The 121,896-nt window shown below is 38.6% G+C and overlaps 3 protein-coding genes across 7 annotated transcripts; all 3 read left to right on the top strand.

Annotated features, from left to right (window-relative positions):
- Window positions 1-2,524: 2,524 nt before the first annotated feature.
- Window positions 2,525-34,887, top strand: LOC306886172 (papilin-like). 4 transcript variants are annotated; one of them, XM_079443085.1, is made up of 27 exons: window positions 2,597-2,705; window positions 4,684-4,699; window positions 4,803-4,878; window positions 5,997-6,100; window positions 7,747-7,807; window positions 8,417-8,519; window positions 8,665-8,795; window positions 10,244-10,367; window positions 10,454-10,534; window positions 10,619-10,791; window positions 12,827-12,950; window positions 18,113-18,239; window positions 18,446-18,517; window positions 20,685-20,886; window positions 22,033-22,209; window positions 22,319-22,469; window positions 22,674-22,754; window positions 23,521-23,686; window positions 24,292-24,379; window positions 26,843-26,960; window positions 27,739-28,060; window positions 30,762-30,920; window positions 31,607-31,734; window positions 31,845-31,917; window positions 32,004-32,144; window positions 33,334-33,461; window positions 34,107-34,887. In XM_079443085.1, exons 3-27 carry the CDS (start codon window positions 4,828-4,830, stop codon window positions 34,277-34,279), a joined length of 3,258 nt encoding a protein of 1,085 aa, XP_079299211.1. In that variant the 5' UTR covers window positions 2,597-2,705; window positions 4,684-4,699; window positions 4,803-4,827; the 3' UTR covers window positions 34,280-34,887. The 4 variants fall into 4 exon arrangements, with proteins under 4 accessions (XP_079299212.1, XP_079299213.1, XP_079299211.1 ...); XM_079443087.1 differs by lacking the exon at window positions 18,446-18,517 and having other exon boundaries at window positions 2,593-2,705; window positions 4,684-4,729; XM_079443084.1 differs by lacking the exon at window positions 4,684-4,699 and having other exon boundaries at window positions 2,643-2,709.
- Window positions 34,888-35,754: 867 nt separating this feature from the next.
- LOC306886563 (RNA helicase aquarius-like) lies at window positions 35,755-91,860 on the top strand. 2 transcript variants are annotated; one of them, XM_079443754.1, is made up of 35 exons: window positions 35,755-36,059; window positions 36,139-36,195; window positions 36,385-36,425; window positions 36,583-36,618; window positions 36,699-36,819; window positions 38,004-38,144; window positions 39,005-39,073; window positions 39,332-39,432; window positions 39,514-39,590; window positions 41,067-41,131; window positions 41,591-41,707; window positions 42,112-42,225; window positions 43,051-43,154; window positions 46,702-46,804; window positions 49,466-49,586; window positions 50,794-50,935; window positions 51,977-52,155; window positions 52,753-52,920; window positions 53,643-53,812; window positions 54,643-54,884; window positions 55,160-55,303; window positions 55,447-55,516; window positions 58,165-58,275; window positions 58,471-58,580; window positions 62,949-63,084; window positions 70,390-70,599; window positions 73,330-73,467; window positions 73,746-73,817; window positions 78,367-78,554; window positions 79,890-80,061; window positions 82,293-82,463; window positions 86,409-86,494; window positions 88,816-88,981; window positions 90,395-90,508; window positions 91,490-91,860. In XM_079443754.1, the coding sequence occupies exons 1-35, from the start codon at window positions 35,985-35,987 to the stop codon at window positions 91,733-91,735; spliced, it is 4,377 nt and encodes a 1,458-aa protein (XP_079299880.1). In that variant the 5' UTR covers window positions 35,755-35,984; the 3' UTR covers window positions 91,736-91,860. The 2 variants fall into 2 exon arrangements, with proteins under 2 accessions (XP_079299880.1, XP_079299881.1); XM_079443755.1 differs by lacking the exon at window positions 88,816-88,981 and having other exon boundaries at window positions 91,490-91,630.
- Window positions 91,861-99,258: 7,398 nt separating this feature from the next.
- On the top strand, window positions 99,259-101,236 carry LOC306885933 (gap junction delta-2 protein-like; the record flags this gene model as incomplete). Its single annotated transcript, XM_079442758.1, has 2 exons — window positions 99,259-99,329; window positions 100,378-101,236. The coding sequence occupies 2 exons, from the start codon at window positions 99,259-99,261 to the stop codon at window positions 101,234-101,236; spliced, it is 930 nt and encodes a 309-aa protein (XP_079298884.1).
- Between the last annotated feature and the right edge of the window lie 20,660 nt (window positions 101,237-121,896).

Raw genomic sequence — 121,896 nt, 5'->3', positions numbered from 1 at the left:
ACCCCTTAAATGTTTGGTGTCTGTGCAATGAAAGAATGGCAATCTGCATTTTTTTGCTAACAGAAAGTCCAAGATTATGGTTGAAGAAGATACAAAGCCATGAGACTAGAATCATTAAACTGCCAGTACTTGAAATATGAGGTTGTTGTGAAACTGTAGCAATGACAAAGCATTTTGTGAAGTGAACCCCTGTCATTTAACAAGGTAAAATCACACTCTGCCTGAACACATGATCGACCTACAGAGGATTATCTAACCAAATGTAAAATGTCTGAATCCTGCTGGCGGCTGTACATCTGAGTCAGTAGTTTTAAAGCAATCATTGAAAAACTTTTTTGGACCCTAAATCCTCAGGGTGGTGGTTCGGTTATAGATTACGCCAGCATGAGTTTTGGTGCCCTGTATTGTTGCAAAGTTTATATCCAAATGTATCCTTTTCCAGGTAATCGGTTTAGAAAGATGACTAGATCAAGCTTTGCCATCTGCATGGATTTTCAAGAAGACTTCACCTTGATTTATGGTTCCCTCATCTTATACTCTCAACATTACACAAACTAATCACTTCTTATGCATGAGAGGCTTCTCTGATGAATTTTTGGTCCCTGTCACAATATGCAAAGCCAGCTATTTAGGGGGGGGAAATAGGTATGCTGTTAGTGCATCTAAACCTGATAAAACAGTTCCAGTGATTGGCCTGTTCCCTACATCCTTTAAAGTCAAGAAAACTATCCAATTTGGGAAATTTAGTGGTACTTTCTTTAGTGCAATGTCCACTATTGTTGCAGTGGTTTCACATTAAAAATGCCTTCTAATTTGAATGAGAAATTTGTAAAATATTGGTATAAATTATAATTCCAGATTAAAATCAATGATGTTATCCTTGTATCTTTTAGAAGACCCATACCTTAATAAGTCCCATTCATGAAATATTTTGATACTGGCAAAAGAGGTAATTACGCTATAGTGCACTGTGGGGAAAACACTTGCATAGCACCCTGAATGTATGGTGTTATCTGTCACCACTGTGTAATGTTGTTATGTATTATTATGCTATGTTATGATTTCTGCAGAACACTAAAGGGCTCCTCTGTTGATTGAGTCTGCATACCTGAGTTCATATAGCATTGTGAAAAAAACATGTATTTAATTTTTAACAAATTCATTTTAATGTTTAATGTATATTTAATTTTGATTGCCATTTCAACAAAACTGATTATGGTCCTCTAATATAAAACATTATACTGAAATGTGAAATGTGGTTTCCCAATGGCTATAAAGTTATCACACAACTACATTTAACACTGGATTAAAAAAAGAATAAATATTACAAATCCTATCCTCATGAGCCCAGCGCTAATGAGACCGTGGAAAAAACAGCAGAACCTCATTCTAATAAAGCATGGTGCATGGATGACTTTACACTGCTTTTTCTGCCTCAGTGGTTTGTCTCCGAGTCAATGAGAGTGTAAATGAGATGACCGGTATGATGACCATCAAACATCACTCTGATGAAGATGATCTGGAAGGAGTGGATAAATCCTGTCAATACCAGCTTCTGAAGCTAGAGAGTGCGGCTTGCCTCAGCAGACCAATGCATGTCTTTCTGAACTCTTCATTACACACAATATTTATCATTATACATAAGATCACCTCCATCTTTGTTTAAATAGAGCTTAAATGTCCATTTTTTTGGAAGTCTATAAATAGGTTAATTTACATATTAAACCATAACAAGACTAGAAGATGAATCTGACTCTCACTTTTTGCTTAGTTTACATTTAATACATTTAAATATATTTGATAAAACATATAGAAGAACACTTAATTCATGATTACTGTTTAATTCATAATTATTTATAAAGTTATGCGTTACTGTATGTATTGTTGTTGGTTTTGTTTTGATTTGTTTCTTTGTTAAAAAATACCATGCATGGAGCAAGTAGAATAATTGTTATTCCCAATGATCTACGATGCTTAATATAGATTTCAGTGATTATTCCTCATAAGAATAAAACCGTGCTGATATTCAGAGCAACAGCATGACTGTAAGTGTGATATTCCTTTTATACAACAGTTCAAAACACCATTAGTTTAGATTGAGTTAGTCAGGGTTTTTTGATCTGCCCTTAAAATCAACTGTAAATTGTATTAAAGAGTACAAAAAGTAAAGTAACCTATAAAAAATCAAAACAAGAGAGCAGATTCTTAAATCATTTTCAATCATCATCTTAAACTGCAAAGTCTTATGTCAGAAAGACAGTTATGTGGGTTAACTTGTAGGGATTAATTTTGCCTATTGTGCACCACAAGTATAATAATGTGCATTAAATAAATAGGGTTCATTTTTTATTTCCCATAGTCCTTTAAGACCACATAACAGCTTCAGTGTTTTTGAATGAAGTGCTTAAGTGAATAATTCACAGTGACTGCAGAAAGAGTCATTGACTAACAGCGTGTTACAGTGGACTAGCCAAATTATTCTGCTTCAGAGTGTGTTTGTGTGTGTGTGAGAGAGAGTGTGTGTGTGTGTGTGTGTGTGTGTGTGTGTGAGTGCGTGAGTGAGTGTGTGTGTGTGTGTGTGTGTGTGTGTGTGTGACGCACTGTGGACATTTAACAGCAGTCTTTCTTCCCTCGCGCTCCTCAGAGAGAGACAGAGTTCAGAGAACATCAGCTCAGCTTTCTTTCGACATCCGGAACGAGTCAAAGTGAGTTATATGTTTACGAGATATTGTTCATTGTGTTTCTGTTTCTGAGGGGAAAACAGTTTGTGAGGTTCTCTCTGAAACATGAGCAGTTCATCAAAGTCTGTGTTGAGTGATAGTCTGATCGATCTCTGCTGGAGAATCATATTTCACTCTGTCTGGATTATTGCTTAAAAAGAGTTTAGTATCTGAATGAATGCCGTTGGATGTCTTTTTTACAAAAACTACAGAAAAAAACTATTTTTTTACAGAAACACTGAACTGAAAGTAAACAGTAAGAGAGTAGGCTAATTGAAACATGAATCAAAATAAGTTTTAAATATCCTTTATCAACATTTCTGGTCACATTTTATGTAAAGTGGTGTGAAATGAATTTTTAAAAATACAAATATTACCTACAGTCTCTCAGTCAACATTATATAGGCCTAATTAACAACATGATGTTTAGTTTTAGATGCATCTCAGTCTCGTACAGCAAAGCTGCTTTCTTTTCTTTCATTTCGATGACTGTTTGGTGTGTTTTAATGGGAGAGATTACATATACAAGTAAAGTTTACTTCATATTAATGTCTCTATGAATTTTTGAAAGGTCTGAAATGTTTCACATCTGAACAAGATCTGATACAACACCTATAGGTTTGTTCTGCAGTTCAGAAAAGCACGACTTGCAGCGGCGTTGGCAGGTGGCAGCATGCTCAGACTGGCAGCAAAGCCACCATTTACTGTATTAAAGATCTTTCATAGCTTGTTTCAGGCTGTTTCAACATGATTTCTGAGTGTTGCTTCACTACCCAGAAGTCTAGTGTATACAGGCATCACTGAGCTGAAGCGCTTTCACCGTTGGCTGCCCCAAATCAAAGTTACAGTAATTTGCTTCAAACAATAGTGTCACACATACAGCACTGACACTGAAAACAAACCCCAGTGCCCTCGGATCACTGCTACACCAGGCACATTCAGAAATTAAGAACTGGCTGCTTTTAATGAATGTGGATCTGGATGATGAGTTAGGATGATGGGAAGAGGAATTGATTGAACTGCATTTACACAACTGAGGACAAACTAATAACTCATTTTGCTGAATTATCATTTCATATGGCCATCTGAGACAGATTTTAAGGTTCGTTGCTTTTCAAAGTCTGCAGGTTTTGCACTTGGCGTGCACTAATTAATTGTAAACATTCAAAAATGTTGTATCACAGTCGTGCAAGTGCTCCTATGTGCTACAAGATGATTGGGACCTGAGGCTTAGTTATATCTGAATAAATCTGATATTCAATGTTCAACTGTTTCAGTTCAGTCAAAACAATTAATGCATCCATCCATCCATCCATCCATCCATCCATCAAAACTGCATCCTGTTTGCTATTTCAGTTATTTTTCACTTCAAAATCAGAATTTGAATTGAGATTTTAAAGGTATTCTGAAGTCTGTTTTTAATTCAGTTTCACAGAAAGTGCGGTGTATGAACTTTGTACTTTTATTTTTAGCTTCAGACTATGAATTAATATAGTCAGAGGATATCAAATATGTTTGGGTCAGTTTTAAAGCACTTATTGATCACATTTGTTTCTGTGCAAATTGTTTTGTGTTCTGAATGGCTTGAAAGTTTGGTATTGTGTTGTTTAGTGTATGTTGCACAGTTTTGTTTTGCTTTTCCTCAGCAAAAAAATCTCTGACTTCATGCTTGTTTTTTGACAGTTCAGGGCTGTGAATTGTTCATTCTAGGGTACTAAATAAAGGAAAATCTAAAGTTTTGATTTGCATGGCGATGGTTGCAAATTTTCAAACTCAAATAGTGCTTTCCTGGGGCTGTTTGGCATGTGTTCCTGCGTTGCCAATCTAATGTTTTTTTCCTTGTTATTTTTCTTCATAATTCATGTTTTGAGCCGAGGTGATGTGTCTTGTCTGTTTGAGCATGCACAGCTTCAGGGCTTTTCCAAATGAACCGAAAGCTAACACACACCTTTGTCTGTTGCAGGACGGACGGACGTTGGGTGTGTGAACATTGAATTGTCAGAAAACAGGTATATTGTCCACGTGTCATCTGGACACATAATATTTTGTGGTTTAAGCATGTGTGCTGTGTGTTGTATCCAGTCAGGATTGACTTTGAGTCATCAGGATGCTGTCGGTTGTGGCCTGTCTACAGCTGCTACTGGCCTCTGCTTTCATGGTGAGTGAAATATTGCAGTAGTCTATAACAGATGACCGATCCAGTCAATAAATTACACTTGCATCATCATGTAAGGTAGAAGGAAATCTGAAACAGAGATGTGTAACTGTTAAGCACATGGTGTGAGAGGACAAACCTCATCTGCTTTAAAATTCATATCTAAATGCTGGCCACGTTTCATATACTCAGAAACATAGTACAGAAATACTCAACTGATCTGTTTGTTCAGGAACATACAGTATGTAATATTAAAAAACAATAGTGGCCCCCAGAATATTTGGAGATATTTGAGCACTTAAGTCACACTTAAAGTCGCAATGAAATTGATTTTTCTTCTGTATTATAATGTGCATCTGAGTTTGGGGGGCGGGACTTTCTATGCATCAGTTGTTGATTGGTTGTTGAGATGTGGGCGTGGCTCTCAGTTTAATCTCATTGAATGGAGAAATCCTGGCTGCATAGGTTAATTTGTTTTTCATGCGAGAAGAAATGGTGTGGAGTGACACTCATTTATGGCAGCTATATAGAAAATCAGTTGTCTGGAAAAGCTGTCAGTTTTACAGTTCAGCATCATAATTCGAAAAACACAGAATACCAAGATCGACCAATCAAAATAAAGCATTCCAGAGATGTTGTGCATTAATAAAATGTAACTGATACGAGCAAAATATTTCAGTTATCTTAAAATACCAGAGTGATGACACGAAAATTCACCCTTTCTACTTGGCAAATACTTGATGCAGTGTGAATTATTGTTAATGATTTATCCATGTTTCTGTTAAAAAAATGTCATGACTGGACCTTCCAGTGAAAATGACAGATTTCTCTCCAGATTTCTTTTCTGATCATTTTCTTAACTCCGCCCCTGCAAGCTCCCCTCCGCTTTTGAGAGCCACGCCCACATCTCAACATCCAATCAACAACTGCTGCACTGAACCAAGTCCTGCCTTACATTACATTACGTTTTTTTCTTTTCAGATCATCATTTAGGATGTATATCATAATGTGGCAGAAAATATCTGTCGCAGCTTACATTTCCTCGTGACTTTAACTAACTTCATACAGTATGTGATTTGATAAAAACTGATGATTTGCTAACTTGCTAACCGTGTTCATAGCAACCCACCGGTGATTTCTGGGAGGAGTGGGGCCCGTATGGCGAATGCAGTCGCAGCTGTGGCGGTGGGGTTACGGTGAGGAGGAGACGATGTGTAACCCAGCGGTGAGTGGCAGACTCTCATCACTTTCACAGCCTCATGTCATTGAGAGACTTCTAATGTCATCCAGTGGCCTTCGATGAGTTAACTTGAGTTAGTTCAGGGACGAAACAGATGTCAAGGGGTTCATCAGAGCTGAAAACGAGATTTTGAACAGTGCTTTGAATGCACAGGAGAGAGAGAGTTATTCTTCTGTAGCTGAAAGGAGAATATCCAGTTGAAAAGAAGACTGTAAACTCATAGGAATTGCTAGTAAATTTTACTAAGAAACGGCAAGTGAATTAAATGTGAAATTATGTAAAAAAGTAGAAATATTTCTTGTTCCATGCATAATCTTTACTATCCAACTTTCCATTGGTTCTCCACACTAAGAAAAAAAAAGGTTATTTTAAGAACTGATTACTGAAAGGTTATTTGAGGAACCAAAACATGGTTCTTGTATGGCATCACTGCAAACCCCCTTTTGGAACCTTTGTTTTTAAAAGTGTATCATCTGTTCATCTTACAGAAGTAATATGCAGTGTTTCTTTTGTCACACACACCGATTTAGTCAAGTATGCACTTTAAGAGGAACGTGGTGCATTGTATAACTGTGTGTTTCAGTGATAGGGTCTTAGCTGGGGAAAGTCTTCACCAGGACATTGAGAGCTTTGGTCATAAATCTGGGTGTTGGAATCTGGTCTGCGTGTTTAGTCTTGCATTTTTACTCAGTGAAAACTAGGCAGATTTTCTATAAATGTACCACTCCTCTTTAAATCATTGGCCTAGCTCAAAAGAAGTTCATACAGTATTCCTACCAGTTGGAATGTCTTTGTTTGCTTGAAATTATTATTGTTAATGTTATTATGCATGCACGATGCATTGAGAAACACAAAGGTGCATGTGTGTCAGAACTTGCGTTTGACAAGTGAACTCAATAACATGTGAGAATTTTGAGCTTCTGAATACACTTCTCGCTCAAGACTAGAACGTCCCCCTGAGGCGATGTTTCTGGGACTTTCAGACGTCTCTCTTCCAGCATGGTGCAAGTGTTAATATCTGTGCACTCCTGCGTCTTTTTGTCTCGCTGTGTGAATCACACACTGCTCCCTGACTTCCCTCACAATATTACCATCTGTCATGTGCTGACATAACATTAGGAAATACTGGAAACTCCACGCAGCTGTATCTGATCATTATTGATGTTAATGATGTATGAGGATGATGCCTTTGGACCAGACGAGTAAACGTATGAAGTAGTGCAGACACACTTGGTACACACCTATAAGTACACCTATAACACTTGTTATGATCTCAGTGCTTTTGTGTGTCTGCGTGGGTGTGTTTCTTTAGCGAGGGCGTGCGTTTGTATGCATCCTTTGACATGTCTATAATATGACACTTGATTTTTGGGTGTTATAATTGAACACTTTTTATTTTCATGTATGCATAATGCAATATATGTTTGGCAATTGCCAGTTACCATGCTAAATTACAGTAATGTTACACAACAACACTGAGCAATTTCTCAGATTAAAAAAAAAAGCACGTTAAAAACATTGTCAGCTGCAAATATGAATACTTGGTTTTACCAGATCGCCTTGTAGTACTGTGTTTTGTGAAAACATCCTAGTAAAATCTCACCTTTAGTTCTCGTGTCCTCTTTCTACAGAACTGATGGAGGTCATAGCTGTGTGGGTCCAGAGAAGTCCTATCGCTCATGTAATATCCAGGTACACACTGGAAACCTGACCCATGTGCATGTTAGACATTAAATTTTATATCTGATCAATTAGTGCCATACTAAAGTTCATTGCTTTTGGGCATTGCATACTATATTTTGCTTTGACATTATTAATATCTACATTATCATTCAAAAGTTTGTGATCATAAGTGTTTTTGAAAGAAGACTGGACTTTATTGATCAAAAATACAGTAAAAAACAGTAAAATTGTAACTATTGCCATTTAAAATAGCAGTTTTCTGTCAATATGTGTTAAAATGTAACTGATTGCTGTGATCTGCAGCTGTATTTTCAGCATCATTACTCCAGTCTTCAGTGTCACATGATCTTCAGAAATCATAATAATATACTGATTTACTGCTCAACAAACATTTCTGATTATTATCAATGTTGAACCCAGTTGTGCTGCACAATATTTTTTTTTCCCAGGATTCTTTGATGAATAAAACATTCAAAAGAACAGCATTTTTTTCCAAACTGAACATTTTTGTAGCATTATAAAGGTTTTTACTGTCACTTTGGATCAATTTAATACATCCATGCTGAATCAAAGTATTAATTTTCTGACCCCAAACCTTCTTTTTGTCTGAGTTATCAGGACTGTCCCGAGGGATCCAGGGATTTCAGAGAGGAGCAGTGCTCTCAGTTTGATGGCACTGATTTTCAAGGAAAGCGTTACAAATGGCTGCCATACTACGGTGGTATGTACAGACAGGAAGTGATTCTGTGTGGCAGGGCTGATTCACCTCAAAATGAACATTTGAGCATGGAATACTAGAGGTTTAGCAGAAAATCTGTGCAGGTGACAGTGCCGATGTTATGCTGTATCTTCCCTCTTCTCTTCAGGAGAAAACCCCTGTGAGCTCAACTGCATTCCCAGAGGAGAGAACTTCTACTATCGGCACAAGTCTGCGGTGGTGGACGGCACACCCTGCCATCCCGGAGCAAAGGACATCTGTGTGGACGGGCTCTGTAAGGTTAGCGCAACAGTCTACTTCAGTCATCTACACTTACTTTAACTTTAACTTAGTGTGGAATAAATCTCATATCATTTTTGAAAGAGTAGTGGATAACTGAAGCCCAGTAGTGTATCTACATTTCATTTTATCTGTTTATAGACAGAACCACTCTTGGTAAATTCTCTTTGAGTGGTTTCTAAATTCATTCCCCATTACTGCACCGCTGCTAAAGCCATCTAAACACTGCTTGTGTAACAAATCCCCTGCCCACAGGAACACATTTCAGAACAAGTACTGGCAGACCTCAATTCGCCTGCTTTGTTCCTGTTAGAGAGCTCAGTCCAAAGTTCAGTTTTTGTGAGCCCCCTATAAGAAATGTCTAATCGGAAATGACCAGCCCAATTATGGAGGTCTTTCTTAAAAGGATAGTTCACCCAAAAAAGAAACTCCTGTCACTGTTTACTCAATGTTGTTCCAAACCCAGACTTGTGTTCATCTTCAGAACACATGGAAGATATTTTTAATGAAACCTGAGAGATTTCTTAATTTCACTGCTGGTTATACTCTGTATAATTGTGTATGTGACATAAAACTCTTGAATCTTCTGTCCCTCCATACAATCAAAACTTTGATGCTTTATAAAGAGATTGTGAAAGTAATTGCTTTATTTAATGAAATATTTAATTTGGGCTTTTACTCACATTAGGGTCATTAATGTTAACTAGAACTACAAAAAACAAAAGAACTAAAAATATATATAAATAAACATATATTTAATTTCATCTAATTGCCAAGGCAACATTTTTTTATTTTCATTTAGGTTAAAATGAATGAAAATGTTAAATATTAAGAAAAATGACAAAACACAAAACAAAATCTTTAACAAAAATTAAAATGAAAACTAGTAATAAAACATAAGTCTCTCAGAGATAACACTGATTCACATCAGCACGCATACACAGAGCACATCAAATGTTATGAAACACGAAGAGTGAGAAAATGATGACATAATTTTCTTTTGAATCATCTAACCCTTTAAAACTGACTATCATCCAGACATCCCTCCCGACTGACTAGTCAATCATGGAAATATGCAGTTTTGCACATCCCTAGTGCAGGTGCTTTCTTGCCTGCTGTGGTTTAGTAAATATTATGACTGCCTAACAGCTTTAAATTCTTGGGATTCATTTTAACGTTTAGTCATTTGTTCTTGGTTTTTCAATGAGGTCTACTCAGAATAATCAGCATATGCATTGCTTTAAATTTGACATTTTAAAAGTAGGAAGACAGTGAAAACAGTGAACTTTCTTTTTTTGTTTAAAAAAGCGTAAGAGCCTTTAATTGGCTGTTTGAGATTTCTCAGTGGACATCACAATCTTTGTTAAATCGCGCAGCCTCAGTCCCTGTATTTGACCTTGACTGTGGAGGGAACTACAGCTCTGCTTCTGTTCTTTGTCTGCTCACAGCGTCTCGGCTGTGATAACATGCTGGAGTCGCTCCAGGAGGAGGATCCCTGTCTACAGTGTGGAGGAAACGGACAGTCATGCAGTCTAGTCAAAAACAATTTCTCAATGCGAAACCTGCCCAAAGGTAAACTCAACCCAAGATACAACCGCATTTACATTTTATATGTATGATCCTGTGCCTGAAAACATAGATTTATCTCTTGCTTACAGGTTACAATCAGATGTTCATCATCCCTGTTGGGGCGACCACTATACGCATCAAGGAAGCAGTACCAACACGCAATTACCTTGGTGAGTGTATGTGAGTAAGATCCTAATCCTAATATTTTCATCAGCATCACTGACTGTTTTATCCTTGCATTTTTCCTCTGACAGCAATCAAAAACCTGCGTGGTGAGTACTACCTTAACGGACATTGGGTGATCGATGTATCTCGTGCCACATCTATTGCTGGCACCGTGCTGTATTACCAGAGGGGAACCGAGGGTGAAACAACTCCTGAGATAATCACAGGCCGCGGCCCGACCACTGAGCCCCTAGTGATAGAGGTGAGAGCCCATTTGAGGTCACCTATTAGATATTAATGTTGGAACTAGAAATGCACAATTAATCAAAATAAAACTGAAAGTGTGATATTGCTAGTGCAGACATCCAACAGTAAATGCTCTGAGCTAATTGAATAAATATATGAGCTGCATGTTTCAGAGTGAAGCATGGCGCTGTGTTCATTTACACGTGAGCAGCTCATGATCCGGTGGTGTTTTTAGCATCTCGGCGTGTCTCATAGTAAATGCTGCTCCACATGAGCACACCGGATTAAAATACAATCGCTCAAAACACTTCAGGAGGTGGTCTGGGATGCATTCTAGACAAAACTGGACAAGTGTAAATGCATCTGGTTGTTGAAACCACAAATGTAAGTTTTACTCCTCCCAAAATGTTAAAATGATAAACGTGTGAGAGCGTGTTATAAGCTATATGACGTGTCATAGCTAGATATGACAGCACTAATGCAACACGCACTGCTGCAGATGAGTGGCTGAGTAGCTCTTCAGCAAGTCGACGTGCAAATTGCCGCAAATGAAACTGAAAGTAGGCGCTCAACACACAATCATATTCATTAAAAGTAATAAGTCTAACTTATCTTTCCAGTGCTGATGCCGCTCTCTCTCCTGTTGCAATCTTGAAATTAGCTGATGATGAATAAAATGCAGTGCATATCTGTTGCTTTTGTTGACGTGAACTCCATTAAATTTGCATATATAGCGCGGGAATTGAAGATCAGGGCCCGTTTTCACAAAACATTTTATCTTAGCACTTAGAGTTCTCCTAAATAGCAGTAAAGGTTTTTAGCTAAGAGTTTTCTCTTAAAACCTATTCACAAAGCTGCTGAGACACACTTTTACTAAGGAATAGAGAGAAGTCTTAAGCTCAGAGTGAGGGGGCGGGGTTGACCTTGTTGCTATGGATGACATCAGCATGCTTACTAACTCTGCACACAGTGATTGGCTGATAGGGGTCTCTGACAGAGATTTATTCATAGAAATATTGTAGAGCACGATATTATGTTGCCATATCCAAATAAAAATTTTAACATACTAAGGCCCGGTTTCACAGACAGGGCTTAAACTAAGCCAGGATTAGATCAAAGTTCAATTAAGACATTTAAGCAATTTTTATGAACGTGCTTAGAAAAAACATTACTGGTGTGCATCTTGAGACAAATCAAAGGCACTGATATATTTTAAGATCAGTCGGTGCAAGTTTCTTTCAGTTGGAACAGCTCAGACTTACATTTTAGTCCAGGACTAGGCTTAAGCCTTGTCTGTGAAACCGGGGGTAAGTGTTTTACTAATTAAACCAATATATGTTCAGCTAATTGTCAGTCTCTTACATGTGTGCTTCTCGTAGCGGATGCATATAAACCACCTTTTAATTAATAGAGTAGAATAATCGTGGCTGATAGTAAGACATGCAAACGTATAAGAAAAGCAAACTGGACGCAAGAACAGCTGTAACTTCTTGCCCAACTGGTTAATAACAAGGATATAATCAAAGGAAAATTTGGAGTTGGGATAACCTCCAAACCTTAAAGGCGATACCTTTTTAAAAGCTCATTATCGTCAAATGTTTCTAAAATGTTTATATTCTGAGGCAGATTGCCGGCAACAGCCACTTTAGGATAGTTGTGAGCTGGTCTTAGTGACTTAGGTCCTCTTCAGTACTCCTAACGTTTCACAGATTTAGCAGCTAGTTTTAGTGCTGAAACACTTTGTGAAATACTCTTAGAGCAAAAATTTAGGAGTCCTACTTTTAGCCTTAAGATGTTTTCTGAGTACGGGCCCCAGATTTATATCCGTCTTGCGGAGACAAATTTATGTGGCCAATTATAAATGGAACTGTTTTAACAAATCAAATAGTTTTCCGATCAGAGAAAACGCATGAAGTAACCAGGTATAAACTGGCCCAAAAGTAAAATCCAAGACCACTGCAATAAAGAAGAGCCTGCAACTGTGTGCCTTCACCTGTTTGAGACATATTTTACACAGAACACTATGACCATCAGTGTCTGTTTCTCTTCAGCTCATCACTCAAGAGGGCAATGAGGGAGTGGAGTATGAGTATTATCTGCCGAACGGACGCTCGATGGAGGGATATTACTGGAGCTACGGCTCCTGGTCTGCCTGCAGCAAGGAGTGCGGCTCAGGTCAGTGTCAGAGCACCAATAAGCAGTTTGCATTTAAGGAAATATGGCAGGTTTAGCCTCTGGGTTTTGTAGAAGGACACAGGAAGAGTGTCTGTTTCATTTAAGGCAAGATACTACAGGCAAAACCATTGTATTTTAATGCACTGGTCATAATTTAGACTAGTGGAAAGAAAACAAGATACACATTTAAGTGTTTTATTACAATGATCTATTTGCATCTGTAGATTTCAATTATAATACATATCGTTAATGGCTGCTTTCTCAAAAATGAGTCAGAAATCTCCACTTCAGCAGCGCTGGAAACTTTGTCTGAAAGTTTCATTCCTATCTATATTCTGAAGGGCTTTACAGAGGGGTTTGTTTATGTTGTTGTTACTACACTGTATTCATGAAAACATGGTGCTTTTTTCTGACTTTAATATGGTTCTGACAGTATTTTCTGATTTATGGAGTGATAACGAGAAACTCAAAATGCCCTCTGTAATAACCCTCTCTAATATGTCAACAAAATGACACAAGAACTTTGAACCTGGCTTTATGTAATGTTCAGATTTCTGTTTTGGATATTTTTGCAAATGAGTGCATATTTAGTCTCATTTGCATACACTACAAAATGACAACATAATAATGTAACATCTAAATTACCTGGCTTTATTCAAGTCAAAAATATTATGTATTATATTATTATATACTGTATTACTGTATTATTGTATTGGTAAATCAACTTATACAATAATTTATACCATCAAAACAAGTTTAAGTGGGTTAAATCATGTAGATTTAAGGTTACCAAAACGTTGCAGTGTATATAAACATAACATTTCAGAAACCTGTCTTGATGTACTGTGATTAAGTGAAGTATGGCTTTTTAGCTGTAAAGCAGCTCTTAAGACAATAGTGTCATAACTCAACTCAATTTAGTTCAAATTCGGATTACTGCCAGAAACAGCTAACTAGGCTTTTTAAATGGCTATGTTGTGGAGTCTGTTAAAAATGCATAGAATTGTGTCATAAACACCCTGGACTGATCAGGACTGATAGGGTGTGTATCAAAGCAGCCAGCTCCAGTAGAGCCAAGCGGCACATCCTGAGGAAGGTAAGCTCAAAAGTGGCACTGTTTGAAGAATATGAAGGGGATGTTTAATTTCTGGCATATTTCATCTCTGATTAAAGACTAGCTACAGCAGGAATCTTCAGGCAGTGTAGATGTTGTTTTCACTGAAGTACATCAGGAGCAATTGCAGTTGAGAAGCGTATCATCAGAGCTTGGGAGGGCTGCTGTTCATGAGATGCACATGATGATGTATAATAACAGTCTTTATGAATATCTAGTAAGAAGGAAAGCAGAACGGGGCTGGGTGCTAATATACAGCAGCTTATGCTGTAACTGTTGATTCTGCAAGTCTGAACAAAAAATATTTCAAACCTGGAAGACTTTGGTCATTGTTCTTTTCATGTTTATTAATTTGTGTTCATATAATGCAGGGATTCCCAAATGTTTTTGTCAGCCAGATCCCTTAAAATATTTTTTTTTGCTTGAAATAGCTCAGAAAAGTTCATGTTTCAGTAATTTAACAATGCATTTGCATGTTTACAGTTCTCTGGTGTTGGTTAATGGTCACATTGACTTGCAGATGAACAAATAAAATATTAATATTTTTAGTGTTCAAGTGTTTTAATTATTATTACTTTACATTTTTATGATTTGACTAATTATTAACTTTTTATCAGCTCACAAACCCACTGCAGTTATTTCATTAAGCCCAGTTTAGGAAACCCTGGTGTAATGTAATGTTTCATGATTTTATGATATTGATATAAATATAGAATTTGTGTTTTCTTCACTTTTTTATATCAATATGGTACTTTAATGGTAAGTAACAAATTTGATAAAGTGATCTGAAAGTAATCTAAAAAGTAGTCAGAATACATTACCTAAAATGAGTAACCAAGATTATTTTACTAACTACAGTTTTCATCATGTAATTTGTAATCAGTAACGGACTACAAATTGTAAGGACTGTAATCCACTCTCATTGGATATGCACAAATTTACACTGATCATACCAGCCTGTTCATGTTGTCATTAAAGCAAAATAAGGACCAAATACTGGGATTTTTAACAAGGGAAAAGCCTGCTGATGTCACTGTTAGTACAGTGTATTTCAACCTTTTTGACTCTTAGGCCACTCATCGTCAAAAATTATATTCAAAGATATTTCTGTGGTAATGACAAAGAAGCTAATTTTCAAACCTTCATTATGTACAGTAAGTAGTGGCAACATATTAAAATAATTCTGAATAATTCAAATAATTAAATCACATAATTCCAGAATAAACATAGCTGACTCTGGGCTGAGCTCAGGGGCTGGAGCCATCACTGGGCTATACTCTTGGGCTGGAGCCATCACTGGGCTATACTCAGGGGCTGGAGCCATCCTTGGGCTGTACTCAGGGGCTGGAGCCATCACTGGGCTGTACTCAGGAGCTGGAACCGACACTGGGCTGTACTCTGGGGCTGGAGCCAACACTGAACTCTGGTCGGGGGCTGGAGCCATCACTGGTCTTTGCACAGGGGCTGGGGTCATCACTGGGCTATACTCTGGGGCTGGAGCCAACACTGAACTCTGGTCAAGGGCTGGAACCATCACTGGGCTGTACTCAGGAGCTGGAACCATCACTGGGCTGTACTCAGGAGCTGGAGTCGACACTGGACTCTGGTCAGGGGCTGGAGCCATCACTGGTCTTTGCACAGGGGCTGGGGTCATCACTGGGCTATACTCTGGGGCTGGAGCCAACACTGAACTCTGGTCAAGGGCTGGAGCCATCACTGGGCTGTACTCAGGAGCTGGAACCATCACTGGGCTGTACTCAGGAGCTGGAGTCGACACTGGACTCTGGTCAGGGGCTGGAGCCATCAATGGTCTTTACTCAGCGGCTGGGGCCATCACTGGGCTATACTCTGTGGCTGGAGCCATCACTGGTCTTTACACAGGTGCTGGAACCGTCACTGGGCTGTACTCAGGGGCTGGAGTCGACACTGGACTCTGGTCAGGGGCTGGAGCCATCAATGGTCTTTACTCAGGGGCTGGAGCCATCACTGGTCTTTACTCAGGGGCTGGAGCCATCACTGGTCTTTACTCAGGGGCTGGAACCGACACTGGGCTGTACTCTGGGGCTGGAGCCAACACTGAACTCTGGTCAGGGGCTGGAGCCATCACTGGTCTTTGCACAGGGGCTGGGGTCATCACTGGGCTATACTCTGGGGCTGGAGCCAACACTGAACTCTGGTCAAGGGCTGGAACCATCACTGGGCTGTACTCAGGGGCTGGAGTCGACACTGGACTCTGGTCAAGGGCTGGAGCCATCACTGGTCTTTACTCAGGGGCTGGAGCCATCACTGGTCTTTACTCAGGGGCTGGAGCCATCACTGGGCTGTACTCAAATTCAAATTCAAATTTTATTTGTCACATACATATACATACATAGTACGACATGTAGTGAAATGTATTGTACGACTGTCCAACAAAATTAAGAAAACAACCTCAAGTTTACAAAAATACAAATAGCAAATAGAAAAAGTACAGTAAACATATATATAGAAATAAACTAGCAATAAAATAAAATAACAAATAGATAATAAATACTCTGGGGCTGGAGCCAACACTGAACTCTGGTCAGGGGCTGGAGCCATCACTGGTCTTTGCACAGGGGCTGGGGTCATCACTGGGCTATACTCTGGGGCTGGAGCCAACACTGAACTCTGGTCAATGGCTGGAACCATCACTGGGCTGTACTCAGGGGCTGGAGCCATCAATGGTCTTTACTCAGCGGCTGGGTCCATCACTGGCCTGTACTCAGGGGCTGGAGCCGACACTGGACTCTGGTCAGGGGCTGGAGCCATCACTGGGCTATACTCTGGGGCTGGAGCTGTCACTGAACCCTGGTCAGGGTCTGGAGTCATGACTTGGATGAACTCTGGGGCTGGAGCCATCACTGAACTCTGGTCAGGGGCTGGAGCCATCACTGAACTCTGGTCAGGGACTGTAGCCATCACTGGGCTATACTCAGGGGCTGGAGCCATCACTGGGCTATACTCAGGGGCTGGAGCCATCACTGGGCTATACTCAGGGGCTGGAGCCATCACTGGGCTATACTCAGGGGCTGGAGCCATCACTGGGCTATACTCAGGGGCTGGAGCCATCACTGGGCTATACTCAGGGGCTGGAGCCATCACTGGGCTATACTCAGGGGCTGGAGCCATCACTGGGCTATACTCAGGGGCTGGAGCCATCACTGGGCTATACTCAGGGGCTGGAGCCATCACCGGGCTATACTCGGGCTGGAGCCATCACTGGTCTTTACACAGGTGCTGGAACCATCATTGGGCTGTACTCAGGGGCTGGAGCTATCACTGAGCTGTACTCAGGAGCTGGAGCTGACACTGGACTCTGGTCAAGGGCTGGAACCATCACTGGGCTGTACTCAGGAGCTGGAGCCGACACTGGACTCTGGTCAGGGGCTGGAGCCATCACTGGTCTTTACTCAGGGGCTGAAGCCATCATTGGGCTGTACTCAGGGGCTGGAGCTATCACTGAGCTGTACTCAGGAGCTGGAGCTGACACTGGACTCTGGTCAGGGGCTGGAGCCATCACTGGGCTGTACTCAGGAGCTGGAGCCGACTCTGGGCCGAAGAGTATTGTTTCTGAAGAGGATTGTTTCTGAAGAGGATTGTTTCTAAAGCCTCAATGCTCCATATAACCTCAGCCCGCAGGAGGAGACTGAGGTTATATGGAGCATTGAGGCTTTAGCAGTCTCAGGACTGGGCTGAAACTCTGGAGCGGATTCAAGAACAGACTCTGGAAATTGCATTACACCAAATATACAAAATAATGTTATTTTTAGCAATGTCATATGACCCCTTTAATGCTTCTTTTGTCTTATATACAGTAAATGGTTTTAAGGCCCATTTGGAAGTTTGCTGAGACCCCTGGTTGAGGACTAGTGTGTAATAGGCTGCTAAAGTTATGACCCGTATGCAATTGTAATGGTTGGGATTTCCTCGTATATTTGTTATGCATTTATTCACGGTTGGTGTATTTGTATTGAAAAAGGGTTTCTATATTTCAGTAATTTTGATATCCTTTTCCCATATATTTTAGGTTACCAGTCACGTCTGGTCTTCTGTACCTTTGATGATGAAGCGTATTCAGATTACCTGTGTGCTTCCTTCCCTCGACCCCTCAGTAACCGCACATGCAATGAACAGCAGTGCCCACAAACCCGCAGGTACAGCATTTTCAGCTCAAAGCCAACTGTAGTGTGTTTGGTGCATTAACACCTGGAATTTCTCTTTACAGTGTTTATTTAATATCAGAAACTGATTTCTGCCTACAAATATGTTTTAATGTTGTGTTATAAATTGTGGTTGCTGTCTGACTTGTGGAGAACCGTTGGGTCTCACAGCTTTGGCTGTACTGTTCCTGTTCTGTAAGGATGGCGTATGTGTACGAGCCACGCTTGTGGAGGCCCATGGAAGCACCGCGAGTCTATGTACAAGTGTACAGGTAACAGCCTTCAGAGGCTGATATACTGCTGCGCATGACCTCAAACACACATTCGATTTGGGACAAATGCACATCTCAGTCAGTTGAACCATGATTTAAATAATTTTCTTTCAGTTAATGTTTATTCAGTTTTAAGTGCATAATATAATATAATCCTGGCTGGCACATCTAAGAGATTGTTCACATGATTAATATGTGTTTGAGTTCAGTTCGCACCAGTGTTTTACATGTTTAGTGCGATGCTTATGTCTTGTGAGCGCTTGTTTCTTCAGTTGTGAAGATGAACCAAGGCCCAGGGCAACTGTTCAGCTCAGAGCTTCACTCGTCTCTTTGAGCCTCCCTCGTGTGTCAGAGGAGGGTTTTCTCTTTTGTTTTATTAGACACTAGTAGTTTCACCTCATTAAATATTTCACTGATTCCTGCCGTTCACATGTATGAACCGTAGAGCTCTGAGCTGAGCTGCTGTCTGTGTTCTAGGTAGGGAATTGTGTTTTATAGTTTTGTGGGCACTATAGATCTATTTTATATGTATAGATTTTATATACATGATGGACCTGATTTACATAGATCCAAAATAGAGAGTATCCATTAGCTTGTGCTGTAGTAGTATATTGTGTGCACTTTGTAGATGAATAATTGTGCAGGTTGGACACATTATATAAATTAAACCTTTTTATCAAATATTGGTCACAGCCAAATACCATATTACTTGATTTCATATAATCAGTATATTAGAATGATTTCTGAAGTATCATGTGACACTGAAGACTGGAGCAATGATGCTGAAAATTCAGCTTTAATCACAGCAATACATTGCATTTTACTATATATTCCCATAGAAAACGGTTATTTGATATTGTAGTAATATTTCACAGTTTTTACTGTATTTAAGAGAGATAATGTGAATAGCTGGCAAATTAAAATGAATGAATATGACATCTGAAAAACTATTTTGCATGTCTGAAATCACAGTTAATCCTTAGATTGCATTAGCAGATCAGCAGTTTTTACATGCAAACCTGTAGTAAATCATGGCCTACATGTATGATATAGAGGTTTTGTTGAGTTCACTGTCTGGGTGTCTCCAGTCTAATGTATCTTTTGATTTAGTTTGCCTTTTATCTGAGTGTATTTGCCTGTGAGTAGAAAGTAGAAAGCAGCGTTTGGTCTGTTAAAATAATAATTCTTTCACTTGTCATGGCAGTACCCCTGGGATTTTCTTCTGATGTTCATGTACAGAAACCTGAAACTGTCTTGGTCCCTGAGCAGGTCGACCTGCCAGAGAACATGTGCTTTTGCTTTTTTATTTGTGGGAGAGACTGAATTCTTTTGTCCCCCCGTGACCGATATCTTCATCATTTTTCTCTCATCTTCAGGTTTCTGGGAGCACCTGCTCAACTTTGACAGGTCAAGTGTTTCTGCTGAACACTTGCTTTGTCCTTGTCATTTTCTAGAATGCAGAAACCTTTATATGTTTGTTTAGTGTAGGTGTGTATTTGTGAACTGTTAAAATAGCTTTTGTCTTTTCTCTCAAATATTCTAGGTTAAATGCAATTTCTGTGGCATGCTATCAATTACCACTGTAAATCATTTTGACTCGTCCATCAGTTTTGGAAACAATCGAAAATGTTTACAGTTGCTGTGCTTTAAACAGAATCCAATAGACTGTGAATAAATGCTTAAAATATGCTATTAAAATAAATATATGTAAAATCACTAACAAACCTTATTACTCGGTTATTTTCGCTCTCAGTATCTGTGGATTCCAGAATGGGACATTTGACATGTGCTATTTACATGGAACAAATTATACAGAAATTATACTTTTACTGTATTATGTTATATTCTGTATGTACTATAATGCATAAACAGAAGTTCATCTGCTAGAAAAGTATTCCCTCCTCAAAAGGAGTGAATTATGCCTTGGTTGCTTGCCATTGAAAGAGCAAAACTGAAAGACGAGTCACAATATTTTTGTGCTAATAGATCTTAAATTGTATTTAACCTAGAACATTTTCATACTCGTGAATGTAAATGACCCAAAGCATGCAGTTTCTTTGGGTTAGACTGGCACGGTGGTGAGTAGGCCGGCTAAATGAATCCTCTAAATGCTTTAAATCACCGTCATTATGCTTTCTTTCCGCTCATGTGCGTGTACGTGTGTCAGCTGGGTGACGGGGGAGTGGAACCCGTGTCCGGTGACCTGCGGCGGGGGTCTTCAGGTGAGGAGAGTGGAGTGTATGTCTCACGACTCAGGATCGCGAGTGGTTGAGGATTCCCAGTGTGCTTCTTACGTGCCCAGACCGCTCAACCAACAGAGCTGTAACATGCAGAAATGCGCTCAATACAGAGTTTCCAGCTGGAGCCAGGTATATACTACACTTTATGAAAAATTCAGATAAAATTGTAAGAACGTTTTATGTGAATAGCTCAAAAACCTGTCCATCCTAAAATTTAAATGAACTTAATAGGCCAAATAGGGCAGATTTTCATTTTTGTCTTCATTTAAGAAAATGTAGCATATTTTTGCATTGTCATATTATTTTCATGACAATTAACCATTCTAAATACATATTCTGTTTCTGAAAGTAATACTTAATACATTAATGTTAAAAAATTATTATAAATTGTAGTGTTTATACTTCACATTTGGCTGCTATTTGTATTATTAGTTGTCTGCTAGTTTAAATACAGATGCTGTCATTTGTTTTTTTTTTACTGAATAACGTACAGTAATAAAGAATTATGGAATTATAGTAAAACATTGCTCTTTACAACATAGTTCCATTTGTTATCATTAGTTAACATGACTAACAATGAAAAATAGGTCTAAAAAATTTAGTAATGTTTGTTAATGATAATGGCAACATTTACTAATGCATTGTTAAAACCAAAAGTTGAATTTAATCTTTTAAAATTATTTAATTGGCCTGAGCAGAACTGAATATTATTGTTGAATAATACATAACAAAGATAAATAAATGATAATAAAAACTGTAATAAATGTAGTGCACATTGTTAATATTAGTTAACTAGTTTGTATTTTTTCTCTACGTAGTGTGAATATAAATATGTAAATATGTAAAAATAAACAAACAAAAATAAATGCTTAAAAACATTCCTAGTATTCAATATCTTAAAATTATAATTGATTATATATTGCGGTGGATTGCTGTATGAATTCAAACCTGTTAAAGGTTATTATGTTTGAAATATTGATATTTTTCTTACAAAAACGCATGGATTCACTACAGGAGGCCTTTATTCATGCCCCGGAGCTGTGTGAGGCACTTTTTATTATGGATGCGCACGCTTATTTTTGACGTCTTTTGGACTGTTGAACAGAAACACCCGCCCACTGCAATGACAACGCTTGGAATAGCTAGGACAATTTTAATATAACTCCGATTGGATTCGTCTGAAGAAAGTTATATACACCTAGGATGCCTCGAGAGTGAGTAAAACACAGGATAATTTTCATTTTTGGGTGAACTAACCCTTTAATGTCTGTGTAGTGCTCTGTGACGTGTGACTCTGGGAAACAGACGCGAGATGTGGTGTGCGTGGGTTCAGATGGAGCTTCTCTGGAGGACTACGCATGTGGGACCCAACCGAAGCCGCCCAGGACACAGGCCTGTGAGATGCCTGTCTGCAGGAGCCCCATTGGCTGGCATATAGGAGACTGGGGCCTGGTAAGGAAGAATCCACACCTCATTTACAGACTAGCCTTTGAATAAGCATACACCCTCCCTCTTGATTAAATATGACATAAGCTTACCTGCCTATAAACTCTCTCTCAAGTGCTCCAAGAGCTGTGGCTCGGGGCTGCGGGAACGGCAGGTGATCTGTTCAGACAGACAGAGAAACCTGTACAGGGTAGAGGAGTGCCAGTCCAAACCCAAACCTCCTACCGTGGAAAGATGCAACACCCAGCCTTGCTACAGGCCTCAGGGTACACAGATTTTAGCTTTTTATACTCATGGTAACAGCTTTTTTCAGAATTATGTGTACATATATTCTGCACATGAATGCATAGCGTTTTCACATATGATACATGATCTCAAAAAATGTGTATTGATTTCTTTAGAGTATTTCAATGGTTTTGATCCAGTTTATTTATGAAGTTTCTTTCTTTTTCTTATATTGGTATGAGCAGAGGTGCCCAGCATGCAGGACCCAACAGGTCACGATAACACCGTTCAGGGCTTCCTGCCGTACATTGAGGATCCTGCATTAGGTTTGTTTCTAAACATAGTTGTCCATCCATCTTTCCATCCGTACACACATGCTGTATGTAAGGCTGATCTTAGTCAGATCCCAAGTTCAATTCACAACAAGCTTAAACAGCTTTGTCTAGACCAGTTTGACCAGAATCAAACCAGCACAAACTAGCTAAGACTAGCTTGGAAATTTATGCTGGTCAAAGATGGTCTTTGTGTGCAGTTCCTGGGTGCACAAACAAACATCTGAGACTAGTTACCTGGATCTGGAAAAAAAAACACTATGAGGGATTGTGTTTTACTGTATATTTTTGTAGGACTAGGAAAAATAACACATTAATTTCTACTTTTAATTTGGATTGTTTAACAATAAATAAATTAAATAACATCCTTTTTTGCCAAAAGTTGTTCATAAATGCCTATTAAATGTTAAAAATCATGGCTTTCAAATATATTATTGAATGGCCATAATTATTAATTTTATCCTGAAGAAAAATCTATTTAATAGAGGTTTAAATATCAATATTAGTATCAAAATCTGTGACACTGCTCTGGTTCATAATTTAAAAGTACATATAATTGCAATACATTGCTTAGGTTTTTCCATCGTAATAACTGCTACAAAGGTTTGTTTGACAGATCCAATTAAATTAAGTATCCTGTAATAAGACATTTAAGGAATGACATAGTCAGGTGACCCATATGCTTTCTGTTTTGTGAAGAAGCTCCCTGTCTGAAACATTCATTAAGGTACTTGTTGTTTTTTATTGTCTAACACAACAGAAACTCCTCAAAACAATGCTGTCCACAATCCTCATGGCACGCCTCTCACCCCTCACTGTAGCCAGACCTACTATGGCTGCTGTCCTGATGGAAGTACCTCAGCCAGTGGACCACAGAGCCAAGGCTGTCCCCACGACCAAAGCCTACCATCGTGCACATGGAGCAGGTACACATGGACATGGATGAGTTAATCACAGAGACTAATTTTATTTGTGGCACAATGCATCATTTCTTTCTTACAGTATAAATGTATAGTTCAGTCTTGAAACTCTAGATAGCGCAGGCTGACGGGTATTAACGTAACTGATGATATTCACAGCATTAAACGACTTGGCACAAGCTTATTGGTTCATGTTGCATACACAGCCAATGAGCTTGCTGCTTTACATTTAAATGGCTGGTTAGCATCCATTTGAGCATTTTGCAGCGCGCTTTCAGAGTTCCTCTGAAACCCACCACCTTCCCCAGCTCCACTTGTTTAGATCTGCTACAGGTTTTTATATGCTATTTGTGCAGCAGCAGTATGTCTTAGATACTCACAGCACCGTATCGCCATATGCAATGGCAGTAGCAAGTTCCCGTACTTGTTTGCAGCAGCAGCAGCAATAATCAACAGCAGCAGCAATTCAGCAGCAGCAGCGTAGCAGATCTATTCCGCCAAGACCAAACACATTAACATTGTCATAACCATTACCATGCTGAAATCTTCCACGAGTTGTCATGATTGAACCGTAAGTTAGCAGAAATGTAATACAAATGTACTTCTCTCAGGTACGGCTGTTGTCATGATGGTGTGACCGTAGCCCAAGGTCCCAACAAGGAGGGCTGTCCAGATTCCTGGCCACACTGGTCTCCAGCAGTGAGTGTTTCATTTGCACATATCAAATTGGTTTGGAATGCTCCAGAACAGTGTTTCAGCACCTTAATCCAGTACATTTTGTTTCCATTTAACAAGTGTACTCAGAAGCACCTTTAGATGTCATTACAATAAGCACCTACCACATTCCTACTCTTTGTGAAATCAACTCAACTCAAAGTCATACTTCATAAAGCACTTTCAAAAGTACAAGGTACACCAAGGTGCTGTGAATATCAAACAAAAAATTACATAAAACATTGGATACATTTTTTTATTAAAAACAACCATCCATATCATCATACCCAAAAGACAAACACATTCAAACGTCAATGAAAATAAATATATCCTAAGATGGATTTTAAAACATCAGTTGAGCCTTAATCTTCAATGGTGAACCATTCCAATCTTAGAGCTGCCACAGAAAAAGCATGACCACCTTTGCACTGGAACTGTAATACACAGCTTGTCTGATTAGCAAAGAGATATTAGAGATTTATAGGAATTAATTTCACAAAAAATAAATGCTGAAAACGCAAATAAATGACACAAAACCTTGCTACACGTTATAATGACGTTTCCCAGTATTCCCCCAGAAAATAGTAAGGTGCATCTATGCCTTTTTCTCTACGCCCTGCTTTCTCTCATCTCTCTCCCAGTGAGTGAGAATTAGTGGCTATAAAACATGCACTCAAGATGGAAGGATTCAAAGAAACATGACAGATACATTTCACTCACACTCATGAGTTAGGCTCTATGGAGGGAGACCGGAAGCCTGAACAATAGACTGAGGTCCTTGATAATAGGGAATGGCACTGTGAACTGTCGTGCCAACTTTCAAGCTGGCAGGTCTTTGGTGGAGAGCCACACAGATTGTTCATATCCCCCTCTTGGCCCCACTTGGCCGCCAGCAAGGAGTCAATGAAGTTGCCCTCGGCCCCAAAGTCCACAAGGACTGAGCATTGGGAACCGAATTGGCCTCACTGTAGGAATGCAGGGAGGGAAGTGTGAACACCACAAATAATTCAATGATAATCGTATCGCCTGTATGGTCTTGGGCTCAGGTGCAGGATCAGTAAAAGGAGGAGCTTGAGGTGCTCTTTGTCCCAAAGAGGCCTATGTTTAGCACACAGTCAGCCATGCTGATGACAAGATTCTCCAGATCAGGGCTTTCCCTGCCCCAGTTAACACACATGGATGAGCTAATCAAGGTCTTCGGGATCACTAAAAACTTCCAGGCAGGTACATTGGAGCTAAACTCTTCAGGAAGTTGGCCATTCAGAAGCAGGACTAGTCACCACCGCTGCTCCAGATCATCATATTGCGCCGAAAGGTCATAGGTGTAAACAATGCTGATGGAGTGAAACTACATAATATGCCAACTACTGATACAATACAAACTGCAGATCAAAGAGCTTCTTTGTCAAGATCATGTCTACAAATAACTCCTTGCAGGCAGTGCAGAAAGGAAACATGGCCTCCTAGAAGGACATTTCCCATGAAAAAGTGTCATCACTATGGCGTCCTTGGAAAAGAAGTTGGCCGGAACACAAATCGGAGAACCTTCAAGCCCCTGTATTCAGTCCAGAACAATAGATGCAACTGTCAACCAAAAACCTACTACTTAAGCTGGTCTCAAAGATATTCACACCATATTGTTTTTGACCCTTCAAGTTCATGAAAATATTGGCCTAGTTTAGTTTTTAGTGGAGAGCCACACAGATTGTTCACTTCCTCCTTTGTGGCCCCACTCGCCAGTGAGGTGTTAATGAAGTTGCCCTATTTCCAGAGTTTACAAGGACAGAGCAGTGATGATAGGATTAGCCCCAATGTAGGAAGGCAGGGAGGAAAATGGATACCATGAAGAATTCAATGATCGCAACTCTTACATGGTTTTGGGCTCAGGCACAGGATGAGTATGGAGAGGGGCAAGAGGTAGGGATCAGGGCTACAGTCAGTCATCCTGATGGCAAGATCCTCTAGATCAGGGCTTCTAGGGTCTGTTTTTAAGTCAGTATTCCAGGTTTTTCAACTCTTCCCCCTTGAGCCCCTCAGGGTCTTGCCCTCCCTGGCTGGCGTTACTTCAGTTGGTCTGGTGTACAGGTACTGGAGGTCGCTGACTGTCCACTGCTTGGGAATTTTGAGGAAATATGTCATGTTCTCTTGACAGGCTTGCTCTTAGATTGCTTTATCTAGATATGTGAGTTTCTTGGATCTGTCTAAAGGTTTTTGACTTTCTATCTTAAAGATTCCTTTGGGAAGATTAATTGGCACTGCTTTTTTACTTGCATTGTTTTTTAAAACTTTTTAATGTGCTCACAAAATAAACAGTTCTGGGTTCCTGGAATATTCCATCTCAATATTCCATTTGCATTAATACATAGTATATCCTCAGAAAGAAATGCCCTAATGTCTCTTTCTATCGATGTTTTTATGTCCTTTTTGTTTGTTATTTTCTCTACAAAGTCAGACATACCATCTGCACCCACAGACTGCCAGAAGTCCACATATGGTTGCTGCTATGATGGTGTGACGGCCGCTGGTGGTACTCATGGGGAGGGGTGTTCCAACCCCCCCAGCAATAGTAAGTCATAATATAATATGTCAGAGCCTTAGAAAAGTGTTGTAGTCAAGACCAGCCCATTTGAGTTGGAGCCAAGAGGAGGGTTGAGTCCAAAGGGACCAAGCCCATGAAAATATGTGACCCTGTACCACAAAACCAGTCATAAGGGTAATTTTTTTTTTTAAATCGAGTTTTATACATAACCTGAAAGCTAAAATAAATAAGCTTTCCATTGATGTACGGTTTGTTAGGATAGGACAATATTTGGCCGACAACTACAACTATTCGAAAATCTGGAATCTGAGGGGGCAAAAAAATCTAAATATTGAGAAAATCACCTTTAAAGTTGTTCAAATGAAGTTCTTAGAAATGCATATTACTAATACGTTTTTTTTTTCAACATTTAAGATAGGAAATTTACAAAATATATTCATGGAACATGATCTTTACTTAATATCCTAATAATTTTTGTCATAAAAGAGAAATGTATAATTTTGACCCATAAAATGTAATGTTGGCTATTGCTACAAATATACCTGTGTTACTGATTACTGCTTTTGTGCTCCAGGGTCACATATGTGCAAGACCAAGACAATGTAATTCTCAAGGCTGAGTATATTTTCATGGCTTCGGTTTATCATGGACTTAGGCGCATGAGGACTTGGTCTTGACTCTGATGACACTGTTCTGGTCTCATTTTTGATTAGTCTCGACTACAGTACTGGTATTTGAAGAAAGTTGTTGTAGTCAAATTCTGTAGAACAGATGGCATATTGTCTCTTACCCCTTGGCTCCTCAGCACAGCATTCTCAGTCTTGTGACCTACCACGTATGGTCGGGCCATGCGGTAATTGGACATCCCGTTACTACTACGACCGCTCTGCCTCACGCTGCATGCATTTCTGGTATGGTGGCTGCCATGGCAATAGCAACAACTTCGCCTCGGAGGAGGAATGCCAGAGGATGTGCCTGAGATCCGAACTGAGCCAGCGGGACCAGCCGCATGTCTTGTCTTTGCAGCACGGTGGACATCGCTTCCCCGCACGTATCCACCACAGCTCTAGTGGTGCGATACACCGGCTGGACCCCAGTGCCATGCAGCAGAGCAGACCTGCTGCCAGGTAAGTTTCTCCAACTTGCCCTGGATCGCTCTACTCCTCTCCCAAGCCCAAGCCCCTGCAAGTTCTCTTCTGCTGTTTGCCCTTCATGCCCTGCTGAAGAGCCAAGAGAGGAGCCGCAGTCCATGCACAGAGACTTACATAGGCGTGTTAAATGCATATGCTTTGTACATGCACAAATAGTAAGCATTGCTTTACTAACAGAGTTCTGCATATGTACACACAGGATCCAAAGTTAACTTTTTGCCAATATTTATTGCTGGCCATAAAGCTGTATTTTTAATAAAATATAATTTTGCCCTCATGACAATAGTATACACGGAACATCATATACAGGCTAGATTGGTTTCTCAGGAAACATTTGCATCTCAAAAGAACTTGATGAGATTTTGTATGTCTTTGATTGGAATTGCTTGGAATCAGCGATTTTTAGACTATCATTCATGAAGTTTGACCATTTGTAAGACTTAAATGAGTTGTGATTTTTTTTTTTTTTTCCCATATAAGTAACTGGCAAATTAGGAAGTTAAATTTGGACCCTGTGTACACACTCTAAAACACATTTGCAATTTGAATGCAGCGTAATGTCATTTTCATGTATTACAACTTGCCTCACGCTTCTTAATCTTACTAATGTACTACACACTCCATGTAGAAGTTGACACTCCTCACTGCAACGTGTTGGACATTGCTGTGCTTTTGGGACTGGTTTATTTCCCCTGACACAGACTGTTATCCTCCTCTTTCTGTTGCTTTAGTGTTTAGTTAGTTTTAGTTTACCTTCCCCTCCTATACCCAGGTGTGTGTGAGGGACATGATTAATTACACCTAATAAAATCTGCCGCGGGGTCCTATCATCCCTGACTGTTTGTGTGTCTCTCCTAAGTCCTGTTTTCCAACGCAGTTGTAGTATGTGAAACAGATTGTAGAGTAGAACACCTCACATATACACTTGCTGTGATTTTGCCGAGTATTCATGGATCAGTATCCTTGTTGGTCCTAGAACAACATTCCAGTCAACCCGTCAGATTTAAGAGTTGACATCGGTGCCTGATCAACATGCTCATCAACCAGTTAACTTTCTTTGAATGTTCCAGGGCCAACAATACATTTTGACTGCATTTTTTGATTTCCACATCCTAATACTAACACCCAGTCCTAAATAATAAAGGGTCAAGTAATAAATGGGATTTCTTCCATCGAACAAGGAATTCCATTCATCATGTTTACGTTCGTGAAGGGCATTTCTAGAAGACAATGCTATTCTTTCACAAAGGCTGTCGATGAAGTCGTCAAGTGGTACAAACAATAATCACTTTTAAAGAAGTAATTTAGTTTTTTCTGACCATCTTATCCTGAGAGGCTAAAACATGATGTAACTTACTAAAGAATTGATCCAGTCCTGCCTAACCCTCATTTCCTCCAGTGTTTGTCACTGGGAAATATTCCTGATGAATTATGATGTTGTTTGTGACACACAACAGTGAGCAAATTAATTGAAACAAGACACAAAAGAAGCAATATTTGACTTAATGTTGTCAACAACAAAAAATTGCTGTGAATTTGTGTAACTGTCTGTATAACTGAAATGTTCTTCCCTGCTTTGAGTAATTTATGATATTGAAATTCACAGCTAGTACATGGTAACAAGCTGATCTGAGATCTGAGAAATGGCAACAGAGCGCTGCAGTGATGGTGTAATTTTCCCTCAACAAAAACCCCAATACTGGCCACTGAATTTTAGATTATTGCCGAAAATAAGCACTGTGACTAACATATATTTATGATTCTTGCACGTTCATCATGATAATTTTCACAAATATACACAAGCCTAAATACAATCAACAGAAGTAAAAAGCTACACATAGGCTATAAACGAACTACATCACGATCACATGACTTCAGCGTCACCACCATTAAACTTCAACAACTCTTTCAGTCTTTATTTAAAAACATTTTCCCTGTAAGTTTGAGTTAGAATTGTTTGCAGCAAGACTGTGAAAGCGACTAGTTAATAGATGAGGTTTCCTGTTCTCTGTAATGTCCCAACAACCTCTGTTGTCTCATTTAGACATTTGTTAACAACTGCCTTTTTCAAGAAAGGTAGACGCTTTAATAAAATCACAAGGGGGTTTTACTGATGTATTTAATGTCATAGAATAAATTGTGAAAATATCTTGAGTTTGTGTTAAACAGACCTTATTTCAGGCATTTAATCAAAAACCCATTGACTTAAAGTCAATTAAACTGAAAGTACTAAAATGCAAACATCCCTGCAGCACTCTGTGGTTGGTCCATAAGCGAAGTTCATGTACAGTAACCATCCAGTTTCTAACCTATTCAGATCTTTCGTTTGAATGCATTAGAAACTGGATGGTGTTCTAGAGCTAGGTTCTTCTAGTTGAGTTCTCCTCTCCCTGTGGTCTCTTGTGGGTGAATTGTCAGCATGGTGGTCTGGTGTTGTTCTTTGGGGGTCCTGCATTCCAGCTGTAGCCGGTCAGGCTGAGCTTTATGCTTGCTGTGGTGACTGCAGCACATGCTTTGCTGTTCCCAATAGTACAGCATAAAGTCATACGTGTTCTTTCTTTCTTTCTTTCTTTTATGCATGTCTGTCTGTACCCCCTTCCCTTCTGTCTTTTCCCCCTCTTTTCTCTGTTTCTGTACCTGTCTCTTTCCTCCTGCTGTCTGTACTCCTCTGATTCAGCTGGACAGCTGTAGGTGTGAGTATCGACAAGTCGGATCCCTCCACGGTGGAGGGTCTGGTTGGTCAGCAGGTAGTGTTGCCCTGCAGGGTGAGTCCTCGGCCCTCCTCCACTGTGATCGTGGAGTGGAGACGGGATGGTGTCCCTGTTGATCTCACCAGGTCAGTACCTGATGCTCTTTATTTCCTTCTATACACAATGTATGAAATGGAAATATCATTTAAATCTCTTAATATTTTATCACTTAATATTTCACAAAATTACTGTATTTTTGATCAAATTAATACAGTCTTGGTGAGCAGAAGAGACTTCTTTCAGAAGCATTAAAAATCTTTATTATTCCAAACCTTTTACCTGTTGCATATACGTATATTGCAAAACCTAGGGAAAATAATTACATTATGTCATTGTCTGCTTTATTATGGTATAGTTTTGTTTTAATGGAAAAAAGCAGTGTGCACTATTTTCCAAAAAAAAAAAAGTTATGTCATACAAGTTTGTAATGACATATTGATTTAATCATAATTCATATTTTTAAAATGCCATTCTATTTTGAATGGTTCTGTTAGACTGAAATTGTGCTTGTCTGATTTTACTCTTTTGCTCTTTGTGATTTCCAATTAATGTGATTGTAGCTTGACTTTGCCTAGCAAATGTTAATTGGACAACAATTGATGTCTTTGACATTGAATGATGTATACTTTGAGAGAGACGAAGTTCGACTGCACAAAAAACCTGTATAGCTTGATTATAGCTGTTGTATGTTGTGCATGTAAACATACTAAAACATGAACTACTCCTTTAACGAGTCTTTGTTAGATTTGTTGATGAGTAATTGATCATTCAGGCATCGGCAGCGGTCGGACGGCTCTCTATTGGCGGGTCCCATAACATTGCTGGATTCTGGCTGGTTTCTGTGTGTGGCCACAAGAGACCGTGACAGAGATCACCGCTACATTTACCTGTCTGTCTCAGGTTAGCGCTATCCAGTCTCTTTATTTACTTACAGCTCTTTTAATGAAGGAATCAAGTCATATCAGGCAGTGATTTTTACATGACCAAAACACATTTTCTTTCAAATACAGGAACATCTCAGAACGGTGGAGGAATATCAGAGACAGATTCTTCCCAGTCATACACATCACATTCATCTTCCAGGTACAAGACATCCATCGTTAAATGTTGGTTTAATTATGCAGCATATGTTCTCACTCATTACTCACCTTGGCCTTTGCATTTGTCAGGTTCAGCATTGACTATTCGTCTCTGGTCGAGGCTCGAGCAGGTCAGACGGCCAAACTGCGGTGCGTGGTGCTGCCAGTCTCAGCCATGAACGCGGTGACCATTCACTGGAGCAGAGCTGGACAGCCACTCAACTCGCTCAGGTGCCTTCATCTGCATGCGTTTCTATAGCTCCGTTTCAAACCCTAGTGAGCTGACTTGCTCTATGCTGTCTACATAGGCGGCTCCCTTCAAGAGCTGCGTCCTACGCATAATGGAACATTAAAAGTTTGATGGATTTGGAATGCACTAGATAGGCAGCAACTCTGTGTGCCATACAAATAGCAAAGGAGACCCGAGCAAGACACTACAGGCAAAAATGCTGTTAGTTTGTTTGTTTGTTTTTTCATGCATCTGTCAGTTATGAGATATGTGAATGCAACATCCAGAATACACTTTTTAAGTGTTTCTTTTAAAACACTTTATTTGTCTGTAGATTTCAATTACAATTCATATCTTTAAAGGCTATTTTCCCAAAACGAGCATTTTCTCCTGCACGGAGCCAGAAATCTCCACTTCAGCAGCACTTACAAACACCAAACTTCACAGTATTATTGCTATCTTTATTCTGAGGGGTTTTACAGAGGGGTTTGCTCATGTATCATTCACACTGGTTTATAGAACATTTTACTCTGTTTTGATTTATGGAGTGATCCAAATAGAAATCCCAAATCCCCTCTGTAAAAACTATAATATGCCAACAAAATAAAACAAGACATTTAAACCTGGCTTCATTCAATGTTTAGATTTCTGTTCTATAAATGTATGCAAATTAGTGCATATTTAATTAGATAACACATCATTTGCATATTTAAACAACATTTGTGTAAAAAAATGTTATACAAAAAATGTTTGCAATTCTTAATGTAATCAGTGAGCTGGGTAAGTATGATAACATCGATACATTTATTTATTTTTTTACTTTTTACTGTATTCACCTGGGGTGTCTCGCCTCAATTCACAGTTGATTTTTGCTGTTATTATATAAATTAGCCTTAAAAATGCACTGAATATGCGAACATAAGGTTGATTGTTAATAATAATAAAAAAAAACCAGTTTATTTCACTTAATTCTAATTCAAATAATGAAAATGTTCTATGGTGTTAATTTTAGTTAACGATAATATCCGTAATAATTTGTGCTGCTGAATGAAATACATGTGTACATTTTTCTTGCCTCATCTGCCATCTCTTGTTTTCATTGCAGTGCATTCTGGGATTGCCTTCTTTGTCATCAGTTGCTTTTCTGTGACATCTGTTACGATATTAAAAGTGAAATGTCTCCTAACGCAGGCATTCTCAACACTCTGATGGCACACTGGTGATTAACCAGCTGACATCAGATGATTCAGGGCTTTATACCTGCACCGTCACGAACACCCAAAAGTCTGAAGAACGCCAAATACAGCTCAGGGTTTTTGGTGTGTCTCTTTTTCCAGTATTTGAATCAAATATAAAATCCTCTGAGTTTTCTGTCTCTGCAGTGTGCTTGTAATATTCTCCCGTTTCTTCAGGTGACCTCAGGATCAATAAAGCCCCCACGGATGTCGATGTGCCACAGGGCAGCACTGCTCAACTGCCCTGTGTAGTGAATAAATTATATACAGAAAGCGAGTAAAGAACATTCCTCATCACTGAAGGGCTTCACGACTTTAGTCGTGCCTAATATATAATCTCTGTTTTCAGTGAATTCAGTCAGTGACGCACACTAAACATGTTTTAATTGTTCCAGTCACTAATCTGAATGCATCTGATTGGCCATTGCGTGATTGTTATAATGCTCAACATTGCAAAAAAAAAAAAAGGTGTACAAAATTTGACGCAACGTGAGCAGATCTAAATATGATGCTGTGAATCGACACTTTTCATTCATTTTTACATTTCACTTTAATCACCACAGCTGCAATAAAGTGCATTTTAATTGTTCAGGGGCATTTTTTTGCCCTAAGCCTTTTGTTAATTTCTGACTCTGGACAGCACACCAAATTAGTTTGCCTTTTCCCCCCATGATCATGTGATGACGTGCACTTGTGAATGTATTTTAATGTGTCTAACTGCATCTGCAGATTTCAGTGGGAGACCGGGGTCGTCGCCGGACTGCGTGGATCAGCCTGAACTGGCGAACTGTAAGCTGATTGTGTACGCACGCCTGTGCTCCAGCCAGTATTACTCCAGTTTCTGCTGCGCCAGCTGTGCCAGATATGCCAGGGACAAAGATAGACCCGGACAAATCAGATAGGTCACGTGCAATGAATCCCACGGCCTCATTGGTCGATTCAGACTGACGTTCACCTGCCCTGTACAGAGACTCACCTCAAGACTGAATATCATCATCACCTGCTGCTTCAACTCCACATCAACGCTGACCTCAGGCATTCAGTATTCCCTGCCCATTCAGATCAGAGCTTATTTATCTTTGTGTGTCATCTCTGTGTGCGTTTTTGTGTGGAACTGTTTAAGTGCAAATGAATGTTCAGTTTGGATTATTAACAGGTCATTCACACTGTAATACAGAGTAATGTCTTTATTGTGCTGTCGTTGTAACATGCATTAGGATATACTTGCAGTTAAAACAAAACTGATTGTATAATTAGGAAACGCTTTCATGTGTTTTGAATGTGTAGACTGCAGTGATGCACCGAAATTCAGGCAACCGAAAATACTCTGTTGTATTTAGGCTGAAACGGTTTTGGAAATTGGTTTTGTTTCTGAAATCATTGACGTTGAATTAGTGATTCTCTGATGGAATTGCAGTAAGCTTTGATAGTTTTGATATGAAACAGTCTCAACTTTCAATTTCTGTCAATTTTATAATGAAATTTAAACAATAAATGTGGTTTTGCTGCTAGTTAATGTGTTGTGACTTCATTTCAAATGGCACGTGAACCAATCATCTCTTTCTCTTTACTACTAGCTATAGCACCAAATAAACATGAACGAACATCTGAAGAAACCGTACAACTTACTGAATTGAATCATGTCTCATGTAATCAATCAGTGAGCATTTCAGCTGCATAAAAAATCAATAAAACAGCTTGTAAACAGCATGCCATGTAATGTTACATCAGGAATGACATTCAAAGTCCATAATTTGTTTGTAGCTAGAAAAATGAACTCTTGAGAGGAGCATTATGCTAAATAAATGCACTATATTACATTCATTCTATTTTTACTTTTTTTTATTACTGATATGGACTATTGAATATTAAGAAGCATTGTGTCCAAACACCTCAGAACTACTGCAGCAAAGTGACATTATTCACCTTGAAGACCCTGTTTCCACAAAAACCAACCACAGAGACCTTCACAAAGCCAACATCCACGAAAGAGCTAAACTGCCAAAGCTATAAGCACAAATGCTAAAATGTCACGTTGGGAGAATGTATATATATATATAGTCACTGTCATGTTGAAAAAGTGACCAACAACACAAAGAATGAGGACTGAGCCACAATCTCAGAAAAACTGAATATATCAGAAAGCCTTATTTTAAAAGTATGAGCCATATAAATAGAAAAGTCATGTAAATTAATGAAATCTTCAAATGCTATGTTTTTTTTTAAATCATTATTATACATTGTTAGGGTTATGCCAAACTCCATGAATTATTATCGGGTAAAAATAAATGAGTTAGTTTTGAAAATCCTTGAAATCTCTTCTTCTGCAATGGGAGTCTTCCGGCTTTTATTTTGAAAGGACACTCAGAAAGTTGTCATCCGCCGCGACTTTCAGTTGCACATGTTAGCATACAGCTAAAGCTACGCAACGTCTCTGTTATAAACACAGTTTGTATTGATTAGCAGTATTGGTTAATTCACACTGCAGCGTGTATTTGATCTCTGCAGGGAATGCTGAACGATGTTCAGGCATTGAGTTGATACACAGAAGCTGGAGTGATCAGTAAGACACAGGATTATTATATTTTGTTGATCATCATTATAATCATGCAGAAGGACTCGAGAGTGATGAAGACCTCCGCGCCTCCGGTGTCTCAGATTAACGCGGAATATGTCACTCAGGTGAGTTATGATAACTTTATGAACTCTTTACATCTGCTTAAATTGGTTATTTATTCCTGTTTTGTGTTTTTCTCTCAAGCTTTCAAACAAATACTGGGCTCCTCATGTCAAGAACAAACTAGCATTTGATCCTCAGGTGAGGCTTTGAGGTTTAATTCTCCTTTTAGCGTCAGTCTGCAGGATATATGACTTTACAGAGCATATAGAGATTATATACTGAAGTTATGCTGGAGTATTGTTGTGTTCAGTGAATGATCAACTTCATTTGAAAGCCTAGCTTTATTCAGGATGTGGCTTATGAATGTTGAATATTTTCTATTTTCAGGTCATTGAAGACATTTACCAGAATGAGATTCTTAATTCAAAGTAAGACTCTATATGTTTAGTTCTTGCATTATTATAAATACTATGATTGTTGTTATTTTTGGTGCCAACAGAGCTGTTGTTCTGCTCTATATGAAAGTGTCTGAAATGAACAATTTGACAGCTTTGATGCATATTGACTTTGGTTGTCTCTCTTCAGATTTGCCATCAGAAAAATCATGCTGCTGGAGTTCAGGTTGGTGATTTCCGCGCAGGTTTAGTTAGTAGTGGATCTGTAGGACTTGTGGTTTGCTGATGTTCTTGTTGGTTTTGCAGTCAGTACCTGGAGAACTACCTGTGGCCGAACTACACACCTGAAGCCTCCAGTAACGGCTTCCTGATGTCCATCTGCTGTATCGTCAATGAGAAGTTTCGGGAAAATGTTCCCGCGTGGGAGGTTTGTTTTAAACGGTTGATTATGGATGCATGTGAAACACTCACTTCAAATGCACTGCTATGTAAAATAAGTTACACTTCTGTACATGAATGACATTGAATACAACACCTTCACTACCGATGCGCAAACATTTCGAAAAACTGTAAAAAAAAATTACAGAAATGTTATCTTCAGTTTTGTGTTTTGGCTTAATGAAAGCTGTAAAAAGTTAAATTTCTTTGCATCACTACCCGTTGATCCGCACATGTTTGACCATAGTTGACGATGAGATCAGAACAGACTTGAGATCTGCAGTAACAAAATGAACACTACTTTCAAAAGTGATCACAATTTGAACACTGGAAGCCTGTTAAAAGGCCAAATTAAAACCTGTTTATTCTAACAGGTCTAAGAACATTTGATATAATTTTACAGTAAAATACTGTTACTGGTACAGTTTGTGGAAGTGAAAAGAACAAGTCATCTTATTCAGAATGAAAAAACGTAAATAGACATTCACAATTCTGTGACATTTGATGGTCTTTCATCAAGATAACATTTTGTTCTCATGAGTTATGAACATGAGGGTTTTATGTTTCATCTTGCGTTATTAAATGAATGTTTATTACATTATTTTAGTCTTGTGTTACCATGATGGTATTTGTGTGAGTGACACTGTGTGCAGTATTTACGTCAGCTTCTGGAAAAACTGTGTGATGAACTTTGGTTCATCATGTGACATGCTCTTTACCACCTGTGTTATTAACGTGGTTGTCTGTGTATTTGAAAGGTTAAACATTTGTGTGTAGTAACATTATTTCTGTTAATGAAATTATATACAGTATCTCACAGAAGTGAGTACACCCCTCACATTTTTGTAAATATTTTATTATATCTTTTCATGTGACAACACTGAAAAAAATGACACTTTGCTACAATGTAAAGTAGTGAGTGTACAGATTGTATAACAGTGTACATGTTCTGTCTCCTCAAAATAACTCAACACACAGCCATTAATGTCTAAACTGCTGGCCACAAAAGTGAGTGTGGCCAGCGGTTGCTATTTTCAAGGTAAAGTTCTGACAGTAATAAATTTCACAGATTTATGTATATTTTTTTTTTTACAGGCGCAGGTAGATAACATTAAGTGTGTATTTTGATGTCAGTGTGCAGCCAGTGACACAGTGTGGTTTCTGTCTCTTCAGGTTTTTAAGAAAGCGCCCACATACTTCCCTCACTTCTTCAAGTGTGTGATGGAGTCGTGTCTGTCGGGTGAGCAGCTCGGCCTGCCGCTGAAGGAGCAAACAGTGCTCCTGCTCTTCCTCGATCACTGCTTCAACAGTCTGGTCAGTTACCAATCATTAGCAATTGTTAATAACCTCCTATATTTGCATTTGTTCTGAAAGCATTTGCTACATGACATTTCTGGGCACATCACTTGGTGGCACTGTTGCCTTGCACAGAGCAAACAGACTGTGTTTTTTTTTTCCTGCACTCAAAACACTTGAGTGCAAAACACTTCAGAAATGAAACCAAATAGCAGCTCAGAAGTTCACGTGTATAATGACTGCTTTGATTCAAAGCTGCTTTCGTCTATTTTTGGGTTGCTGCTAATTTGAGGCATGGTGTCTCCCCACTCTGAAGCAGATGGTGCATTTGCATTGTTGATGAGATTGTCTAGTGTTTGTATGCTAATCATGTACATTTCTGCTTACGCATGCACTGTGGAGGAAGGCTGTCTGTTTGAGTAGCAATAAAAATGACCATCATAGGCCTATAATGTCCCTGATTAAATGTTAGAGATGCTACAATCATGCTGTGTTCAGAGAGCATCCACCATGAATGAACTCAGCAATCTCAAACAGACTGAATCATGAGCTGATGAATGCTTTCTATAGTGGAAGTACAGATGCTGCGACAGGAGCCAGTGCAGAAAATTACACCTGTAGCAAATTTGCATTTTCTCACACTTGATTTTCACTCTCGTTTTTTTCTTTGTGAGAATTTGATTGTATTTGGAAATAAATGCAATGTACACTTTTTTCACATAGAGAAAACAAGACAAGTAGCATTAGTAATCAGCAAACTGAAAAACATGTCTTCAAAAGCTCTGTATAAATTTGAACTAATTTTATATGAGGTTTGGCTTCATCCCTAATAAAACAGAACTAACAGAAGATATTTTTCTGTTTCTTTGTGACTACAGGAAGTGGACTTGATCCGTGAGCAGGTGCAGAAGCTGGTCTCAATGCCCATGTGGATGTGTCTGCTGCCGGTGAATATTACTGCGTCGCACATATTTCCTATATGTCCTATATGAGCTTTACATCCTGCTGTCCATTACATCTGCCACATTTTACAAAATGCATGTGTTACAGTACAAAAACTCAGTATTATACTCAATTAAAATCTGTTTCATTACATATTTCACGCATTATTACATATAATTTTGATTTCATGCGTTACTCCATATTTCATGCATGGCCACTGCTTGAGATGCTTGAAAGTGACTCCAGATTTTGTGGTTATTCAGACGAGGCTGCAGCACGAACTGAAGAAGGTCCCAAAACTGCAGAAGTTCTGGAACCTCATTAAAAAGAACTATGAGAAGATGGACCCGCAGGATATGGAGCAGTAAGAAACAGCCTCACACCCCATAAACCTGAAACACCTCAAAACAATGTCCTGTGAGTCTGACGAACTGTGTTTTCACAGAGCTAAGAAGGAGCGCACCTTTCTGGCTTCCCTCATCAAGAAATTCCTGGTGGTGCTCATGTCCATCCCTGCAGCAGGTAAACCTGTTTATTCACACCAGCGTTTCTGTGTGATATTCTATTAAATATTATTGATTGTATTTATGCTTTGCTCTGTACATGTTGGGTATGGTTTGATGTTGTAAAAAAAAATATATATTTTTTTTGGTTTGTTTCTGAAAGAAGTCTTTTATGCTTAAAAGACTGGATTTATTCACAAAAGACAGTGACAACTGTAATGTTGTGAAATATTAAATCTTAAAATAGCTGTTCTATTTTAACTCTATAAAGCCTAACGTAAGAAATAAGTCAGAAATATCTAATCTTGCATATGTGTTTTTTGTGGAGTATCATATTTGATACATATGGATTTTATGGCTCATATAGTCTGATATAGTGAGAATATGGACAATATGTAATATGGAGCTCATACTTGAAGATATGCACAAAAATTGTTGCAGATGCTGATATTTATATGATGAAATTCTGATGCTTGTAATGTAAATCAATGAGATCTTTATAACAGTATAGCAGATACTTACATAAAATGATATAAATATCAGTCAGTCACTCTATATCTGCAGTTAGGGTCCGGTTTCACACGTCATTTTTATAAACGTACTTGGAAAAAAAATCACTGGTGTGCGTCTTGAGGCAAAACAAAGGCACTGTTATATTTGAAGATCAGTCAGTGCAAGTTTCTTTCCGTTGAAACAGCTCAGACTTAGATTTTAGTCTAGGACTAGGCTTAAGCCTTGTCTGTGAAACTGGGGGAATATGTTTTAGTAAATTGAGATTTAAAAGATCAAACATAATGCGATGCAATCCAATGATGATTGAGAGATGAGCAAATAACCGTTCCTCAAAAGATCAGATTTGAGACTCACTAATTTTTCTAAAATATTATTAATGGATAATCAAGTAAAGCCGAGCTGCTTCAGTCCAGTAAGTGTTCATCTGGAAATATTACTCACAATATCAAAGTTAATCTTACCTTTTCATGATAAAAATCTGTAAGAAGACATGTGAATCAGCAGCTGAAGGTGACGTTTGGACAATTACACTAAAAGATCTTCTACTTAAGTACTTGCCTACATTTGTGCTACAAGTTAAGATGTGGTCTATTTCTGTTACCCATAAGGCCTTCCTGCCACCCCTCAGGCAGTGATTTATTTCTGCTTTGAATATCTCTCTGTGTTTTCACCATCCTGTGACGTGACCCAGCTTCAGAGCAGCTGATGCTCGCCGGCGGGCGCCTCTCACTGCTCCGCTAACACAGGCCGACATGCCCTCCTCCCATCATCCACCTGTGCAGGCCGGAGATGGTGAGACACGCAAGAGGCCAGCGCATCCTGTTTATGAGATCATCATAATACTGTCACTCTCTCTTCACTGCTTTTCCCTCTGAACCCAGCTCCACCGTCCACCCCAGAATGCCGTGTGTGTGTGTGTCTGTGAAATGAGGTGTGTCATCACTGCTTTAATGTGTGTGTTTTGTGGTTCATGTTGCTGTAGGCTCCGTCTCCATGGAGAAGGTTCACTACTGTGAGAGATTCATTGAGTTCATGATTGACCTGGAGGTGAGTTGGCATTCCAGCATTTGTTCTGATGCTGCTTTTGGTTTTTCTCATTATATGATAAAGTCGGCATGAAATAAACATTTTAAATGCATGTTATAGATCTTACTGTGACCAATTAATCTGTGCATTTGTTTCCTTTCTAAACATTTTTGACCTTGTAGTGTTTTTAGTTTTTTTTGTTTAGTAGTTGCATTTTTATTGAGTGATAAGTGAAAGGCAATTTTTTTTTTATCATCTTATGACATAAGGACAGAGAAAGTGCCTCCACTTTTGAGTGATGCATCCCGCATCTTAACAGCAAATCAGCAGATGATGCATAGAAATAAACCTCGCCTCACATTTGTACTTTTCTGATAATCCATTACATTCGGATGAGCATCACAATACAGAAGAGAAAATCTGTCACTGTCCATTGCATCGCGACTTGAACATATTTCTAACCTTGGCTGTCTTTGCCAGGCTCTCCTCCCGACCCGCCGCTGGTTCAACACAGTGTTGGATGACGCTCATCTGGTGGTCAACTGCCAGCTGTCTCACCTCACCGACAGGGAGAAAGAGGGTCACCTCTTCTGCCAGGTACAGCACTGAACACACGTGCTTCCTCTGTAGTTAGTCGCTTGGTCATATTGTGCATCCCTGCAAACGAGCACAGCAAACCTGGGTTTGTATAGTTTTTAGAATGGCAAACGTAAAAAAAAAAAAAAAAATCAGTAATTTTTGCCCCAAATTGTACAGCCTTTTCAACCACTCCTGCTAGTATATGTTAAAATGGAGGATTTTTCAATTATTAATTAAACTTATGATTGTTAGTTTATTAGAATAGCGCCTTTCTGCAAACGTAAGTATGCTTTACAATAGTAAGACTAAAACCATGACAGCAGGCCTAAGCACAAGCATAAATATACACAGGGTACAGAGACTATTAGACGTAGAGAGACTGAACTATTGTAATCATTGTTTGTTGTTGTTACTGTGTTCAGCTCCTGGACATGTTGAAGTTCTACAATGGCTTTGAGATCAGTGATCAGACAGGAAATGCGCTCACACAGAAAGAGATGACCACACTTCACTACGACAGAATCACCTCTCTACAGGTAACCCATCTCACACACACACACTCATCAGTCTGTCAGGGGTGCCACACTCATTTGAGGGATTTTTAAAATAGTGAATTTTCAAGAAGGAATGATCTTGAAAAATCAAGGGAAAGTTATGCCATTTTGTCGCATGAACACATTTTTCAGCAGCTCTTCTGCATTCATTTGTTTGATAACATTGACCTGTTTGACATTGTGATGCGTTTCCACAATAATTCAAGCGTAGTTTCATAAAAATACAGGGTACATTTATAACACTATACTTTGTGTAATGTTAATCTGAGGAAAAATATTTATATGTATTTATTGCAGTTTTAAAAACAGTCAATTTTAATCACTGAGTGCATCAAACAAAGTGGTTTTGTCATTTCAGGGAATTCATTTTTAATAATAAAAGGGAATGAAAGTTTGGGAGTGAAAGTGAGGATTTAAGTGATGGAAAAGCCACAGAAATAATTTGGCTAAAAAGAGTGGGAGGCCTGATTTGTACTCTTATTATATTGTGCACTGTATTTGACCTATAAATAACTAGTAGTATCACTCGTATGTATTAATATGTAGTATGCCCTTTTACCTAAATGAATATTTTAAAAGCATATAACCCACAATAGATGATCCAAAGCCAGTGGTCTGATGTTATATGCAGCACTCGGTTTCAGTAAGGAAAAAAGTTGGTTCCCATATCATCTTTGTGTCAGTAGCCACCTGAGTCTGTTCTGTAATAGTCATGTGGTTTGTGATGATTCATTGCTCTATGATAATTAAATCTGTTTATTAAATTAAGATGTTTCAGAAGTTCTGTGACTGGTGTTTGTTTTTCAGAGAGCAGCGTTTGCTCATTTCCCTGAACTCAATGATTTTGCCCTGTCTAATGTGGCTGCCGTGGACACGCGAGAGTCCCTCACCAAACACTTCGGCCATCTCAGGTAAGTGACGGCAGTTGAATGTGATGTGCTATCTCTTTATGGAGAGAGAGAATGAGATATGGCCCATTAGATTAATGGCTCCTGCCAGAGCTTGATGATAAAGTCAGATAAAGTCTCTTAATTGCAGACGGGGTTTCCACAATCAGGGAATTTTAGGGTGTACTCACACTTGGCACTGTTGCCTTGAACCGAGCGCGATTATTCCCCCCACCCCATCCCCCCGGCTGGCCTGCGCTCACATTGCACTTTATGTTCTGGGCCGGAGCACGCTTTATGCTGCCTTCACGTGCTATCGGAATTATCAGAAATACAGTTTACAGAAATAAAGTTTTCTAATCAGAAATTGGACATGAACAGCCTCTCAAGTCGTATTTACTACTCCGAGATTATTTTGATACTCCAGTTTCTGAGTTAGGCAGGCCATAAACTTTAAAAATGTTGGAGGGGACAACAATTGCTGCTGTCAATGCTCGTTCGTTTGAGTTTATTTGTATAGCGCTTTTTATGATACAAATCGTTGCAAAGCAGCTCTACAGGAAATTAAATTTCCACAATATATTTATATATTGCAGAAACTTAATATATTTAACTTATGGCAAAATTCTGTAAGTCTGTATGTTGTCTGAGCATTGGCATCCTCTGAGGGGTTGACATCATCTCTTCTCAGGTGTTCAGTCATCTCAGATCATTTAAGGGTTGGATACAGACTGAAGCTTCTGTCATTCCTAGAAACAGAGAAACAAATAGAGACATAATTAGCGTAGCTGCTGTTCCATCTAAGCAAAAATAATTTGTTCAACCCAAACTAAAGAATAATAATAATGTACATTTAATCAGATATAACTGCAGTACAAGATTATAAGATGCATTATGAGAATGCTTGGCTAAAGAGATGTGTCTTTAATCTAGATTTAAACAGAGAGAGTGTGTCTGAACCCTGAACGTTATCAGGAAGGCTATTCCAGAGTTTGGGAGCCAAATGTGAAAAAGCTCTACCTCCTTTAGTGGACTTTGCTATCCTAGGTACTACCAAAAGTCCAGAGTTTTGTGACCTTAGAGAGCGGGTTGGATTGTAGCGTGGTAGAAGACAAGTTAGGTACGCAGGAGCTAAACCATTTAGGGCCTTATAGGCAAGTAATAATATTTTGTAAATGATACGGAACTGAATAGGTAGTCAGTGCAGAGACTGTAAAATTGGGGTAATATGATCATATTTTCTAGACCTGGTAAGGACTCTAGCCGCTGCATTTTGGACTATCTGTAGCTTGTTTATTGAAGATGCAGGACAACCACCTAGCAGTGCATTACAATAGTCCAGTCTAGAGGTCATGAATGCATGAACTAGCTTTTCTGCATCAGAAACAGGTAGCATGTTTCGAAGCTTGGCAATGTTTCTAAGATGGAAGAATGCTGTTTTTGTAACATGGGAAATATGATTTTCAAAGGACAAGTTGCTGTCTAATATAACACCAAGGTTTTTGACTTTAGAGGATGTGACAGTGCATCAGTCTATTTGCAAATTGTAATCCAAGAGATTTTGTGTACTGTTTTTTGGTCCAATAAGTAATATCTCTGTCTTATCTGAATTTAATAGGAGGAAATTATTGGTCATTCAATCTTTTACATTTTTCACACAATCTATTATCTTAGATAGTTCAGAAGTTTCATCTGGTCTTGTTGAGATATATAGTTGAGTATCATCAGCATAACAATGAAAACTAATCCCGTATTTTCTAATAATATTACCAAGGGGCAAAATGTATATTGAAAATAGCAGAGGACCTAGGACAGATCCTTGTGGTACTCCATACTTTACTGGTGATAATTGTGATGACTCTCCATTTAAATGAAGTGGTAGCGATCGGACAGGTAGGATCTAAACCATCTTAAAGCCTGCCCTTGAATACCAGTACAGTTTTGTAATCGATCTATGAGTATATCATGGTCTATAGTGTTGAACGCAGCACTAAGATCAAGTAATACTAGCAATGAGATGCAGCCTTGGTCTGACGCAAGAAGCAAGTCATTTGTAATTTTAACAAGTGCAGTTTCTGTACTATGGTGAGGCCTGAAACCTGACTGGAATTCTTCATAGAGATCCTGTTTTTGCAAGAAGGAGCACAATTGAGCAGACACAACTTTTTAATTTTTTTTTGACATAAACGGAAGATTTGAAATGGGTCTGTAATTTGCCAGTTCACTAGGATCTAGGTGTGGTTTCTTAATAAGAGGCTTAATAACCGCCAGCTTGAATGGTTTTGGGACGTGACCTAAAGACAACGATGAGTTAATAAGATTCTATTGCCATTCAATGCTATTCTTTTTTTTTTTTTTTTTTTTTTTACAACTACATCACATTGTCTTGTCATTAAAGTAGAGTCTATTTATATATAGGCATTTGAAGCATATTTTGTGCATTATAAACAGAGAAATAAGCATGTAGCTATTTGCCCAAAATTCCAGAATCGTATCAAGCTAAGTGTGTGGTTTATTATTTTGAGTCTTTGGTACACGATGACACACGACCCTCTCACAATATATTGCTTAACAGATCTATCGCTTTTGCTGCTCAGAAATGTTCACCTAATCATGCTGCACATATCAGAAGTCCCAACTGAACCGTGCTCTGGCCTACCTCTTCCAACCGAGCCAGGGCCGGCTAAATGAACGGCGCGGCATGGAGCGATCACACTTGGGCACGTTCAAAACGCCTAGTGTGAGTACACCCTTAGACTGCTGTTTTCCAAAATAGGACTACAACTAATGATTATTTGAATAATCGATTAATCTGTCAATTATCTCTTCAATTAATTGCCAAACCAGATAAAAAAATTCAAATGTAATAATTGTTAAAAACAAATGGAATTAAAACATGAATTAATTTTAAATGTTATTTTTAAAAAATTTCAACAAAAAAAATCCTTATTCCATATCCTGCCCAATGTTGTCCTCCTAACAACTTGTTTAAAGTTTAAAATTTGTTTGTATTCAGAATGAGCCTTTATGCAAAATGGGTGACATGAATTTTATGAAATTCAAACAATAAATGTGTTTTTAGTGCTCTTTAATATGGTGTGACAGAACGCTGTAGCGTCTCAAGCAGCACATGAAGCGATATCTCTTCCTCTTCATTACTAGTTAAAGCACTAAATAAACATGAATGAACATCAGAGGCTATTTTGTATGTTGAAAGAAACAGTACAACTTACTGAAATGCATCATGACTCGTAATCATCATTTTATAATACATACTGTATGTTCTCAGAATATTCTTATGTCATGCTTTTCTGATTGGCTTCCAAATATTTCATTAACCAAGATACTTAGAACATTACAAATAAAGAAATTAGTGGCTAATAGTTCAGACCTTTATATTGTAAATTGAAACTTTTTTCAGTTTGTGTATGATATTTATGACAAATGTTAGAGAAATTACATTACATATGCAAAATAATGCAGATGCCTTCAGATGCTTAGAGGTGGAGTGGGCTCTGAATCAGCTCTGTGTGCTTCTGTTCATTTTGTCTGTTCATCTTTCTGCTTGTAGTCCCAATACCCTGCACCGGGTGTCAGCATACCTGTGTCTCCTCCCTGAGCTTCCTGATGGAGAAGATACTCCCTACGATAAAGAATTCCTTCTGGAGCTACTGGTAGGGATATCATAAAATATCACAAGTATATAAAAGTGTTTACTAAGTTTCTAAGGCAGCACCAGAATGCATTAAAACAAGCTTGCCAAAAAACATAATTTCAGATGTCAGGGGAGTTGAGAGAAATGTAGACCGTAAATGTTTTGTTCAGTACTGATAACTCAAAAGAATAGGCTTATCTAATTTAACAGTAGCATATGGCACATTATTGTGACTGTTTAAAGCTTACGACATAGCTTCATTTTGTCACATTCACACAAACAGCTATTCAAACCTTTTTTCCAGCACATATGTTTATTTAATGCCACCAGACATCCAAATGAGCATAGGAAAGTTTTTAGACATGCACGGAGATAATGTTAAAAGACAATGTTTCTGCTTCCCAAAAGATAATGCATTCTTGCAAGCATATTTTGTTTATATGTTCTCACATGCTATAAAAATGCACTCTGGGTATTTTAAACATGCATTTATACCATATGTGCATTTTCACCAACATTTTTGAAATACAGATTTAGTCCTGCTGAAAAAAAGTTATTACTTTTGTTGTTTTTGACCCATGTAATCTTGTATTCTAACCAGAATTTTAGTGAAATTTGACGATTTCAGTGTGATACCACAGTAACTAGCCTAACTATTAATATAAAGTGCAAACATTCAAGTCATTTAAAGGCAAGTGAACAATCAGTAATAAAACAAGAAAAAATAAACGCATTGCAAGCAATAGAACAAAGTAAACAATGCTTTTTCAGGTGGGTCTAACAGTAGTACAGACATTTAGTATTCAAATGTAAAATAACACTGTCTTTCACTGTATAAATGAAATGTAGATTAATAGAAGTTATTTGTCAAGTGCAGAGAGAGATTTTCCTGGGGCCGGATTCACGAAAATCTTCTTAAGAAATAAGTTAAGAAATTTCTTAAGATAAATTATACGAAGTTCGTAAGAATGTTCTTAAGTGCAATTCTTGAAAAATTCTTAAGTTCTCAAATATATTCTTAAGAACATCTTAATTTTTTTCTTAAGAAGAAAATGACAGTCTAAACTCTTTATTGTCTTTTTGCACTTCCTGCAGATTACCCTAATAATCATAGTAAGCACGCACACTTTATGGTGCGTTCACACCAGACGCGACTTGCGCGAATAAATCGCGCTATTCGCGCGTAGTTGGACGCGTGAACATTTTGGGTTTACTCGCTTCATTCGCGCGTGAAATTCACTTTTGATCTTTTGTCTTTTGTTGTTTGATTATCATTAATGACAGCTGGTAAATTAGGCTGCTTTCACTTTAAGACCTAATGCACTAATAGACTGATACACATCAGATAAATCTTTCTTGACTATTTACATTAGACAAATCCGAGTGTGTTTAGGAGGATGCTTACCAAGATGGATATTTTGACAATTAGTTTGGATTTGTCCGTTCAAGCGCAAAAACACCTGAAAGACATCTCAATTCAGTGTTAGAATTACTGAATGGTGTTCTGTTTCACGTCGTCTTGCACTTGCAATCGCTTAAATGTTTAAGACTTGTGCATAAACTTTCGTGACAATGGTTTGGTCAACTGTCCCAAGTGGCCTTCACGCTGACTCCAGGTCACCAGGCTGTCCTTATTGTCGAGCCCTGATGTGGTGAACGTGAGGAACACTATTTGTTAATTAGGTTTGAGAGACCGTGTTGCCATGTAGTTTGTTTCAGCTCAGCTCACAGAGATGTACTGTTGGGGGATAAATGTGTTTAAAAGGTTTTCCTCAATTTATTTAAAAAAAAAAAGTCCTCAAGTTCTTGGGGCTGGGAATGGCTTCAATTCTCACTCTTATAGTGTATTTTAACCTCTGCTGCATGTGTTTAAATGTTTCAGGCCCATCGGTGGTCCTGCTTCGGCGTGTTTTAATTACTCCCTCCACATCTCATCAAGAACTTGAGCATTTCCTCTTTAATGCTGTCGCTGTGATGGAGCCAGTGTCAGGCGGTCATTTACGTGTTGAGCTGCTGAAATCTGGTTATGTGCATGTGCTGCGGCCCACAATGGAGTCAGAGCAGGTCACAAACCAGATAAAACACTTAATTAAGCTTCAACAGGATAAGCTGCCCAAACACTCCTGGTTAATTCATTTGATTTTCTCAAAGCTGCGTCCCACGTGAGCCGCCCGACTCGTTTTCTCATTGAAATTGTTTAATGTTTTCTCAGAAGAGTAGTAACTAATTTGAACAGAAACATAATAGAAAGGATTTATAGTCGTCAGGAAGTACAGGAAAAGTTTTAAAGGAAACCTTAATTCAGACAATTTATTATGCATGCACTGCGTATAACAAATTCTTTTAAGAAGACTGTGGGATTTGCGCTGCATAGTTTACGATACATGACTCAAGGACCAAAATGTGTGCTGGAAAAAATAGCTCTGTACAGCAAACTCTTTCAAAAGATCAAAAATCTTGGTACTGTATATCCCTTTAAAATGCTCATGGGATGTGATTGGCTCTCTTGCGCTGTGATGCATGTAGCCTACATTTGGCCATCTGCTGTGTTTGAAGGGTAAACCATAATCACACAGGTTTACCCAGCATGCTTTGTCCAGCGGGCAGATGATTCTGTGGGTAATGGAGGAGCTGGCCAGGACGAAACAGACCCCATGAACTCTTTCTCTCTTCTGTTCAGGTGTCCCGCCATGAAAGACGAATCTCCCAGATAGAGCAGCTCAACCAGATGCCTCTGTACCCCACCGAGAAGATCATCTGGGACGAGAACATCGTTCCCACTGAGTACTATTCTGGAGAAGGTGGGCATCTTCACATATGAGTTCACCATCTAATCATAATACTACTATGTCATATATCTTTGCATTAATAAAATTAGAGTAGTTGTTCAACAAAAAATGCATGTACTTATTTCTCTTTCTTAACATGTATTACTGTATTTATTCAATGGAACACAAAAGGAGAAATTTTGAAGAATGATCCGCTCTTTTCCATACAACAACAATTCATAGTGACCAAGTATTTCAAGTTCCATAAAGCACAAAAGATGCATGGAAATAGATGCACGAAAGAAAAAGATGCCCAGTGTCATTAACGCCAAACTCCACTGGTGCCTTGATTGTGTCCGTTTGTGCTAAATTGTAAAAAGCCACCTGAAGATTCTTTTAAAAATATTTTTTTTTGTTTTACAGGATCAAATTGGTATAATGTGTATATAATGACAGAATTTTCCTGTAGTTATATCTGACACTAGCCACGTTTACATGTACACTTTTTTTGTCATTCTGATTGAAAGATTCAGTGGACTGTTTACATGAGACGTCATCTAATCCGAATGACAACAAATACAAATCACCAGAGGAAAAAACGCCCGCGTTAATATTTTCAATAGCTGCTTGCTTCGAATAAACGGACTAATGTTTGAATCCTTCGCGTTCGAGCGCTCAGTCATGTGGCCAGAACACAGACACATTCATAGAACTGATACGGCCGTCTTCTATCGTACCACACAGAACCAAACTGATTACTTGTTTGCCGTTAATAACTAAGTTGCACAGATATATCTATCAGATAAAATAATAAACACAATATAGCTTGATCTCAGCCAGTTGATCAACACATATCATGTTATCGTCATACTTTCTTAGTTAAAGCATTGAGGGATAAAATAAGAGTACGACGCTCTGAAATTAATTGTATTGTGATACTAAAAAGTTTTACTGTAAAATAGAACATAAACTATTTCTTACCAAGATTTGCGCAAAGGAGCGTTGCTTTATGAACACGGAGAGGGATCGCAAAGAGCTATATCACAAACATTTCCAAGCATGTAATCACACATGATTCATGGCGTGAGCACTTATCAATTCAAGCAGATTGGAAATTATGAATCTGTAATAAATACAAATAATTCTTAGTACAGTGCATCACTACATTTTAAGCTGTATGAGTGTAAAAAATGTAAACTAAAATTGAGGAAAACAGTCCTAATTGTTTGTGAATCTGCAGGTTGTTTAGCTCTGCCCAAGCTGAACCTGCAGTTTCTGACCCTGCATGACTATCTTTTGAGAAACTTCAACCTCTTCCGACTGGAGTCCACCTATGAAATCCGGCAGGATATCGAGGACATCGTGTCACGGATGAAACCATGGTTTGTTCTTAGTGTAAAAACATTTTTAGCATTTTATACTCAAATGAAGCTCTAAAGGCCAGTTCCCGTGACTTGGCTCAGGACTTCATCAAAGGGTGTTTTGGTAGCAAGAATGTAGGAAATGTGTTCTTAAATGGACAAAATAGTGAAAGGATGAAATAGAAATTTTAATTGGTAAAAATGTCATGGCAATTGCTTTCATAAATACCATTACAAAAAGAATAATGCCCTTGTCAGACTTTTTTTTTAATGTCAAGATGATCACACAGCACGCAGTTTCTGTTTGACCCGTGGCCTAGCCCGTAGTTGGAGAAATGGAGATGCACAGTTTTGCCGACTTTGCAGACCCCTTTAGAGACTTTTTTTTCCCCTTCAAAAACAAGCGACTAGCAACATCTTTAAGGGTTACCCAAACATTTAGTTTCTGGTACTGCCGCGTGAGCGCAAGGTCTTGCTTTCCCAGCGTGCGCGCACATCTTTCTCTCTCTGTGCATCTGCTATGTTCAGCGAGCGGCGGAGAGGAGCAGCGCTTTCAGTTAAATACAGAAATTATGTTGCTTCTCTAATTTTACATGCAAGCATAGCCAAAATCACAGCACAGCTATTGTCTTTATCTTATGTGTATTTGATTTCATCAGACGACGACTCGATTATCAGGATTTTTGTGCAGATTAACATCTTGGAAGTGAGAGCTTTTTATGTATGTCTCAATGGGTCGCATTTCAGTCACTATTTCATATTCATCCCATTGTCTGACAACAGAAACGGTAAAACATATCAATGAAAATTTAGCTGCATTTAGCTGTTCAGAAGAAGTGAGCTGCCCTGTTGTGAAAAATTTTATATTTTAATCGATTGACAGCCCTAGTCAAGATACTTGATGTGGATACACACAGGATATATTTTCTAACTTAAAAGTACTTGGGATCATAATTTATTGTCAATTTTGAAGCTTGACAACCCCTGTACAGCGTTTATGCTTACTGTCAGGAAAAGAACGGCGTGAGTGTCCTTGTTTATGATCTGTTGTGTGTCCCGCAGGCAGTCGGAGTATGGAGGAGTGGTGTTTGGAGGATGGGCTAGAATGGCACAGACCATAGCGTCGTTTTCTATCGTGGAAGTGGCAAAGCCAAACATCGGAGAGAACTGGCCGGCCCGTGTCCGTGCTGACGTCACCATTAACCTCAACGTCCGGAATAACATCAAAAACGAGTGGGAAGGTAAAACTGTCTCTCTCTGCAAGCATTAGCAACGCATTTATAACCTGTTCACAACACCCTTGAAAGCACCTAGCAATATCATGGTTATTTTCATTAATAAAAAATTTAAAGCTGCAATCCGTAACTTTTTTTTGGTTAAAAATTATACAAAATAAATTTGAGCAAGTACATAACCAGCCAGTGTTCAAAAATATCACCTTACTTTAGCCCGATTTACAACGGTTATCTTATAATGTTTTCTTATTTGAGTGGTACTGGTAGGAATTTGTGGGAAATTTGTGCATGCTGCTGTCTCATTATGTCACGTCTGTAAACATAGCCTAGTAGCCGGGACTTCTTCTCTATCGCGTGTTTTTCTCTATTGCGTTGAAATTACAAACTATTTGAAGCATTTGCCCAATTTTTTTATTCTTATGGAATTGTTTTTTTTTTTTTTGTATCAGGACAAACGTTTAAGGACTTGAGATTGACTCAGGATTGAATGTTTCATTTGTATCTGACATGTTAATGCCGATGAAGCTGATAATGTCAGTTTAATAAATTTAAGTACAACAGCTTTTCTTCCTCATGTCTTCACATCTTTGCTCATTTTTACAGGGCTGCGGAAGCACGACGTTTGCTTTCTGGTCACGGTTCGGCCCAACCTGCTCTACGGCACACGCTTTGACCGCCGGCAGCCGTTTGTGGATCAGGCCGGGCTGGTGTACGTGAGAGGCTGTGAGGTGCAGGGCATGCTGGATGATAAGGGCCGTGTCATAGAGGAAGGTAAGACTGTTTACGGAGTTCACTGAACCGTATGATGAACAGACAGCGTACAGACTAGACTGTCAGAGCACAAGTCATAAGCATAGAGTTTTATGTGGGTTGCCATGCTTTTACAGAAGAACGGTAATTATGCTACATATGCAACTGTAATGTGATTATATCAGTTTTATACAGTTGATATGTTATATATATTAATGTCATATGCTACCAGTCAAAAGTTTAGTGTTTTTGACAGAAGTCTCTTCTGCTCACCAAGGCTGCATTTATTTAATAAAAAATATAGCAAAAACAGTAATATTGCGAAATGTTATTACAATTTCACATAGCTGTTTTCTATGTGAATGCAATGTATTGCTGTGATCAAAGCTGAATTTTCAGCATCATTACTCCAGTCTTCAGTCATGATCCTTCAGAAATCATTCTAATATGCTGATTTGCTGCTCAAGAAACATTTCTGATTATTATCAGTGTATTATCAGTCTCTCTCATTGACCCTGGACAGTGTTCACTGTTGGACCTTCAGAATGTGGTCTAGTATCACTGGTCATTTCTGGTCCAGTGATTTCAGTGTCAATTCACTTGACAAATTAACCTGAATTTGGACTGAATATTGATTTCCATCATTACATTTATTCATTTAGCAGAGGCTTTTATCCAGAGGGACTTACAAATGAGGAATCATCATTATCTTGTCACTCATTTATGGTTTTATTTGTGCAAAGGTCCTGATCCGAAGCCCAAATTAAGAGGTGACACCAGGACATACCGGGTATGGCTCGACCCAAACCAGTACCAGCAGGACATGACCAACAGCATCCAGAACGGAGTAGAAGACCCCTATGAGACCTTCAATATCATCATGAGACGCAAACCCAAGGAGAACAACTTCAAGGTCAGACGATTCCCGATATATGCTTAGCAGAGATATATATATATATATAATATATATATTATATATATATATATATATATATATATATATATATATATATATATATATATATATATATATATATATATATATATATATATATATATGCTTAATTTAAATAAAATAAACAATTACTGAAATAAATACTTGAATTTGGAGAAAGAAAAAAACTTAGTTGCCAATGCAAAATTTCTAATTTTAGTTAAATTTATAGTTTAATTGATTGGTTCATAGTTTTATTAAAATTTAGCTTTTTTTTTTTTTTTCTCTCGCAAAAATGACTGAATTGCAAGATAAAAATTGTGCCTTTTTCTCAATTCTCCAAATTTACGCAATTCTGACTAATTATTTCTCTGAATTCTGAGTTCACATCTAGCAATTCAGTTTTTTTTATATATATATATATATAAAATAATAAAGTTAATAATAATACAAATAATAATAAAGTTAGTTGCGTCATGTCAGTTATGGCTTTTTTTACATTTGTAAATTGAGTAAAAACAATTATCCTGTGGTGGAAATGAGTTTCCATATTAAAATGATTAAAACTAAAATTAAAATTTCTAAAGACTAAAAGATAGATAATTTAATAAATACATCTTTAATATTTGAATAAAAACTCATTTGAATTATTAATAAATACTATGTATTAATGATGCTAACAAATGCTGGCCAGGAAGTGCCTAATCAGACTGGAAGTAGATACTGCCTTTTAATCAACATAAAAATAGAGCTTTGGTGATTCGACCATCCACAATGATCAAAAATGAATTTTGTTTTGTTGTGTTCAGGCCGTGTTGGAGACCATTCGTAACCTGATGAACACTGAGTGTGTGGTGCCCGACTGGCTTCACGACATCATCCTGGGTTATGGAGATCCTGGTAGTGCCCATTACTCAAAGATGCCTAACCAGATTTCCTCTCTGGACTTCAACGACACCTTCCTGTCCATCGAGCACCTGAAGTCCTGTTTCCCCAATCACACGGTGAAGGTGACAGAGGAAGATCCCGCTCGACAGGTCCCGCCTTTCAGGTCAGGAATCGTCTTTATTGGATAAATGCTGTGTATTCGTGCTGAAAATTCAGCTTTGAACACACCAATAAATTACATTTTAACATATATTCTAATAAAAATTGAAAGTTATTTTAAATATTTCGCAATATTAGTGTTTTTACTTTTTGTAATGCAATCCTTGGTGAGCAGAAGAGATTTATTTTTTTTGCCTTACCAACCCCAAAATTTTGAATGGTTGTGTAAGTGGATGATTTGTGGTGGATTATTGAAATTGCGTCTCTTTTCTCTACCAGAATTCGATTCCCTGCACAGAATGCGAAGGTGAAAAAGCGTAAAGCAAATGAGGAGGAGACGCCAGATGAGGAAGATCTCACGCTGTTGGTGGAGCCTCATGTGATTCCCAACAGGGGCCCGTATCCCTACAACCAGCCCAAGAGGTATGTGGAGCTCATGCTCTGTTAAACCTTTTAGACAGTCCAGCTGTACTTGGTTCAGCCTATCAGCCAAAGATGAACTCCATGTATGTATAAACATTGCCTGTTGTGGAAACACTGACATCCATTTTTGTCCACTTTAACAGAAACACCATCCAGTTTACACCAACCCAGATTGAAGCCATTCGTGCAGGGATGCAACCGGGACTTACTATGGTAAGAAATCTCTTTATTACACCTAACACGGTTTTTATTTATATATACAGTGGTGGCCAAAATTATTAGAGCACTAATATTTTCACCAGATAAAAAATGGTTTTAAGTCAGTTATTTCTATCTTTTGCTGTAGTGTGTCGATAGGAAATATCAGTTTATCTCGGAGATGTCTCCACAGTTCTTCTGGATTTAGTCTGTCTCAGTTTGTTCTGTTTCTTCATGTTATTCCAGACAGACTGGATAATGATCAGATCAGATCTCTGTGAATGTTTGGAAATAGAAACAGTTATTTCTATCTTTTGCTGTAGTGTGTCAGTAGGAAATATCAGACTTAAAACCATTTTTTAGCTGCTGAAAATACTAGTTTTTTAATAATTTTGGCCACCTGTGTGTGTGTATATATACATATACTAGGGGTGTAACGATACGCGTATTCATATTAACCCGTTCGATATGAGGCTTTCGGTTCGGTACGCATTACAAACCGAACGATTCGTTTGACTAATCCCATTACATTTGGAAAATAAAAGAGCTTAAAGTGTGTGAAGTATAATGTTCTCAGTGCCACTTCGCTCAATAAGGCAGCCCAAACGATGTAACAGGCAACGTGCTGTCTGCCCCGCGATAACCTCCCCTTGCTGGGGTGCGTCGAAAGTATCAACGATAGCCAGAGATATTGTCAAAAACATCAATTATTGGCAATATTAAGAGGATGTGGAATTTCCAATTAATGTAGGCCTGTTACATTCTTATTTTTATTAGACTTATTATTAGGCTATTAAGAAGTTACTTTTATTATTAAATTAAAATTACAATTAATTTGCCCTGCAATAATTACCACATAACTGACACCCTAAGGTTAGGCTATTTACGCCTCAATTAAAATGTTTTAAAAAAAGGTATTTTAAAACAGGTCTAAGACTATACAATAGGCTAAATTATAGTCCTATAATTAAAATATTAACACTGCAGTCATCAATACAAATCACTGAAATAAAAAGCTTTTATTTCAAGCACCGACTTTCAAAAACAACCTGTTTAACACGAAATAAGCTAAGTTTCTTCTCACTTTTTTCCACTATGTACGGGCCACGAGAAATATTAAGGGAATAAAGTAAAACAGCTATAGCCTAAATCGTTATCAGCATATGTTGAAGTAGATTCGTCTCTGAGAGAAGAAGTGGCGTCAGATGCCGAAAGCTCCATCATTACTCCATTATTCCGTTTTTACTTTCACTTTCTGCTTCTAGTGAATTGACTGAGATTAAGATATTCACTGGTATAAATATTGCACAAAGTTTGCACGTGCTTGTGTGATATCAAATGGCTTACCATCGTGGTTTAAAACAGAAATATTTCCAACATTGCGACGTAACCAATTACCCTGCCCCCCTTATCAAAAACGTACCGAACCGTGACACCGCTGTCTCGTATCGAACTGAACCGTGAATTTTGTGAACCGTTACACCCTGTATGTATGTGGATGCTGAACACTTTATTTATGTAAGTGAGGATAGCAAAATAAAGTAAACTGTGACACATTATACCCAATTAATACCCAAATATATTATACCCAATAATTATTCAGACACTTTGATCTGACCATGTTTTGCTTGAGCGTTTTTTTCACAATGACACAATGATTTTCCCGTGGACCATGCCCCTTTTCTTCTGTCATATATAACAGCATGTGTTTATAGGCAGCTGTCCCTTTAAGACCGAATGCACGGATCCAATATAATGATACACATGCTATTTCTTTCTAACTTGTTTTCGTTCACTGAAGATGTGTGACTGCGTTATCGAGAATGATTGTTCAGACGTCCATTTTCACATAATCCTGTATGTATGCGTCTGTTCAAACACAAATGCGAATGAAGAATGAACTCGTGTGTGCTTATAAATCTGTGCGCGGGCGCCGTGTCCGGCAGCTGTGGCCACAGAAATCAGCGCACGGACAGTGAAATAAGTTATATTCGCCTCGTCTTGCGCTGGAATGGCTTAAAATCACTCGACTGTGTAAATTGGCAAGATGAAACGCATACAAATGATAAACGTTCACTCTATGATGGTTCATTTTTGCAATTAGTCTGTTAATCACATGCGAACCGAACCTTGAGGTCTGGTCCGTACGGACCACGGATCAACTGCGATCAGTTTCACAACTACTGTGTAATGTTGGAGGTTGAATCGAACCGTTACACATAACGTACACCACTACTATGATTACACTTAAGTTTGCGCTATATTATACTCACCTTTTAATAATTAGTGTGTGACTAACGTCTCCTCCTATAAATTACCAGACTGTAAATGAATCGAGTGACATCACTGAAAAGCTGCAGCCGTGGCGGGGATGATTTTTGGTGTGGCGGGCCGCCACGGCAGAATAAATGTAGCGGAAACACTGGGTGTCTGAATAAATTCTGGTTTGACTATATGCTTATTTTAATAATTTATTTCTATTTTTCCTGTTCTTTGCTTTGCCTCATGACTTATTGTCCTCCCAGCCAATAATGAGAAAGATGTTCGTCTCTCACTGCAGTTACTGATTTTACTTTCAGTGCTTTAGCTGGTTTTCAATCTGTAATGCAATTGTCTGTCAGTCTCTCCCTGTGTGTTTATCTTGCTCTTTCTCTTTGCTGTAGGTTGTTGGTCCTCCCGGCACAGGAAAAACAGACGTGGCTGTTCAGATCATCTCCAACCTGTACCACAACTTCCCCGAGCAGAGGACGCTTATCGTCACACACTCGAATCAGGTACACACACAGCATCGTTACTGAAGAAATGCTTCAGTTAGTTAATCTGTCACTTGAACTGGTAAATCATGACCATTAAACCAAGCTCAGCATCTGTGAGAAATTATAGGGACTTAAAAAAAAAAATACATCACTGAAACCGTTCTTTACTGTATGTCTATTTTTTTTTAATATATTTGTGTTTGTCTTGTTCAGGCTCTGAACCAGTTGTTTGAGAAGATTATGGCATTAGACATTGATGAGCGTCACCTTCTGCGTCTGGGACATGGAGAAGAAGAACTGGAGACTGAGAAAGATTTCAGCAGGTGCAGCTTTCTCTCTCTCTCTCTCTCACTCACTCACTCACTCACTCACTCACTCACTCACTCACTCACTCACTCACTCACTCACACACAAACTCACACACACATTTAACAGCAGCACACAAGTTGCATGGGCCAAATCAGTTCTGATTTACTGTAGACTTACCACAAGGACTAATTTTTTCTTGATGTTTTGAAATTAGGGCTGCTATTAATTAGGGTTGTGACGGTGAGGAAATTTTCCCACCGGTTAATCGACGTGTGACAACATCAGTAATACCGGTATCACCGTGGTGGTGGGGGGGGTCGTTTGAGTTTTCCCTCTTTTCCTTGCTTTCCTTCGTTTTTAAATGGATTGTAAAAGCTCCGTGCGCGTTTTACTTTCACTTTCAAATTAGCGGCAATTCGGCGTCAAGCAGTTTGTTTTTAGGCCACTTGAGTTTTCTCACTTTCCCTCACTTTCCTCCACTTTTAAATAGCTTGTAAAAGCACACTTCGGGATTAGGCCCATTTCTGAATGAAATAATAAAATGTGACTTATACGTGACTTTTCGCTCTCTCTCTCTTTAAAAAACGCAAAAAAAATTTATACGCACAGCATATTTTAACCATGCAGCAAACCTTTTTAAATATTTTGATAAATTACTGAAAAAAAATTAACATCCCTGAGATGAAGGGGGAAAAAAGAGAGAAAATCGGCCAAACATATCGGCCAAAAAAATCGACATCATATATCAGCCATCGGCTGCCCTGATTTCTAAATATCGGCATTGGCATCGGCCAGAGAAAAACCCATATCGGTCGACCTCTAGTTTTAATTGTAGTGTCTGTTCTCTAACTGAACTAAATTATTTTTATTACTATTAAAAAAAATCTAAATGACGGTGAGGGATTGTGCTGCGGTGGGCAAGTGTATCGTCTATCGCAGCAAGCCTACTATTAATTAGGGATGCACGATATTGGATTTTTGCCGATATCCGATATGCCGATATTTTTCAACTCATTTTGGCCGATACAGATATATTTTCTTTTGTTTGAAAACAACACCAAGTCTCTCCTGTGCGGAAATTATAAACACTTATTTTTTTTTTTTTTAATTTTGGTTAGTTTTTAACAAAAACGTATTTGTTAGAATTAACAATAATTAAGTTATTTTATAATGACAGTACATTGAAAGCTTTGAAAATAATTATAAATCAGCTATATATCAATTGCTACATTTTTATTTAATTTTCTTTAGAATGATGCAGTGGTAACCTTAAAATATTATTTTAAGATTTAACATTTGTAGATGGTCTAAGGCAAAAGAGTTGTAAAAATTCAGAAAATCGTTTAGAGCTCATATTTCATTTAAAAAATATAAAACATTACACACATTAATTTGCTTCTGAGCAGTTGCAATATTGTTTCACAGAAAACATTTGTGCATTGCTGAATCAAACCTTAGCAGATTAACTTATGTTTTCTGCATATAACTCACGATGAATGAACATCATGAAGTGGTCTCTCTTTATTTATTTATTTTTTGGGGGGGGAAGTCGTGGCCTAATGGTTAGAGAGTCGGACTCGTAACCGAGTGTCAGGTCCGGCAGGAATTGTAGGTGGGGGGAGTGAATGTCCAGCACTCTCTCCACCCTCAATGCTACGACTGAGGTGCCCTTGAGCAAGGCACCGATCCCCCAACTGCTCCCCGGGCGCCTGTCACGTCACTTTCACTAATGAATAAATCTGTATATATAAAATTTATTTAATTTACAAGTGTCATGTTTGTGAATTCTTTTTTATTCACGTAAGCTATAGCTTCTGACCTTTAAATCAAAACATATTCATGATTTTATGACACTGATACTGCTTTATTTATTCAGAAACACAAGTTTCTTAGTGATATTTGTGTAGTTTACTTTCATTGTTACAACAGCGCCCAACTATGTAAATACAATGCCTTACTAGACGGGCATTAGGACCCGGGGAAGGCTGCCGCTGCCGCTACTGCACGTGCTAGAAACTATTGACTCTTATCACACACCGAGTGCACCATCTTGTACAAGCATTCTGAAATTAATCTAAAACAGTGAATCTAATCATCATTCAGGCAAAAGTTTGCTTCAAGAATGAGCCACACTTCTGACGTGATCTAATCGCTAGCACACCCTGAGCACATGTGAGTTAATCCTCTTATCGGCAAGACATATCGACATAATTTTTCATACCGGGCCGATGCTAATATTTACATTTTAAAGCCATTATCGGCCGATTCCAATATCGGTCCGATAATATTGTGCATCCTTACTATTAATTATCTTTTTTTTTTTTTTTTTTTTTATCAATTTTTTTTTTTAGTTCAGTTCGTTAATCTTAACATTTTTTTTCCCCCTTGATAAATCTGTTAATTATTTTTTATTCATTGATTGAATTGGTTAATTTGTCAATAAATCATAACCATAGCTATAAATGGCAACTATAACTCATTTTCCAACAATTTATTCAAACATTTTCTTCATAAAGTTACAAATAAAAGTTACCCACATAAAAAAATAAATAAATAAAGTGCCAATAATTAAAAGGTGTTTATCAGTAATGCAAATGTCCATCAGTCCAACATAAATTCAGCCCAAGTGCTGTTTATACTTGGAAATGCACTGTTTATTTAATATTTCTGGTGTGTGTCAATTTTTTCAAGAAAATGTCTCTCTTAACCAATGCTATAATATACAGGAAACACATTTGGTACATTGGTGTAATATTAAAGGTTAAAATTAACAACAGAAGCCCAACTGTTAGATTAAATTGCTATACTTCAAATGTAATAAACTCTCAAATGGAACTGAGCTGATACGAACATTTACTTGCACGTAAGGAAGTTTTCTTTAACAGACTTATTTAATACATAAAAAACAGGTTAAGTGAATAATACGCTCATCAGAATAACTATCAATTATAGTAATGTGTGTGAAAGCTTGTGCTGTTCCTGTCTGTGTGGAGCAGCTGCTGCTCTGATGAATCGTTCCGTTTAGCAACTAAAACAATCAACATCCTATACCAGTATTCTGAATCTACAGTGCCAAGAGTTTGAGAGTTTCCATCTGAATTGAATGTAATGAAAGAGATGGACTAAACACCTCTCTTGATTGCTTGTAGAGAGTAATAAACATACAGCAAGAACTACTGCATAGTCTGATTCACAAATGAATTGCTCAAGTGAAACATTATCAAAGCAACTGCTGAATGAATTGCCCACATTAAAACTAGAATGCAGTAGAAAACAAGCATGAGTGATTCAACCAAAGGAGGTGACTTCAGACGTGCTGCTTTCTAGCATTAATGTTTGAACATCAGATGTAGTTAATAAAAAATATGGTGTATTTGTGCTTGTTTCCACGTTACACAGCATTACTGTTTGATACCATGTGCAGTATAGACTCTCACCCTCTTATATCCACCAGTATCTGCATATAGAATTAATTTCTATATGTACAAAAACACTTGAATCCTCAATTGAAACTGACAGTTTTCACTACAGTCACACTATGCTGGTGAAAAGATCGAGGAAGAATCAACGGGGTTCAGCAGTGTGAGCGTCACTTGCAATTGTGACTAAAATACATGTGCAAACTGTAAAATATATGATTAGGAGCATGTGCACATTTAAAAAAAAAAAGGTAAAAAAAACCCCGGATTTATTGGTTTATATTTTAATATGTTGTAGATGTAAGTTTTTCACTTTTAATTAATTTCTTTTTAACTTTTTGTATTCTAGTAAATTTTATAATTTTGCTTGTAAGGGTGCGTTCACACATGTAGTTCGGTTCTCTTGGTTCGTTTGTTCCGGCCCCCCTAAGAAAAGAAAATACATTTGGTCCTGGTCCGCTTTGCATTCACACTGGCATTTTTGACAGTGAACCTAAAGATACTGAACCTTAAGGCATAGTGATACGTTCACAATCTGATTGGTCGGGTTGAATGGCGTATATTTCATGGTGGAACCCCAAACAATAGCGGTACATTCACACGGGGCGTCTGCGTCAACGCAAGCATTGCCGAACTGAATTGTGAGTCCGTTGCGTTGCGTTGCATTGCGTCACTGGCATTGCTGGTGGCAGAAGTTGAAAACTGTTCAAGTCAAACCAAACATGAAAAGTGTGAACACATCCTAAATATCCCCTTACATCCCTTTATAAAACGCATTATTCAATAAGTTTTTTTTTTTTTGTGTTCCTAAATTTCTCCTCAAATTAGGAGCACGTGTTTCTTGGGAAAAATGAAGCATCAAGCCCTGGTCTAGAGTTAGCAAACAGGTTTCTGTCCCGGACAGGATGGTCTTCTCTGAGATGTGGTAGTGTTGAGTATGAACTGTCCTCTCGTCTGTGTCAGGTATGGAAGAGTGAACTATGTTCTGTCTCGCCGTCTGGAGCTCCTGCGGGAGGTGGCACGTCTGCAGGAGAGTCTAGATGTTCCCGGTGACGTCTCCTACACCTGTGAGACCGCTGGACACTTCTACCTCTACCAGGTACTCAACCACACGCACACGTCACTCCCCTCTGAACAGGATCTGCTTCATACTTCTGCTTCTCTTTGACTGTCATTTATGTACAAAGGAAGATGGTAGCTTAAACATCTGCTTTCAAATTTCTCCTCTTAAAGAAAAAAAAAAAAAAAAAAAAAGCAATAGCAAAAAAAAAGTTAAACTATTACCTTACTAAGGTGGCATTGAAAGTAATAGTAGTAAGTTGTGACTTGACTGTCTGTTAAATTAATAATTAGTTAATTTTACAATAGAGAGAATTCTTATTCAAACTTTAAAAAAAAAAAAAAAACAGAAAATGGGATATTTAGCTGTGCCTCGCTGCTACTGCATGATTTTTTTCCTGCAAATAAAACAACGAACATCAAATTATGATATACATGAAAATCAGAGCCTTATTGCCAAGTGTGCTTGCAGGAATTTGTAAACATACAAATACAACAAGATGACATAATAATAATAATAATAATAATAATATAATTAAAGATAATGAATAAATAGGAGTGAGTCTAAGATATTGCACCAAAGAGTGAGAGTAGTGCACAAAGAGAGGCTGTTAAGGCTTATTTTCATCAACCTTTAGCCCCTTGAGGTGAGAGAAGGAGTCTCTCCCGATACACATGACTACAAAGCACTCGCAGAGATGTGGTTTCATCAACATAACCCCATGGTTTATTCATCCAGATCTCCGGTTTACTTTCAAAACAAAATCATGAAATAAAACTTCCAGAAACGTAACACGGTACCATTACAGGTGATCGCATGTGATTGAAGAAACTGTTGTCCTCCTTCCTCTCACTCTAATCTGTCTAAACAATGCTGCCTGCCTATTATGCCCTGCCCTTTCGCGCCACAGTGATGCGTAAAGGAGGAGGAGCCACGTAGATCCACGTGATAGGATAGTCTAAAAATTTGACAATATTTCTTCATACACTTAAATCATATTTGAAACAAAAATTAATAAAAGAATAAATAAGTCACACTTAATTGAAAATACAAATACGGCTCCTACAGAGGCATTTGTTGGTGACGGAAGAAGCTGCTCCTGTGCCTGGATGCTCTAGTACCCAATAATCTGAGCCACCAGCCAATAAATCCCATTTATCTGCGATGAATAGCATGAACTTAGTTCAACTCCTCAACCACCAGGGTCTTGGAAGATCTGGATGTTTGAGGTAGCCTAATTTTAAACGTATAGTTCACTTAAAAATAAACATTCTGGCATTAATTACTCAGCCTCATGTCATTTCCAAACCCGTAAGACCTTCGTTCATCTTCGTAACACAAATTAAGATATTTTTGATCAAATCTGAGAACTCTTTGACCCTCCGTTGACAGCAATACAAAACTGCAATGTGCCCAGGTTCAGAAACATAGCAAGGACATCGGTAAAATAAATCCATGTGACATCAGTGGTTCAGTCGTAATTTTACGAAGCTACGAGAATACATTGTGCGCAAAGAAAACAATATTATTCACTATTACACATCAGACCTGTACACATAATAATGGTCTATATCAGGGGTCTTCAACTAAAATGGCTTGACGTCCAGTAATGAACCCTCCCCACCAGCCGAGGTTTTTGCCAGGCCAGGGTATATGCAAGATATTTAAGCTTAGTGAAGTGAAGTGACATTCAGCCAAGTATGGTGACCCATACTCGGAATTCGTGCTCTGCATTTAACCCATCCAACGTGCACACACACAGCAGTGAACACACACACACACAGCAGTGAACACGCACACACAGCAGTGAACACACACACGCACACACAGCAGTGAACACACACACGCACACACAGCAGTGAACACACACGCACACACAGCAGTGAACACACACACACACACACAGCAGTGAACACACACACACACACACACAGCAGTGAACACACACACAGCAGTGAACACACACACACACACACAGCAGTGAACACACACACACACACAGCAGTGAACACACACGCACACACAGCAGTGAACTCACAGCAGTGAACACATACACACACACAACAGTGAACACACACACACACACACAGCAGTGAACACACACGCACACACAGCAGTGAACTCACACGCACACACAGCAGTGAACTCACACGCACACACAGCAGTGAACACACACACACACAGCAGTGAACACACACGCACACACAGCAGTGAACACACACACGCACACACAGCAGTGAACACGCACACACAGCAGTGAACACACACGCACACACAGCAGTGAACACACACGCACACACAGCAGTGAACTCACACGCACACACAGCAGTGAACTCACACGCACACACAGCAGTGAACTCACACGCACACACAGCAGTGAACACACACACACACACAGCAGTGAACACACACACAGCAGTGAACACACACACACACACACAGCAGTGAACACACACACACACCGTGAACACACACCCGGAGCAGTGGGCAGTCATTTATGCTGCGGCGCCCGGGGAGCAGTTGGGGGTTCGGTGCCTTGCTCAAGGGCACCTCAGTCGTGGTATTGAGGGTGGAGAGAGCGCTGGACATTCACTCCCCCCACCTACAATCCCTGCCGGCCCGAGACTCGAACCCACAACCTTTGGATTACGAGTCCAACTCTCTAACCATTAGGCCACGACTTCCCCAGGCATTTGTTGATGCTAAAGACCTTTTTTAAGACCTGCACAAAAACAAATAAATTAAATAAAAAAGCATGATTTACAGTTCAGATGCAGGTTTTCACAAAAACAATAAAGTATTATATTAATTAACGTATATAAATATATTTTACTGCCTTAATTGGTTACATTTTACAACACATAATCTTCTTGTTGATCCACCAGTTCACATTTACAACTCTGCGTGTTCGCTGCTTATATGGGTTGTTTTCACATTGATCTTTGACAACAGCAGACGTACTGATTGAAAATGGAAAATCATCCTCTTCCAGCGGAACGGCAGTACACAAGCCCAAGAGACAGACTCCACAAAGCAGCGCAGCAGCTGAATCTGAAACGTGCAGCGATCATATTTATTGAATGAATAGCCTTTTTAAGTTTAATCGCAATTCTTGTCTTTCAGTCCCCACATTTAAGGACTTTTTAAGGACGCGTCAACTTTCCTAATTTTTGAAAATGCCATCGTTTTTCACTCACTGAAAGTGTCATCTCTGCGCGCATGCATCTCTCATCACTGCACGCACGACTGCACCCAAATGGCTCTAGAGCTGACCTTGATGTGCTTAATATAATTTTGATTTATTAAATTACCGTTTGGTATTTATTTATTTCATTATGTCAAAAGCCTTCACTAATTCGGACAGGAGTCTGCCAGTTGGCGGCCCCACTACCGAAAAGACTTCAAAAGCTGCGCCGGCTGAAATAGAAGCGCCCCCCCCCCCGGTTTAAATCTTAACCTTCTGTTTTGGCTGTAGACGGGTCCGTATGGGACGGCTTTTGGGTCCGGATCAGGACCGCGGTCCGCCTGTTAGTGTGAACTATGGTCTATATTATATATAGTTTTTGCTATTTTGTACATTGCCTATTTGTATATTATTCTTTTATAATCCTCTGTCCTGCCCTGTTGCTGTCTTTCTGTTGCACTGTGGAGCTTCTGTCACTAACAAATTCCACGTTTGTGTAAACATACCTGGCCAATAATGTCCAGCGCTCTCTCCACCCTCAATACCACGACTGAGGTGCCCTTGAGCAAGGCACCGAACCCCCAATTGCTCCCCGGGCGCTGCAGCATGGCTGCCCACTGCTCCGGGTGTGTGTTCACGGTGTGTGTGTGTGTGTGTGTGGATTTGTTCACTACTCACTGCTGTGTGTGTGCACTTGGATGGGTTAAACGCAGAGCACCAATTTCGAGTATGGGTCACCATACTTGACAATACGTCACGAAAAAAAAAAGCTCATTCTGATTCTGATAATAACATAATTTATTCAACAATTCTTCTCCCCGAGTTACTCTCCCCGTCTTCTGCCATTTTGGCGAGTACCCTAGAACGTAATCGCATTCCAACAAATCATACATCATTTTGAAATTAGAAATTACTTCTTTTTGAAAATGTTCATTGACTCGTTTTGCCAGCACAGGTCTCACACACACACACACACACACACATATAAATATAGATACACACACACACACACAGTCATGGCCAAAAATATCGGCACCCTTGGTAAATATGATCAAAGAAGGCTGTGAAAATTAATCTGCATTGTTAATCCTTTTGATCTTTTATTTATAAAATTTGCAAAAATCTAGCCTTTCATTGGATAATACGAATCTAAACGGGGGGAAATATTATGAAATACATGTTTTTCTCTGATACACATTGGCCACAATTAAAGGCACCCTTTTATTCAATCCTTTTTGAAACCTCCATTTGCCAGTTTAACAGCTAATAATTGTGTCCAACGTGTATTTGCGAAAAATGTTTATTTCTTAATGTTTATTTCCCATTTTAAATTCTTATTATCCAATGAAAGGTTAGATTTTTGTGAATTCTTTTTTTTCTTTTTCTTTTTTAAATCAAAAGGATTAACAATGCAGATTAATTTTCACAGCCGCCTTTGATCATATTTACCAAGGGTGCCAATATTTTTGGTCATGACTGTGTGTGTGTGTGTGTGTGTGTATGTATGTATCATTCGTACAACTTGTTAATTTGTTCCAATGACTTATTAATTTGGGACCACTGTTGGGGCCATGTTTCATTAATTTGTTCCCTAGAAAACCCATGATTTAACTAAAACGAGGGAACGAATTGGTCATAGGAACAAATTCTTAATTCATGGCCACGAAATCTTTCCTTTCCCCCTGCATGTTTATCACAGTAACAGATGCGAAAATAGTGATTAAAAGTGAAGGACAATAAAGTAAACCTGCAAAATAAGAAATAAAATAGAGATGCACCGATCCGATACTCGGTATCAGTATCGGCTCCGATACTGGCATTTCTGCCGGATCGGGTATTGGTCAGAGGAAACCGATCCAAATCCGATATTGTGCGTATCCTATTATTATTGTTAAGCCCCACGAAAGCACAAAAACAGTATAAAGCACCATAAAGTCAAAGTCCAAGTATTCTGAAGCCGTTCCATAGTTTAATGTGAGGTACAGATGAATATTTAAGTCAAGTTCAAGTAAGCTCTTCTATCCTTTGCAGCTGTCTGTCATCCTTTATTCAGCATTCAAACGGTCACATTCGGTTACTAGAGTCAAGACGATGCAACTCTCTTCAAGAGCGCACAGTAACTGAAATTTAAAACTGTTGGAAGAAAAGGCTCAAACTATCGCACAAATTTAATAACCTACGTACCGATATCTCTTTTCTTTGTGCTTTGAACTTCTCGATACGCAGCGCTGTGACTCTGTGTTGCTTCAAGCACATCATTCTGCGCACGGGATGCACATAAGCACTTTGTGCCGCTCTGTATTGGAGCTTTTCATATTATAGTACTTTTGCGCAATGATAGATTAATTATAGCATTTCTTGTTCTGTCCTATGATAGGACAGAACAAGAAAGGCTATTAATAATCTAATGTATAGCACAGTAATGGAGGCAAATATGATAGATAGGACTCCTATCTATGTTGCTACCTTTATTACTGTGCTATACACTTAAAATAAATGTCTTTTGTATAGTTTATATTTATATATAAATACATTTACTTGTTTTCATTAATGTATTTTACAACAATGCAAAGAGCAATGTGTAACATTTGACCAGATTTAGTCCAACATTTTTATTTGTTCCCCACTAAATAGTTATTTCATTAAATGTTAAGATTTTATAAAATTGTGCACTCTTAATTTTTTGTAGAATGACTTTTGCTGCAAAATGATCCACTAACCTAGTTTATAATAGTATTTTTTGTCATAGATTATGATGATATATTTTTTCATTTATTTTTCATTAATTAAGATGTCTATATTTAGTAGATTGTGTTTGACACACAAAAGAGTGATGATCAGGTCAACTCACAGACGTATAGAAATTCTACATTGATTTAAAAAAATAAATAAAAAAACTGCTCGGATCAGAATACTCCGAATTTTTTGGATCGAATCTGAAAAAATGGTATTGTTGCTTCCCTAAAAATTAGAGCGTGAGACTGTGATGATTTGGGAAAAAGAAACCATGAATATTAGTAAAGTTGTGGAAATTCATGACCAACCGGCAAAATAGAACAGAAAGCTGTGTATGGCTTTAAATGAATTGAACAGCATGAATGCAAAAACATGGTCATGATGTAACATTTGCCTGCTAACCCATTATCTCTTATAAACAAAGTCATACATTAAAATGTTTCATGTGAGCAGCAGTGTGTTTTGCTGTAGCACCGCCGGTGGAAGAGGTGCACAGCCACACATGCCACAATTATGTTCGGGATCATTTTGTCTTCAATGCCGATAATGTCAATTGCAAACATTACGATTGTGTTTTAAAATACAACGATGAGCACCGTGAAACCATTTAAAGAGGCATGTTCAGTGGTCTCCGTGACGGGATCTGAAACAGCCAAACGGCATAAAATTATCCGTAACTACAGCACGCTCTCTCCATTTTATCAAATGATCATAATCGCATCTGTTCATTTTACAGTCCTACTACTAATGTGAAATGCAGTCTCAGGTTTCTGTCAGTTTTATAACAAACCTCATTGCACTGTATTACATTTTCATACATATTTATATTTTTACTTAACCTGTCATCTTTGTTAATGTATGTTTCAATAAATCTGTCATGAAAACAAATTTGTATTACAACCACGGTATAAACATGTATATTTCAGCAACAGATTGAAGTAGAAGTTTATTTACAAAGTTTATATGAAAACTGCTTCATGTGCAATTTAAATGCTATATAAATATGCAACTAAGTTTTTATTTGAGTGTCGATTTTATTCAATTCAATGAATTAAATGACTATTAAATTTTATTTTCGGTTTGAGTTTCCAGCTAATTTTTTTTGCATTTCGGTGCATCACTAATAATGAGAACCGCTGGTGTGGAGCACAGCATTGACGTGAATCTGAGGTTCACACAGGTCTGCTTTCATTTGTTTTGCTCTTATCTCTCGCTGCGGTTCGATCCATCACGCTGTGGCCAGTAGATTCATATCAGCACCTCAGGGGATCTGTACGGACCATTAGCTCAGATCACAGATTACAGTCAAACATTAATTAAGTGTGGATTGTGACGTGGCTGTGTGCCCAGTGATGTGCTCTTACTGAGTTCTGCCCATGAAATCCCCAGGCACTTATCCTGTCTGTCTGTCCCGGGTATTGTAGGTAATGTCACGCTGGGAGGAATACATGAGTAAAGTGAAGCCAAAACCCGTCCGAGAGGTGAAGGTGGAGGACGTGGCGTCACACTTCCCCTTCCATAAGTACTTCTCCAATGCTCCTCAGCCGGTGTTCAAAGGCCAGTCCTATCAGGAGGACATGGACATCGCTGAGGGCTGCTACCGCCACATCCGCAAGATCTTCACCCAGCTGGAGGTAGGGCTGAAATTGGGTTGTTAATTATGGTAGATTTCTGTCCTACTCTCTACATTTTATAAACTCCAAATTCACGTTTGGGGTCAACAACTGACAACATTATATTGATCAAAAGATTTGTTTCAAATAAATGCTATTCTTTTGAACTTTCTACTCATCTGTGAATCCTGAAAAATAAAATGTTACAGTTTCCACAAAAATATTTGGCAGCAGAACTGTTTTCAACATTGATAATAATCAGAAATGTTTCTTGAGCAGCAAATCAGTATATTACAATGATTTCTGAAGATCATGTGACACTGAAGACTGGAGGAATGATGCTGAAAATTCAGCTTTGATCAGAGCAATAAATTACATTTTACAAGATATTCCCACAGAAAAGTTAATTTAATTATTTTAATATTACTATTTTTAAGGTGTTTGATCAAATAAATGCAGCCTTGGTAAGCAAAAGAGACACCTCTTAAAAGCAAAACAAATTTACATAAACGTTATACATATACATTAATATGTATGACCATGTGTATTTGGCCTGTTATGGGTATATATTTTTTAATACCTTTGCTCAAATGAACACACAGTAAGACCTTTTACTGCTGGCATAAATTAGCAGCTTGTTCTGGTAAAGATAAGTCTTTAAACAAAACTTTTTATTTTTATTATTTTTTTTATTTTTTCAGGTTCAGGTCAGGTTTATCTGAAATGGCTAAGATATAGCATAATAGTACAGTATAAAAAACAATGTGGGAAAAATTTTATAAAAAAAATATAGTTGCAAGCAGCAGTTTCATGCCAATGAGCGTGGTCTCTTTTTTCCCATCAGTTCCTATCAGATTTGTTGACAAAAACAATTGGTTATGTCAATACTTTTTAAAACTTTAGTAAATTCTGTAATCTGTCTTTTAATAATATAATAATCTGAAGATAATTACCCCAAATTTGGTGAAAATGCAATAAATTAATAAAAAAAAATGTGTTGGTGAAAATGCGATAATGGAAGAGGAGTTTGAAAAAGTCAGCTTTTGGTGAAATTCTGAATAGCATACAGGCACTGTGGCAGACTGGCACGATGGGTGATTGACCAGTAACGGAGGAGACGAGGCTCATGAAAATATGCTACATTAATCATAACTGGTGGTTCAAAACTTCAGACTTTTCAGATAAGCCTTGGTGCCTCTAGTTTCATCATGATGCACAAGTGCATTTGGAAAAATACATTTCAAAATGCACAACATGGCTGATAGTAAATATAGTTTGCACTAGACGTCGAACGATTAAGGGGTTTTGCCGATTAATCGGCACTGATAGTTGATTGCTGCAACTATTGGCAAAAATCCTTGCCGATAGTTTGCAGGGATACGTCCGTTGCTGGAGCGGCTGAGAAGAGTCTGCTGTCATTATACTGTGCGAGAGCAAGAGCGGCCTCTAGAGGCAGAAATCACTGACACCTCGTGCTGTTTGTTTTGACACTTGAGGCTGCGCTGCATAGAGTGGGAAACTTCAGACACGGATTTAAATGCAGATATTTAAAGATGGCCATCTCAAAGCATGACTGCTGAGATTAAATGGTAATGCTTTACAATAAGAGTCCATTTGGAAAATTAAGGTTCATTAAGAAACTATTAAATAACTTTATGATCAATATAATTAATATTAATATTTTTATTCATTTACAAAATATGGTTCATTACTTCTTTTTAATAGTCAATAGTAATTGTAAAGCATTATTTTTCATTTTCATTCAGTATCCATTTAAAAATCTTTAAATCGGTATCGGCCAGTGTGGTCCAACCTAGCTATCGGTATCGGCCAGTGTGGTCCAACCTAGCTATCGGTATCGGCCAGTGTGGTCCAACCTAGCTATCGGTATCGGCCAGTGTGGTCCAACCTAGCTATCGGTATCGGCCAGTGTGGTCCAACCTAGCTATCGGTATCGGCCAGTGTGGTCCAACCTAGCTATCGGTATCGGTCCACTATCGGTCCACTATAAGTCCACTATCGGTCGACCTCTAGTTTGCGTGTGTGCTCTGATCAGAGCTTGTTATAAGTCTGTTTATCCATGAAGAGAAACCCATCAATAATAATCTCCCTCCTCTCTTTTTAAAGCCCATTATTCTGGCATACCCCTTTCTTTGATGATGATTTCTCATCCTTTCATCCTTTGTGTTCATCTGCTGACAACAAAGACACGCTCCTGTAATAAAGTTGTGCGTCAGAGCTGCTGTGTGTGTGTTGTTTATCTGGCTGTGTTTGGGTCTGTCTGCTGGGGCATCGCTGTCTCTCAAGCGTCACTGCTGAAGACTCAGGGTTAAAAAGTGGTCTTATCAATATTGAATGCTTTGATGGGATTAATATTAATGCAGAAGGGCATCAAATATTCATTTCCCAGTGGATGCGGTCCTGAAAATATCCAGCTGGGTTAATCTCTCTCCACTGCACAGATTGAACAGAAACAGATACTCAATATCTGTGTGTGCCGCCCATGCTGAGAGGAAACCAGAAATGCTGTTTCTGACAAATGACAGGAAGTAGAAAGAAACATGTATCACATTGATTTGCATTACAAGCTTCACAATTTCATCTTACTGTTTGGTCATATAAAATAATTGCACCAAATGGCATGTTTTTATGATTTGAGTTAAGAGGAGCTGCGTTTATGATGTTTGGTTTTTACCAGTGTTTGTGTGGTTTTGCAGTGAGGTGATAATAAACACATCTTCTCTTCTGCAGGAGTTCAGGGCATTTGAGCTGTTGCGCAGCGGATTGGACCGATCCAAATACCTGCTGGTGAAAGAGGCCAAGATCATCGCCATGACCTGCACACACGCTGCCCTCAAACGCCACGACCTGGTGGAGCTGGGCTTCAAGGTATCAGTGTCATAGAGGATGTCAGCACTTTCCCATTTATGATAATTTGATATTTTTTCAAGTTTTTTGTTTAGTTTTTTTGCTTTACTACTATTATGAAATATGTGAAATGTGTCCAAACCTTTGATGTAGTGCACATAACTACAAATGAGAATCAGTGTTTTTAACTGGTGATTTAAAATGGTCTGAATGAACTGATTCACTGAAATGAATCTTTTAGTCTACACTTAACATTAATGTTCGCTGCCTCAATATTCACACACCTGATCTTTCTCTAGTATGATAATATCCTGATGGAGGAGGCAGCTCAAATTCTGGAGATTGAGACCTTCATCCCACTGCTGCTACAGGTACAACCCTCTTTCTCCTGAAATCTTATTTGGATATATTATATTATATTTAGTGTTGTCACAATTAGCGCATTAACGCAGGCGATTAATTTTTTCAGATTAACGTGTTAAAAATATTTAACGCAGGGGCGGGGCTAAGGTTGGCCACCCCATTCACAACTGCTGCCTCGGTCACTTTTTTCTTGAAAAGGATTGCGTTTATTTAGATGCAGAACGTCTTTATGACCACATCAATGGAAGACGTTTCAGACGCGTGCTGTAACGCCGCTTCCAAGTCAAACGAGCCGTAAAAGATACTGTGCTTGTAGCGCGCGCTCTTCAAATACACGCCGGCGCATGCTGTAGCCTGTATCATTTCATATCAAACAGCGAAAGAAACTACGTGCACAATGTCGTAGTTATGCCGTCAGTTAAGGCACGAAGTTACCAAAAAGGTAACTGCCTTAAAACTGTGTGCATGCATGCAATATGTTATATATGCTTCACATTTAAGAACATGTCTCTGAATTTAAACACTGTCCTGAGGCACCCCAGCACTGTCTCCCTCATCTAAAACACCTGATTCAACTCGACTGCTCATTAGTAGAGACTTTAAGACCTGAAGTGGGTCGGAAAAGGTAAAGAGATTTGTGAGAAAATAAGCTGCGTGTCAGATCCACGTCATGTTTAGCAGCAGCAGCTTTTAAAGCAATAGCAGGCAAATAAGCTAATGACCAGCTGCTGTGATGTCTATTAATCCAAGAACAAAAGAAAAAAGAGCAAATCAATAACTTCTATAGCTTTAAGGGATTCATCTATATTTAATTTAGAATTTAGTGTTTGGTAACTATTCATTTTCTGTATATTTCTGCTGAAGGGCACAGGTATAGGTAAATATGTCATTTATTATAATGGGTTCATGTGAAGATTGTTCACTTAAATTAGAAGTTAAGTCTAATGTTAAAATTGATAGCTCTCAATTATACTGTAATGCTGAATGGCTACAGTCAATGGTTAAATATTCAGGGTAAAAAACTATTTTATAGAGACATCAGTAGTATTGAGATCAGTGATGCTTGGCCTTCAATCATACAAAAGATGCCATTTAAACAAATATTAAAAAATATACTGTCTTTATGTTTGTACATTAGATTGAATGTGAAATTATTGCAATATAAAGGTATATTTAAAAACTTTAATTTAGGTGGGATTAATTAGTAAAAAAAATTTAATCGATTGACAGCACTAATTATATTATTATATTTTTCAGGGCAAACTTTATTTCAGTCAAACAGCCGTTATTTCCAATTAAATGCAAACTAATATATAATAAATTCTAGTTAAACATTAATCAAGACATGTTTTATACACTTTCACATCCCTCAATTTTTTTCACATTTTTTTTATTTTTTATATTATAATTTGATTAAATTCAAAAGTATAATTAAAACCTCTCCATCACGTACAGTTTTTATATACAACCCCAATTCTGTTGGGACGTTTTGTAAAATGCAATAAAATCAAGAATCTGTGATTTTTGTTAATTCTCTAACTTTTATTTAATTGACAAAAGTACAAAGAAAAGATTTCCAAAGTTTTCACTGACCAACGCAAATTTTGTTTTTGGACAGAGGCAAAATAAAAGTTAAAAGGTTATAGAATATCCATGGTAAACTGATTTTGGTAATAGGTTAAGGTATCGTGTTTGGGTATAAAAGGAGCTTCTTAGTCTATGCAAATATCACTTTGTGCCAAATTTCACAAGAGGAGTGTCAAACAAATCAAAAATCACATTTTGCAATGCAGAATTGCAAAGAATTAAGGTCTTTCACCAAGTACCATACATAATATTGTGAAAAGATTCAGGAAATCTAGAGAAACCACAGTACATGTCGAGCAAGGCAGGAATAGAGCCCTGCATTTCGGCCTGGGCCTGACGGGCTCCATCATTTTTACGTCCCTGTAGCCGGGCTTCAGACCAATTTTCACGTCATAGTTCAGACGCGGGCCGGGCCTCAGGCCTGTTTTAGGCTTCTCTTTATTTTCATATTTTAGACATCCATCAATTAGTGATGAAAAAAAATTGCAGCGCTGGTGGAAACAACACGAGTCTCGACGATGTTTAGTGTCCAGCAGCAGCAGCGAGCTTGCTGTCAGCGCAGCTAAAGCTTGCCGTAAAGCCCCAGCAAAAGTAATTGCCATGAATGTGTCAGGGGAAATAGTAAGGAGATGTTTGAATTATTTACTAATAAACTTGTGTTTTCTGTGTCAGTGTTGCAAAGATGAAGATGATGATCCTGACGCGCCTTTAGAGAGAAGTGCATCTTCACGGATTATGATTATAATTAAAGACTTTTTGTTTTCGATTTGATTTAAGTAGTAATTTAAGGCTTTCTATAGATATATGACGCTTTACAGACCCTTTACAGTTCCGAATGATGTATTACTCTTACCTTTATGAGCAAAAATTATGGCGTAGGCCTATTTTAATTTGTTTCCACTGAAAAAAATGCTGTTGATTTGCGCTGGTGCCTCCATGTCCTGTGCTTTAGCTTCTACTCTCCACACAAACTGTTGGATACAGCGCACATTTATCTAGGTTTAACTTTTAAACATTGTTATATGCTTGAACAGTTTTAGTATATCTATAGATTTTATTTTAGGCAAGTTATGATGATTTGAGAAGGCTAAATTGATCAAACATGGCTATGATCAGCCTGCCGGTCTGCCGCTGGCCGCTTGGTCGTTACTTTAAGGAAGAAAAAACTTATTTAACGAACAAAATGCTCCAAACGGTTTTCTAAATTAACTTAATAAAAAAAAAAAATATATATATAATTACTTTGCCATTACATGTAAAACTGATCTGTTTTAATAGCTGAAACATGAGCCGTTTTGGGAGAAGGGGGAAAAAAGAAGGGCTCGGGTTGGACTCGGGCCAGTAATTCTGATAAGCTGTCGTACACGGGCCGGGCTAGGGCTTGAGCGTCTAGGGCCTAAATTTGAGGCCCGTGCAGGGCTCTTGGCAGGAAACCTCAGTTAAATGTGCTTGACCTTTGAGCCCTCAGACAGCATTGCATGAGAAACCGTCATGTTAAATATAGCCACATGGGCTCAGGAGTACTCTAGAAAACCACTGTCATTTACCACAGTCTGCTGCTGCATCAAGAAATGCAACTTGAATATCTGTTACTCTAGGAGAAAGCTACACATCAATTCTATGCAGCGATGCTGCTGGGTTCTCTGGGCCAGAGCTCATCTCAGATAGTCAAAAAGACAGAGATAGTGTAAGCTGTTCTCAGATGAGTCCACATTTCAACTTGTTTCCAGGAAAATGGATTTTGAGTTCTCAGTCCCAAAGACCAAAGGGACCATCCAGACTTTCATTAGCGACCGATGCAAAAGCAAACGTCTGTCATGGTATGGGGGAGCAGCAGAGCAAACAGCATGGGTGACTGGCATATGTGCGAAGGTACCATTGACATACAGAGATATATACTGTCATCAAGATGATGTCTTTGAAGACAATACCAGCTCTCATTCTGCATGTGCTACAACAGCGTGGTTTCGTAAACTCAGAGTGAATGTGCTAGACTGGCCAGCAGATCTGTCTACTATTGAAAATGTATAACCAGTCATGAAAAGGAGAATTAGACAACAACAATCACAGACTGCTGAGCTTCTGAAGACATGTTTCAAGAGAGACTGGATACAAATGTTGCTTGCAAAACTATAACAATTAGTATCCTCAATTTCCAAACAATGAAACATTGTAATTAAAAGGAAAGTTGATGTGACCGTGTTAAACATGCCTCTGTCCCTACCTTTTTGGAGTGCGTTGCAGCCATCAAAATAAAATAAAAAATCATATTTACAAAATACATTTGCGTTGGTCAGTGAAAAGAGATTGAACAAATCACAGATTCTTGATTTTATTGCATTTTACAAAATGTCCCAACTTCTCTGGAATTGGGGTTTTAATTATATAAAATATATTATAAATTATAATTTTATATAATCATAAAAGAATGAAGAATATTTTATATATATATATATATATATGTATATGTATATGTATATATGTATATGTATATGTATATGTATATATATATATATATATATATATATATAATGTACGTGTATATGTGTGTCAGCTTTAATACACTTGTCAGAATAACAAAAGCAATCAAATGTCCAAGGTTTTGTTTTAATGACAAAAAGTGTTCAATATGTATCACTTACAATCGGCAAAGGTGGAAATCACGATTAGGCATGAAATGTCTTCAGAATCATTCATACATGTGAAAATGGACCTGAAAATTGAACACACAGTTGCAATTTGTCTCGGATGAAGACAGCAATCTTTTTCTGGTAATAAAAGGATGCAGGACATCACATTACAAATGGATGTCAAAAGCAAAAATGCTACAAAATGCACATCACGTAGTGAGAGAGTGACGTGCTTGAACCAAAATTAGTAAGAATCAAGTATTGTTTCATTCAGCAAATGCGATGCATGGAGTTGTAACGTAACCTTACTGACTCAAGTGTTTCTGTCTCTGTTACGCAGAATCCAGAGGACGGCTACAGTCGACTCAAACGCTGGATTATGATTGGTGATCATCATCAGCTGCCTCCTGTCATTAAGAACATGGCCTTTCAGAAATATTCAAACATGGAGCAGTCACTTTTTACTCGTTTTGTGCGTCTGGGTGTCCCTACTGTTGACCTGGACGCCCAGGGCAGAGCACGGGCCAGGTCAGTCCATTTGTCAGACTGGAAAGATGCTAATACATACCCCTGTGATGTCATTATTGGTTTGTTTAGTGTGAAAGCTGAAAGCTGCCTCAAAAGAATCATATAGGCTTGCTTGCATTAGATGAGTTTGTTTCTTCATCAGATTTGGAGAAATGTCATTGCATCAGTGTCTCATCAATGCATCCTCTGCAGTGAATGGGTGCCGTCAGAATGAGTCCAAACAGCTGATAAAAAAACAGCACCATAAAAAAAATAATAATGGCAAAAGTACCTAACAAAATTACTAAAACATACCCTAAATTAAAAAGAACACTGTAGTGTAAGTATAAAAATAAAAGCTCATTTAAGATATTGCATGCTGTAATACTATATAAACATTCCAATAATCAGAAAAATACAAAGGAAAAAAACACACATTTTGCTTTAAAAAGTTGGTTCGTTAGATGGCTCTCTAGGGCTGCATTTACACTGCAGTTCTTGATGACCAATTCTGATTTTTTTTAGATGACGTGCTTACATTTCTTTTAAAAGTGACCCGTATCCGATGTGGGCATTTTACACTGCGCTTGTGAAACAAGCCAAAAATAGCATATATGGCATCACAAATCAATTTGAATAGTGCATTGAGTTTAATTTATTGACATGGAAATCATGTAGAAACTTTCTTAATGCAATAGTTACATCTATACATCAAAATAATTATATAGTCTAGAACAAGTTCTTCAGGACCGTGATCTTCAGCTCTGCTGAAAGCCTATATACTATATAATACTCAGGTGGTAGATCATGTTAAGCATGTCACATCGTTTCTGTTTTTTTAGTAATTAAAACCAAATGCGTTCATCAGTGATTGTATATCAAAGACAGGGACATGTTTGTGTGCATTTTATTTAGTGATTTCAATGGAACGAACGGGACTGAAGCGCTCGTCTGAGCACGAGCCGTCACTGACAGCAGCAGCACATTTCAGCGTCAGATCGCCTTTTATTAACACAAATGATCGAAATGAATACTCTGCTACTCAACTATCCGATCTGACCGCTTACACGGCAGGCGCACATGCACATCCGATTCATATCTGATTTATTTCCACATGAAATAAATGAGGCCTGAAACCGATCTGAGAATAAAGGAATCAATGTGACTTCTTCCTGCTTACATGGTCGTGGGCCATATACGATCTGTGCCACATGGGAGGAAAAAATCGGAATTGGGTCACTTGAACCATGCAGTGTAAATGCCGGCCTTGGTTTCAGAGCTGTTCTGTCCTCAGATACTCACTTTTTGATGTGAAGTGTCCTATTTTGACTCCGTCTCTGTGTGTTTGTGTGGCAGTCTGTGTAACCTGTATAACTGGCGCTATAAGCAGCTGGGGAACCTCCCTCATGTTCAGCTCCAGCCCGAGTTCCAGGCGCCGAACCCTGGATTCACCTACGACTTCCAGCTCGTTAACGTGGAGGACTTCAACGGCGTGGGTGAATCAGAACCCAACCCATACTTTTATCAGGTGAGCTCAGTTATATGACACATGCATCGCAAGCGTTTCTTCCCTGAATCATCATAAGCAAGTGTCATTTCCAAAACACCTCAGAAATCGTCATTCATTATGTGGTAGAAATTACATTTTATACATTTTTGGAAGAAATGGCAGAATCTTTTGTCCAGCAGACAAGATCTTTTGTCTTGCAAAGGCTAATTTCATAGCTAGCATTTAATTTTTCTTAAATACAAATACATAATTTCACTTTTTTATCATTTGGAAATGACACAATAACAAAAGTTATGTTCAGTTAAATATTTATTTTGATTTATGTAAGAAGAACAAGTTTTATTACAGTAAACATTTAAATCTGTATATTTTAACAATTAAGTGTAGAAACAATTAAAATTTGATATAAAAAAACTACTTTTGTGCTTAAATGTATATAAAACCCAGTTTTTATTTGAGTGTTATACATTTTTTTTTTATTTAATAATTTAGTTAAATATTTTGATTATTAATTATTCACTTTAATCATTTGATTTAGTTTGTTTGTTTTTGGCCTAAATGGAAAAGTAAAATAAAACAAAAAACATTTTAGTGCATCACTTGTTATTTCTCATAATATGTATATACAGTACAATTGAAATCACACCATAAATATTTCACTCTTTGTTAATTCTCTGGTTAATAATATTGTTATGATGGATTTCCTTAGTCTGCAATTGACAGTTTGGATCTGGAACAAAAGAATGAAAAACTAAATCTTTATATAATGGTAAAATTGCAAAGATTTAATTTTTCAATATGATCCTCATAAACCAAAAAAGTAACATCCTCTTATGTTAAGTTGAGGAAAGACGATCATGACGTGGATTTTTGAGAGTCCTGGCAGGTTTGTGTTGAAGCTCCTGAAACTCGGCATTGTTCGTAAGTGATGAGCGTACGGCATTCGGTGTGTAAGTCACATGAGCCCCGCTACTGTTTACTGGGGTCCTGGAGGGAATTGTCCTCATTACAGTATCCATGCCAACACACACACACACACACACACACACGTGGCTCTAATGGTCCGTATGAATTAGCCTCTCACAGAGCAATAGGAAGGACATTGTTTGCGCAGTCAGTGCTTGCAGCCGCTGAAGAAACGTCTCTTATTAGTAGGTTTGTACCCTTATTAGTGTCCTACTGGAGCTGTTGCCATGTCAGCAGTGCTCTGTTAGATAGTTTAAGTTCAGAGCTGTTCCACCTACAAATTCAACCCACAGGTTTAGCCTTTTTTTTAAATTAGGTCAAGAGAAGAGTTAAATTTAGTTTTGCTTAATTGTTTTAGATTATTTGTTATACTTCACAATTGGTAAAGATTGACACTTTAAATGCATGCTTTTATATAAAGCATTACACCATCAAACACTGGTATGGTATTGCATAATGATCAAAGATTTAGTCAAATTGGAAAGTAGTTAGAAATTAGACTTGCATGTTCCTGTTTGGCTTTTCCAGTTTTATTATTCCTGTAGTAAAATTTTTCTAAACTAAGTAACGGTTTTATTGCAATTGTAAGAGTTTTTTTGAAAATAAAGCGCTAAATCTTACATCAGGACATCAACTTCACTTATTTTCCTTTAAGTGTGATATTGTGGTAAAGGAAAGCTAATATGTAATCTAATACTAATTTGTTTTAGTTTTTTTGTTTTTTTTTACATCTGATGGGATGAAAATATGCTGCATGGCAGCAATGAACTATTTAAAGCACATGATCTGTTAAGCTTTGTATAGTGTTTTTTAAAGGTTTTTAAACAAAAAAGAGTTCAGTGTTTCATTATTACATTATAAACCTGTTCAGAATTCACATCTGAACATTTATTAGAGCAATACTAAACGCACATATGCTGAACGCGCATGGTTTCAGGTGCTAATTCAAATACAGCTGTTTATGTAAATGTCCTTATTACATTCTCTTTATACTGCAGTTAAATCAAAACATCAGCTGGTAGTTGCAATATTGATGTGCTGTCCTGTAAAAGTGCATGGGATTCCTGAAGCAGCTTACTCTGATAATCAGTAACGTTAACTAAGATCAGTCAGTCTAGTCTGTTTAATGATCTTTCGTTCTTCACTTGCTTTCTGTTTGATTTCTCTTGAGCTCTAAACAAAAAAACACTTTGATTTTTGTAATATTGTAAAAATTGTCAGCAGTGACATGGTCTGGTGAGAGATGCTGAGTGCATGTGACCTGTGTATGTGTGTGTTTGCAGAATCTGGCGGAGGCCGAGTATGCGGTGGCGCTGTACATGTACATGCGTCTGCTGGGATATCCTGCTGAACGCATCAGCATACTGACCACCTACAACGGCCAGAAACACCTGATACGAGACGTCATCAACCAGAGATGTGCCGGCAACTCCTTCTTCCAACAGCCCAATAAAGTAAGAGCAGCTGAAACGATGATTTCAAGCTTTATCTTCAGTTTAACCCTCAGACCCTCGATGCTGATGTGTGTCTCTGTGCATGGCCGAGTGAACTGCATTAATGTGTGTGAACAGCTTGTCCTGTGCTTGTTTTCTTCTGCCCAGCGTTCACTGTTTTGCCTCTCTTGCAGCAGTGGACAGGTTTGCTGGAGCTTGTTGTTGAGGGTGATTTGCAGACGGACTCACTAAAGCGTGTAAAGGTCCTACTGGCTGCTAACATTCTGTCAGAATTGTACAACAGTGCAAATTGATCCCGCGGTGGCTTCTGTTAGCCATTTCATTAGAGTCATGACTGAGTATAAACCAAATAGACGACTGCTGTTTGCACAGACATTTAGTTTATGAGCATTCAAGACTGCAGAACAACTATCTTATTGCCTCTAGGAGACGTAATGAAGACAATTCTCTGTGGTTCACTGGAAGAGACTGGAGTCATCATTTACTTTGTGGAACACAAATGAGAAAATTTAACAGTGCTGAGCTGCTCTTCATACAGTGGAAGTTAATGGGGCCATAAAATTTGTCCATGATCAATTTCAGAGGTCATATGATTAATTTGTTTGAGCCTGGTATCGTAGGTCTCCTAACATCTCCTTATGTTTTCAATTGATTAAAAAAAAGTCACGAGTTTGTAGTGACCAGTGGTATTTTTACGTGAGTACATTTGTCAAATATCTGTACTTTATCAGTGTTTTTATTTTGGTAAACTTTTACTTTGTTGCACTTTTGACTCCACAGCATGTCAGTATCGTGAAGAAATCAACTCTGAGAAGCTTTAGTGATGTCGAGATCATGAACCAGCTCATTATTTTCAGTAAACCTGTTGAATCGCATGATTCATGATTCATTCGTGAATTAGACCGTTTCGATTGCAGCTGTTCTCTAGTCAACAGCTCGCTGATTCAATCTGATCAGAGTGAGTTCAGTGAATCGTTCATGACCGACTCGAAATCAACCAAGAGCTGATGGCGTGAAAAGTTTATAGTGCAGAGTTTAGTATTAATTATTGTAAATGAAAATCATATTTAGGTCTTGACTGTCAGTTATTTGTGAAATAAACCTGCTGTAAAAAGGGCAGATCAATACATATCCAATGTTTTCAATATCTTTGAAGGTATTTGTGTTTTTGTATTTTTATGTGATTTGTCTGCTTTGTGCACCACTAGTTATAACAAATAAGGGTGAGTAGAATTTCATAAAATCTTATATATATATATATATATATATATATATATATACATACATACATACATACATATACAGGCTAAACGCAACTTTTTGGTAGCCAGCATACTTTAAATGATCTTCCTTTGTGTTCAACAGAAGAATGAAAATCATACAGGTTTGAAGTAACATGAGTGAATGACAATTGTAATTTTTGGCTGAACTTTAAGATATGAAAGGTATTTTGATAAATCAGTGTCAGTCTCTCCTAAAGAATGCAGCTGATTAATTCTAATAGCATAGTGTATAAGGCCTGTATCAGACTCGTTTTCCTTTGCAGGGTTAAACTGGTTGCTCTGCTGAAGATGAGTTAGGCTCAGTCCCTTGTTAGCATTTAACATTTCTTCATTACAGAAATGGGCCAGTCTCGCTTGAGTATGCAGGTCATGTATTGAGCAGAGCACGTGTCCGCACTCCTCGAGACTCGCTGATGAATTTCACATCGGACACCATCTGCTGAGAGGCAGAGATCCAGCCACCGAGACCGAGGAAGAGCAGAATGATAATGAGACACCAGCCTGTGTTAACACGCGGCCACAGGAAATCAAACGCTAGGCTGTCTCTGCGTTCTGCTGTAATGTCATGAGCAGATCCAGACGGACTGCTGGGCTGGTTTTGGGGAGAATTCTGTGGAGTGGCTGTGAACATAGTCATATGAGCTGAAACAGTCAGGAATACTGTGCTTTACAACTGCTTTCTGTGCTGCACAAAATCAGGCTTTGTGTTCAGTTTTAACCAAATGCACAGTGTAGGTCTGACACATTTCAACATGTTTTCAGTGCTTGACAAGCCAATACTTCAGTGACTAGCAGATGTTGCTGTTAATTGGTTCTGTCTAGCTATTTAAGCAAATGTTTTGTTTTTTTGCAAGCTTATGCTCTGTTTACCCGTGTATGTTTCCCTTCAGTAATTTTGGACAAACATTGCGTCTACTTTTTGGAATGACCTCCCAAATCAATCCGAGCAGATGAGTCCTTAGCCATCTTCAAGAATCGGCTAAAAAACACTCTTCCATCTTTATTTGACCCTCTAACTCTAGCACTAATTATATTTGATCTATTTGTTTTCTTAAAAAAAAAAAAAAGCACTTGACCCTCTTTCACTTGCACTCCATTCTATTTCTGTTCTAACTACTTGTTTTCTTTAAAAAGAAAAATACCTCTAAAACTAACATTTTCTATTCTTTTGACTTATTTTTATTTTAAACACTTATTTTTATTTTTAAACACACCTCTAACACTGGCGTTCCTATTCTTATTCTATTCTATCTACTTGTTTTCCTTTTTATTTATAATACCAATGACCCTCTAACACTAGCGTTCTCTATTCTGTTTCTATTCTTTTGACTTATTTTATTTAAAAAAATTACCCTCTAAAACTGGCGTTCCCTATTATTTTTCTATTATATCTACTTGTTTTCCTTTTATTTTATATAAAAAAACCTTGCTATGTGTACTGCGTTAGACTAACCAAGACTTGTTACAGCACTTAAAGTCACTGCACACTGAGTCCGAAATATTTGCACGTTAAAAAATAAATACAGTCACGTTTGCACACTGCCTCCGAAACTTTCGTCCATCCAAAAAAATTTGGATCAGGTTTGATTTTCTGCGTTTTTCGCATCCGTAGCATGCATTTTGATAGGAAAGGATGGGGAAAACAGAAAAGCGCATGCGAAAATTTCGGACTCAGTGTACAATGACCTTTAGGCTACGTATTTTTCTATTGTCCTCATTTGGAAGTCGCTTTGAATAAAAGTGTCTGATTAATGACTAAATGTAAATGCACTTTATATCGCTAGCCCTCTGAATAAAGACAGCAGCTCACTTTCCATTCCTAGTCATGGTATCGTCTCAAAATTGTACAATATTACACCATTTAGCATTAGTCTTGTTTGTTTTAAATAGTCGAATCAAATGGAGAAAATCAAATATTAACTTCCTTCCATCTTGACATTATTGCTGTCACTGATTTCCAAGTAGAAAAGTGTTCATGTAGAACAGGCGTTCTCAATCCTGGTCCTCGAGGGCCACTGTCCTGCAAATCTTAGCTCCAAGCCTAATCAAACACACCTGAGCCAGCTAATTAAGTTGTTCAGGATTACTAGTAAGCTACAAGCAGGTGAGTTTGATCAAGGTTGGAGCAAACTCTGCAGGACAGTGGCCCTCCAGGACCAGGGTTGAGAACCCCTGATGTAGGACGTTATCCACAGATCCAGTTTCAGCTGAAGAGGCCCAAAAGCGCTGTGATTTAAAGAAAGATTTTAGTACTTGAAGATACGAGTGAATATATGAAATGAAAGAACTTATCTGACTAGTGCTTGAAATGTTGCTGAGTTTGAGTGATTTTTCTCGTCATGGGGTTGATGATATGTGATGATTTAGTCAGAGTTTGAGTTTCTGAGCTAAAGGAAGAGTCCTGTTGACTTGATCACACTCTGAGATGCACACGATCTCTCCTTTGACACTCAGATGTGAATGAGAGTTTCGTTCATCATGCCTTCAACAAGATGAGGTGACAGTCCATAACTTCAGAAGTCTACATCTGATCAGACAGTAGTGTCCAAATCTAACTAATACTAAACCAATGCAGAGAATGCTCTTCAGTTCAAATAAACCCTCATTAAACTGGAAAGAGCCACTGAGTTGCTTGTATAACAGACTGGCCTTTGTCTTGTAGGTGACCACAGTGGACAGGTTCCAGGGTCAACAGAACGATTACATCATCCTCTCGCTGGTCCGCACCAGAGCCGTAGGACATTTGAGGTGAGCGCTTCCTGTGGATATTTAATTATTAGAAAATCACTTTAAAATTACAAATGTGACTTATTTAAAACCTTCTAATTCTGGTTTAAAAATGTGGTTAAATGTAGCAGAATCAGTGTTATTTTGCTATCATTCAGATACTTTTTTTTATATAGTAATGTTGTTGTATTTTTTGTCCTTTTTATTAGTTTGTTGTTTTTAAATGTCAATATTCATTTTTATTTCAGTTTTGATAAATTAAACTAAATGAGATTGAGATGGGAATCACTATTTTATTTCATAAAATTTTAGTTTATGAAAATGTTTTTATGGTTTTACTTAACTTCAATAACCATGAACAAAACAAATCACTTTTTAAATCGACTAAGGCATGTTTAAAGTTATTGTTTAAAATATTAGCTACACAACAATTAAATAATTCATAAATTAAATTAATTTCTAAAATGTTACCTTTTTTAAAATCTAAATATTAACTGAAATAAAATGTTAAATTGAATGTTTTTTTTTTCTTATTTCGGCTAGTTTAAATGTCTCGTTTTCGTTCACACGATTTTCAAAGTCATTGGATCACCATTGTTTTCACACTACACGACTATCTGGGGCAGCATTCAGTCGCTGCTGCGTTCACATTGCATGATGGATCGGCGACAGGAGGTTACACACTGCATGACTTTACAATAGGACAATTATTATTTAGTCATTTAGCAGATGCTTTTATCCAAAGCGACTTACAAATGAGGACAATGGAGGCAATCAAAACCAACAAAAGTGCAACAACATGCAAGTGCTATGACAAGTCTCGGTTAGCCTAACGCAGTACACACACTTTTTATTTTTATAAAGAAAACGAGTAGATAGAATATAGAAAAAAGAAACCTAGTGTTTTTTTTGTTTTTTTTTTATAAGAAACAAGTAGATAGAATAGAAAAAATAAAGCTAGTGTTAGTTTTACAAGAAAAGCTAGCAGTTAGAGAATAAATATGCATTGTTTGAATTGTTTTTTTGTTTTTTTTTAATAAAAAGACAGATAGATAAAAATAGAGTTAGAATAGAGAGAGCTAGAGTTAGAGGGTCAAATAAAGATGGAAGAGATGTGTTTTTAGCCGTTTCTTGAAGATGGGTAAGGATTCAGCTGCTGGGATTGAGTTGGGCAGGTGATTCCACCAGATGGGAACAGTTCATGTAAAAGTCTGTGAAAGTGATTTTGTGCCTCTTTGGGATGAACAATAATGCGTCGTTCACATGCAGAACGCAAGCTTCTAGAGGCACATAAGTCTGAAGAACTGAATTTAGGTAAAGGGGTGCAGAGTCAGAGGTGGTTCTGTAGGCAAACATTAATGCCTTGAATTTAATGCAGCCAAAAGCACACGAGAAGTGATGAGGAAATAACGCAAGATCAGCTGATATTATGGTCTATAAGTCCTCCCCGAACACACAATAATTAACAAAGATGACTTAAACATTTAACAATACTTCTGCTGGGAAATTTTTATATACACAAATCTAAAAGTAGCCTACTGTTGTGCATTTTATGAGTTTATTTTTTATAGCCTATAAAAGCCCTCTAAGTGATAAAAAAAAAATTCAATAAATCTTTTGTCCTTTATAGAAGAATGTTATTTACAGGAAAAACCCTAGCCTCTTCATCTTCATGTAGCCTACCTGTTCTGTGTATTGTAATGCAAAAATGTAGGCATGTTGTTTGTAAATGGTTAGCTTTGTAAAAAAAAAAAAAAAAAAGTCCCCCCCAAACTTCCCGCTGCCCTGTATCTTGCTCTTTCATTGGCTGTAGGTCATCGCCGATGTATTTTTCAGTCAGAACTCATTCACACAGCAGGTTTGTGAATCGCCAACAGCTCCAGATATTTAGCATGCCAAATATTTTACGGCCGTCGGCGACGCATCTGCGATTCCCTCAGATCGCGTCTTTAATCATTCACTCGCATGAACGAGCACCGATTTGCCTTTCGATTTCGGGCATTTGTCTGCGATTTTATCAACCTGTCGGCGAATGAAAAATCGGGCTAAAATCGTTCAGTGAGAACTTAGTTCACTTAGTTAAAGTTCAAGGACTACAATATATAAAACTAAAATAAAGATAACAAAATAATAATAATAAATTCTATATTGACATGTTAAAACAAAAATGATAAAATGACAAACTTTAAAGTGTAAACACACAATATAAAAGTCAAATCAAATTCAAAATATTAATAAAAACGACAATTATGTTAAAATAACACTGATCCACTGATCTGATTGTGAACAATGTTCTAGGAAGTAACTGATGTTTTCTGTCTCCCTCCTTCCTCTTTAATCAGAGACGTGCGGCGTCTGGTTGTGGCTATGTCTCGTGCGAGGCTCGGCCTCTACATATTTGCTCGAGTGTCTCTTTTCCAGAACTGCTATGAGCTGACGCCAGCCTTTAGCCAGCTGACCGCCCGACCTCTGCAGCTGCACATCCGGCCCCAGGAATACTATCGCTCTGTGAGTACAGCCGGCACGCCACTTCTCAAGATGGCTCGCCTCGTGTCTGGGCTCTCGGCTTGCTGGACAAATTGGGATTTTTGCAATCGTTTCAAAAATCAATCAGTTGCAGTAGAGTATATTAGTCCTCCCAGAGAAAAATGTAAAAAAAAGCATATTTTCAAACAGCTTTTGCAAACACCCTTACACTCATCTTGCACTTCTTATTCTTATTATTTTATCTGGGGTTTGACTATAAAGAGCTAATATGTGGTGAAAACTTGAGTTTAGCTTCACCGTATCGATTGAAATCCAAAATTTCTCCATCTCGTAAAAGCCCTACCAGTATTTGCTGGTGTTGTACCTTGTTGACTGTCTATTTTGGAAATGGAAAAAGTGATCGAGAAATATTCAACTACCCAGTTTTTTTTTTGCATCTAGTTATATTTTAAGTTTGCTGCTAAATATACATAAATATACAAATATTTAAGGATTTTGACAGCATAGCGAAGCGATTGCGTCATCTGTGGTGCTTGAGTTTGTGGTCCTTACAAAGCTCTTTTGAGGTTTGTTCACCATGACTTGCTGATTGTTGTGATTTTTCTGTACAGCATTCTGGGTAATGTAGTATTTCAGCTGTTAAACAATGATTTAAAATTAAGTTGAGAATCCATACTAGGGCTGTCGCAATGATTATTTATGTAATTGTTCTATTATTTTGCTGATTTATCAATTAATCTGATCTTTTTTTTTGTGATAATGAAAATGGACCTAAGCGAATTATACTTATAATTGACTTAAAATACATATACAATAGCAATAAGGCAATGATAATCATATGTTTTTTTTTTTTTTACTAAACAGTTAAAATGCATACTAAAATAATAATATAGCTGATAATAAACCTGCAGCACATATATTCACAATGGCAGTATGCTTTATTATGACTTTTAAATGGTTTTAATATTTCGTGCAGCCTTAGAAAATTGACTAATAATGCTTTTCATGGATTGTCTTTAGTGGAATGTGCCACTCCCGGTATTTTGCCGATTTAATCGAGGAATCATAACAGCCCTAGTCTGTACTGATAGCTTCAACAAAAACGCATACAATCAATGAACAACTACAAAGCTCACAGTATGTCTGTATCGATAGTATTGTATAGATGCCATCTAACTAAGACATAGTGTCTCCTGCAGCTTTATAAGACGAGTAGCTGAAGCTATTTGTGTTTGAGACATCTGTTTTTGTGAATTTAATCTTTATATCATCACTAGGTTTGAATTATATCAGTCAGTTTTCTCTGTCTCTCTCAGGAAAAAACATATATGTTGGCACGTTGTTTTAAATTTGAGTCTTGTGACCGAGCGAAAGAGCATTTTAATTTCCTGGAAAACTGTGTTGAAGCCTCTCTCTCTCTCTCCCTCCATCCAGACGGAGGAGCGATCCGCCCAGCCTGATCAGGTGGTCAAGGACATGCCGGAGATGGCTAACCTGGTTTACAACATGTACATGCACATGATTCAGAGCATGCAGCAGCACAGACAAGTAAGTGTGCTCATGTTTGCAGAGACGTTTCTGACGTATAATGCACATGTGAGGAACGATCCTTGAATAGAGCACAAATTGGTGACACATACTCTCTTGTATATGACCATAAATGATCCAGTGTTTTGCAGAGTGATTCAGTCTTTTTAGATTTTATATGTTTGATTTTATCTGTTTTAATCTCAATGCCGTAAAATGTTCTGCCATGAACAAAGCAAGGTCCTGATGGGTCCTTTTGGGTTTTGAGCCCGGTTTGGGTCAGTTTTTGTACAGTGTAACTCAATTTTCAGTTGGCAGTTTATAAATTAAATTGTTGTAAATATTTTGTTTTGATTTTAACGGAACTCATGTCAGAGGCAGAGCAAGTTATTTGCCATTCTGACATTGAATTTCCATTCACATGATTTGTGCAAATGCAGTAATGCATAACTGAAGGGAACTGACTTTAAAGACGGTTTAACTGCATTTTGCGTGCTGTATGATGCCCAGTAAAGTAGTGCTTCTAACTTTGTGTAAAGAACTGACTGGGGTAACCGCTGTATTTCTTACTGCCAGAGAATGAAATTGCATTTTCATTCAGCCCATCTGCTGTTTTTGTTCTAACCAATTAAATGTATAACACAAATAGTCATTGATTATGCTTAAATATGTGGTTTATATAAACTTTTTATTTGTCATTTTCTGTTAATTGCACTGTAAGGTTGTTTCAAAATACACTAATTTTAGGGTTTAGAATGTTAATATAGACGATGGTGTTGTTTCAAAGCAGTAAATGAGGAAAACAAACTACTAAAATTGAATTATGTTTTATTAAGAGGACAAAATATTACAGATGCGCACTGCAAGTTAACAATGATATGCTGAAAAATGAAGATGCATTGTAACTCAAAGGAACCTTTCTTTCAAACGGTGCAGTGTCTGATTCTCACGTTATGTTTGATTCACGACATACTGATTGATTTACTGCTTCTCTTTCTGCAGCAGCAGCAGCTCCTGGATCCTCCTCGTCAGCGGCTGAATTCAGAGGAGCCCATGGAGGCCGTTGAAGAGGGTCCTGAGACTCAGAGTCGGAGTGAAGAGCAGCAGCCGACGGCCGCTGAGAAAGAGGAGGAACAGACGAAGACTGAGGACCAGAAGGATGAGGAAGAGCAGGATCATACTAAAATGCCTGAACACCCAGGCAGAGACAGCGACAGCGGCGACAGTGATGAGGAAGGAGAGGCCTAGAGAACCTCATTCACCTACAGATGTTTTTGTTAGATTATTACCGTTTACGAACATTGAGTGTTGAATGTTCATTCATCTTTTGTAAGAGGACTTTTGTAATAAAAATTAATTAAAAATGCACTCTATAAGTCATGCCTTTTTATTTGTTTATCTGACACCATATTCTTCCCCTAAAAATCTGGTTTTGTATCCCAATAGTTTTCCATTCGACGCCGTCATTCAAATGTCATTTTAATATTGTTGAAATATTGTAATATTTTGAATTAGATCTTTTTATGTTTGTTTTACTTATAAACTATATGTAAAAAAATTACTTTACAAGAAATTATTTGAATAAATTTCACTTAAATTGAGAAATGTTGCCTTAGCAACTACCTGAAATATAATTAGTTTACATTTCAATTTTATTTGCTTTAATGTTTAAGTAATTTTTTTTTTTTTTAGCACTTTAACAAATGAGATTTATTTTTTATTTTTGAATGGTTTTAGTTTTAGATGATGGTAATATCCCTGTTCTGTAAACGGTGAACTTGAGCACATATCTGAGTGTAGATCACATGAATGTGTTGGTTGTGTAACTCGTGAAAGACGTCTTTCTCCAGCTGTCCTGAGCGCTGCCAGAGCTGTGACTGACTGCTGGAAACTCAGCTTCATCGGGGTCTCTGTCGTCTGTCAGCAGGAACTCCAGGAAACATTAACATCTTTCAAGAAGAATTTATTACGCAACTCAACAGTCGCTCCCAGTAAGTGCTTTCATTTACATCAGTTCAAGACTAGCAGTGTTTGGTCAGTAACACAACAGGATGAGCTAAATGTGATTTAATGCAGATTTAAAGAGTGTTTTATATGTAGTTTCATCAGCTTGCAGAATGGTTTTTGTAAATGGTCTCATTAATAGCAGGACATTTGAAACAAAAGCACACAAGATTGCGCCACTCCAGAGCAGAATGTACCGACACAGCAGCATGAGACTGATGGTGTGATTTCCTCAATCCAGCCGTGGCTTTTACTGTCAGTTATTGTAGTAGACAGACCGCACGCTGATCACATGCCTTCTGGTTTGTCAATGTTGTCCTTTTATGAACTTAAAAAAAATACCATTAAACCTACCTATCAGTGCATAAAAGTCAAAGTAAATCAAAATACTTTCATAATTAATGTTTTTTTTTTGTCCTGTTGCCCACATTTTCAATGGCATTGCTGTAAAAAAAATAGTGTAAAAACGGCTTTACTGTATTAAATATCCAAATGAGTGGGGTAAGATGTGCCACTTTTTGCTCCGTTGTTAAAGCGAAGAGAAATCACATGAAGGTAAAACTTTTGCACCTAAATATATTTCCGTGTCTGTAATCAAGTGAAATGATTCTCAAAGTTTGCTGCAAATTAATGACAAAAAAAAAAAAAAAATCAATGGGAAAAAAAGTTCAAACAAAGCAATGCATTGTAAACACTTTAAAATAAGATTCAACTTGAATGAACAGTAAAACATGCTTCTGCAGTATTTATTAATCTGTTAGTTAATTTCAACATTTATTAACATTTTTAATTGTATAACTTAATGCACTGTGAACTAACAACTATTTTCATTTAACAAATGAACAGATGAAATACTGCATTATTGTTGCACTTGCTCACCATCAGTGTTGCAGGGAATGTTGTAGTTCCTGATCATTCCTTTTGAAAGCTGGTTTCTCCATCCAGCGCTCTGTCAGATGCTCTGAAGGAATTTGGCCTATTCAAAGAGATTTACATCCAGATATACTCAATCTCAGGCCATCTAATTTGACGTTTGTTTCTTCATCAGATTTGTAGAAATGTGTCTCTGCATCAGTGTCTCAGCAATGGATGCTCTGCAGTGAATGGGTGCCGTCAGAATGAGAGTCCAAACACATCACAATAATACACACCACTCCAGTCCATCAGTTAACTTAAGACAAAAGCTGCGTGTTTGTAAGAAACAAATCCATCAAGACATTTTTAACTTAAAACCGTTGCTTCTGGACAAAATATGAGTCCAGAGTCCATAATAACGCTTCCTCCTCTGATAAAGTTCATATCAAAATCCATCCACATATTTATTTAGTTTTGTTTTGGCTTGTAAACGGTGCTTGATCTGTGCAGATTTCTCTCCTGATTCAGACCAGACCACTTTTTCACTGGAGGAATTGCAATATTATGGGCTATTAAGGCAAGTTTATTGATATAGCACATTTCATACACCGTGGTAATTCAAAGTGCTTTACATAAAACGAAGTGAAATAGTCATTAAAAAAATAATCACAACAATAAAAACAAAAGATAAAAAAATAATGTAAAACTTAATTTAAAATGAATTTAAAACAGTTAAGAGTAGAAAATTATTATACATGAAATACAGTGCAATTAGTTCGGATGTAGCATCACTAATTGCCATTAGTGCTGCTAGAATTTTAGCCAGAAGCGATGGTTTAAAGTTAAAAACATGTTGATGGATTTATTACAAACACGCAGCTTTTGTCTTCTCAAGACGTTAATTGATGGACTGGAGTGGTGTGTATTATTGTGATGTTTTGATCAGCTGTTTGGACTCTCATTCTGACGGCACCCATTCACTGCAGAGCATCTATTGCTGAGAAAGTGATGCAATGCTACATTTCTCCAAATCTGTTCTGAGGAAGAAACACTCCAAGATGATGAGTTCATGTAGATTTCTGCAAATTAATGAACTTTTCCTTTAAGTGAGTGATGTATCTGATGTCACTCTCTCCTAATTACTGCTCTCATTAGCACTGAAACTATTGCAGTGATGTATTAATATTCTGAAAGCAGGAGTGTGTTTGCATCCTAATTAAAACCCAAATTCTTCCTCTGCACTGACTTTGAAAAGAAAAAAAAAAAGTAGTGCGTGAATGAAATGTTAAAAAGCTGTGTTTCGTGTTCCTGCAGCGGAGGATGACGTGCGGCTCGTGTTTCTGGGGCATTGTCTGGCTGCTGGTGCTGCTGATTCTCGGCTGGCCCTTGAGCATTATGCTGGGGGGTCTGTATGGCCTCTTCGCCCCTCTCACCGTCTGCTTAGGTCTGGACCGGCTGGCCGACCTGCTGATGGAGGGGGCTAATCTGGGTCGAAAGTGTGCCCAGAACATGCGGCACGGCAAAGCGCTGTGCTGAGACCAATAGCCAAGAAGAGTGCTCAGTCTCCACATCTCTTCACTTCAGCTGTGTTAATAATCAACATGAACTGTTATTGACGGTTTACTGTGCCTTTGATTTCTGTGACTAGAACATGACGCTTCCTTAAAGCTTTAGTGACACTTTCTTGCTTCTTCTCTGTATCTTTCTCTTAGGCTGTTTGAATATGAAAAATGTGAACAATTTCCTGGTACTGAACTCTTGAGTTCACAATGTTGAAACGCATGAGTAAAGTTATATCCCAAGAAGAGTTTGTTAACCTCTCTTCTCTAGAGACTTCATGAGACCACCACCTGGAAACCTTTGCGTGGTCCAGGACACAAGATGCAGTTCTTCAAAACCAGCCACGGGTCTCCATACAGGCCACAAAACAGTCCATTTCAGGTCAAGAAAGTGCAGATTGTATCAATGCATTATTGTGGATTGTTTAAATCTATTTGTCTGATAGAAAAACAATCTGTACTGTCATGTCAAATACTTAATTTAGAAGTGCAACATTCACGTTATTCTCACAGATTAATGAATAAACTGATTTTCAGCTCCATGTACTGCAGCATTGTATTTAACTCTAACTTTTTTGTTACTTGAAATAAACAAAATTATATATATATCATTTTTTCTGAGTGCATTTTCTTTTAGTTTAACTTTATGTACTAAAATAACTCGAGCAAAACCTGAAAAAAATTAAACGTAATAAAAATGTGAAAAACAGCAAAATTACTAAAACTTTAAAACTAAAATTGTACTGATCTACCAAAGAAACATGAAATTTGTGATTTGCACACCACACATGTATTAAATACAACAGCCATTTTATGCTTATATATATATTCTTTATTGAAATCATGGCAGCTGAAAAGTGGAAAGACTAATATCCTGAATTTCCCTGAATTTTTTTTAAGTTTTCTTTAAAATAAATTACAGACAGCCTTTAGTTTAGGGGTCAATTGTCACTATAGGTTACAAAAATCTAGTTTTTTTTCCCCATTGTGTCACCGAAGGAGTTCTGGTTCCTTGCCGCTGTCGCCTCTGGCTTGCTCAGTTGGGGACTCTTCATTTCCAGCGATATCATCGACCTGATTGCACAGATACTATTTAAACTGAACTGAGCTGGATGATGACATCACTGAATTCAGTGATGAACTGCGTTTAACTAAAGCTTGAGTGTTTACTATTGTCCTGCATTATTACGTACTATTTTCCTATTTAATACTGTAAAGCTGATTTGATCTGTATTGTTAACAGCGCTATATAAATAAAGGTGACTTGACTATTAATTAACTATGACTTTTGCCTGCATAAACTCCTGATTACTGCTTATTATTTATTAAGGTAGTTAAGTTTGGGTATGGGGGAAAGATTAAAAATCTACAATATCATCTTGCAGAATAAGGCATTACTATGTGTTTTACAAGTACTAATAAACAGCTATTATGCTAGTCACATGCATGCTAATAAGCAACTAGTTAATAGTGAGAATTAATCCCTAGACTAAAGTGTTACCAAAATGGCATTTGTTTTTCACAAGTTTGATATGTAAATACTGAGTGATGCTCTGAGGGCAGGTTGTTTTAGGAGTGATGATGAAATAGTACATTTGTGTTGAGGATAATGATCATCTCTGATGAATATTAAAGTGGAAATGTTTCTATTTTTAAATCTGCTGGCAGGTTAAGGGACATGTTTAGTCTCATGTCTGAAGAATCAGAGCTCGCTTTCATCCGTAGGTTCAGGAAATGAGAGGAAATGTGAGTTCACGTGGGATTGTGCTGAGTTTGTATGGAGGCAGTAACTGAAGACTGACTGTGGTGTCAGATTAGAGAGACATCAGGAACCATCAGGAACTGCAGATCCACGCAGTGTAACCAGAGAAACCTTCAGATCTCCAGCAGCTCATTCAGTGCTGCCCTCTGCAGGACCAGAGTCACACACCTGACAGCCTATCCATCAGTCCGTCCATCCGTCTGTCTGTCATTCTATCTATCCATCGGTCATTCTGTCCGTCCATCCATCTGTCTGTCATTCTATCTATCCGTCTATCCATCAGTCCGTCCGTCTGTCTGTCTGTCATTCTATCTTATCTGTCTATGTATCTGTCTGTCCGTCATTATATCTATTCATCGGTCATTCTGTCCGTCTGTGTGTCTTGTCTGTCCGTCCATCCATCTGTCTGTCATTCTATCTGTCCATCTGTGTGTGTGTCTGTCTGTCTGTCCATCCGTCCGTATCTATCTATCTATCTGTCTGTCTGTCTGTCTGTCAGTCATGTATCTCGTTCTAACTGTCATTCTGTCTACTATCTGTCGTTCTATCCTTGTTAATACCGCACAAGTCCCAGTTCCTCCGTCTGTGCACAGCCTCTCTCTCCCCCTCTCTCTCTGTTTCTCTCTCTCTCTGTCTGTCTTTCTCTCAGTCCTGAGGGGAACCTTCACCAGCCAAAATTGCCTGGTTTTAATTTCAAGTTTGTGCTGGCAGCGTGGGCCATACGCACAGGGCTGCCTCGCAGCATGAGGTGGAGGAAGCACATTTGACAGCCGCTGTTGTTGGACTCGGCCTCTAAATATTTCATTTGTGTGTGAGATCAAGGATGGAAAAAGGCCTGAATGCCTCACTGTGCTTCTGCCATATGTGATGAACCCCACACTGCTTTTCTCATTTAACCCTCACACGTACAGAACAACCCTCCTGACTGTGTGGATTCATGTTCAATTTTCTTAAAAAATATCCTGAAGTTTATTGCATCAGTATTATTCAGCAATGATTGTTTGAAAAAGACCAGCATTTTGGTGTATTTCTAAAATGTTATTTACTGACATTGATCTATGAACAAAGCAAATCACTCAGAATTGAAGGAATAACAATGTAATACTTTTTTTCTTAGCTAGCATACAGTATTGATCTAGTTCAGCACCAGTTTTCGTGCACGGTCTGTTGTTTCATTGAATATTCCAGGCAGATTCGTGATGTTCTCTCTCGTGCTGAGCTGTTCATCTCTCCCTCTTCCTGATGTCAGAATGGGACCGGTGTTGAAACCTGACATTTTTATTTTATTAAGGAAGAATGTAGTCTACTTGGACTGACCTAGTTTTACCAGCTTTGTACAAAGATTTGTTTTTATCTTTATGCATACTTTATGCATTATTGGCATTGACAATGAAATCAATGTTGTTCAGCCAACAGTGTGCGTTTGGGGCGGAAACCTCTGTTTGTGTGTATAGTGGGACAGTGTTTAGGAAAACAGCTTTCATTTTTGCTGTGTCACCTGTACTTGCAGACTTGGCTTGAATCTGTTTCACTCAGGTAATATGGTGTCTCTATCTTTCCTGCTAAAATCACTCAATAAATGCATGAAACTGCCAGAATAGCATTTTGACGGAAGGTCATTTAAAATATCTACATCTCAAAAGCTACCAATACAATATTTTTTAGCAGATGCTATTACCACAAATACAAAATAAAATGTAGATTAAAATATTGTACATTAGCCAAATGCATTTTAACGAACCATTTTGTCTTCAAAAAGTATCCTAAAGCAAATGGTATTTATTTATAAGATATCAAGCATACTATGAAGACTTGAGGTGATAAAAAAAAATTGATAAATTGTTAAAAAATGAAGGCATGACACTGTGTGGTTGTCAAAGTGAACAAATATCTTTGGGGACACTGTAGTCCCTTAAAATAGTCAAACTGCAAAAAAATGAAAAAGATGGTTTGGCGGAAGCGCGCATGTCTTCGTCCGATGGGCGGGACCAAAGGTGTCTTTACTTAAGCAGAGAATCAGCTGACACTTTCCCCTCACTGTGTCCAGAGCCCAGAGCTGGTTTACACTGCTGCTTCATGTGAACAGGGCGCAGCTGAAGGTCCTCACTGTACTCAAGGACATTGCGCTCCAACAGCTGTGTCGTCTTTCAGAATACACAGCGACAAATATGAGCCTCTCAAGTCCCCCAAATGAAAAAAAGGTGGAGGTCACCTCCGCTCTTCTCACCATGACATGAGCTCAGCATCACCGGACCGAATCCGGCTTCATTCCCCGCGTATGAACATCATCACACATATGATATCTGCGCGTTTTGGCAGCTCGAGATAAAACCCCATATGACGCAGCAGGGCTCTCCACGGTACTGATGCCATATTAAAGCCCGCCGCCCTCCACCCACACCATCAATCTGATGCGGAGATCGAAGATAGGAGGGCTCACATGACTCCACTCCAGACTGGAAGACGAGGAGAAGTGTGGCATCTTCCAGCATCAGCACTGCCACAGCTGGCGCAGCTCATAACGGCGGACAGTAAGAGGAAATATTCACGCTTTTCCCTGGATTTGGAGCAGAGTCTGCGGATGAGCAGCGATGGGGGAATGGACCATACTAGAGAGGCTCTTGGAGGCTGCTGTCCAGCAGCACTCCACTATGATCGGAAGGTAAGAGCTAATGTCAGAGCATCTGACGCCGAGATTCAGCTCGAAATACCTTTTTATCCTTGCCAACGGGTGTAGTCGCCCATTTCACCCTTTAAAATACAGTATAACATAGGATAACACACAAACATGACCTACCAAAAAATATTTGCGTAGTACACATGAAAAATATAATGCAACTGAATTGTGAAGGCGACTGGTTTCAGCACCCTTTAGTTTAAACGACACTAAACTGGCCTTATTTGGACAGCTTTATTTTTTATTATGTATTTTAATATTTTTTGCTTCATTTAAAACCACGCTTGAACGCAGAGCGATGCTTCTTCCCAGGTGTGCACAAAAAAGGCGTTACCGGCTATTACACCTTCTTCAAATACCGTAGAAAATCAAATCAAATCAAATCAAAAAGCATGTTCACAACGCATTTGTAAAATATCGCGTTATTGAACCTCAGTGAAATGTGACTGAAATGCATCGTTCATCATTGGTTACGAACGCACCTGTATTTATTCAGCTCCCTAATAACCCATTATCAATAGTAAACCTGCCACTTATACATTTGTTTGTATTAGTTTATTTTATTGCTTTATTTGAAGCCACCTTTTGATGCAAAGTGATTCTTTTTGCCAACTGTGCGCAATGATTCTCACAAAATGAAGGGAAACATATGCCAATTACGTCGTGTCTGTATATGTAAAATATAAAGCATCATGTTTTAAGTGAAACTAAAATAAAAGCATTCAGTGGTTGAGAATGCACCACATTTTCAGCACTGGGCATCATCCTACCCTTATTAGTGAACTTTTCCTATTTATTTGTGATTGTTTTGTATTTCATTTAAAGCAATAGGGAGGTGTGATGCTTTGTGAAACACTGTGCTCAAATTCGCAATAATACAGTATCAAACATGACATACCATGTACTATCTGCATAATCCATATGCAGCATTCAGTGAGAGCGAAATGAAGCGCAGCCCGGTTTCAGCACCGGACAGCTCCCTGCAGCTCAGGCTCCTATATTGACACATTTATTTTTCTGTGTGCTTCTTTAGGATCCTGCTCACTGTGGTGGTGATCTTCCGGATCCTAATCGTAGCTATAGTGGGAGAGACAGTGTATGATGACGAGCAGACCATGTTTGTCTGTAACGCCTTGCAGCCGGGCTGCAACCAGGCGTGCTACGACAAAGCGTTCCCCATATCTCACATCAGATATTGGGTTTTCCAGATCATAATGGTCTGCACGCCGAGTCTCTGCTTCATCACGTACTCGGTCCATCAGTCAGCCAAGCAAAAGGAGCGACGTTACTCCACCGCCACCGTCCTCCTCACACTGGATAGTAAGGAGCAGGATTCCCTGAAACGAGAGGAGGCCAAGAACCAGAAGATCAAAAACACCATCATGAACGGAGTACTGCAGAACACAGAGAACTCCACCAAAGAAGCCGAGCCCGACTGTCTGGAGGATAAAGAAATGCCCAGCTCGGGCAAGAAACCGGGCAAGTCCAAAATGCGGCGGCAGGAGGGCATTTCCAGGTTTTACATCATTCAGGTGGTGTTCAGAAACGCTCTGGAAATCGGCTTTCTGGTGGGCCAGTATTTCTTGTACGGATTCAACGTGCCCGCCGTGTACGAGTGTGATCGATACCCGTGCATCAAAGAGGTGGAGTGTTACGTGTCCAGACCCACGGAGAAAACCGTGTTCCTCGTCTTCATGTTTGCGGTCAGTGGCTTTTGCGTGGTCCTCAATCTGGCCGAGCTCAATCACTTGGGCTGGAGGAAGATCAAAGCGGCCGTGAGGGGCGTGAGGGCCCGCAGGAAGTCTGTCTATGAGATCCGGAACAAGGATTTGCCCCGGATGAGTATGCCCAATTTCGGCCGCACTCAGTCCAGTGACTCCGCCTACGTGTAACGGGTGCTTAATGAGAACCCGAAGCCTGCGTGCCGCCGAGATCGAAACCGTGGACGAGTCCCATCGCCACGTAAGGTTCATTGCAAGAACACGGGGTAGGACTTTTTTGTTACTGTTTTAAAGACTCCATTGGCAACTGTGGACGACAAACACGTTTGTAAAGCGGTTCGCTACTGAATAATGCAACTTTTTAGCAACGTTTGAACTCTGAGCCGTACACAAAGAGCAAATGCTGATAGCTGAATGCGTTTTGCCTCTCTAAAAGCTGCGGTGACACTTGACATGACACTGTCCGTGTTGCACACAATGCATGCTATATGATTCATTACGGTAAACTACAAGCGGCTCAACGACAACTGCTGTGACATGAGCACTGACATGTGAAGTGTGACCGAGCCAGCTGCTCTACTGTACTTGAAGGGAGTAAATGCGTCTTGCACTAAAAAGTGAACGTGATGCTGACATAATATCGCACATCGGGAGAGTCTTGACAAACCATTCATGTATCCAACACTATCGCTTCTGCTACGGTTTCTTTCTTTTTGGTTGCCTGTACAGCACCATTGACCTTAACGTAGGCTATGTGATGAGCTTCATTGCAAATCTGCTGTTGTGTCCTTGTGTGTGTGTGTGTGTGTGTGTGCGTGAGCAGGGGTGAATTTGCTGCAAACGCTTAAAGTCTGTGATGATTTCCTTAATTTCAACACCAAAGCGCCCTCTGCTTTCATTTGTGACGTGTTTTTTCGCGCTTAAGTGTAATCAAGTGCCATACTTGTATATAAATATATGCATATATACATAGAAAATCTATTCTGAAGAATATAACCATATCCATAAAGCAGATTTATTGCTTGAATTATGCTTACTGCGTCCAGACTTGCTTTAGCTCTATTTGCTGTAAATGAACTGAAAATGGCATAATGCATTCCTCCTCCTCTTTCGTTTTGAAAAAAGGCCAGGTGGAAATAAAGTGCTGGTCTTTTTCCACACAGGACAGACATCTTTTCTCGCTAACAAATGACAGAACAGTGTTTCAGCAATGTGTTTTTCACCCAGCAGTTCCAGCAATATTTGTAAGTCGAGTAGTTATTTTGGAATTCATGTACTATTAAGTGAAAATCCCACGCCTGCTGTATCTCTTCCACTCTCGATGACAATGCAAGCGTGTTCGAGCAAGCGTGTGCTTTCATTTTAAACTGGTTTAAGGCTTTGTTCAGAAACAAAGTCTGGTGCATTATTGTTTAACTTCTGATCGTTAAGATGTCATTTGTTTCTCCTCTTTGAATGGTTCTTTATGATTATGCCATCATATATTTATTACAAGCAAATGCGTGCACAGAGAGGAAATGTTCTCTGCATTTCTGAGCTCGAAGGGAAAGTATTGCATGTTGAAGAACTTATACTCAAGAGAATCAGGACAATTTCAGGGGATGAAATCTATGCGGCATTTGCTCGAGTATTGATATGTCACCCCCAACAGACTCTTAAGAACTGACATGTCTTGAAGGTCACTGAGGATAAAGAACAGTTTGTGACAGACCGTCTCAGATCAAACCTGACGGGACGACCCCTGGGAGGATGGACATTTGGTGTTATGAAAAGGGGCGGGCGGTGGGGAAAAGAACAAAATGGCTTGGCTGTACAGTGCAATCTTTCCTTTTCTCTCAGTAATTCCTCTCTCCTTGGATAAGCATTCCAGGACTCCTGAGATTTTTACAACTTTGTGGTCCTTACTGTGAAACGAAAGACCAGAGCCGAAGGACTGTACTGGATCTGACAGAGCAAAGCTTTAATAAAACATGAACTGGTATCTCTCTTGCCTTATATGTACTGCAGTCTCTCCTCCCTCCCTCCCCTCACCGTCTCTCATTCTCTCCCGTGCATTTTCTGCAAGAGCCGACCTGGTGATTTTACAGCTCCTCCTAAATGACAAAATGATTGGGTTATGTATGAATGTAATTCTGCATGCTGTGATGTGTCATACATCATGTGAGAGGTCAGGCAATGCGGTCGCTTTCATGTGTGCTGCAAACCCACAGACGGAGAGACTCTTGAGATGCATTGTGCACGCTGAGATGTCTCCACTGCAGTTAAAACCAACAAAAAATGTCTTGTTTGCAGGCCTGAGATGACCAAACATGTTAGCATGGGATGCCATTACTGCAGGTACACAAATCAAGAGATCCGTAGGGTGTTTTTTTTTTTTTTTTTTCTTCTGTTTTTAGGAGGCGATTCTCCCTGGAGCTTCATCATCTGAGAGCAAATGATGGTATGAGCGTGTAATGTCACAGTACCTCATATACATTGTAATTTGATCCTGATCGATTTGCATATTGATAAAAAGGGCCTTGCATGTAGTGAACGCAGAAAACGCCGGGCTGTTCCTTTCTGAGCCTCCAGTCCTTGTGGTTTTGAGGATGGTACATGTGTAAACTGAATGAAATGAAGATGGATGATATACTGTGAATTAAATCCACTTCTTTACAAAGATGGTGATAAAAGTTATGGGCCTGATCTTTTGTTTTCTGCGTGCACACACACACACACACACACTCATGCTGCTCCTCTGAGATTTCATTGAACCGCAGTGTCCTGGAAGGGCTGCGCAGAAACTCTGCAATGCACAACTGCTCTCACCTGCACATCACTGAACATGGGCATTGGAAATCTCTTCAGTGTGTACACTTTATATGTGTGTGTGTATTAGTTTGGATGTACAAAAGTAGCACAAATATCAAAGAATGATCTTATTTAAGGACTGTTAACCAGGGTGATGAGTCCATATATTATTATTGTATATTAGTATTTGTCAAAGTATTGTGTAATTCATTTCATGTTGGTAGATTTTCAAAGTAAATATAAAGAGCAAAAATAAAAATAAATGTCTTATTTAAAATACACGCCCATCTTAATTATGTTCATGTGTTAATTAATGAAAAATATTTCTGAATGTATTTTTGATTATCATCGATAAGGTATGAGTAGAATTGTTACTAGGATTTCTCAGTCAAAATTATCTGTATTTCTGTATTTTATTACGGGAGATTATGAATTAATTTTGCATGTATAAAAACAGACAAATTATTGTATAACATGAACATGTAATCAGATAATTTATTAGTTCAAATGTTTCTCACTCTTAAAAATAAAGGTCCTTTACTGATGGTTCAGCGAAGAACCTTTAACATCCATGAAATCTTTCCATTCCACAAAAGCTTCTTTAAAGTGGAAAAGGTTCTTTAGTTAATTAAAATGTTCTTCACTAAAAAAATTAAAATAAAAATTATTTCCGAAGAACCAATCACTGAAAGGTTCTTTGGGGAACCAAAAACAGTTCATCTTTGGCATCTCTGTGGAAAAAGAAACCCCTTTTGGGACCTTTATTTTTAAGAGTGGTTTTAATGAGAAAAGGTTATGTAAAAATACCCAAAAATGACTGACACATAGTATGATTGTACGATAATCCAAATAAGCTAAAGGCCACAAAATATATGCAACACAAAGGTGTTGGTTGATGTTTTATCCTTGTCAGAACATGATAAAAACACATTTTCATTTTACGGATTGGTTCGGGATCACAGCTTCATGACTTAAACTGGCTACATCTGACTCTAGTGTGATGAAAGCAATTACTCTGAGAGCATCAACTCTCTCTCTCTCTCACACACACACACACACACACACACACACACACATGTTGTTTTTTGTGGTTTATGGGGACTCTCCATAGGCGTAATGGTTTTTATACTGAACAAACTGTGTGTGCTATTGCCCTACACCAACCCTACACCTAAACTTAGCCCTCACAGGAGACTTTGTGCATTTTTAGATTTTCAAAAAAACACCATTTAGTATGTTTTTTAAGCCTTTTGAATTACGGGGACATAGGCAGTGTCCTCATAAACCACCTTCATATTGTAATACCTCTGTCATACCCATATCATTATACAAATTTGTGTCCTCATAAACCACATAAACATGCGCACACACACACACACACACCTGCACAGCGGTGATGCAAGCAGTAGCAATTGAAACATTTCATTAAGTGAAAACTATATAGGTTATCTGTTGGCTGTTGTGGTATCTTCATCTGAGCAATTAAATCCCATAATGCTCTAATGATTGATTATGATCAAACCCAATGACTGGTAAAAGATGCACACTAATACTGTAATTAACATGTAATACTGAAAATCAAGCTGATAGTTTCCAATTAGAGCCTGCCGAATTGACAAATCAATAATTTCCTTTGATGTTATCTTTAATTTGTTGTCAACCAGAGCACTCTCTCTCTCTCTCTCCCTGCTGTCAGGTGAGGCAAGCAGCCCTCTTAGCCAGACCAATTGTTCCTGATAAATGTATACGATACGCACCATTTGTCAGCCAATAAAATTCACCGGATGGCCAACCCTAATCACTAAAAAAGCTGTTCTCTGTCTAACAAGATTAGAGCCGGCCAAACAGACTGAGCAAGTGAAAAAAGAAAGTGGTTATGGCAAATTGAAGAGAAAATGGGAAAAGAGGTATGTATATGAGTTTGTCGCTGGTTGACACAGGGTTCATTTATGGTTAAGAGCTGGATTCTGTCACAAAAATAGGAATCACTTTATATTAAGAGTATTTAACTTCTATGTACTCTCTCATTGTAAAAAAATTGTTGTGATTTTAACGGTAAAAAACTGTGAAAATGCTACAGTAAAAACCTGTTAAATGGTTAACGGTAAGTTCCTGTAAAATTTACAGGGAAAAACCATGAACTGACGTTCCCAGAATTAAAGTAACTGTTTCTTTTTAGTTTTTTCTTATCAGTTATGTTTATTAGGGCTGTATGTTATATCTAATGTTGTTAAATGAATGTTTATTGCATATTTCAGTTTAATGAGTCTCACCATGATGGTGTTTAGTGCTTGTGTGAATGACACTGTGCACCGTCTATATATGTTATTATTTAAAACCTGCTTGCGATGGGTATTTGGTGGTTATCAGCGTATTTCAAAGGTACAGAACAGATTTCAGCACTTCAATAGGTTAGCATTTTTAATGAAATTACGGTATTTAACTGTAAATTTACGTTAAAACCTAAAATGTTGTTACCGTATTTTTTATGGTAGAATTCCGGCAACCACAGCTACCAGTTTTTTACCGTGCACATTTAAATGATCAATATGTACAATTTAGTGTAGACAAGTTTTTACATTGTACTAATATTTTAAAAAGACCTGCATGCAAAATTACATCTGCAATTGATTTCTGTAGTTATCTATAATTACAATGTCGACCCTACCTCTACACTTTAACTAGCTCTTGAACCTAACCGTACCACCAAACTTTTGACATGTATATAGTAGTTAAAGACAGCTAATAAAGCGGAACTCAAAAACGTAACATAAATGTTTGTCCTGTTGAGTTTATTGATTTTATAAAGACATTAAAATAATAAAACTGGTCAAAGTTATACTCTTGTAATGTCAAATAATGATCCCCTGTCTAAAAAAGCAAAACAATTGGTTACAAAAATAATTTAAAGAGACATTTAAAACACATTAATGTGAGTTACACTGTACAGTAAAAAGTGGTATTCTGCAATTGTTACCTTAAAGAGCTATTTCTACCTGATTTAACCTATAAAAGGTTTTGTTGGTATAAATTAATGAATATAGGTTTATTAAATGATAGTTTTGAGTAAAACCAATAAAATCTGGGATTTTAGATACTGTCATAGGATACCTTTTTTTCACTGTAATAGAAATGGAATCCAGGTTTTAATAGAAGTTTTGGAAGCTTGTGATAAATGATGATAAGTGTGAGTGACACAGGGTAACACAATATATTATTATTATTTAATCACTCAAAATTCATTGTTTGATCACTGAATTATTACATTTGCACCATGACTATTGCCAACCATCCTATAGACACCATTGAGTGTATGCTTTGTACCACGGAATGTGACCTTTCATGAACTGTAAACTTGTAAGCTGAATTATTGTACCATTTGCACTCTACTTATCAATCAGATGTTTCTTTAGGTCTACTACACCTTCTCTCTGACTTATCATCATTATTTTGCTCAATGAACAATGATTTTAATTGCATGAAAACACTAGAACAGGCCTTTTTCATCATTGTATGGGGCTCTTCCTGTTACAAAGGTACAGTATTCAGCTGTCAAAAAAGATTCTTAATGTTTTTTTTATATTAACATCAGTTCTGTATTTCCCTTGTTATATATATATATATATATATATATATATATATATATATATATATATATATATATATATATATATACCTTAAAGGGTTAGTTCACCCAAAAATGATAGTGAGCAGGTTTTACTCACCCTCAAGGCAACCTAAGTCTATTTGACGTATAGGCAGGTGTTTTTGTTCAACAGTCCAAAAGACATCAAATAAAGAGCGTGTATCCATAATAAAACATGCCTAATGGCTCCAGGGGGCGAATAAAGGCCTCCTGTAGCGAATCCATGCGTTTTAGTTAGCAAAATATCCATACTTAAAATGTTATAAATACTTTTCTCTCACTTCTGCTGACTGTCAAACGTGCAAGCCGTTCCGGGCGGATGGTGTAGGATGTATGCATCACGCACACGGCTGTGAGATATGCTAGTCTCACGAGTTTGTTTACAGGAGCGAAGGAAGCATAGTTTCCTTAAAGTGAGAGAAAAGTATTTATAACATTTTAAATATGGATATGTTTCTAACTAAAATGCATGGATTCGCTACAGGAGGCCTTTATTCACCCCCTGGAGCCGTTAGGCATGTTTTATTATGGATGCACGCTCTTTGTTTGATGTCTTTTGGACTGTTGAACAAAAACACCTGCCTACTCCCATTCAATTGCTTGGAAGAGCAAGGATAATTTTTCAATATAACTCCAGTTGGATTTCTCTGAAAGAAGAAAGTCATATACACCTAGGGATGCCTTGAGGGTGAGTAAATCATGGGCTAATTTTCATTTTTGGGTGAACTAACCCTTTAATGAACCATTCAGATGTCATCACAATTGAGCACAGCAGTCTGGATGTAAATGAAGTGGTTATGGAAGTAAAAATCATACAAAGACAATTACACATAAAACTCTCAACACAGACCCACCATATGAGCTCTGAGGCTGTTCAGTGGTGATAGAAGCTTCTGTAAAACCTAGTTTTTAAAAAATCCTGCTTAGAAGTCAAATTCTAAGAAAATAGATAGATTCAAATTCAAAATAGACAGAACTACAGAGCCCACAATCCTGGAGACAGTTACCAGGAATGTGTTGCAGTCCTACTCAACCCTGCTGCGAGCGGGATTCAAACCGCGCAGGCGGGTGCTCTAACAAGGAGGCTAAAAGCCACAGCCTCTAGTGTCTATCGCTAGAGCACCACTTGAGATCGGGGAGTGAGGTTTTAACTGCACAGCACTTACCCACTGGCCTCTGCTACACTCACCCCCCTAAACCTCACTCCCATCCAGGTCAACCACCAATGTTGCGGTCCTACTCGCTCTGTGACGAGCGGGAGTCGAACCGCAGTCTTCGGTGTGGGAGGCAGGCGCTCTAACGTGGAGGCTAAAGGCCTCGGCCTCTAGCGCCTGTCGCTAGAGTGCCACTTGAGATCGGGGAGTGAGGTTTTACCTGCACAGCACTTACCCGTTGGCCTCTGCTACAAATGCAAACAATGGAAAATGGGCTTGGCAGTGGCTTCTCACTGCTATCAAACACTCCAAATGACATAATAATGTGGGTCTTCTTGCATTCCCAAACTAATATTTTTGCATACAACTGAACGTTACTTAATTGATCTTGAGCTGTGTCACTGCTTCACAGAGGTCGTGGTGTTGTGATGCTCAGATGGAAACTGCACTGAGCTCTGAGTCTCAACTGGCTGCAAGCTGGTCTCTCTCCGAGCGAGCGCTGCAGTCACATGACGCTGAGGAACAGCTGCAGCGGGACGGGACGGAGCGGGGATGTCCTCTGCAGCGCTGCAGGGGTGTGAGAGGAGACGCTGGGTGTGACTGCATGCATCACTCAGGGTGTGGACCGCATGGGTTTGGAAAATGTTTCTTACTTCTTAGATTCTTACTACAAATTTAAAAACAAAAATCTTTTTGAATCTGAATCTGAATTTTGAATTGATTTAAGGTTGATTTTTTAAGGTTTAATATGCAATGTTGCATGCATTTTTTTATGTTAAAATACATATAATGAATAATACTTAATTTAAAAATAAAAACAAATTAAAATTAAAAGTTGTATCTGTTATATAATATTAATATTATAATATTATCTATTAAAATAATGCACTTAGTTTGAACTAACATGAACAAGCAATGAAAAACAGCATTTTTATTAACTAACACTAACTTATAACTTATAAACTAATAAATGCTGTAAAACACATATTGATCATTGTTAGTTCAGATAATTTTTTTCTTCTTTTTTTATCACTAACATTTAAAATGGTCACTGTCTCCCTGCATTTCAATTTATAAGCCAGAAATATTTGAAGATATGATGCTGGGCTGAATTGTTTCCTCAGAGGAAAGCTAATAGGTGTCCAGTTTGGCACAGCAGTTTATGGCACTGAACGCACTCCCCTCCTCTGGTATTGGATTGTGTTTTATGGTGTGATTCATTTCCCATCAGGCCTCCCTCCTCCTCTGGTTCAGGCTAGAATTTATGCAGGCCACATCCCAGCGGCAGTGCTATCAATCACCCACAGCACAGCACAGCACAGCACAGCACAGCACAGCCACATTCAACAAGAGCTGAGCTCTACGACAATGCTACGCTAACCCTCTGAACGCCTGACGCCACAAACACTTCTTTTGCATATATTCTTTTAAGCAAATGATTATTTCCGGCATGGATTTCCCCTGAGGACGCTGCGCACATCTGGACCACAACCGCCATTAATATTTTAGAGAAAATGATCACTCGCTTTTGTCATTTTTGTTGCTTACCTTTGAAAAATTATTATTATCTTGACACATATGTTGAAAATGTATAAATATAGTATACCTTATTTTGAAATGGAATATATGAATAAAAGGTTCAGAGTATTTTTAAATAACTACAATTGAAAACACAGGACTAGAGTCATGTTTCCTTCCAGCAGCTCTTCTATGAAGCAGGGAAACTTTGACCTGCCTACACTTGTCCACATACAGTAAGATCTTTTACATTATTAAATAAACCAACTATGACTTGAATTTTATGACATTAGAGCCAAGCATGAAACAGACTGTGAAGACACAAATGAAACACTTATTACTTTAAACAGACAAAAGAAATAAAGAAGTGAATTAACATAACAACACAACACAACTATTTAAAATCTATATTTTATATACACAAATTCTTTCTTTGACATGTAATAATAAATAAGAAGTACAGTTCCGCGCACCCGGACGCATGGTCTAAACGGGTTGTCCCTATTCTCTTATGGGTGTTTTTTGGGCGTAACGTGCAATAAACCAATCAGAGTCTCGTCTCCCATTCCCTTTAAGAGGGAGTTGCCTCGCACCATGGCGGATTCGCTATTTTGCCACAGCCATATCACCCTGCAGCCCAAGACCGGTTGCCCACTGAAGCTAAGCAGAGTTGAGCCTGGTCAGTACCTGGATGGGAGACCTCTTGGGAAAACTAGGTTGCTGTTGGAAGAGGTGTTAGTGAGGCCAGCAGGAGGTCCTCACCCTGCGGTCTGTGTGGGTCCTAACGCCCCAGTATAGTGACGGGGACACTATACTGTCAAAAAGCACCGTCTTTCGGATGAGACGTTAAACCAAGGTCCTGACTCTCTGTGGTCATTAAAAATCCCAGGATGTCTTTCGAAAAGAGTAGAGGTGTGACCTCGGCATCCTGGCCAAATTTCCCATTGGCCTCTGACCATCATGGCCTCCTAATCATCCCCTTACACTGATTGGCTTCATCACTCTGTCTCCTCTCCACCAGTAAGCTTGTGTGTGGTGGGCGTTCTGGCGCACTATGGCTGCCGTCGCATCATCCAGATGGATGCTGCACACTGGTGGTGGACGAGGAGACACCACCCCTCACAATGTAGAGCGCTTTGAGTGCTTAGAAAAAAAAGCAGAAAAGCGCTATATAAATGTAATGAATTATTATTATTATTATTATTTAAACGGCAGAATTTTAACGCGCACAGACTGAACGCATCTCCAGAGAGCAAACGGATCCGCTCATGTGCGAGCAAATAGTTAGGCTAATTCTGATACATGCAATGACTATCCATTTTGACATGCATGACATTTTTATATTTATGTAGCTTACACAATACTATTCTTTTAGACTGTAATCCTTTAATTTTTAATATTTGGCATGTTTGTGCTGCTGCGCGTCCCTGTGTGTAATAAGCAAAGTGAACGTGTCTTGTGGACCCACATTTTCTACTAATGCGCTCTTTAAATAACAAAAAAAATATTGCGGCATTGACTTTAGACTAGGTTTGAGTTGGTCTATGGCGCAGTATATTTTCAGTTCTTCAAAATAGCAATGCGCCAACAATGCGCCTGAACACACATCTTTTTTAAACCCGCACACCCATGGGCGCACAAATGGGCACAAATGCATTTGCTATTTAAACAACGTGGTGCAGGATGGGAAAATGAGAACTGCTTCGGGCTGAAACTAGCAAAAACACTTGCGCCGCGCTTTGCGCCAGGTGTATGACAGGGCCCATAGTCTCTCAAAAGAAAGAGTCGACTCTGAATCATTGAAACGAGTTGTTTTTAAAACGAATCCCAATAAACTAACCCCCATGTTGACGTCAACATGAAACATTAGCATATTGCCCGCCCACTTGTTGGTTTTTACGCGTTGGTCTGAATAAAAATGCTAATTCATTCTTTGCCACTAGGTGTCGCTTTTGGAGCGGTAAAAATATCTGTTTCCCGGGTAACGCTGTACACAAAGCAGCTGCACTCACAAACACTGCTTTATCAGGCATTACAGGCGAGATGAGATGAAAATGAGACCAATCACCGCAGATTAGCGTCACACAAAGGAGGGGTTTGGAAAAATGAATCATTGAGCGAATCGTTTGGGAGTCGTTGAGGTAATACGGTAAAAATAAATGTATATTATAAGGCAATGAAAGTGTTTTTTGACCTTGCATGCATGTCAACCTGTTGTTGGGGACTCCCGTTACCAAAATATGAACCTTTCATTACCATAATAGGGGCAATTTAAAACATAATTTTGATGAGTCAAGCACACTATTAGTTAGCAAAAGTAATATGGTGCTGCATTACAGTGTAAAATTACAGTAACAGTTATTTTTATTTATGTACAGAACACATTAAAGGCAGTATAAAAGAAAAAAAACAATCTTATGTGAATATTCAAATAATCTATCATTTTTAGTTGACTGGAGAAAATTTCACAATGAGAATTTGACATAGCCTAAAAATGTGCTTAATTTTCATGAAACATAAATCTAGCACAATAATGTAATATCCTTGAATGATCTTAATGTTGGGACTTTTTAATATTCAAATATTGAAATATGTGATTAATTTGAACATTAATTAATTGGTTGGACACTTTGTTCAAATGAGTCATGAGTCAAACACACTACAAGTCAGTAAAAGTATTTGTTTACTATGAGGTGTGTTTTTACAGTATTATTATAATTACTACCATTATTATACAATTACAGTAACTAAGTAAATTATTTGCATCACCACATTTTAAAAGGCAGTGCAAGATTTATTATGACTCTTCAAATGGCAAAAAAAAAAATATATATATATATATATATATATATATATATATATATATATATATATTTCCAAGAGAGAATACAATAATAATCACTTGAAAGGAAAACGTGCTTAATTTTCATGAAATGTATAAATCTGGTGTAATAATGTGATGTTTGAAGACTTTTCTCAACAATTGTGATTAATTTGATTTATTTTCTCAATAATTAGCTGATATGACACTTTGTTCTCTGCAGGTTTCTTGACATCCAAAAACATACTTCTGAACAAGTGTATTCATATTCTGCTTGTCTAAAAGTTAGCTTGCTGCACTTTCTCTCTTTCCTGTCATAACCATAAAGAATTATGCTTTTAGAGCCCTGATCACATCCCCATAATTGCAGCATGTCAGTGTCTGTATTTCCTCGACTCATCTCTTCTATGAAGCTGCTGAGTCATGTGGTCGTCTCATAAACTCCACAGCTCAGGCTGACAGTCTCAAAAAACACAGATTACTGAACCTACATCTCGCAGTATCGCACCAGCTCCCAGTCAGCACCGCTGCTATTTAGGGCACAACATTGTGCTGTTCTGCCTTTATACGTTCATACGCATATGTCTAGTGAACAGAGTACTTAATTTCCTGAAAGACTTTTCTGAGGCAAATCCGACCGAATGTACCAGCATTAAAACTTGAAAGCATATTTCAAACCTATATTTCAAAAAGGAATTTCAGCCCCGCAAGAATCAATGATGTTGACGTCAAACCTGATTTGATAAATCTTGACAAATAAGATTTGACATACACAAAGCTATTGTACTATATGTCCACAGAAATCTTGCTATATAGCACACAAGTAGTTAATTTTGTTATTTTAGTTTGACTCACAATGAAGGGAAATATAGGCAAACTAGACGTTTTTCAAAACAACATTTTGTGTTCCATGTAACAAAGAAAGTCATGGAAAGGCACTGTAAATGCACTACAAAGTAAAAGTTGACTGCATTTTGATTGTTAAATGAACTGTTTCTTTTACATTAGAAATGGATTGGCTATGAAGCCAGTAAATATGTTTGCTTCTCCAATTAGCAGCTACTGAGTATCTTTGTTCGCACCTCTGCGTCTCTGACCGACGGATCGCAGCAGTACAAATACTGTAATGCCTCCTAAACCAGAAATATGATGTTCTCTGATTTCACTAGATGATGGAAATGTTATGGATATTATAATGAACATATCGTACTGTTCTACTTCAGTGTAACACAAGATGTGAAGCTGCAGTGAATGCCACGTACAAGAGCAAGCAATTCAGTGTTGCTTCAATTCACTTCAATAGCTGCGTCGATGCCAAACACACATTCAGCATCTGTATGAAGACAAAATGACTGTACATGCCAAGGCTTAACACTTAGTGTTAGGAGTTTGTCCAAATCACTAACAAATAAATAAGCCATATTAGGTAACACTTTAGCGATGCTTCACTCAGCATACTCCACTAATAAGAAATAATTCATATTATCAGTCAGCAAATCAACTGATGTCATCAAAACACAGCTGTGTTTAGGCCCAGTATTTGCTGTAGCTAAATGAACTGCATACCGAGGCTCAGGCAGACGTCATTTGGAGGATACGCAGCAATGCAGAGATGTGAATTTCTGCCATCCACATGTGTTGGGTCTGCAGCACAGGCTCCTGTGGAGATCTGCTCAGATCTGCTCATCTGGGCCTCAGCGGGAGTCTGGCAGTGATCTCCACTGCAGAAGAGAACCGAGAGGAGGAGAGAAACGAGATGAATCACCAGATCAAATTCAAGACAGGAGAAGAGATAAAAAGAGAGGGACAGAAAAGAATTTGAGATCTGAGATTTAAAGAACCACTACTATTATTAAACATGGACGATTCCTCAGATCGTGTGTCTTGTTGACAAAGGGACAGATGATAAAACAGGTAAAAAATCTCAGAGATTTACATTGAAGGAAGGACCCAAGCCATATCTAGAGACTAAAATATAGAGATCAAAAGTAGATATTTGGGGAAATGTCTCTGGGTTTTTTGTCCATACAGTGAGAGTCATGAGCACCAAAACTGGTTGGTTATCAAAATTCTTCAAAATATCAAAATACGAATTTTCATTTTCACATGAAATAGGCATTAAACATTTAGCAACCACATGGCAATAGCCTAGCAACCAGCCACTCTAAAATTATGGTATCAACTTTTGTACAGCAAAGGACCACATTTCTTTGTAAAACTTAAAAAATCTAGTTATAATATATCTCTTAGCAAGCGTGCTTGGGGTTTTAAATGTTGAATGTGCAGCTCTTTACTCTGTGACAACAGTAAAAGGCTGCTGTACCTGAAAACCGCTGTATCTCTTTCTTAGTTCTGCTTCCTCTTTGTTGTATTCCTCATCACTGGATTTCCTAGTACCAGGAGCTGCTCTGTGCTGGCCTGGGATCTGTGTTTTAATGGTTTGACAAACCATGCTCCATTTATTCTATCCCAATTATTACTGAAGCTTTATTGAGCAGTGTGAATGATGGAACTTTTTTTAAGCGACAGCACTGCTCTCTCTCTCTCTCTCTCTCTCTCTCTCACTCTCTCTCACACACGCACAAACACACACACACACACAATTCTCTCTCTGGTTTACCAGCAGATTGGCCGCTCAAACCAATAGGGTTTATGAGGCCTGGCTCTTCCATTCATCATGAGGGTGATTGGGATTGCAAACAAAAACAAGTGGAGAGTAATACACAAAATATAGACAAACCCAGCGATTGGGTTATTTAGACCCAGCGTTTGGGTTACAGACCAGAAGGTTGGGTTAACAATTTAGCTCAAATGCTGGTTGAAAACAACCCAGCCTGTGTTCTGACCAATATTTACCCGTCACTGGGTTGTGTATATAAAGAATTTTCATCCTAAATTTCTTGCAATGCACACAGTTCGAGATGCCCTTGAGCACTGACTGTGCACATTGCAAGGATTTAGGATGAAACTTTTGGATGAAAATGCTTTACTCCCATTTTGCTCTCTTCGTGAGTGTAGAGTGTGAGCTGATGGGTGCACCCCTTTTACTGCGTGCAAACTTTTGATTCCAGGTCTGGAATCTCATGCTGTGATTTCTTTAGCTGGTGAACTTTATAACGTGCACCGTGACCAAACTCAGTTTAGACTGGCCTGACTCACAGAGCACACGCTCTTTTGTAGGCTGCCCCCGTTCTTTCTAGATCTCCACAAGAAGTTATCAAAATCCTGGAATCAGCCCTATTCTATTACATTACAAACCCTGGGGCTGGAGAGTGTCCTTTCCTGCTGACTAAACCTTGTAGAATAACTTTGAGTTTAGTTGGTAAGGTGTATGTGATGGCTGGTCAATGGCTGTGTTGCAGGCATACCAGGCTGACCTACTAAAAGACATGGATGAAGGCGAGGGGGTTAAAGCCTGAAGTGGTGAAGGAGTTTTTTCTGGCCACAGACTTAGCCCTTCAGGCTACTAAGCAGATGGCATGTTTCCTATGGCAGGCTATGGCTCAACCACTCGAACATAAATATTAAGGAGAAAGCTTTCTTGTTCCCCAGTAGCCATATCACCCTGTAGCCCAAGACTGGTTGTCCACTAAATCTAAGCAGGGTTGAGCTTGGCCAGTACCTGGTTGGGAGACCTCTTGCATTGGAAAACTAGGTTGCTGCTTGAAGAGGTGTAAGTGAGGCAGCAGGGTGTGCTCACCCTGCAGTCTGAATGGATCCTAATGCTCCACTATAGTGATGGGGACACTACTATAAATACTGGAACCGTCCTTCAGATAAGATATCCCCTCTGGTCATTAAAAATTCCATGGGACTTCTCGTAAAAGAGTAGGGTGTAACCCCTGTGTCCTGGCCAAATTCCCTCATTGTCCTTTATCAACCATGGCATCCTAATAATTTACATATTTCCCCGTACATATTTCCATGATGCCCTCAGGAGTTTGTTTCACTAAACCCGCTACAGGTGCTTTTCAGGTAGCAACAGTTCCCACTGGGTGTTTCTCTGTTACTCCACACAAAAGGGCTGGTAACACTTTATTTTGATAGTCCACTCTAGACATTCTACTAACAGTAATAACTTTGCAACTACATGTCAACTAGCATTCATTTGAGTATTAGTAGACTGTCTGCTTAATATCTTCTAACACTTTATTATAATGGGTCCATAACATACAACATATTGACCATGAGAAACTTTGCAAATACATGCCAACTTATTCTACTAACCCTAAACCTAACCTAACAGTCTACTCTGAGAGTTAGTAGACATGTAGTTGCAAATTAATGAGAATTAGTTGACATGTATTTGCAAAGTTACTTATAGTTAGTAGAATGTCTAAAGTGGACTATCAAAATAAAGTGTAACCAAAGGGCTTTCCACTTTTTTTAGGGTGTTAGGGCACAAGAGGGTGATAGTAGAGGCTGACCCCTGGAGAATGGCCAGGCGCTTACTATAAAAATGGTCCCTTGTTATAGAGTTTGGCCTCTTCCATGATGATGAGATATTACAGGGCACCAAAAGGAGCATTTCAATCTCCTATTGATTAGTACCCTTTTCTGATCATTTGGCACCATGGCCACTTCTGCCAAATCTGTCATTCTACGATCTTGAGAAACTCAGTGTCACAGTAGAGAATGGATACACCATCCAGCTGTGTCTGTTCAGTGGTGTGCCCCCTACCTTACTCAATGTCTGGGAAAGATTATTTCTTGATCTCAAAAAACGATGGTGAGGTTACATCAATCCTAGATCAGTGATATTTGAATCACTCTCTGCAGAGGTGCAGATTCAAGATGCTGACACAAACATATTGTATCTCAAATCTGTTTTTAATACTGGTTTCTCAAGTCAAGTCAAGTCACTATTATTTGTATAGCGCTTTTAACAATGCAAATTGTGTCAAAGCAGCTTTACATTAGCTTGGTATAAAGCTGGGTGGCTTTATATCAGCTTTACAGTATTTAGACAGGGAAATAGTTTGTCAAAATAGTGTCATTCTCTTCTGGCCAGACAAAACCAGAAGTTTAAATCTAGGCTAAAGCAGAGTCAGATTTTGCAAAGGACTCATCTGGTTCCTGTGGTCTTGTCCTGATGTCCGTCTAGGAGACAGGGTCTTCACTGGGGATCAGTCTCTGGGGCTCATCTAGTTGTCCTGGGCTCTGCTGACGTTCAGGGCTGTAGAGGTCATCTCTGAAAACAAGATGAAAGGTCATCTCTGAAACAAGATGGCGCCGCACATGGCAGCCATTGTGCTTGGCTCTCCAGTTGTTTTAGCGTTTTTGTTAGTTTTTCCTGTTTTTTGTTTGTCTAACACGATCAGTTTCACCAAGGAAGAACTGCTGAACATTCGGCAGAACACAACACAAAATCTCCAACCGGTTTTTGATTATTCGGATGTTTTGCTGAACATGGTAGTCGGCGGAGCTGTTTAGACGCTTTAGGACGCGCAGGCGGGGGAAGAGAGCCGGTGCGCTCGTGAAGCTCAGACAGCGTGGATTTCGAATCCCGTTGCCTAGCATCCATCTGGCGAATCTCCGCTCTCTACCCAACAAAACGTACAAACTCCTTCTGCTTTCCCGGTTTAACAAGGACTTTTCCAACTCTGCTGCTCTGTGTTTCATGGAAACCTGGCTGAACCACACCATTCCAGACAGTGCCTTACATCTGCCTAATTTCCAGCTGATCAGAGCAGATCGCGACGTGGAATCAACGGGGAAATCGTGCGGCGCCAGGACATGCTTTTACATCAATAAGAGGTGGTGTACAGATGTAACTGTGTTAAAGAAGATGTGCTGTTCAGATCTAGAAGCGCTCTTCATTAACTGCAAGCCATTCTATTCGCTGCGGGAGTTCTGCTCGTTCATTCTCGTGAGTGTCTATATTCCACCGCAAACGCACGTGAGCACAGCTTTACAGAAACTCGCTGATATGATCACAGAGCGTGAGCAACAACGCCCGGACTCTGTTTTAATCATTCTAGGGGACTTTAATAAAGCAAATCTCTCCCGCGAACTGCAAAAATACAGACAGCATGTTACATGTCCCACAAGAGACAGTAGTATATTGGACCACTGTTACACAGCGATAAAGGACGCATATCACTCTGTTCCATGAGGAGCTTTAGGACTCTCTGATCACTGTTTGGTTCATCTTATTCCAACCTACAGGCAGAAACTTAAATCTGTTAAACCTGTATTAAGGACTTTAAAGAGATGGACTAATGAGACAGAGCGGGTTTTACAAGCCTGTCTCGACTTTACTGATTGGAGTGTTTTTGAAGCTGCTGATGATCTGGACGAGCTCACAGAGACTGTAACATCATATATCAGTTTCTGTGAGGATATGTGCATTCCTACCAGGACTCATCTAACTTATAACAACGACAAACCGTGGTTCACTGCAAAACTCAGACATTTCCGTCAGGCCAAAGAAGATGCTTACAGGAATGGGGACAGAGTCTTGTATAAACAGGCCAAATACACACTGGAAAAGGAGATCAGAGTGGCAAAGAGGAATTATTCTGATAAGTTAAGGATCCAATTCTCTTCCAGTGACACGGCTTCAGTGTGGAAAGGTCTGAAAGACATCACCAATTACAAGACACCATCCCCCAGCACTGTGGAGAATCAACAACTGGCAGACGATCTTAATGAGTTCTATTGTAGGTTTGAAAAAACACCATTCACACCTCCTGCAACCCCCCCTCTCCCCCACACCTGAACTGCAGATAAGTGAAGATGACGTGCGCCAGGTCTTCAAAAAGAACAAGAGAAGGAAGGCACCAGGCCCAGACGGTGTGACACCAGCCTGTCTGAAATCCTGTGCTGACCAGCTGGCCCCCATCTTCACACAGATCTTCAACAGATCACTGGAGCTCTATGAAGTCCCCTCATGCTTCAAACGCTCCACCATCATCCCCGTACCAAAGAAACCCAAGATAACAGGACTTAACGACTCCAGACCTGTGGCTCTAACATCTGTGGTCATGAAGTCATTTGAAAAACTGGTTTTGGCTTATCTGAAGGATATCACTGGACCCTTACTGGACCCCCTGCAGTTTGCCTACAGAGCAAACCGGTCTGTGGATGATGCAGTCAACATGGGACTGCATTACACACTGCAACACCTAGACAGACCTGGGACTTATGTGAGGATCCTGTTTGTGGACTTCAGCTCGGCCTTTAACACTATCATTCCAGACCTCCTCCTGCCCAAACGAACTCAGCTTTCCGTGCCCACCTCCGTCTGTCAGTGGATCAACAGCTTCCTGACAGACAGGCAGCAGCTAGTGAGGCTGGGAAAATACACATCCAGCACCCGCACCATCAGCACTGGAGCTCCTCAGGGCTGCGTTCTCTCCCCGCTGCTCTTCTCTATCTACACGAACGACTGCACCTCTAAAGACCCCTCTGTCAAGCTCCTGAAATTTGCAAACGGCACCACACTGATTGGCCTCATTCAGGACGGTGACGAGTCTGCTTACAGACAGGAGGTTAAAGAGCTGGCTGTCTGGTGCAGTCTTAACAAAATGGAGCTCAACACGCTCAAAACTGTGGACTTCAGGAGAAAGCCCCCTGCACTCCCCCCACTCACCCCCATGAACAGCACTGTGACTGCAGTGGAGTCATCCAGGTTCCTGGGCACCACTATTTCTCAGGACCTGAAGTGGGACATTCACACTGACTCTATTGTGAAAAAGGCCCTAGCAGAGGTTGTACTTCCTTCGCCAGCTGAGGAAGTTCAACCTGCCACAGGACTTGCTGAAACAGTTCTACTATGCCATCATTGAATCCATCCTCTGCACTTCAATAACTGTCTGGTTCAGCTCAGCTACCAAATCTGACCTCAGAAGACTACAGAGGGTAGTCCAGACTGCTGAGCGAATCATTGGCACAACCCTCCCCACTCTCCAAGAACTGTACTTATTCAGAGTGAGCAAAAGGGGTGGTAAAATCCCTCCCCTCACATCCAGCACACTCCCTCTTTGAACTGTTGCCGTCTGGTCGACGCTACAGAGCTCTGTGCACCAGAACGACCGACACAGAAACAGTTTCTTCCCTCAGGCAATCCATCTCATGAACACTTGAACTCTTAACAATAAACATGAAACACACAACACTATCATACTTTTTTATTTTTATTTTACACACATACTTATTACATTTCAAATGTGCACCTAACATACCTGTACATACCGAATTGTCTATTTTGTATATTGTGTATTTTGTATATTGCTGTTTGGCACATTGTCCATTTTTGTATATTTGTACATTATTTATTTTATTTTTATTTTTATTTTTAATTTTTAATTTTAATTTTTTAATTAAAAAATTGACCTATTACTGTCATTCTGTCACACTGTGGAGCTACTGTCACTAAAACAAATTCCTCGTATGTGAAAACATACCTGGCAATAAAGCTCATTCTGATTCTGATTCTGATTCTGATTCTAGGTGCTGATCCACCATCTGATCTGGATACAGTCTGGATCTGGGTGGCTACGGTGACCTCGGAGTAAGAAAGAAACAGACTAATATTAGCGTAGATGCCATTCTTCTAACAATGTAACAAGTACATCGGGTGTTTTGGGAAGTGTTCCCGGTTCCGGTTTACCTAATTAATGCAGCCTAACAATTCTTTAACGGATTTGAATTATAGAAATGCGATAGTGTATTATGTGTAAGCCAGGTTAAAGAGATGGATCTTTAATCTAGATTTAAACTAACAGATTGTGTCTGCTTCCCGAACAGTGTTAGGTAGATTGTTCCAGAGCTTAGGCGCTAAATAGGAAAATGATCTCCCGCCCGCAGTTTATTTTGATATTCTAGGTATTATCAAATGGCCAGAGTTTTGAGATCGCAGCGGACGTGAAGGACTATAATGCGATAAGAGCTCACTCAA

The sequence above is a fragment of the Barbus barbus genome (assembly GCF_936440315.1).
Source record: "Barbus barbus genome assembly, chromosome: 20".
In the NCBI taxonomy this organism is placed as follows: Eukaryota; Metazoa; Chordata; class Actinopteri; order Cypriniformes; family Cyprinidae; genus Barbus; species Barbus barbus.
Note: the sequence above shows the minus strand (reverse complement) of the source record. Positions and strands in the feature narration are given on the sequence as shown.

Excerpts from the sequence above, each read along its gene's own strand:
- LOC306886172 (XM_079443085.1), top strand. The coding sequence starts at position 4,828 with ATGCTGTCGGTTGTGGCCTGTCTACAGCTGCTACTGGCCTCTGCTTTC. Across the intron at positions 18,240-18,445 it reads CAGTGCCCACAAACCCGCAG|GATGGCGTATGTGTACGAGC; the intron begins GTACAGCATTTT and ends CTGTTCTGTAAG. Across the intron at positions 20,887-22,032 it reads GAGTTTCCAGCTGGAGCCAG|TGCTCTGTGACGTGTGACTC; the intron begins GTATATACTACA and ends ATGTCTGTGTAG.
- LOC306886563 (XM_079443754.1), top strand. The coding sequence starts at position 35,985 with ATGCAGAAGGACTCGAGAGTGATGAAGACCTCCGCGCCTCCGGTGTCT. Across the intron at positions 52,921-53,642 it reads GGGCCGTGTCATAGAGGAAG|GTCCTGATCCGAAGCCCAAA; the intron begins GTAAGACTGTTT and ends ATTTGTGCAAAG. Across the intron at positions 88,982-90,394 it reads CCCAGGAATACTATCGCTCT|ACGGAGGAGCGATCCGCCCA; the intron begins GTGAGTACAGCC and ends CCCTCCATCCAG.